The 144,179-nt window shown below is 41.1% G+C and overlaps 1 protein-coding gene and 1 pseudogene across 1 annotated transcript; both read right to left on the reverse strand.

Annotated features, from left to right (window-relative positions):
• Positions 1–21,894: 21,894 nt before the first annotated feature.
• TRPC6 (transient receptor potential cation channel subfamily C member 6) lies at positions 21,895–93,945 on the reverse strand. Its single transcript, XM_075548724.1, has 12 exons — positions 93,175–93,945; positions 71,144–71,326; positions 68,551–68,715; positions 62,003–62,219; positions 49,887–50,120; positions 46,989–47,253; positions 45,115–45,310; positions 43,993–44,196; positions 41,855–41,929; positions 29,562–29,645; positions 23,367–23,442; positions 21,895–22,889 (listed from the first exon to the last, which is right to left on the reverse strand). Exons 1-12 carry the CDS (start codon positions 93,859–93,861, stop codon positions 22,738–22,740), a joined length of 2,538 nt encoding a protein of 845 aa, XP_075404839.1. The 5' UTR covers positions 93,862–93,945; the 3' UTR covers positions 21,895–22,737.
• Positions 78,959–81,277, reverse strand: LOC142444300 (lupus La protein pseudogene; annotated as a pseudogene).
• Positions 93,946–144,179: the final 50,234 nt, after the last annotated feature.

A 144,179-nucleotide genomic window follows, 5' to 3' on the forward strand; every position in this document is an offset into this window, starting at 1 on the left:
TTCTGTGATGACGGGAAAAGCTGTGTTGGGGGTTGATGGAAATGTTGCCTATGTCAATCACCTTCAACTCAAATTGAAATCCATAATCATTGGCTTCACCTGGTATGTCTGAAATGCTAGATTGATCGCCAAACACACCCTTACAAGGAATGGGGTCATCTCTCTTTCATCATTGCAATACCCACTGCTCCCCAGACAAAGATTTATACAAGTACGTTAGCACCCTTCCGGACCCCTGAGTATGCTTGAAGCAGAGCAATTTGTTATTTAAGATGCTTATGGCTTTTTTATGCTTTGGATTATCCGTTTCCTTTTTCGTCTGCAACGGTGATCCCATAGTTAAATAAATTCTGAGAAATGCTGGAATAAATTACTGTTGTAAAACAAACACATTTGACTTCTTGAGTCTTTAAAATGACTAAGAGCAATTTGAATCTTCAAGAGGGAGATAGAGTATGTAACATTTCCAAAATTAGTTACGGACAAATCCATGAAGCTTATCCTGGCTTCTGCAGAGTAGGTGTTCATGAGTAATACCTCAGAAATGATCATGCATTAAATTCAAGGCTTAGTGGTGATGTGGATATGAGGCACTGTGTTAGTCCAGGTAGACTAGAGAAACAAATCCATGGACTTCATATGTGTGTGAGAGAACTTTATATCAAAGAGCAATTGTATATGAAGAAAACACCCCCGCCAGTCCAGATCAAGTCTATGGATCAAGTCTGGTATTAACCCATACATCCTTTACCAGTCTATAAATTCTTCTTCAGACTCACACAGCGCATGCAATGACGCCAAATGCAGAAAGATCACAGGCCAATGGTTGGAAAGTCTTGTGGATCCAGTGGCGGTGGAAGCATCTCAGTGTTGGCAGGGGTCTCCACATGGCTCCTTAAGCTCCAGGACTCTAGTGTAGCTCCATATGTCTTGTCTGCAGGAATGTCTCCAACGGAGTGAATGTGTGTCCCACTCCAGCAAGCTATTTATCTCCTTATTACCTCCAAATGAGGTCATATGATTGGTAGCCTAAACTCCACCCCTTCATTCTTAATACTCTCAAATTGACAACAGATTATGTAACTACCATAGATACCTTCTGGGTTGAATTGTGCCCCCCACCCCTACCCACCCAGAAAAAGAATCATATACCTGGGTATGTAATCAATTGGAATGTCTATACTATAGTACAATGTAGTCATTTTCCATAATGTACTCTAATGTAACGTGGCCAGTAAATTAGGTCATGCCAGTATAATGTAAGTCCTAAACCCAATGGCTTCCAAGTTATATAAATAGCAACACCCATACAAACACATGCATACGAGAGGCCGATACCAAATAAGGATCCTTTATAAGTGAAAGACTGCCTGGGGTGATATATGAGGAAGGAATTGACACCATCATGTTTTGAACTTTTGGATCTTGGGGAAAATAAGTAGTTGTTACTTAAAGCCACTCGTGCACGGGCTGTCTGTCACAGCAGGACCAGGTGACTGCAGCAGGAACTGGCTTATAAAAACAGCTCACCCACGTAAGACCTTCTCCTTGCCCTGCTTGGTGGGCTTCTTGAAGCCACAGACCTCAAAACTGAAAAGAATTTGATTTCAATGTTCTGAATCCCTCTGAAAACCTGGGAATGTTTCACTGCAGGCCCGGCCTTTAACTATAAAGAAGGTAAGACCCAGATTGTGAGGCACAGTCAATTATTTAGTTAGCGTTTTCCTCATTCAGCTGAGCCCCATCAGAAAACAATGCTGCTGGGCCTGAGAAGACCCTCACACGTTGGATTCGCTGGCAGTGGGGGCATTGGATTGTGCCCCTGAGTATCTCCAGGAGCAACAGGAAAACATCCCAGCTTTTGCCAAATAAACTGCCCTGGCTTATGTGACGAATCTTTCCCATTCTGGGTCCCGGCTATTCTGTCTGAAAGTTTTCTACAGCGCGTGGCAGTTTATATTCAGACGGTTGTCTTGCATGGGGGAGGCCACCCAGGGTGCACAGGGCGTCAGAGGCCTTCTGGAATGGGCCGTGGTCTAAACACAGCCCAGGTTGCTTTAGAGTGAATAGCTTTCCCAATTATTCTCGCAGTGAGCGATTCCTTTCCACATGGATCAGCCTGAGAAGCCCAAGCAGGGAATGTCTAAATTAAATGGAATGGATGTTAAAAAGGGTTTGGTGGAGGCAGACAATGCTAGCTATCTAGGATTTGGGGGACGCACCCTCGTAGAAGCATTTGCTCTTGCTGTCCGACAGGTTTGCGGCTCAGCCTGTCAGTTGCACAGAACCTTCCTGGGTCAGACCCCTGTGACTAGCTTCAGGCCACTGGTCCGGAAGTAGAGGGATTTTGCCGTTGGACTACGGAATATTCCACTTTAAAGTAAAATTTCTTAAAATGTCTCCTTAAATTTTATTCAGATAATGTTGACGATTTACTTAAATACTTGTTTATATTTAGCCCTCAATTCCTTCTAGTAAGTATCTGAGGTCATGGATTTGTGCTAAAAGTAGAAAGCATTTCCAGACAAATACCTGTTTTTCACCTTGATGTTGCCATGCTGCCTCATCTTTCCAAAAGTGAACTATGTTGCCATGGCTCCTGGCTACACAGTGATCATGCAGTGGGTTGTTAACTGGAAAAGTCAGCCATGCAAAACCACCACGTGCTCCTCTGGAAAAGGATGAGGCTTTCCATCCTGAACAACAGTGACAGTCACAGCGATTCACAGGGAGAGTTCTATGGCTCGGATAGGCCACTGTGAGTTGGCATAGACTCAATGGTAATGAGTTTGGGGGTCTTTTTGGTGAGAATTGGATGTCATCTCTTTCCTCTTTCCCTTTTCCTACTCTTCCCTTGAATTTGAGAATACGTGAGGGGCTACCCAAATAAACCCAGAATTGCACTTGGCAGAGTACAGCTTTCAAGGTAGGCACTTTGCCCACCAGGTGAGCACCAAGAAACTTGCGCCAGTGGCGTGGTCTGGGAGGGTTCTCTCAGGTCACCGTGAATTTTTCTGTAAAAGCACTTTCACTTGAACCTCGTTTTCTGTGATGGCTGATTTAAGAGAACAGTGTGCAGCAGTGAAATTTTGTTTCCTGCTCAGGAAAAATGCTGCAGAAACTGGTGTGATGTGGAACACAGCTTAGAAGGACCGAGCACTCTGGGAAAAACTCAAGAGTAGGAGTGGTTTTCTCATTTCTAAAGAGGTGAAATGTCGATTGATGACAAACCTCATTCTGGACATCCATCTACTTCCTGAAGGGATGAAAAGGCCGGCTTGCAATGCATTTGGAGTTCATTCCACAAGATTGTGTAACAGTGTCCAACAAACAAGGCCTGATTTGTGGCAGACGGGGGACTGGTTTTGCCACCATGACAATGCAGTTTGCTCACGTAGTCATCTCTGTGTGCCAGTTTTTGACAAAAACTAACCAACATGGAACAAAATGTGGAGGAATGGGGGAAATGTGAAATCATTCATGGAGCTAGGCTCTGCCTGTTGCTTGTCCTCATGAAGAGCTCACTGAAGATATGGGTGCTGTAGGGAAGTGTGGCTGAGAAACTAGATAGTGCCTGGCTTGCAAAAAGCACAGAATGTGGAGCCTTACAGGCCTGTCTTCAAACAAGCCTAAGTGAGGTGTCAACTATGTCTGCATGGAAGAAGCACACCGGCCTGTGTGATTAAAGGATTGTAAGTAATAAAATTCAAATCTGAAGGAAGAAATGGTATCAGCATTTAAATTCTGGACACCTTGTTTGCAGAAGGCTATGGACGAAAGCAGAAGCCTAAAATCAATTTGCAGGGTGTCTTCCATCTATTAAGCCTCCTGTGAATCACCTCTGCTAATGGGCCAGGGATGTGAATCAGAGACACTGCAGAGTCCATTGTTGGCAGATAAGATATAGTTGGGTTGAAATGTAACAACTTATCATTTGATTTACCTTTTGACCCATTTTAAAACTGTTTCATTAAAAAATAAAAAGTGACGAGGAAACACCTGTGCATTCAACCTCCAGGGAATCCTCTCTGATCATAGATCAGGAAAACGGTAGCCCCGCTTTCCTGCAGCATGCACTGGAAAGCGGTTACTTTAGATGCACAAAGCTAAAATTGAGCACCTTGCTATTGTCCTCCCTTTTGGCCCGTTTTAAATTTGTTCTAATTTTTGATATTTTCTGCTTTCTTTTCAATTGAGGAGTTTCTCGGTTTCACCTTGCTATTGTTGTTTGCATGTTTTTATGTCTATGGATATGAAATCCAGGGTGGTTAGATCTATAGAGACAGTAAATGGATTAATGGTTTCTTGGTGTCTGGCAGGGGAGGCTGGGGGAAGTGGGGAGCTAATAACAAGGAGCACAAGAAAGAAGACAATGTTCTAAATTGTGGTGATGATTGTATAATTCTTCTTTATATGATTAAACTATTGAATTGTATGATATGTGAATTATATGCTAACAAAACTATTTAAAAATAAAACAAATCTAGATTAAAAGAAAAGAAAAAAAACAACTAACAAACAAAAACAGCATCCCTCTCTTGCCCCACATACCTGACTCACCTACTTTGCTCCAAGCAACTTCTTTTTGTTTCTGGATATGAATCAGGACATGAAAGGACGGTGCTTTGACAACATAGAAGGAGGAGGGTGGGAGGGGGGAGAGCGGGGAATAAGGGAGTTGCTATCAGCCATCCAAAAATGTTTGAAGAATGTTCCCAAGAATGGAATCTCAGATTTGACAACTGGATTAAGTGTAATGGAGAGTACTTTGAAGGAGATAAGGCAGTGTTGTAAAAAAAAAAATTAACATGTATTTTTGGGGAAAAAAGTCTGTTTTTTAGGGAGTACCTTCTCTATACAAGTAAGTGAGGGCTATTTGTTTAAAGTCTAATAGATGTGCAGGGAGAAGCTAAAAAGGGTTGAAGCAAGACTTAAAAACCAGTTTAACCCCTTTCTGATGACTTTCATTTCTACCCCAGATAAACTGAATCACAATCTACATTTTAATTAGATGTAAGTCTATAAGAAGTACCTGGTGATTGTATATATGTTTTTAAGAATTAAGAATGATAATCTACATTTTAATAGTATGTAAATCTGTAAGAATTACCTGGGGATCTTGTTAAAACGCAGACTTTGGTTCAATGTTTCTGGGGTGGGCGTAAGGAACCCTGGTGATGCAGTGGATTAAATGCTATGCTGGTAAATGGAAGGTTGGCGGTTCAAACCCACCAGCTGCTCCGTGGGAAAATGATGGGCAGTCTTCTCACAAAACTGGAAAAGTTATAGGACAATTCTGCTCTGTCTGCGTCAACTCTAGGGTAGTGGGCTGTCCTATTTTCTGAGCTCAAGGTAGGAAGAGTGAGAACATAAATTCTTAGCAGGGACTGAACTGAAATGAATGGGTTTGAAGCCCTGGGTGGAGGTAAGTTGCCAGCAGAATTCATGAGCTCCTGAAGGACTGGGAAACTTCAGAAAATCTTTTCTATTTATTTTTCCTAAAGGGTCCTGTGTGTGTGCATTCACCTGGGGCTCTCTAGGAGGGATTTGGATCATGGCTTTTTATGAGCAGAGCCATTGTCACCCAGTGGGATACACGTTGCAGGATCTTCTTTTTGTGCCCCAATAAAATTAACTTTATAATATGTTAAAATAAAAATTAAAAAAATAATTTTTGCCCCCCACAGAACAAATAATGAAACGAAATAAAATTGGATTCATAAGCCTGATCCCTGATGGCCTGGTGAGTTATGCACGGGACTGCTAACCTCAGGGTAGGTTGGCAGCTCAAAACCCCAGTTGCTCCATGGATAGAAAGATGAGGCTTTCTGGTCCCGTAAAGACTTATTGTCTTGGAAACCCACAGCGGCAGTTCTACCCTGTCCTGTGGGGTCCCTGAATCAGAATCCACTCGATGGCAGTAAGGTACATCATGAGACCATGGTACCCTCTGATGGGAAATTGCAAAGCAGAGAGGCGAGTCCCTCTTGTGGGTGGAAGGGCTTTGGAGGATAGAGAGAGAAATCTCTCCGTCAACCCTTTCCCCATCACAGCACAGCAATTAAGAGTCAGGATTATGTGCTAAAAACTCACTTGCGTTCTCTAACGTGGTATTCTCATTTCCATGAACTAAGAAGTTTTCTGCAATTCTCCTATTCCACAGCAATAAAGCAAGTCAGTCTCAACTTTTGTATCTTTGAACCTATTATCATAATTACCTCCCCATGTGATTATATGTTTGTCTTCTGTATTAAACTAATCGTGAAGGAGCAGGTAGTATGTCATCTTCATCTCACCTCCTAGGAATGATTAAGAGCTAGTACTATTAAGAGTTCAATTGATACTTGTTAGACTTAATTAAATCGAACGCAGCCACAGTGGGAGTGGTAAGCAGAAAGAGAGAAGTATAAAACCTACCTTCTTTTCAGACTCAGCAGGAAATTGAGGACAGCATTCTGAAAATCATTGAGTTTCATTTTCCGACCTGTGGGCAGAAATCCTTTAATGCTGATGAAGGGTTCACAGACGCACGTGGGACCCTTCACCACCCAGCTTACTTCCTGTGTTGCTCCCACTGAACACAGAGGCTCTGTCTTCCCAGAACACAGCCTGGACAAGCCACCAGCGGCTCTTCCTCCTTGTCAGACAGGAAAATAGATGCATGACCTACAGCTGTCACAGACGACAGTGCTCAGCTACCCAGAATAATACAAGTCATTCTTCCTTTTCTGAACAACCATCGGAGATGGGGAGAACCCATTAGGGCATCTTCGCTCAGCTTCCTCCTGCCTCTCATGCTCTCATTGAGTCCCTGCAGGAAGGCCTCCAGGCCTAGTCCTTTTTTGACATTAATGCAAACGGGGGACCACCGCTGCTGCTGTGGGATTCGGTTATACAGAGGAGCAGATTTTATCATCAACGTTTCCTCCTTAAACAGTCCCATACTCGGTTTTCTGAGGCTCAGTTTTACCCGTTGGGGCTCCTAATTAGAGCCGATCCTACTTACGCAACACATCAAATATTGAATTTACGGAGCATCAACTGTGTGCCTACAGCATAGGCAGGCAAAAGACAAATCTATGCATCATCTCTGCTGAGTGAGAATTTGCAATTGGTGGTAGTGGTTGGTGGTTGGAGGAGGGCTGGGGGCTGTTTCAACAGTATCTCTCCGGGAAAAACTGGCCCAAACTGCTTATTCAGAGACGAATCCTCTCTGCCTAAAATAAGAAATTAAAGCTATTTCCAGAACGACAGCATGAGCCATTATTTTCCCTTCAGGTCTCATTTAATCATTTCCTTACAGTTTCTATCTAGTCTAGTGAGCTGGAAAAAAAGAAAGAAAGAAGAAAAATCCCTTGAAGACAGTTTCAAAGATATCAAGTTATTTGTATCCATTAAGCTCAGCTCCCTGTTCACTGATAGGAAATTTTTCTTACTGATCTCCTAAATCACTTGGAAAGTAGAAGCAGAGGCCTTACAACCTCACAAGTGTGAGACCTCTCTCCCCACCTCTTTGCAGGCAAGATGGACGAACCTCTTGAGTGCCTTAGCACATCTTCAAGGAGGGCCAACAGTGCCCTCTAGTGGTTTCTTCCCCCCCTTTAAAAATAAGATTCGTTTGGGTGCTTCCATGAACTCAACCAAACTCACCTGCCAAGGAGTCCATGCTGACCCCCAGGGAACCCCTTGGGTTTCTGAGACGAGCTGTTCACAGGAGTAGAAAACCCAGTCCCTCTCTCTCAGAGCTGCCGGTGGTTTTGAACTGCCGACCATTCATCTTGCAACCCAACGCTAATCACTACACCCCCAGGGTTTCTTCATGCCTGGAAATTGAAAGATAATTCCATTCCCCTTACTTAACAAACAACCACCACTCCCAACCCGCCCATCCCCCCCCCCCCCCCCCCCCGGTAGACAGGAGCAATTAAACTCAAATTTGGTGATTACTTAAACACTGTTCCTCTGGCAGATAGTCTCTGTCTTAAAAAAAAAAAAATCACTTGCAGTCTACTTGGGTTTAAAAAAGCTTACATTACCACCCTGGTCTCAGGCGAAAAAGTGATCTGCTGTGTCTTTTCTTCTTGTGAAGATGAAGTCAGCAAGTAGGGTAAAATGAAGCATGGAAAACCTCGAAGGACAAGGAAGCCATATTAAACCAGCTTTCTGTTAGGGGGTTGCTCACCTGTATTCTTCTTACTGCGATATTTTCAAATAGGAAATTTGACTTTAATACCTGGCTGGGGTCCAAATGATTCAGAATACATAAAAATAACTAGTTGGGCTCAGAAATCCTGGGTTTTCTTAATGTTTAATTTATACACGATATGATAAAAATCACCATTTTAATCAAGGTGAATTGTATGATTCATTGGTATCAATTGCGTTCACCAGGCTGTGCAATTACTAGTACCCACTTCTAAACATTTTCACTCCTCCAAACAGAAATTCAATACTCTTTAAACAATAGTTTCCCACCACCACCAAGGAGTAATAAACAATGCTGAATTTTTATCTCGATCCCAGTTCTATGAAATGTTGTGTTTGATGTATTTCAATCAACATGTTTTCAAGGCTCACTTGAGTTCTCTGGAGAAGGAAACCCAGTGCAGTGTGTGTGAGTGTGTATGTGTGTGTGCATGGAGAAAAAGGATTTATTTTAAAAGAATGCCTCAGGGAGTTGTGGGGGCTGGCAAGTCCCAAATCTGTGGACCGGGAGATAAAATTGGAGCCTTCTCCAATGCACATGGTTTCTGTGTCTGGTAAACCCAACATTGGAAGGTCAGACAGCAGGCAGACTGTTACTTGTGGGGCTGCCAGAGCTGGTGAATCGTAGGACTGGCGGATTGGATGACAGGCTGCTCGCTCAAGTCTCAAGAACTGTAGGGTCAGGTGATGATGAGCAGGATGTCGGATCCAGAGCTAGAAAGAGCCTTTCCAGCAGAATCCGGGCGTGGAGAGTGCGGTTTGGGTGAATCACACCCTCTTTTGAACTCTGGCACTCTGTGGGGTGACTGTTTGTCTTCTCAGAGCAGAAGTGAGAGCTGAATAATATCTTCTTCCATTTGCACAACACTATAACCTACCCCGTGTGACATCATTAAACTTGTACCCCTCACCCTCCCTCCCTCCGTGAAAACAACCACAACTATGTGGGGTAAAGGAAATTTGTCTACTCCCTCCTGCTCCCCCCCCCCCCAGTTTTCAAGTAAGTCTGTATTGAAGTTCTGCTTCTTCTGCTTATAAGCTGTATGGCTTAATTTGATCTAACTTGAATGCAGAACAAATAATATCTACTTTACAAGGTTGCCATGAAGCTTATAAGATAATGCAGATAGAAGGCCGAACACAGAACCCAACATATATGTACCAATAAGAAAGTATGTGCTAATTTATATGACTATGTCTTTTACAAGCAGTAACAATTTTTGTTCTTTATTATTATTTGCAAGTGTGCTTTATGTTATATCTGTCCACATCTATTTGAGAAACCCAAATCTCGGAGCATAGTCCCACTTGTATCTATGGAAAATGGTGGGAAGGAATCACGTGTGTGGCCCTGGTACAAGTCAGGCCCTAAGGCTTGCATGCGTTCTTCAGCCAGTGTTCAGGGCCCCATATCAGATACATGGTAATGAGCAGGCTTGTGAGAGGCTACAAGGGACCTCATAAAAGTCATCAGACTGTCTGTGTCACTGTGCTCCAAGCCATCTGGCAGACTGCTCCAGAAGCTGGCACACTGCCTGCCCCTGGCTGCCTCTCCCCTCTTGGCCAGGCTATTAAGTGCATGCGTCGTCCTTCACCACAGAGCGGCGCTGGAGAGTAACCTGGGAACAAGCTCAGAGGCCCGGCTTGCTTCAGGGGTGAAAGAATCTCTAATTCTTTTCACCTGAAATGCTGACTCAAATCAGGCAAGTTCAAGAAGAAAAAAGAAGAGATTTTTAAAATATATTTTATTTTACCAGTTTCACTCGAAAGCAAGCGCCACACTTCTTTGTCATTTCTTGTCAGTCATATTCCCAGGTAAACAGCAGGCCACTTGGTTAACTGCATCAACACTCTTTTTTAAAAATCATTTTATTGGGGCTGGTACAGCTCTTAACACAATCCATGCATCCACATTGTGTCAAGCACCTTTGTACATTTGTTGCCATCATCATTTTCAGAACATTTTCTTTCTACCCGAGCCCTTGTGTCAGCTCGTTCCCCCTTGTTTAGAAGACTGAGGTCGGTCCGGGGGAAGGGAGGCTTTCCATCCCTGGCCGCATAGGGCAGGGCTGGTCTGTCCTGGAGCACCGACGAGCGGCAGCGTGGACTCCACACAGTGGTTTGGGTTTAGAAGCACAACAATGTTGTGCCCTGCTCCTAGGGACAAAAAAGAGACCTTGTGTGGGGCCAATGAGGAGGTGGCCAGCTACTAGCTGAGAAATTGGTGTCTGAAATCCACCCGGGGTGAGCAGGCCTGCCACGCTGCTTCCTAAAGGAAACCCCACGGAGCTGTTGCACTCTGCACAAACAAGGGTACCAGCGCTGGGTTGTGTGTGTTCATTTTACTCTTTTACTTGGAGTTTAGTTTTGCTATTTTTTTGGAGAGAAAGGGCCTTGTGAAAACAGTTGATTACTGGGGAAAGGTGGAAAGAGAGATTCGGCTGGGAGCTCGGAGGAGGAAGGAGGAAGGGCAGAGAGTGGGGAAAGATGAACCAGAAGAACATAAACAAAGGCAAAAGATGGATCCAGCTCCTGCAAGTGTCAGGGACCGAGGGGGTCAGGGTGGGGACAAAAGCAAGGACAGGTAGGTCTTGACTTTGACCAGTCAACCCCGAGGCTCTCACCACCTCTGGGCCGACCTGGTACTCAAGTAGTGGCAAAGAAAGAAATTGAACAATGACGGTATGAAACAAATGCAAGTCAAGCCCTGGACACATCGCTGGAGAAAACTGTTCCTTTTGTTGTCTTTAGAATTCTCCTGGGACTTTCTAACCCACGCAGAGCCTGTGGCCATCACCTAATCTGCTGTCAGTTTAAGGATGAAGGCTGTAGGGGTGGAGTCTAGGCTGTCAATCTGGAGATAGTCAATGAGACTTCGTGTGGGCATGGCCTTCTCCTGAGAATTCTGGGAAATTTGGTACTTCCTCCTCGGAGGCAGAAGACACCTCTCTCTCTCTCTCTCTCTCTCTCCCTCCCCTACTCCCTGGGACACACTGCAGCTGACAAGACACAGGGATGCAACCAGACCTCTGAAGCTGGGGAAGCCACAGAGAGACCCCTGCCAGCGCTGAGATGCTTACAACGCCACTGGACCCAAGGGCTTTCTACCCCCTGGCTTGTGTTCATCCTGCATTTGGCTTCATCCATGTGTTTTGTGAGACTGAAGAGGACTTTATAGATTGGTATTGGACATATGGGCTAATAACGGATTTATGGACTCGATCTGGACTGGGCTGGGATGTTTTCTCAATGTTCAATTGCTCTTGTATGTAAATATTTCTTCTACATTTATGTGTGTTCATGGATTTGTTTCTCTAGTCCATGCAGACTCACACAGAACCAAAGCTAAGGTCTTCCCATGCCTGTGTCATCGCCCCGCCCCCACCCCCACCATAATTTACCAGCGCTTTTTGCCTCCCTAAACTCTTCCCCTTCTGTGATCCCCTCCCTCCTTTACCCCAATCTCATTCCGTCCTCACGATTTCGCACACAGGCTCCAGTGTTCATGTATGTAGAGCCTGTAATTCCCCCCACCCCGACCCCAACCCCCAGATTTTGCCAAGGTTCTGGGTGGAGGGAGGTCTTCACACTTGTGAGTTAGAGATGAGTCCCAATCACATACTCATAATCAAGACGAATCTCCACAATCTCCGCCCATAATAGTGCTAGTTTAAAGTACCCTCTTACCAGTACATGGCTGATAGCTATCTGGCGGGAAGTTTTATCGAGAGGAGTAGACATGTGACTCTTGTTCTCCCTGCTCAGGGGACAGTCACTCCCCCTTACCTGCCACCAAATCTGGTGTTGGGCTACTCCCCAGTGAGCTCAGGGACCTCTGGGGTTAAAGTACAGCCCAATTTGTTACATATGGGTTACCTATAATTAGGGGACTTGCATGCCTGAGACTATATAAATTTATGTAAGAATACGTTCTCTCTCTCCTGTTCAGACCTGGTTCCTGATGCCATGGCGGAGGTGAGCATCCCCAAAACTTTTGTCTGTGTCTTAATTTCTTCTCTGCGATTACACAACCAGCCCTTAGGACCCATCTGGAAGTGAGCTGGGTCCCACTGTTTCTTATCTTTCCTACTTCAAGTTCTTTTTCTCACAAGACCTTTTATGACCACCATATTGAAAACTGAGTCCGAAGTGACTTGAGAGCAACTATTATGTAGAATTTATGGAGGCCATGGTGGTTCAGAGGGAGAATTCCTGACTTCCACGTGGGAGACTTGGGCTCAATTCCCAGTCAGAACAGCTCATGCTCAGCTACCGCTCTGTCATTGGAGACTTGCTGGTTGCGATGAGACTCAACAGGTTTCCATGGCGCCTACAGCCTAAGATGCACTAGGAAGAAAGCTCTGGTAATGTATGTCCAAAAAGAAGCTACGGGAAACCCTACCTAGAACAATGGTCTCATCTGCAGTGATCGCTGCAGATGGGTGTCTATGCTCAGGTACTCCAAGGACTGGCTACTAATTAGGAGAAACAAGCCTGAGGGCACAGTGGTCACACTCTGGGCTGCGAACCGCAAGGTCAGTTGAAACCCCCAGCTGCTCAGAGGGAGAAAAATGAGGCTTTCTACTCCTGTAAAGGTGTATAGCCTTGGAAACCCACAGGGACAGGTCTACACTCCCCTATGAGTCTGCCAGCAGTCTCAGTCAACTTGATGACAGTGAGAGACACAATACTAGAGTCTGAAACAGACCATGACAAATATCCCCAGGAATTTGGCCTACTAGCCTCCCACACTGTGAGAAAATCATGTTCTGTTGCTGAAAGCCACCCACGGTGCTATCTCTGACATAGCAGTGCTCGATAAATAAGACAGTGCTCTTTCTCAGATCCCATGGGTTACATACTTATAGGAGTGGGGTTGAGCTACTCTGTCATTCTCCAAAGTTGGATCAATGCATTCTTCACTAGATCAGAATGCTGAGTTGTAAGACCTGGAATACGTTTTTTCAACAGCATATTAGGTTGCTTACATGAGCTGGAGCAGGTCAGTAAAGGACCCTGAGAGATATTTTTGCCTTGTGATATTTTTTTTTCTCTCAAAAGAAACACAAAAAGCAATGAACTGTGTTTGAATGTCTTTTAAAAACAGTCAAGTTATTCAAAATGGGTGAATAAGCAAATATAGTGATGAAAGCTGATTATGGTCAACTATTAAAAGATATAGCTTCTGGGGTCTAAAAGTCTTGTAGTTAATCAAGCAGCCATCTAACAGGGAAGCAACAAAGCCTCTATGGAAGAAGCACACCAGCCTGTGTGATCATGAGGAGTCCATGGACATAGATATCAGAAGTTCAAAAACAAGCAAGAAAATTGATGGAAAGGAGTGTAAACAAATTGGAGACCCCAAACCCACATGTAAGATAGTTGGACAGTCCCCCACAGAAGGGCCACATTGTTTTCTTTGAGGGCAGCCCTCAGTCAAGGACAGATTACTATGAGGCGTGAGAGCTCGGCTCAATGACAAAACTTCAGAATCCCTCTGCATAGCAGAACTTTTGCCTAAATTACATATTTACATAGGTGGTTCTCCTTCCCTTCCATTTCCCCCCACCTGTTTTTTTCTACTCTGGGAGCAATATATTTTCCCCGAAATATTTGTACAAAAATTCTCATTCAATGGTCTCCTGGAACTCCCTACAGGAATAGGAAGAAAGAAGGGAAGCAGAATGCCAAAGAGTACATGGCAACCGTGGCCCCAAGTGATGGCGGTCTCACTGTTGCAGTCTACATGCACGCTCCCCCAAAGGCATGTTTCGTAGGACTGGAAGCCTTCATGGACCTGCAGGGTAACCTCCCTGTCCCAAAATACTTAGGTCGGGGCTTTCATGGCATTAATCAACTGCACATCTGACTCCTCTGTTCAACTACCAACCCTTTAAAGGTAGGAGCTGTGTCTTAACAATAGTTATTATATTTTAAAGAGATAGTTGAATAGCCCCACCCCATTACTGAGTATTCACAAAGTCCCAGCATCTTGGCTAGGTATGAAGATGCACAGGGAACAAAAGAGGCATTAGCTATTCTACTTCCAGGACGTAGGTCAAAACACTTAGAATATGTGCTATTGTCAGTATCTGAAAATGCATTGGCTATGAGGATATCTGCAAACCTCAGGACATTGTTTAAAATATCAAAAGGTTGTGTGTAGACATGTGGGACGCTGAAGAAGGTGAGGTAGATTATCTCCCAGGATTACAGAGTTGGCTGCAGATAGGTAATGGGTAATACATAGATTCTCTGAGCTTTAGTGAATGGTTGTGAACATTTGTTATGCTACAACATCCATCCTGAATGCTTAGAAGAAAATGTTTACTTTTATTTATCCATTTAAAACAGCTGTGTAGTGGTTATGCATGGGACTCCTAAACCGCATGGTTGGCAGTTCTAAACCACCATGGGAGAATGGGCATTCTACTCCAGTAAACAGACACAGTCTCAAAAACCCCAGGGGATCCCTGAGAGTCCACACTGACTCGAAGACAGCAAGCTAATCCCGTGATACAGTAAATGCTGTTACCGACCACAGGAAAAAATGTTACGACTTCTAAATTGTCTTGAGAGACAAGCATTGAAAAGGTCAGAGAAGGGCTTACCTGCTCCTCCCAGTAAGGTGTCTTTCTTAAAGTCTCTCAGATATCTTAAAACACCAGCCAGATGTCAAAGGTTTAAGAGGAAAAAAACTTCAACATTCTTCAGGGGCGGATTTAACTGTGTTACAATTTTTGGGAAGAAAGGTAATTAAATCTCAGAATGGATAGAAAGAAGCAACAAATGAGACGGGCTGTTTGCATCCTGATCATTATGGAGGCTGAATTCTGAATGAACTAATGATGCAATCCTCCGACTGCATCACGAGCCAGCTGACCCAGGTCTGGGAGGGAAGTCAAATGACTAAGCTTATAATTGACTTAATGGAAAAACCTGGCATGTGATTAATGTATCACTACTGCTTTCTAAGCGCTAGAAGCCAGGAGCCCTGGTGTCACTGTGCTAACCACAAGGACTGTGGTTCAAACCCAGCAGCTGCTCCAAGGGAGAACGTGCAGGCCATCTGCTCCCATAAAGTTTTATGAAGCCTTGACAGCCCTATAAAGGGTCACTTTGCGTTGTAATTGACTCCATGGCAGCTAGTTTGTTTTAAAAAATGTTAATAAATCATTTTTGGGGGGTTCTTACAGCTCTTATGACAATCCATATACATCAATTGTATCAAGCACATTTGTACATATGTTGCCATTTTGTTTTTGATAAGACTTTTAGGGATCCGTGGGTAGCACAGATGGTTAAGTGATGGATGAATAGCCAAATTCAAGCCCACCCACACTGAAGTGAAGCCTGATGATGATTCGTTCCAAAAGCTCTTAGCTTTGAGAACAGAATGCAATTCTCCACTGCACACCTTGGGGGTCGCTATGAGTCAGAATCAACGTACTGGCAACTAACAACGACGCATACTGTTTAAGCTACAAGATAGTGTTCTATGAAACAAAGCATGAGTAAAATGAAATGAGTTGTCTTCTTTAAAAGAAAGATGTCCATCAATTAGAAAGCGCCCAATGTCGGACTAATGTTAAGATGTTCATATATGGGCCTGGTATATCCTCTCTGGGGCAGTTTAGTCAGTAAGTGATGCAAGCAGAGATTATCGTGCTTTCTTTACCATAATGTGGTGAAAAACATGTGGAATGGTTCACTGTGGATGAGTAAGCAAGCGAAGTCCGGGCCTAACTGGTCTACTGGGCCTTCTGGCACTGAAAAGGACAAAACCATAAAAGTAGCTGATAAATTAAACTTAACACAAATCAGTCCAAGTTTGACGTTCTATTCTATAGACCTCGAAGGACTTTTCTCAACCTCTGCCTAGCTGTCTAAACAACACACTGGCCTGAGATCCATTCCTGCTCATAGACTCCCTGTGGTTCATCTTTGTGGGAGGGGCTGCTAGACTCATCTTGGCCCTGAGGAGTGGTTGGTTGGTTTGGATTGCCAACCCTGCAGTGAACAGTTCAAAGCTTACCCGCTGTCACCCCCCAGGGATCCTTAGAGCTATCTAGGATAATTACATTTTAAAATGCTGACAGGACCAACTTGTATTGATTAAGTCTGTTAAGAAACAAACTACTGAAATTCTGGTTCTAATTCTGTGATTTCCAATCGCATCCAGCATATTGCAATGGACTGTGGAAAACAGAAAGATTTCTCCCAAGTCGTCTCCCCCAAATATGTTAAACTAGGGCACTGCTTGCAGCTAATGAGAAATGATTGTAAGTTACCTTCCTGAAGGCAGTCAGTTGCCAGACTACTATCTGGTCCCACCACAAGTAAGGCCCACTCTCTGCTATTAAGGACAATGGGCTACTTCTCCCTAAAGGCTTGCAATCATCTGCTTGGTTCCTGTAGGGTGGGTTTACACCCTACTGATAATGGTTTCTATAGTGAGCCAGAGAACAGGTCAAACCAGCTCAGTGATATCCAAAGTTAGGCCGCCATCATGAATCTAGGGTCCGCCCATCTTGTCACATGTATACCCCAATCCCTCTTCTTCCTATTGTGTGGATACCCCTAGATCACCCCCTCCCATTATTGTATTACCCTGTAGTACAACCCTTTCCTGTGATATATGTCCTCACCTGTAATTAGGGGGTTTGCACCTCCCCAGAGACTATAAAAGCCCTGGTTAGCAATAAAGATCTCTTTCTCCATGTGGACCAACAAGTGAGGCTGAGGTGAGCATGCTACCATGAAATGTGTCTGACTCCATTATTTCAATCTCTCTTCTATCTTTCATGTTCTCTACGACTTTACTGTAATCTTTACTTATTATCGCTGTATAATTGCACCTAATGGACCCGTGATGATGTGTTAGGGGTTGGTCTACCCTGACAATGGACATCGTAGGTTCTAAGTCAAAAGTGCTGTGAATGGGATCTAAACCTGCCCTAAACCACCTCACGAGTTATTATAAAGAGATGCAAAATAATTTTGCTTAAAAGTGATAGAACTGTGAAATTTTCCAAAATGGCATTCGAGTATAAATCATCTCTTTTATAGATGGCAACTATGTAGCAAGAGGGTCAAAGTGTTGTTTCCATTGTAAACACCAGTCATTGTCTCCCAGTCCTGCTTTATCTCAAGTGAGTCCTTATCTCAAGTGAGATCTCAGACGTGACTCTATTAAAAAAAAATTCGCTGCCATTGGATCTATGCCGGCATATTGTGAGTCTGTAGGACAGTGTAGAAGTGCCCCTGTGAGTGACTGTAATTGGTTATGAGCATAGAACGCCCCATCTTTCTCCCAAGGATCCGCTGGTGGTTTTGAACAGCTGACCACGTGGATCGCAGCCCAAGGCAAAGCGACTTACTGCTGCTCTGGTTTCCAAGACTGCAGACCCGTATTACAGCAGATTGCCCAGTAGATGCCAGCCTTTCAGTCAGCAGCTGAGTGCTTAATAACTGAGCCCTTTGTGAGTGCCTGACACACCGTGGTTCCTTTTGCTGTCATCAAACGTCCACGGGGCGGGCGACGTCAGCTTTGGGTTTTCATCGGTAGAGTTGGGATAATGAGATAATGAGGTCTAGAAACATGGCAAAGACCTCACAAACCAGTCACTGCAGCGTCAGGAGTCAAGCCTACGTGCTCAAGTTCCAGACATGCACTTTGAACAAGGAGGCTAAGGAGGACTTGGAGAAGATGTAGATAACATAGAGGAATCTGAAAAAGAGACAAGCTGTTAAGAGGGGAAAAAGAAATGAAAAGATATGAGGTGTGTGTGTGTGTGTGTGCGCGCGCATCCTCCCCGTCCACAAACAGGATCATAACTATGCTTTACAGTTGTCTTTGATCATATATCATGTATTTTTGTATTAGAATATACAACATAATTATATACACACATATCATGGCAGTTTATGTGTGGAAGTATCTTTCTACATATTAACAAATACGAGCAACAATACGACAACATGTTAACATTTTTGGGAATGCAAAAAAACATGGTAAAATTTGACCTTTCTCAAAGATTCTCAGGGACAACGCACTTTCTGAAGAAAGTTAAGAGTAAATGTCAGTCGGTGGGATCACAGAATATTGAAAAGGTCAAGGCAGAAGCAAAGCAATGCCGTGGTTCTTTTGGCTCAAAATATGATAATAAGTAAATGTTCTTTTGAACAAATCTGAAGAAATTGTTCTCATGATAATATGAGAGTCTATTTTCATAGGCAATACATAATCAGTATAGAACATAGGGTGGTCAAGTTCAAGATACACTTAATAAATGTCATTATCAAGATTTTCTCTCATGATTCAGAAAAAATTTTTAATATTGTTCCGTGAATTTCCCTAAGGACAGACCTATTCAATTACCCTTTACAGGCTGTTCCTAAAGTTTATTAATGGACAAATTGAAAAAGCTTTGTGATTTTCAGAATGGGCATTAGAAAAGATAAAAATTTCTCCTTGCTTTTGTTTCCAGGTAATATTGTACTTAGGAATATGAATATTATGTGTACTATGAATATACAATCTCAGAATAGGAATAATCACCAAATAAGCTACTTTATACATAATTTCCATGAAAATTAGAAAAATATGAAGCAAATTTCTATGATACGTTAATATTATGTGAGCTAATTTTCCAGCAAATGGCACTCATATTAAAATCCCTATCATATACTTGACCAGTATTTCAATCTACTGCTTCAGTTGTATAAAAATCTCTAGAATGATCTAGTCTGCATGACCTTTTTCAGATTCGTGAATAGGTGTCATCATGAATTCCATCCTGAGGAAGTCCTCTAACAGTGCAGCATGTGGGAATAGCTACCGTCCTGGCTACACACAGAATAAAGGAGACAAGTCAGTGACACTTCGAACAACGCAAGAAAGGGGGAGGCACCTACCTTTCAAGGAGTTGTGGTGTTCTTCTCCCCTCGGTCTTCACATACACAAGTAAGGACTCAGACCATGTGTCAACACTGCAACCGTCACCTGACATTTCAACCTTCATCCAGTTCATTACACACAGAGTTTGACTTACCTGGAAGCAGCATTGAGTACAACCAGGGCTCCTGATACAAAACAGAAGTCTGCATCAGAATTTCCTATTTGTTTCTGCCCCACCATGGATTCAGCCTGTGCTCTGCACAGCAAAGTGAAATCCCAGCCAACAGAGCTGACCTGCCTAGTTCTCATAGTCCCTGCTGGGCACACAGGGATGAAAGAAGGCTTCAGAGTCGAGATGGATACCATATTGCTTCTTAAAATCGGAATTGATGTGGGCTATGGTAGAAGTTTTTTTTGGAGAAACACCATCTGTGGCTGGTCTCCTCTTTGGCATGCAGTTAGAAATTGGTCCTGACCATGATTGCATTAGGGAACTGCTTGGTACAAACTGTCTGGTTGGAAAACACTAGTAGATTCACATTTTAATTGAGTGTTTGATTTCTAGAATTCACATCTCTGCAAGTGTGATCATGCTAGGAGGTAGGGAGCTGCTGTTGGGTGCCATTGAGTTCAGCTGACTCGTAGCAACCTTAAGTGTAATAGAAGGAAGCCCTGCCCAGTCTTGGGCCAGCCTCACAATTGTTAAGTCAGTCCTCATTGCTAGAGCCACTGTGTCCATCCATTTCATTGAAGTCAGGAAAGGCTGCCCTGATACGTCAAAATAATTGGCTTCTGGGTGAATCTCTCTTCTTCATTGTGCCACAGCCTTTGAGCTAATTGCTTCTATCTGAAGAGCCTCCAGAGTACAGCATACTCATGCCCAGCACTTGGCCATCCTTACACTGTTCACAATTCTAAGTACACATCTTTATCTCTTTCTCCTCCTCCTTCTCCTCCTCCTCCTCCTCCTCCTCCTCCTCCTCCTCCTCTCAGACTTGCAGGCCTCTTGTAGTTAACTCTCTTCTTTACCCCTAGCCTTTCTTGATTAATGTTAGCATATCTTTCTGCACATAGTATGTAAGACAAATGTAAGACAGGCAGTTCATCTTGTCCCACCTGAAATTAAACATGACTACAGAACAAGATAATTACAATGAAATATGGTTAATCAAAACCAAAGGTAAGGTGAGACCTTTGTAGTGGGACAGGAATGGGTTTCATATCTATATCTGACACTTTTTGTAATTTACTTATCCTCCAAAAGCCAGAGTTTTCTCACTTCAAAAACAAAGATAGTTATAGTACCTGCATCGTGTAGTTTCTGTAAGAATTAAATCAGATTAATTTAGATAACGCAGGGAGAGTTCATCTCCTGGCGCCAGGCACAGGGCAGGTATTCAGAAAACATTTCTGATAGTTGTATTAAATCCCCTGATACTCATTTTCTGTCCCTCTTCATCTCTGGAAATTGTTTTAGCTAATTATAGTAGATGCTGTAATTTGGGTTTTTTTATGCCTAGTAAAATCAATTTTAATTTGTATAGTTTCTCGGTTTCAAAGTAATAAGGGCAGCAAAGAACAAGATGCGGCATTGATGTACAGAGCTGGAAACACGTCACTCATTGGCGGTGGGTCTGCAGTGAGGAGTGGGCAAGACAGGACGTCTGCAGCAGCTGTGTGGTCGGTAAAACCGTCAAGCTCTCCCGCTCGCTTTCTCTTAATATTTAAACCTCCAGGAAGCATCAACCTCAAATCTAAAAGGAGAAATATGATGAAGAGAGTGATGTGGATACGTATATCTCATCTTATGAAACCCCTTACTCGAAATGTTAAGCTGTGACATTAATACAGGTTTTCAATCCAACAATCTTGAGACTGTCATCATATGAAAGTAGATATACTTAACAGGATGTCTTTATTAAGCGTCTGTTGGAATTGAAAATTTTCCCCCTCCAGTTTCAAGTGAGATTAGGAGATGTCCCTGCTGAACTTTAAGAGGAATTCAGTGTCTTTGAGGCATTCTGAGTGCTAACAGGGACGGGCATCACTTACAGGGCAGTACCATTTACTGAGGAACTCAGAGTCATGCCTTGGCATCTCCTGAAACTTCATCACTTGACAAGTCAATCCAACCTAAAGGCCACCCAAGGACCTAAATTTCTCTTCTAGAGTCTTCTGGGTTGGGTCTATGTGCTATCACAGACCAGTCCTTGACACAAAGGTACAGTTCTTACATGGCGCAGAACACACACTGTGTGGATGTTCGGTTATTTTAATTTTATGAACGTACATTTGATGTGAGGCTGATTTTTACAAGTTCTGATTCAGATATTGTCACAAAACATTTGAAAACAGATATTTTCTGTACCACTAAGTAACTTCCCAAAAAGCAACACCCACAAGTACAAAATTGCTGAATAAAAATTTTCAGTCACATTTTCTGATCTGGATATATAAAGTTATTCGATTCAAACCAAGTTAAGATTGGGGCTACACAGATTTCCTATGATTTTCTTTTATCTTTAAGATGCAGTTTTAAAACTGCATGCAAAGCCTCCTTTTATGGAATCTACAGAAGCACTTCCAGAGAATGCCCAACATCATTGAAATGCCGATCATCGTTAGGCACTTGAACACATACACCTTACTTACTCACGTTTAGAATTTGCAGCTATTTCCTAACATCATTAGAAAGTAATAACACCTTCTTGGCTCATGAATACAAACTGTAATTTATTCATATTTGGGAGGGAGTTAAAACATGAGACAGAAAATTATTGCAAGTTCCTAAGCTTTTACTCTTCCCTTCGCCATCCAATAGCCCCGTGTGAAAATGCACCTTCCAACAGCCAGATGACACAACATCGTTCCATGACTGGACCAAAATAATCCATTGTGTGTGTGTGTGTGATTTTGATACTTCTCCAAGAAAAGGCTCATATTTTGTTCAGTAATTTTGTAGTCACAATTGAACATTTTAACCAAGAGCTTACATGTGTCCCCATTAGCTGAAAACATTTCAGACAAACATTTATTGCACATGTACACACACCCACAACTGGACCATTGTCTGAGGTTAAGTGGAGGAAACACTGTTATGTTCAGAAAACAGGAAAGATGTAAGCCCATTTTTGTATATATTTTAATACTATTATTTGGAGAGATAAGCAGGAGAGCTGATGATTAAACAAAGTTTTCTGAATAGCTTTAGAGTGTTTTTTGGCCAGATTTCAGGACCGGAAGTCACCAGCCTCAAACCCTTTGAACAAGAATGGAAGTGGGTGGCATCTCCTCCAGGAGAAGTGCCGCGTGGAGACGTTAGGTCCGCTTTCTACCCACCGAGAAGCTTCTCAGCCCTTGCCTACCGCGCAATGCCACCGTCAAGTAGTTACATGGAGAAAGCACTTTAGCAAACAAGCACCAACAGGCGGTGATAATTCTCATCACAATCTGCAAACTTTCACCTGGACATTGAAATTCACCCGCAAAAGACCTCAGTTCACTGTGATAGGATGACCCACGGTATCTTTATGAAAAGGAGAGCACACTGGCACTTAAAAAAGTAAAACAGAAAATAATGTGGCCTTATGTGGACAAATAAATATGGATGTCTAAGGAAGTCTTCGCATTCATTATCTATTGCTGTCTTCTTGATTTGGTTCCACTGAGAGTTTCTCCCCAAGTTTCCTAATAAGTTCTGCTAAGTCTTCTGTATTCTGAGATTTTTCTTCAAGGAGTTCATAGCGTAGGCTTGAGATATCTTGTTTAATTTCCTTCAGTTCTCCTTTAAAAAATAAGAGCAATAAGACAGTTATAAATACATAATGCATAGAAACGAGTAATGCTGGGATAGGTTGAAAATAGCCCTCCATGCGCACATATCGGTATTTGGAAATTTCTCAATGGACATAGCTTCCTAAAGAAGTAGTTTTCTACTTTCTCAATGAGCTATAGCAGGGAATGAAAATCTTATCACTAAATTATAACAGAAGCCCTCCCCAAGTACTGGAAAGGGAGGGTCAGTGGAGAAAGTTGTGGGGCTGTTAGTCCCTTGTCTCCTCAACTGCATCTTCATCCTGCCCAAACAATTGTTATTTATCTAGCAAGTGAAGGCCACCCTCAACTCCGGGATTAGCGATGTCATCCTTTCTTCCCTCCCCTTTCCCGGCCCATCTCTCTAGATGTCCTTCAGCTCTGTGTGGAGCCTGAGAATCTGGCTCTCCCTCACAGGCTCACTCGCTTGTCCCTGGATTCAACTCACCTTCATTCACTTCATCGCTCTCCTTATCCACCTGGGCTTTCAGTACATATCTCTTAATGAGCCGCTTCATTATTTTCTAGAGAGAAAGGAGAAGTCCATCTCAGTTTTACTTCCATGTGTTGGGTGGAAAAAAAGATCAATGAGTCAATGAGAGCAAACAAGGTTTATTGATTATGAAATTGCTTCCAAAACAGGAGTACACCGAACTGGAAAATGTAAAGGGGTTGATTTTACACAATTAAAATCCCCCTTTAAAGCTTAGAGGAACAAGCATCTTGCCTTATGCTTTGATTAATTAATCACTTTTCATTTTTTTTGTCTTGGGAAAGTTGGTCATGGAATGCTAAACTGGCTTATGTTGGTTGGGGGAATGCTGTTAAATAATGCTAATAACTATTAGTAGCTCCTACTGATAAGGAAAGCTTGCTTAAATTTCTGTTCTGCGTAAAGTTGTGTTTCTTGTAAATGGCCTTATGAGCTAATTGTTGTTTAGCTCTTTCCCCAGGGAAGTCATTTTAACTCTTGCTCTCTGAAAAAAATTAACACATGACAAGTTTCTCATTTGGAGCAGGTTTGATTCATCCTCCCATTGGTAAGCTCGGTGGCCGTGAGGACTATCAAAGATTAAGACAATTTAGCTCATGTATAACGTCCACAAATTTTATTTTTCACATCACCTGGGCCAATGCCTTTAATTCTTTGCTAATGCCTGAGAAAAAGAACCAGTTTATAGAAAACATCCCATTTTTACATCCATCACATATACTTTATTTGCAAAGTGGAAGAACAATACCCACGACCTTTTGAACAATATCCACGACCCTTGGACAGGCCTTTCAGTAAGGCACAGAAGACAGGTGCCACTGCTGGCAGGGTTCAGAAAGCAGTCCAATGCGCACATTTTTCATCTTCTCCTCATCTAGGTCCAGACCAAGTTTTGCTCTTAAACTTGTTAATAACTTGGAAATACCTAGCTTGAAATTAATACAATGTCTTCACCTATGTGTGAGTTTTACTATATATAGGCATTTCTTAGTATTCACCGATTTTGCATATGCAAAATTCACTCACCGACTGCTCTCACGTCAGTTCTTATTCATAGCGACCCTGTAGGACAAGGCAGAACTGTCCTTATGGCCCTCTGAGCCTGTAAATCGTTACAGGAGTAGAGAGCCTCGTTTTTCTCCCACAGAGCAGCTGGTCATTTTGAACTGCTGACCTTGCAGTTAGAAACCAAACTCATCCCCCACTAAGCAGTAAATTTTAGTTTATCACCCCAAATCAATGCTCATATTGCTTTTTACAATCAGACATGCTGTAAGAGCAGATATAAAAGTAGAAGGAAGAAATATGGAGATACTTAATTTTCCCTGTTGAACAAAAGGGAAGAGACTTGACCTACTCTCTCTTCACACTTGATCTTAGCCAAAGGGCGAGAAGCGATAACCTACTCTCTCTTTACTTAAGAGTGCTTACATTTGGAAACCCTCTCGCTTTTTGATCTTCCTTTTTGAAAGGCAAACACATCCTTTTAAAGGTTAAATAAGCGACCGGCCAATTTTACCTCCCAGGAATGATTCCTCACAGAACTGGAAGCCATCTCTTTGGAATATTCTCAATCAAGGTAGATGCACCTAAATCTCCCCGTTTTCTGGTTCTCAGGGGCTCATGCATAGGGACAATTGTGAGGCTGGTGCAATACAGGGCAGTGTGTCATCCTGTTGTGTAAAGGTATGGATTGGACCCACCTGGATGGCATCTAATAGCCACAACAAGCTACAAACTTACTTCTGGGAGAAAAAAAATATGAAGAATTTTCCCCCTTGAATAAAAACAAGAAGGAAGACCATGTGGCTATCCAACTTACCAGGTAACTCAAGATGAACTACATGTGAAAAATGGTTCTGCCAAGTCCTCTAATTGAGGGCTTGTGAATTTTTAAGAATGATTTTGTTAACTTATAACTCACGTATCTTACACTTCATTTGGTCATATTAAAAAGAGTTGTACAATCAGCACCACAGTCAGTTCTAGAACATTTTCTTCCTACTTGTGCTCATTGTTATTAGCTCCCTGTTTCCCTCCAACTGCCCCTCCCATCCTCCTCATAAGCCATCAATCCAGTTATTGTCTCTATAGACTTATCTATCCTAAATTTCATATACTGGAAAACAGACACCATGAAAACAAAACAAAACAGTCCAACAATAACAAAATAACCAGAGAAAAACTTAAATTGAAAAGAAAGCAGGAAATACTAAAAACCTGAAAACTTAAAATGGATCCAAGGAGAGAACAAATGATAAGGTGTTGGATTTTAACCTGACTTGTTCTGCAACAAGCCACTTTCCTCTGCACTCTGCACTCCCGAGGCTGTTCGCGTCTCTGCTCCATGCCAGAGGGATTCATGCCGGACGAGGCTTAATCCACCTGTGTTTCCTCCTCACTCTCTTTTCTTAATACGAAAACTTTAAAATGGGTCGGAAGGGAGCTATGATAGTAACGACACCTGTCATAGTTGAGCTTGCAATGCTCTCTGGCTGAGCGCAAGGTTCTTCACATTGCTTGACTATGGCCAGAGAAGATTCACTGGAGACAATCCATGTGGGACCCTGCAAATGGAGTTGGGGTTTCCACTGTCATTCAGAGCCTTCTGCACACTGGGTGTCCTCAGTTTAGCACTGATAGCATTCCCTCTCTTAGATTTAAATTTTATTATTTGTAGTCCTTGGATCACACAGGCTGGTGTGCTTCCTTCCATGTGTACGTTGTTGTCACCTCACGTAGAGGGCTTCTTGTTTTAAGATGAACCTTTAAGACCCCAGATGACATTCTTTTTGATAGTTTTCTTCACCACATCTTCAGTGATCTTTTCATGAGGGTGTGCTTCGAGCAGGACTGTCTCATAAGAACTCATTTTTCTAAGATTGGGGCTAGAATTTAGTTCAAGCTCCAAACCCAATCGCATCTTTCTAATTTATATAGAGTCTCTAGTTCACTAGTAATTACTTTTGGGTGTAGTGGTGGCTCAGTGACAAAATTGGTCATTGCACCTCATAGGCAGCCATTATCCACCTGAGAGGGTTACTATGATGCTGAACGGGTTTCAGTGGAGTTTCCAGACTAGGAGAGACTAGGGCAAAAGGACTGGTGATCGACTTCCAAAAATTAGCCAGTGGAACTCTGTGGATCACTGTGGTCTATTCTGATCTACTTCCAAATATTAGCCAGTGGAACTCGGTGGATCACTGTGGTCTATTCTGCAACCGAGCATGGGGCTGATGCAGGCCCGGTGGGGCTGTGGTCTGTTGCCCGTGGAGTAGCAGGAGTGGGGTCAAGTAGGTGGCAGCTAACCACAGCAGTATTGGTTTATCTTGAGAACATAGCTGAAATGGGTTACATGGATTTCTCGTACAAAAGGATGAAATGCCTTTCTGGTTTTGCAGATGACCAGTGACGTACACCACATTCTGGGTTAACATGGATTCAATAATAAAACGGTTTTTTATCTTCTCCTTTTATGAGGAGTTGATATGGTTTGGCAGAAGACTTTGTTTTTAATTATGCCTCCTCAGCCAAGCACAATGGCCAACATTCTGAGCGCCCTGTGTGCACATTTCCAGTGGAAGTTGTATACGGTAACACGAATTCTTCTTGTTTCAGTCTCAAACTGAAGATGACGATCATTTTGCCTATCACTTCATGTCACCTGTTGTGCACCTTTGTTCTTTTTGTTGCTGACATTTCTGCTTAAAATGCCCCCAAACATAGTCCTGGAGTGCAATTTGGATTTCCTAAATGCAAGAGGGCTATGACACACTGCAATGTGTTAAATTGTATTGCCCCTAAGTACGAGGCTACTTGATGGAGCTATGATTCTGTGCTTGGGCAGTGATGGAATGATGTAAATAACAGCTATGCAGTAACGGAATCATCCCACATATGCGATATGCTGTAATCAGCCAGCCACCAGTAAGGGGATTACGGTGCAATGCAACATCCTTACTTAAGTCACAGCCCTGAAGGGACGTAAGTGGAGTCTCCTTGGAGTGTGGTCGGCATTCTTTTTTATTTCACAAGAAATATGGAGCGAGAAGGCAGCAGATGAGGGACCCTCAATATCACCAACAGAGAAAAGCTGGGAGCAGAGAACATCCTTTGGCCCCTGAGTCCTTGTGCTGAGAACTTCCTGGGTAGGAGAATATTGATGCTCAGACACACAGCACGTGAAGATATCTGAGGAACATATAGCCCATAGATGCTGGAAGGAGACACGGGCTTTCCTCCTAAACTGTGAGTCGACATGGAGAGAAAGACTTTTCCTTCGCCAGAAATGGGCCTTTGGATTTCTACCTCTGAAACTGAGAAAGAACAACTTTCTGTTTGTTAAAGCCATCACTTATGGTATATCTGTTTAACTCAGATCTATGCCTTACAGGGAAAGAAGTAACATGTGCTAGTTGAGCTTTGTTCAGACATAAGCTACAGGCTACGAAGTCAACGTTAGTGAAGCAACACTATGTAGTAAGTAAAATGTCTTCAAGCAGAAACGCACAGAAGACGAGGTTACATATTGATAGGTTGATGAAAATGTGTCTAGAGCCTAAACTTCTGTTTCCTCTAGAGCAGGGGTCAGTAAGCACTTGAGACAGACAAGCCAATCCTGTCCCTCGCAACAATTTTAAAAGTGTTCAAAAACCATACATTTATTTTTACAAATCACCATTACTTGAACACTAGCCTTTAAAGATTTTATAGGTGAAACTATGATAGTTTGATTTTCATTTTCAGTTTTACTTCAGAGTCACATGTACACACCGGAAGAACGGTCTATGGCTTAGAAGTCACAGTTTGCCAGCCCCTGCCCTAGAGCAAAGGTTCGGTATGTATTAATAAAGTTTGCAGTAACATCGTAGACTACAACTACTCTGAACAATGAGAACCAGCTGTGCTTTTTATGATAAAGTCCCACCATGTACACAGGAGGTTATGGATGGATATATAACTAAACTCAATTTACCATCTAAAACTCAACATTAAATTGTGGATAAGAAGAGTCTACTTCCAAAATCTTAGTCTATGGATATAAGTGGATAGTTGGAAAATTATACTCATAGCCCTATTACTTATAGTAAAAAACCTATAATAGGCACTAATAGATTATTTTAACTATCATAACCCTCATTGCCATCAAGTGAATACTGACTCATAGTAACCCTGTAAGACAAGGCAGAACTGCCCCTAGGAGTTTCAAAGACTATAACTCTTTACAGGAGTAGAAAGTCCTGTCGTCTGTGAAAAGGCTGGTGGTTTTGAACTGCTGACCTTATAGTCAGCAGCCCAGCATGTAACCCACTATGCCACAGGGCTCCTTCTTAATGATCATATGTTGGTTATAATATATTTATCCAAAGGAATATTACACATGAATTTGAAATAATATCTTTTTGTGAAGTTTGAAATATAGGCTACGACACTGTTGCTCATTATATAAGTACTATATAAAAATATAAAACATACATATATATTACATAGTATTTAATGTATATGTTGCATTTTTTAGATAACACACGAGTCTTCATTGAGCTGGTTCTAACTCTGGGCACCCGTGTGTGTTTCAGAGTAGGACTATGCTTCATCGAATTCTGAGTGGCTATGAATGGGACGCTAAGAACACTGAGGACCAGAAAGAGGAAAATGCTCTAAAGTGGTTTGTGGTGACGACTGTATAGTTCTTTTTAATATGACCAAACTGTTGCGCTGTATGATGTGTGAATTACATAGCAAGAGAGCGGTTTTAAAAATAGAAGTCCATCTCCAGGCTTTTCTTCTTAGGTTCTTTCCATTCGTATGCGCAACCACATAATCGACCAAAAGTAACCACTTTCATTTCTCAGTGGTGAGGCGTGAGGTCATTTAATTCGTTTCTTCACGCTGTTTCTGCGGGGTGGGACGTTTTACAACGAGCACGCACGTTTCCCGTGGGCTCCATGTTGCCAGGACCTGGGTTTCTTTACTGCTGTGTCTTCTGCGCCATCAGAGACCCGCACATGCGCTCTCCGCTCAGTAAATACTTAGTGATTGAAAATAATGTTGAGACACAGAAAAATTCTACAAATTTATTTTAAGAATCGCACAATTTGAGAAGGTAAAAACTATAAATAGATAGCCTTATTTTTTCCATGCCATGCTTACCTGATATTGTCTTGGAGAATTATCGAAATTATTTAACTGGAAATCTTCTGAGCTCCTTACACTAGATTCCTTACTCTGACCAAGCTGTAATTGAAGAACAATCAGGGATCAATTGTTAATTACTCTTCATTTGAAATAATGTGCTCATTGACTAGCATGACAGTAGGACAGTCAGAACAAATAAATAGATGTGTGTGTGTGTGTACATTTACTACCACATCTGCTGCACTTGCTTAGCATCCTGTCAAGTGAATGGCACCGCAGGTGTGTTCAATATCCTAAAGGCCATTAGAAATTGGCTAAGGTGTCTCAGATTTTGTGACCTCGCATCTTGCTAGCATGAAAGTGATACTTGTCCCATAAGAGAGGGAAGCAGTGAGATGAGGAGAGATACTGTGAAGGAAGGCCCAAAGCGCTGGGACCTGTGAGGCAGACACCCACACCTGCAGTAGGGTGTGCGGGAAGTATAACCGAGAACCAGGAGAAGACTCTGTGATGAGAGAATTGAGGTGCCAATCGTTCCCTAAATGATCCATGTGGCTTTTAGATCTGTATAAGATTCTGTTTCGACAGCCCTATCCACCTAATATATATGCCTGAAAGAACGAAAGCCACCTTCAATAAAAGTAGCAACACCGTGTGCTAACAAATCTAAAGGGATATTAAAATCCTTTTTCTAAGGGGGGAAATTAGCTTTCTGGAGAACCGAGTAGGAAAACAGGAGCAAAACAGAACCGTTCCAACTGTGGGTGCAAATGCTTCTGTTGCTGTGGAGCTGACTCCGAGTCCTGGCGCCCCCTATGTGTGCACAGCATAACTGCTCCAGCCTCTTCCAAGGCGGGGCACTTCAGAAGCAGACCTCCAGGTCTATTTTCTGAGGTGCCTTTGAGGGGGTTCAAACCACCAACCTTCTGATGACTAGTCAAGAATCTAATCATTGAAGCCACCCAGAGAGCCCACAAAGGCCTCTAGAATACATTTAATTGGGTAGCACAACTTCCATCCGAAGAGCTGCTTTAACACTGCACCCAAAGTTCATCACAGATGATATATAGATACTCCTTGAATCAAGCTAGGCTGCTTTCTACATTAAAGAAGACCTGAAAGAGTACTTTTGGTGTAAGGTCTAATGATACAAGGTTTAATGATTATCTCAGAGCTAAACTTTTTGAGGCTCAATGGCTTCAGAAAATCTGGATTTTATGAGGATTTGAAATTCTATTCAGCTTTTTCCCAAAGTGGGGTATTTGATCATGAGCTTACATATGGAGTATACCAGGAGGGACAATTAGTAACTATAGCTGGGTAAGGAATTAATTATAAAAGAGTAATGAACCTTATCATGGGAAACTATGAGGGCCTATAGTTAGAGGGAAAGGTAGTTAGCGATTACAATTATTGAGAGGTCATGTGACAAGAGCGATCTAGCTGTGAGAAATGGTAAAGGGAACCTACTAACACACAAAAGCCAAAGTCATTGCCGTTGAGCTGATGCTGACTCATAGCGATCTTAAAAGACGGACCTAAACTGCTCTTGGGGTGCCCTAGATTGTAACCCTCTAGGCAAGTAGAATGCCCTCCCTCCATCTTTTTCTCAAGGAGCGGTTGGAGGTCTTGAACTGCTGACCAGAATTAAAAGACACGGAGGCAGCAAACTCTGAAGGCCACAGATTGGCTTCATGAGAACACACCTGTAGCCTGATAAATCCATACACCACTTGAAACTCTACAACGAAGACATAATTCATCAAATGAAAATAGACAAGAAATAAAATGACAAAAATTCTTAGAAACCATAAAGAGGAATGGCAATGGTCCCTGAGTACAACTTCTGAGTAAGTTACGTTTTATTAGAGACATGAAAGATGAGTAAAATACAGTTAGATAGTGAGGGTTGGGGAGAGAAGATTCTACATGAACAGGACAGTACAGAAGACAAAGTAGTTTAAGATTCAATGTAGTCAGTGCCGAGATAGTAAGGGGAGGTATCGGAGAATTATCTGATTGTTTTAAGGGAAAAATAATTAAAAAAAATAAGGAGGCCCATTGAGACTTTTGTAGACTGTTAAGAATTCATGCAAGAGTTATAAACAAGGGAGGTATTTGATGATTTATATTTGTAAGGATATTCTGGTGAGACTGGAGAGAATTTAATGAAGGGAAAGTCAAGGTTGATGTGTGAAGACATGTAGGCTACTGTCAGAATAGTTTGAGGAGCGGGAGAGAATATGCCTACACGTTCATTGTTTCTCTTTTCTGCTGTTTTATTTAAATTCCATGTCCATGACAGTCTGATACTTCTTATTATGGACTATACCTGCACTCTTAATTTTAAAAGTTCTTCACCCACATAACAGTGATATCATTAAATGGGTTTTGTGTTTGGGGATTATTGTGAAATAAAATATGCCAAATAGAATGATAACCAGGTTCAAAAATTACTGTTTATGCATGCTCAGAAATCTTAGCAATATCTAACCATGTGATACTCCTGCAACTGTTTAAGCCCATACAATAGTTATAAAAATAGGCGGCTCTTTGTGTAAACATTGTATTCAAGAAGCTTGTCTGTTGGTTCCTCTGAGATTAATTGACCTGGCAATTCATGGAGCCTAAGAAACAAAGGATGAAGCATCCTTGGTCTTATTCTACTTCTCCATTGCTCAAGTAACACCAACAAAATGCCTTGAAAAACAAGTTAGTGGTGTAACCAGGGGCCCTGCTCTCTTTCACACTTTCAAGATACTGTCTGGCAGAAAATGGTCTATAGACTAAGGTATAAGCACCTAGAAATGACCTTCATTTCCACGGATGCAGAGAATTGAACCTTCTCAAACTGTACAGTGTGTATGAAAGAATACAGGAAGAGGAGGAGGAGGAGAGGAAATGTGTCCGTATGCAGCATAAAGGAATCTGGTATGTGTGGTACAAATGCTGAGTGTATCATTAATTCCCTCCCAAATCACATCTCCAGTCCCTAAACATGGAATCTTTCTTTGACAAATGGAATTGACCACTTGGAGGTCAATTCTTCTTGATAGTTAAAGTTATTCCAAATTAACGAGAGTGGTAGATTATTAAAAGCTTTTGCCTCTATTTGATGCTTTTTCATTATCTTATTTGAAACCTTGGATAATATTCGGGGAGTTGAAAACCATCCATAATAATGGCCCCTTTCTCCATCCTCCTGTATGGTCCCCTTGCGTTTTTGCAGTGTCTTCTCATGAGACTTTCAGGATCCTGAGATTACAGGCCAAGAAGCTAAAGCTGAATCGCCCCATTCCCCGGTGAATTCAGGGGAAAGCTCACACTGGCATTAGGTACAATTGCAAGAGAAGACATTACAGGGAGCCCAGCGGGATCTGTAAGGAGGCGCCCATGTCCCAAGTTTAAAACTTCACCACCACCTGATTAATTGAACCAGCTTTGGCAAACATTTGATTTCTTCCTTGGATTTTATGATTCCACATCAAGAGGGTGACAGCTCTTAAATATGTGAGCGCTTTAGATTGAAACAGGAGAAAGATGGGGCTTTCTAAGTTAGTAAAGCGTTACAGTGTCAGAAGTCACAGTGGACAGTTCAACCCTGTCCTGTGAGTCAGCATTGACTTGATGGCAGGAAGTTAGATTCCAGTTTGGATTGAAAAAAAAAAGTGTAGAGAACATAGCAGGAATTTTGTCATTAAAGTAGCAGTATGGGAAGATAAACTGTTGCTTGCAGTACATTAAAAGACAAATCCATTATTTACCATTCTGGTAGTGTGAACCCACTTTGGGCTAAGCAGAAACAAAGGCTTGGTGATTTGCTCTCATCCATTACAGAGTAGGAAGCCCTATGGGACGGTGCTTGGCTGACCCTGAACTGACTTCTGGTGCACAACCATCCATCCTAAATCTCTCAATGCAGCCCAATGAAAAGTCTTATTTTACTTTAAATGGTCACGTGCTGCATGAAGGCAGCTCGTTAAAGTACCCCTTATTCCACTTAACAAGTATTTATTGAGTACCCCCACTACGTAAGGCACTGGCTAGATTTTGGTTCCTTGGTGGGGAGCATAAACATGAGTTCCAACAATAGGTGAAATATGACATAAAACAATATACAGTTTTCAAAATATTGTTTAGGTACCTTTTCTCGTGTAGCTATTTCTCTTTTTTTCACCTTTCTCTGAAAATGTCAGTAAAATGTCTCCATGTGCTTAGTTATTTTCACTTGAAAATTCATTAGGATCAGATTGTACAATTCATCCTAACAAAGGAAGCTTTGGTTCTCAAAGATTATCTTTTCAAAATAACATTGGTCCTAATTGAGGACTAAAAGGTGTAGTTCTTGGAACAATAATTGATTTTTTAAAAATCGGCTTACTTCATGCAATTCAGAGTAGAACTGACTGAAGATGCTAAGATAGCGTGTCTGTGAGTCACATTCACCCACTCTGCCGAACGTGGTCTCGAAGCGAACAATTTGAAGGCATATGAACAGAGTGGTTAATCATTCATAATTTTCAGATATACACGTTTAATAAAACATGGTAGAAATCACTTTTAATGTAAGCTACCCTTTTCAACTGTGTATCTGAAAGCTCATGCAGCATCCACGGTGACCTTCAGTGTTGTGGTCAAAGTCATGAAGATGGCGACTGCCTTTGATTCAAGGAGCATTTTTCTAACGGCTCATTGAACTAACATGACTCATTTTTATAGCGTACCTGGAGCAGACGTGGGGGCTGCGCTTGTGCACTTAAAGCATTTAAACCATCAAGAACGTCCAGAGAAGGTCTGAGTGAAATACAAACCGTATCATCTTAGACACGGACTGTATGAAAGAATGGGGGGATCTGAATTCGGTAAGGAAGATCATACCAGGAGAGTTTTTCTTAGTGGATTATGACCATCTTTCCACCTTTTTCACTCTGTTCTTTGAGTCACTGTGAGTTGGAATCGATTTTATTAAAATGGGTATTTTATAGAGCAGGAAACTGAGGTTCAGAGACATAACTCACTTTCCTGTGGCAAGATGAGAGGGGGTCCTAATCTGCATTGCTCTTACTGTGTCAGTTTCCAATGTAAAGTCTTAGAAAGGAAAGAATTCAGTACATTTTGACCAAAGTCGCTGAATTTAATATATTCACATATTATGGAAAAATTATAGGAAGTTTTTATTGTATTAGATATCTTGTAAAACAGAATTAGGAAGTGAATAGAAAGGGAAGGAGCCTCTACTTTAATTATCCAATTAATAATCTGCTGTTTGTATACACCAACCCATGGTTATATGTAATAGCATGTGCATTTAGGTTTTGCACATGAAAATTGTTATTCTTAAGACTAATCCTTCTTAATCTCTTATCTGTAAGAAAAAATGTCAATAATTGAAATAATAAAACTCTTATGGGCATAATTAGTATATAGTGCTCATTTAATATATGTATATTTATCAGTTTAATAATGTATTTTTGTAGTCATAATATTGTTAGCTGAAACTCCATTCTTTTCCTTCAATTAAGCATTGCAATGGAAGTACATGGAAACACAATTAAACTTGCAATACAGATGATATTACTCATACATTTTCTGCTCTTATTATTTAATTACACATTGGAATCATTGGTTGGTGCAAACAGTGAATGCACTCAGATGCTAAATGAATGATTGGAAATTATCTTAAAAGATAATAGAATTTTTCCACAAACTTTTCTATGCTCCTGTCCTGCTAGGCGTTTAATTTAATTTAATTCATTCACCAATATTTTGAGGTTGTAATAATTATAAAGGAGGAAATAGAGACTTAAGAGGGCCAACAATGTGACTAAGTTCATATTTGGAAAATGTGTGTATTGCTCCAATAGAAAATGCTCATTAAGCATTACTTCTGACATTTATTTGGGCATTATTCATTTCCATAAAAAAATGGTATTGAAAGGGGGCAGAAAGCTTGCCTCCAACCTGAGTCCTAATGAACACTTCAGAAAAACCACCTTGAAGGAGGAGAACTCACATCGGTTGGAGTCTCTCCTTCAAGAAGGGGCAACAGGGAGAAGACCACCCACTTGTTATCCAACAATGAGACCGTTGACCTATCAACCGGCCCTCCCCAGAAATGAGATGACACCCTTTTACAGGAAAATCAAGTTAAAACCAGGAAGGGCAGCATCTTGCGGATAAATGGGGAGGCGCAACCTCACATTGGGAATGGTTACTAAATAATAACTCTAAGGAACCTAAGGTGAGAACAAAATTGGTTTAAAGTCCTAGATAGACACCTTGAGTAATTTTCTACCCAACCCTTGGTGAGCCACACCATGGACTGAGAACAGGTTGACCTTAGATTCTGGTCTTACAGGGAATATGGCCTTCTCAAAGGGCGACACCAGAAGTGCTCGACAGGGAACCTGAATGAAGGAACTAGGTCCTACCCCAACTACCTGGAGCCCTTGGACTTAGGACTGCAGCTCCCCGATGGCAGAGGACGCTAAAGATGGCCACTCCAAGACTGTGGAAAGGGCAGTCATTGGACCTTGGTTGGGACTCCGGGTTTAATGGACATCCACTTAAAGGGGACCCAGATTCACCATATATTTAGTACCTACATGGGTCACTTTCATTAATATGACAGGTATTGATCTGATAGGTAAGGATTTGCCATTGTAAGAAATAACACAGGAAAACTTCCCCTAGCACCAATCCCTGTGCTGAATGTAAAAAGAGCCCAATCAATTAAGAAATCAATCCATGCAAAGCAGCACCTCTTGGGTTACAGCTCGAAGTTGGACTATTCTAACATAAACTCATATCGGATGAGTACCTGAACCTCCATGACACTGGATAAATTATTGATGTTATCAACGAAACCACCTATGCCACAGGGGATGATAGACAATGTTTTTCTTTTGGGTTTGTATTGTTTTTTGTTTTTACATTTTGTTTCTGTCTTTGTTTGTTGTTCTTGTTTTTGTCGTACTTTGATCCCCAACGTCAACCAGAGTCGTTCATAACCCATGGACAAGCAGATGGATACTGGATCACACTTAATTCTGTCCCCAATCCAAAAATTTCTAGTTCTTATAAAATAGCTCTGCTCAATACTCGCCTTAAAAAAGAGATCACTTAATATAAGGGTGCTCCAGCAAAGTGTGGTGAAGAAAGCAGATGGTGTCCAGTTATCAATTGGAATAGTCTCTGGGGTCTTAAAGGCTTATATTCAAACAAGCAGCCATCTCAGTGAGGTTTCAACTAACTTCACACGGAAGACACACACCAGCCTGTGTGATCCAAAGAGGACAATAACAAAATCCAACTCTGATGAAGGGAAAGGGTATCAGAGCTTAAGTGGTGAACACCCAAATTGTGGAAGGCTATGGAAGACAGTGGGAACCCAAAAGCCATCTGCAGAAGGTCTACTCAGATTAAGGCTCTAGCAGATCCCCTCTGGCCACAGGTGAGGGACTCTAACAGCTTTACTATTAGAGACTATTGTAAGCTTAATTATTATGGATCAAACAACAGTATAAATATGCTGGCTGGCCAGTTGACTTTCCTCTTGACCCAATCTAAATTTGATCTAGGTTGTTCCACTACAGAAATTTCTTTTCTATTATTTTAATATTGTTCTTGGTCTTTTTACCCTTTTATTTTAATCCTTATATTATTATTACTTTATTCTTTCTGCTTTATTTTGATTTTTATTGTTTATGCTAGGTTTCCAAGTTTATGAAACATAGACAGCACAGATGAATAGATACAATAACCCAGCGAGGGTTTATCCAGGTTGGGGGTGGGGAGAGTTAGGGGAATGGAGGAGTAAGCAATGAATGCAGGAGAGGAGCAGGAACACTAGACCTGATTGTGAGGATGGATATATCACCCTTCTTGAAAATGATTTAACAATGGGAGTATATGATGTATGAATTTTATATCAAGAAAATTACTATAAAAAATAAAGCAAAGTTGATCAACTGTCTACCATTGGTGAAGGAGGGAGAGTTGCTGCTTAGGGAGCAGTAAGTTTATGTTCCTGGGGGTGGAATAATTTGGCAAAGTATATCAATAATGGTTTCATGACATAGTATGATCAATGGCACTGAAACATACATGTACATGTATTGAATTGGAAAAATATTTTGTGTATATTTTCCCCACAGGTAATAATAACTAATAATAACACTAATAATAATAATTAATTAGTGTTAATAATAACACTAATAATGAGTACAAGGAAGAAGAAGAGGTGCTCCAGTTGACTTGGAAATGGTGATGCAACTCTCCTCACCAAGGTTAAACTACTGGATTGGGTGATATGTGGAAGAAGTGCCAATAAAACTGTAAAACAAAAGTAGCTGTTGAGTTGCTGCCAAACCTTGGCAACCCCATTTGTGTCCGAGCCAAGATTACCCATCGGGTTTCAATGCCTGTAGCCTTGCAGACACAGGTAGTCTTCTCATTTGAACTGCTAACGTTTTTGCTACCAGCTCAGTGTTTAATCCCTGACTCTGTGGGGGCTCTTTGATGTCCATTACTGTTACTCGTCAGCCTCCCATCATGAAGTGATTTATTTCCTTTCTCCTCCCGCCCGCTGGATCCATCCATCCTTTCATTTGCACTACGGCTTTAGGCCATGGCTTTTCTCTCCTCCCTGGCTTGGTATCACGGCCAAAATATGTGTCGCTATAGTCACTTTTCCTGTTCCCTGATAACAACAACAGAAACAGTAAGTCCTTATTTCCTCACCATGTGCTAAGCAGGAAGGTAGCCAGTGTTCATGTTTGAAGTAGAAGACAATATCCAACAAAAGACAAATGGAGAGGTAAGAATAATGGAAACAGGGAAATACATTGTGAGGCTTGATAAATTGTTGAATGCAAAAATGGTGATCAAATTTCTAAAATTTCACCTAATTCACAACAAAAAATTTTCTTTTTCTTTCTTTTTTTAAGAAAAGAGTGTTAAGCACAGAGATATGCATTACTATTCACAAAATTTGCTTAGAAAATAGTGAGGTTTAATTTCCCTGAGCTTTCTAAGTGATGCTCTACTCACTCTGCATTAGGGCAGGGCTGGCTTCCCAGGAAGAGTCAGATATTTTAAGTTCTGTGGACCGTACATGGTCTCGGTTGTATCATTTTCCTTTTCCCTATTTTGGTTTTTAAAATCTAGATTGCTGCTATCCAGTCAATTCCAACTCAGGGTGACTGACTCCATGTGTTACAGAACCCCACTGGGTTTTCTTAGCTATTCTCTGTACAGATGGTCTTGCGGTCCTTCTGCAGTGCCACAAGGTGGCGGTAAACCGCTAACCTTTAGCTTGGTGGTAGAGCGCACAATATTTTTGAAGAAAAGTGAAAAAACAAAACAAAAACTTTTAACTTCTTAGACCATCCAAAAAAAAAGTTGAGAATCAAAAGGCCTGTGTGTTTGTAATTTGTTAACTCTTGCATTAGACTTACCTTATCCTTTCTAGTAAAATCAACTTTGTAGCTGTTGTATGGGTTAATTTACTTTAATAAATTTCTCTTGCCCATGGAATTTAAAAATGTAATCTAAGTTCATTTTGTAGCATAAATTACAAACCCAAATATCTTCAGAATCTAAACTAGTAACCTAAGCCGTTTCAGTGTAAGATGATATGGTAAATACTTTGGTGAACCAGAGCATGCAGGCCCCCTTAAATATGAAAATAATAATAATAATAATAATAATAATACAGGGTGTTGTAGTTCAGATTTTGTGCCTATTTGGTTGCGTCAGGATTCTCAGAGGTTTGGCAGTTAAGACCTAGTAACCACACATAATGATGTCTCCTATAGGCTATGGCCCGCTTTCTACATAAGTAGATGCTGAGGAAAAGCTTGCTTGCTGTTTGCTGAGTCTAGATTTTGCATCTGGCTTCTTGTCCTCCAATTTTTTAACTTAAGCCAACAGCCTGCTAATCCTGAGAATCTTCAGGAGCCTGCCATCTTTCCTGCCGACCTTGAGTTCAATTACTTCTGCAGCCAGAAGCATGTTGTCTTGCTGCCGTTCTTGGGTTTAACAGTCCTGCACTTACATGAGTCAGGAGAAGCCCTCATCCTAACGTCTGACGCATGAAATTGGAATTCACAATTGTGTGAACCATTCCATTGGTATAAATCTCTCTCTCTCATACACACACATACATGTACACATATGTATAGATATGAGATATATGTATACACACAAACACACATAAACATATATAGGTTTCACTAGTTTTGTTTCTCTAGAGAAAATGGCCTGACACTGGATTGCTTGAATAGTAGACTCTGCCAATGCTCAACAAGAGTTGTATGATAACTGTGTTGGAAAGCCAAGGATTATTTACCCCACCCTTCCACTAGTTTGACTCTAGCCCACTGTTGAACATTGTTGTGAGACCGGGCTGCAGTAGGCTTCATAGACATCATGCAGCCTGGTGTCCAGACTACTTCTCACTGTAGCCCTTTCTACTTGGAACATTGTGCTTGTAAGTTCTCCCTGTCAGGTTCCTAAGATCACCGAGTTCTCCCTGTCAGTTTCCTAAGATTCCCAAGTTCTCCCTGTGAGCTTCCTACGATTCCCAAGTTCTCCCTGTGAGCTTCCTACGATTCCCAAGTTCTCCCTGTGAGCTTCCTAAGATTCCCAAGTTCTCCCTGTGAGCTTCCTAAGATTCCCAAGTTCTCCCTGTCAGCTTCCTAAGATTCCCAAGTTCTCCCTGTGAGCTTCCTAAGATTCCCAAGTTCTCCCTGTCAGCTTCCTAAGATTCCCAAGTTCTCCCTGTCAGCTTCCTAAGATTCCCAAGTTCTCCTTGTTAGGTTCCTAAGATCACCAGGACTCATGTTCCAGGGGTTTTCTCTCTCTAAATCTCACCTTCAATTCTGACTCAAGATGGAGATGCTTAATATACTTGGGGCGAGACTATTTGGAGTCGAAAATGGGAGAATGCATATCAAATAGACCTTTAGAATTACCCTCTCTCTTGGACGTTTTTGTTCCCACAGGCGGCCATGTAACATAACTCTGGCAATGAAAGACAAACAGATGGTTGGGAGCTGTCTCCCAGAGTGATGAATATTTTGTCTATCATGCTCCATTTTTTCTTTGGCCCTATTTCATTGCCATGCCTGAAAAATGGATGCAATAGCTCAAGGTGAAACTGCCATCTTGGCTGAAGAATCAAAGGGTTTACCCTATTAAGATGCCTGAATTGCCTAATTCTGGGTCAATTTTTAATTGAGAGGGAGAAAAACACAACTATCTTCTTACAACCCTCGATGCAGGTTTTGTCAGATGCATCTTGATCTCCTATGTTGTATACTGCTCCCTTCTCTTTAGTCAGGAGCCCTGGTGGCGCTGCTAGCATGGGTCTGCTCACCACAGCTGCTGGCAGGGGTGGTGGTTGGGGGGGGGGGTCATGTCAGTTCCAACTCATAGTAGCCCCAGGTACAATAGAACAGTACACTGCCCAGTCCTGCACCAATCTCACAATTGTTCTTAGGTTTGGGGACTCAAATCACAAGTAGGAGTTTCAAACCCACCAGCTGCCCGAGAGAGTTAAGGTGAGGCTGTCTTCTGCTGTACAGAGTGACAGTGTCAAAGACCATATTGACCAGTTCAACTGTGTCGTCTGGAGGGTCACTACGCATAGGAATTGCTTCAAAGGCAGTGGGCTTTGTTGATTTGGTAGGTCTTCAGCTATAACAGGTCTAACATCCGTACTATGTGCATACTACCAAAGGAGACAGAGAGAGAGAGAGAGAGAGAGAGAGAGAGAGAGAGAGAGAGAGAGAGAGAGAGAGAAAGGAAGCAGATACCTTATCATTGAAGGTTTTACAATTCCAAATTCAAGAGTGACCCATCTCTAGGATACACTGTTCTTTCAGAACTGTGCTGATTAAAAGAACCCTTAAATTCCCAAAGTGCTCTTATGACAGCTTCTGGGTTACTGGCAAGTAAGAAGGCTCAGTCGAAGAGGATTCGATTAATCATCCCTTCCTTCACGTCCTTAACGGGCTCCCTTTTATTACCTCTTTCATGTCACCTTTCTTATGCTCTGTCACCCATAAAAGCCCACAATATGCTTTAATATGTCTTAAATGTGCCTATAATACCTTTGTTCGTTTATTGGACATATGATTATTACTACTTCTCAGTTACAGAGTCACTGAGACTTGTTAAAATAGTAATATCCTTTAATGTGCTGATTATCCACTTCTTTGCATTGCTTCTGGGCATTTGCTCCTTTCCCTGGAGAGATAAATATGATGCCATGCATCACCGCGTGCTCTCAAATGCTCTCTTACCTGTCTTTTGTCAAGGGATAATTTTGAAAGGTCTTCGTGACTTCCTAAAATTCCAAATTTCTTCTCTTCATTTTTCTTTTAAAGATAGATAGGAAAATTAGTACAATTTCATAGTCAGTTTTCTGAATTTCTCTCTTCATTCCACAATCCCCGGCAACTTTTAATGAGAAATGTGGGTCCTTTTCTGTGGACGTTTCCTCTAGATACTGAAGCCTCTCAGGTTGCAGTGGTAATTGGCCATCAACTACACACCTGGTTACAATCAGAGACCTGAAGGAACATGTTACCACTCAACTCGCTACTCTTTAAGTTATGCATCTAGAGTAAGACGACAGATAGAATATGTCACAAAATCCCTACATAAAATAAGCTTTGCAATAATAACATTCAGAAAGAATTTAAAAATTCTCAAAGGACTTTTACATTTTTAGTTAATGATGTAAGTATAAATATTCTCATATTTCAGTTGAGGAAATAAATGTTCAAAGATGTATTAGTCATTCAGGAGTCTAAGGAATCAATGTTAAACGGAACAAGAATTTGAATGTGGTTCTCTGTTATTAAGGAGCCCTGACGGCATAGTGGGTTACATGTTGGGCTTGGAACCTCAAGTCTAGCTGTTCAAAACCACCAGCTGTGCTCCACAGGGGAACCCAGCTCCCAGGGCTTTCCATGCCGTAAAGAGTCACAGTTTTGGAAACCCACAGGAGCAGTTCGACTTTGTCCTGCAGGGTCGCTATGACATGATTCGATGGCAATTTAAGTTTGGGTTTTCATTTTCCCTGTTTTGAAAGATAGTCTTAGAATTACAAGGAAACCCTACAATCATTAGGTCCAAATGCTTGCCTAGGATAAGATGACCTACAAGTCACCGACACCAGGCCTGCAGCATTTGCCTGATGGCCTGCAATGATGTGGGGCTCACCGCTGCTTAATGCAGCCTAGCACTGTGTGAAGCAGCTCTTTCACAAGTTCCTTCGTCCACAGAACGACAATGGAGTGAAGTGTGGTTTTGCCCATCCTCTCTCCTCCTCTTGGAGGAACCCTCAGGCATATTCCCTAGTCAGAGGTAGGATTTCTAAAGACATCCATCATCTTCTCTAATCTTCCATCATCCACTGCAATGGCCAGCCCCCTCCATTGTTCCCGATAGGACACCATGCTCACATTTGTCTGCACCATGACTCTTCTTTGAATGCATCTAGTATTAGAATGATTTTCTTTCTTATTTTTCCCAATGATTTTCTCGATGGCAGTGTTTTGCCCAGCAGAGTTCCTTTCATGGAGTCGCCATCATGAGGCACCACTGAGTCACTTCCAACTCATCATGACCACATGACAGGCTAGGACTTCTCCGAAGGGATCCGCACTCCGTATTCATTATGGAAGCAGGTGACCCGCTCTTTCTCCTGCAGAGCCACTGGGTCGGTCCAAGCCACCCACCTTTCAGTTAGCAACAGAGTGCTTAGTCACCGGGCCACTCAGGCTCCTGTAGCCCCCAGTTAGACTCAGCATTCCACTTGTGCTCTGCACATTTCTGGGCACACTGTCATCATCCCCTCGCCTCATCTAAGCACCAGGTCTCTTGATCACGTCTGACATGTCCAGTGATTATCGTGTGCAGCTCCTGCCCCTCGGTCTTTCTTTCTTAAACTATTCAAAACCTTGCTCTCTCCTCTATTGCATGTGCACAATACAGGCGACTTTAAACCTTTAGACTTTAGAACGCTTCAGTGTAAATGATATTTAAGAATCTGCTTAACTCCTCTGCATCATAAGCAGGTACTGATGTTTGCCTGACTTTATAATTTGAAGGTCAAGTAGGAGACATGTTGTAGTAACAGCAAACACTAGGTCTAAAATAGCTAGCTATTTCAGTACCACTCCAGACACCCGTACCCCTATGTGATATAAGAATAAATACTTTCGTTGCACTTGAATTCTTGTTCTGTGCTTTATAATAGGAAATGTCCAATGGGCTCGTGTTTAACAGACACAGCATGAAGACCGTGCTAAGTTGGCGTTGGCATTTGAGAATAGATGGACAAGCCCTCACACAGTGCCTCTTTTCAAAGGGAGGTGGCACAGGAGTTAAAGCAGACACAACATTGACAAATATAAATGATGGCGTCAATTACCTGGTTCATCTCTGCGTCTTCCTGGAAACCTTTCTTATGGTTCTGGAACAGTTCAGAAATCCATTTCTTAAACTTCAGTAAGAAGTAAAACAGGGACTTTGGACTTGGCACCAAGTTGAAGGGAACGGGTAATGTTCTTCCCTCTTCAAAGTAGGAAAACCAAAGTTTGGCCCTGGCAAATTTCCACTCCACATCGGCATCATCCTGTACAATTACACAAGACGCATCACCAGGGAGGTGCACACACACAACTACTGAGAGGGTTCTCGCACTGTGTGGCTCGATGGAAGCATGAGGGCCAGGAAGCATGCTCAGGCCCCAAGGACCAGTCCAAGGCTTTTCCAAAATGTCAATATTGTACTCACAGTTTCCTAAAACTCTCTAAAATGTTACCAGACCTAAGACTACAGATCTCAAAATGTACACGTTTAGAAAGAGAAGGTATAGATGCACTTTCCCTACATTCTAAGAAAAGCCACTTATCAATAAATTTGGGACACAGGCCAAAATCTCTGGGATAAAAATTTAGAATATCACTGTCAATCTGAAGAAAGTGCAATTTTGAACACTGATCAACACAACTTAGTAAATAGCTGAATTTTGTAAGCAATCGCTTTTTAAAAACCATAATAAAATAAAAATTCATACTGATATCATATTCCAAGAGATTTTTTCTTTAAAAATGTTGAGTATTTCTGCTTCTTCTGCCTTACTGCCCTTGCACACTCCATCAGTGCTGCATTTGGAAGCAAAGGATAAAAACTACTTAGGTGACTGTTGTGCTGTTGGGTAGGCATTGAAAAGATAACCACAGGTCAGTGGTTCAAACCCATCAGCTGCTCCACAAAAGAAAGTTGAGGCTACCTGCTCCCTTAAAGATCTATAGCCTCGTAAACCCTATATAAGTTTGCTATGAGTTGGAATCAACTTGTTGACAGTCGGTTCTATGGGAGAATATATATACAAAATGTATGTGCAAACTATGTATATAAAAATATATGTCAAAAATATATATACGAAACAGGAAGAACAAAAGACAGAAAGCAGGACAATTTTCACCCCCATTTAGTTGATCCCTAGAATAATTAAAAATGCACAGAGATGTTTATTTTGTTACTATACCTCAATTTCCTGGAATGAACTGTTGATCATTGCAATTAACATATTTAGCAAAACTATAACCATTGTAACGTTATAGACTCCATAAAGAACATAACCTATGTTTTCAATGAATTTGTGATTATAGTCAATGACCACTGATTTCACTTCCGAAAGTCCAAAGATCGCCCAGAACAACGTTTTAAAACTCTCTTCAACTCTGGGGAAAAACAAGAGAAAGAAGAGAAATAATAATGTATAAATAAATTACAATGGTGCTATAATAAAGCTGACTTATTTGAAAATTACTAGATATACAAATACTTGGACTACTTCTTGACTTATTTGAGTCGCAGTTGTCTTCTCTGTGAGAGGAGCACATTATCATGTACCTATTTGTTCTGGATTGTTGCAAGGATAATATAATTTTATGCATTTGACCTAAATGTCTCAACAAAGAACATATAATAAGCATTTAATACAAGTTTTTATAATAACTGTATTGTTACAGATAATATTAAAGTCAATCCTAACTTTGGCAGTGGCTGTATTAAATATATTACTTAATAAAACAATGCAATATCTTAGTCTTTAAAGTTTCCCTCATTTGCTGCTGTTAGCTGCTCTCTCATTGATTCCACATCGTGGTGACCCATGTGTGCAGGGTAAAGCTGATGTGTAGACAGTGGAAGTGTAAGGGCTCTCCAGCCTCCACTTCTGAGGTCCCTCATCTATACTTCCACCTGTAGCTGACACATAGGGAAGTCTATGTCTAAAAACAATGACCATAGAAAAATAGAAATGCTACCATGATCTAACTGATGCAGCGTTGTTAGGCACTTCAATCCTTTGGCCAGAATTATTGAGCAAATTAAGCATGCATAACTTTAACCCTGGCAGTGGTTTCATTTCTTTGACAGGCTGCACTTTAGATAAATATAGAACACAAGTTATGTTGCAGTTGCTACTTTTAATGGCTTTGAAAGAAATGAAATTTAAGTAATTCATTCCAAGCATTTTAATAATAAACAGACGTGCCCTGGTAAACATAGGTCACTGCTGATAGCTTGGCTTTCCTCAGTGATGAGATTGAGGGGCGGTTCTCAGAGCCCGTGCAGCAGAAGGCTCCAGTCGTCAGGGGACACAGGGGGCGGGACTTAAACCTCCCACTCTGGCACATACTCTTCGTCTAGGCCATGGTCAGCAAATCATTTAGCTCAGTGGGTCTCAACCTTCCTAATGCCCCTTTCATACAGTTCCTCATGTTGTAGTGATGTGACCCCCAACCATAAAATTATTTCCCTTGCTACTTCATCACTGCGAGTTTGCTACTGTAATGAATCGGGAGACCCCTGTAAAAGGGTTGTTCGACCCCCAAAGGGGTCGCGACCCACGGGTTGAGAACTGCTGATTTAGCTCTTCTACATTTCGGTTTCCTCTTTTTGTGACATGGGAGAGATACAATGATGCATGTGACATATTTACCCAAGGTCCAGTTCTAAAAAATGCTATTAATATTTGATGTTAAGGAGATGTTTTAAAGTTCTTTTAAGTCATTTAAAAATTGTCATTTTTCTTAATAGAAACGAGAAATAGTAAGTCTTTACCCAAACCTCACTTATCCTATGGGCACATATGCTCACTCATGGCCATTTAGTCAATGCCAACTCTTAGGGACCCTCTGTGGTTTTCTGAGTCCATAACTATTTATGGGAGCCAAAACCCAACATTTCTGCCACAGAGCTGCTGGTGGTTTCGAACTGCCAAACAAGGGGATCACAGCCCAACATGTACCCCACTATACCACCAGGGCTCCTTTATGGGTACACATGATCACTGTTAAATGAATATTTGATTGATTTGCAATCACTATCATCGAAACATCTGAGAGCACTCACGTTGTGAAGGCTTCATTTTGCTTTGCACCACGGTAGTAGGAGTAGAGATTAAACATTCCAATCATAAAGGCCACGAACACCATGATAAATATCACCATGAACTTGAAGATGTCTTTCACTGTCCTTCCAAGGGATATTTGTAGAGGGCCAAAGCTTTCATTTGCTGGCAAAATGTAAGCGATTCTGGAGAAACTTAACACCACAGCAATTGCATAAAGACCTTCAGATATAATCTGAGGATCAGAAGGGTCCCACTTTATCCTGGCTAGGAAAAAAGGAAATAGAAGGGCTTTCATGAGTTTCTTTAAACTACTGATCCATTTAACTTATCATTATTATTTTTTAGGAAAGAAATATAATTACATCAGGTCTCAGGCTTCTTACATGTCACACACATCCAAACTTCTGAATTTTTGGAGAAGACACCCCTCCCCCTTGTAGTTGGCTGAGCGTTTTCTTTAAGAACATAGCATAATGGTTATGACCTCAAATGATACACTCAGAAAAATAACTGGAAATATTCCAATTTTATAGTCCAACTGAGAGCACTTGTGCGTATTACATCACTCAACCTCTTCAAGATCCATTTTCCCATCTTTAAAAATGAGATACCTCCCCTATATGAGATTTTACTAAGTCGATGTCTGTTTGGTGTTTACAAGGCCCCTGGCCCTTTGTCATGGTAGCTTTCACGATTTAACATTGAACTATAACGAGCATGGAACGCTGGGATTCCTTCCAGCTATTTAAACATAACAGTAGAAAGAAAAAACCTTTATTGGTCATGAAAACGGGTCTATTTTTATCGTAAAATGAACCAATTATGCGCTCAAGAATTTGGGGACGTTGTTATGTTAGGTCATCAGAAAGCCAATCAAGAAACCATTACGAAGAAAGAGGTCAAGCTGTGCCCGTAAGAGTGAAAGCAGGATGGCGAATGCGGGCTTGCTTCCTTCCTGAGAAATGGAATTAGGAAAGGATAATAAGAAATGGACAAAAGCAGTTTCCTTTTTATACCCATTTGAGTGGATATAAATAGATAGCCTTGAAATGTTGTACTCTGTATATTTTTGTTAAATTAAAATTTTACAATCAAAATGCAGCCCCAGCTGAAGAGAAGAAAGTAGAAGCAAAAAGAAGAAGAATCTGAGAAGTTCAGTGATTACATGGGTTTTGGTCTCTTTGATCAAACCCCCTTTGCGACATGTTCAGTGAAACTCTGAACTCTTAATAGATAGATGACAGATAGGTGAGTTGTTCTTGGATGATGTCGAGTTGAATTTTATTCATAGCAGCTCTTCAAGACAGATTAGGACTTCCCCAGAGGATTCCCTAGGCTACAAATCTTTATGTCAGCAGACTGTCATATGTTCTTCCCTGAATCAGTTTATGGATTCAAATTACAGACCTTTCAGTTAGCAGCTGAGTACATAGTCAATGTGTACCCATACCACCAACCAACAACAAAATAAATACCTACAACTAGTAGTTAAATAGTAACTCTGATGTAATATGCCAGCAAACCCATACAGGTGCCAATTAAACATTAACTGACTTCTTATCAGAAGGTTTGAAATAAATATTCCAAAAATTATATTTTCCTCACTCCAGGTTTCCATGAGAACAAATTTTCCCTCAAGAAATAACTTAACCTATTTCTGGTCCTTAGCCATGTTCTCAAGGAGCCATGTGACAGAGTGGGCTAAGCACACATTGACTTCTAACCACCAGGTCAGAAGTTCGAACACACCACTCGCTCCCTGGGAGAAAGACGAGGGGAAAGTCTACCCCATAAAGACTCCCAGTCTCAGAAACCCAAAGCAGGACTTCTGTTCTGTCCTACAGGGGCCCACTGAGTGATAATTGACTTGATGGCAGTGAGTTGAATTTGAATCATGACCCTCTTGGAGAAGTGGAGTGATCGATCTGATTTTAAAGTAGGTGGGATAACTGGACATGTGGTCCTGCACAGAGGCGTGGAGGAACCTCACCTGGCCAACCAGGTGCAGCTCCTTTCCATCCCTGTGTTTGCACCCATTGCTGCCAAGAAATTAGAAAGTCTCAACTCCCACTGCCATCCAGTGGAATCTCTCGTTTGCCTAATTCTAGGGCATGGTTTTAATAAGCTTATTGGCTAATAGACCCAGAGCCCCATCATCCAATCGGAACCTCACTGACACTGGTGAGAATCTGGCCTCTATATGAACTTTTTACTTCTCAACTAGCTAAATTCTGGATGCAGATAGTACTGTTACTCATTAGGAAGCCCTCACAAAGTCCCAAATAACAATTCATTGCTTTCACATGGTCTGCATGTCTTATTTGGAAATGGGACCTCAGTGTAAAATGAAAGAGGAAAAACAAGTATGTGTGACATATATATAATATCAATAAATAGATAGATAGATAAATGAAACAAAAACTCGCTGCCATCAAGTCAAGGCTGACTCATAGCTGACTACTAGTGGGCTGTTTCTGATTCTGTCACTGTTTACTGGATTTAAAAACTCAGACTTTTTGCCACAGAACAGGGAGCCATGCACTGCCCAACATGAGGAGCATTCTCAATGCATGACCGCTGCATCATATACATATACACAAACATGTACATATACATATAATCAGTATATACATATAATTGGTTTCTATATAATGGCAGTCATTTGAACCAAGAGGTAAAGGAGAGGATATTTATAATTAAGAGAGGTTCCCAACCAGTAGAGAAACAGAAGGAGGATGCAGAAAGCATTCTCTTTCAGATACAAATACTTCAAAGATGCTGGTCGTGACAAACACATTGATAAAAACGGGGTAGAAATAAAATTACTGAGACATCTGATCTATAAGAAAATCCTGCATTCTTTATTAACTTATATTGCCTGTGCACTTTAAACTTACCCAAATTGTAGTATTTCACGTTGTCTCCCAATGTCACTTTTGTCAAGTCCTTCAAAGTATCGTTTGCATCAATGATGCTCTGAGCTTTGGAAGCATGCCAAAATGCCATGAACCTTGCAATGAACGATGCTGCAAAGATTGCTAGCATGCCAAAATCGAGCATATTCCATAATTCAAACAAGTATTCTTTGGGACCTTGAGTCCAGATTTCTTTACATTCAGCCCATATCATTCCTGTATCAGAAAGGGGTTAAAATGCCAATTCAATTTCAATCTAGCCTTAGTTCATCAATGAAACATAACAAATGTGAAAGGGCTCAGTGTAGCATGCCATATTCAACTAAACAGGATTTTTCAAGTCAGACTTTCAGCTCAACTATTGGCAAAGTTACAAACACCTAACTTTGCTGTTGAGTCGTAGAAAGTTCCAATTTGGAGCCATTTGACAACTGAAGCATCACTGTAGAAGTAATTCCCACATCCTCATAAACCCTACAGTCCGTCAGCATCGGTGCATTTTCTGAAAACAATTTGACAAAAGTCATCTATCACCTGAAAACGATAGCTAATCTGTTAACCACTTAATTCTTGATATAAGACATCTATTAGAATGGGTAGTAGGATTTTTTATAATAATCAAGCATACATCTACAAAAACAAAAAAAATTTCATAGGAGTTCTACAAATGGAGTATGATGAGACCTTAAAGAAGATTCTGTATAATTGATCATGGTGTAATGGCCATGAGAGCATGTCTCGCAGACCTCCAGTGACAAGAATTTCCATTGACCATGAGTCTCAGTTACTGAACTCTGAAAAACCACTGCTGCTCTTGACCAAGAGCGATGCTTCTCCCAGGCTGCTCCTGGCCACTGCCTGAGCTCACCCATTCCTCAGAGACACTGCTCCTCTGCTGGCTGAGTTTGGCTTGAGAACTTCCTGATGTCGCTGTAGAACATTGCATACACTGCATGGAAATCTTAGATGCTTCTACCTAAACTTGCTCTCTCTGCTTGGGGTCAGACCTGCTTCTCAGTCTGATACTTTCACAGTCTTACATGATTCTATCTCTGTTTTTCCCCCCATAAGCATTCCCCTTAATAAAATTCTTATATGGATAATCCCGTCTGCTTCTCAGAAAGCCTGAATTGATATATGCTAAAAAACAAAAACAAAACTGTAACCTTGTTTTAGGTAGTAAATAAATACATGTGATTTCTTCTATGGCCCCATGTTCGCAATAAGTAAGTAAAGTAAAATAATAGAAGGAATTACAGGGACACGCAAAGGCAAGTCAATAAGTATTCCTGAAAGATCATAAAAAACTCCACTAAACAAAAATATTAAATGGTGGAACGATTGTTTCTTATCATATCCCCCATCTAGGTCTACACAGTTCTCAAGGCAGGATTTCCATCTTCTGACCCTTCCCCAGAGAATTGTGTGTTCTCCGATGTGCACCGCATCAGATCAGCAGTTGGGGCATACCTCGAAAGATAAAGTTCCGAGATAGAGGATGGATGAAGTAAGGGCTCCCAATGAAATTTTCTTAGGACGTCCCTCGCTACCTTCCAAGAATGAACAGGTATATCATCATGCTGGGGGTAAAACATCATAGTAAAACTTTCCTGGCATTTTTATCACCAATGCAGTTTTCAATTTTCTTAAACCACCCCATGATCATCCTCTGCCCCTCAAAAAGTCTGTCAATATTATGACCTTGGGATCCCTGAAACAGTTGCCAGAACCTTCAGAGCTGACATCTGTGCCTTGAATTGGACTGGTCCAAAGATTCCCTCAGAAGCCACTGTTTTGACTGGACCTTGCTGTCTGAATTGCACTGATAAATCTGAGGCTCCTCCCAGGTATGGTCTGTTCCAAGAACTCATTGTCACTACCATCTATTTTGCTCAACAGAAAGAGCTGCTCTTTGAGACAGGTGGTCCTCCCCCAATGCTTTTGGTACCCATTGAACTTGCTGAGGGCAAAATGCTCACTTGAAATATAAAACGCAAAAGCATATGAGATCCCAACTTAGTAGCTATCACATAAGTGATAATTCTGCAGTCTTCAATGACTATTTTCTGGATTCTAGCTACAGTTTCTTAAATAGGCAGTCCTCTCTCTCAAATTATCTTTGAAGTCTTCGTGACCTTAGAATGTTTGATTCATCTAAAAATCATTTGCTTTGCTTTATTTTTTTCTTTTTAAAATCGTTTTATTATTGGGGGCTCATATAGCTCTTATCACAATCCATACATCTATCCATTTTGTCAAGCACATTTGTACATTTGTTGCCATCATTAATCTCAAAACATTTTCTTTCTACTTGAGCCTTTGGAATCAGCTCTTCATTTCCCCCTCCTTCCCTAGACCCCTCCCTCACGAACCCTTGATAATTTATAACTTATTCTAATTTTCTCATGTCTTATACTGTATGCCATATCCCTTCACCCATTTTTCTATTGTCCAACTCCCAGGGAGAGGGTCATATGTAGATCCTTATGATCAGTTACCCCTTTCTACCCCACCTTCCTCTTCCCCTTCTGGTATCACAACTCTAATTATTGGTCCTGAGGGGTTTATTTGTCCAGGATTCCCTGTGTTTCCAGTTCTTATCTGTACCAATGTGCAAGCTCTTGTCTAGCCAGATTTTTAAGGTAGGATCAAGATCATGATAGTGGTGGTGGAAGCATTAAAGAACTAGAGGAAGGCTGTATGTTTCATCAGTGCTATTCTGAACCCTGACTGGCTCGTCTCCTCCCCGAGACCCTTCCAGTTGCCTACTGATGGACTTTGGGTCTCAACTGCGCACTCCTCTTCATTGACAAAAATATGATTTTTTTGTTGTTTGATGCCTTATACCTGATCCCATCAACACCTCATGATTGATCACACAGGCTGATGTGCTTCTTCCATGTGGCCTTTGTTGCTTCTGAGCTAGATGGCTGCTTGTTTATCTTCAAGCCTTTAAGACCCCGGCCTCTATATAGTCGAGCACCATCAGCTTTCTTCACCGCATTTGGTTATATACCCGCTTTGTCTTCAGTGATTGTGTCAGGAAGGTGAGCATCATGGAATGCCAGTTAATAGAACAAAGTATTCTTACATTGAGGGAGTGCTTGAGTAAGAGGACTAACGTCCATCTGCTACCTTAATACTAAACCATAAGTACATGCACATAGATCTATTTCCCAACAGAAAAAAGCTTTTTAAAAGACATGGGTATCGGGGAACAGGGCACTAACCCACCCAAGGAGAGGGTATTGTTTATATCTCCACAGGGAAAGAGGGGCTAGACTTAAACCTGGTGCTCCAAGACGTGAATGCAACATACTGGCATAAAGCAGGGAACCAATAGAGAGGTCTGAGGAGCTGGCCCCAATCCCAACTATGTGGACAGTCCCCTCACCTCCCAGAATTTATTTCTTAGGACAGGACTGAAGTTACAGATCAGGGAGAGGGACATGTCTGATCAGAGCACACAGGAGAAAATGAAGGGGGAGGAAGAGAGAGTGGAGCACATCCTGGCCCACCAAGCTTTTAGGATGATATCCCTGCTCAGAGCAGCCAATGCACAGAGGACTATAGGGTTGGCCCCACTATGAGGCATGACATCCCTCACTGACCCATAGCCCTACAGGGGGACAACACTGGAGACACGGTGTGGGAATTGCACCTGATCTAACCCCACCATACTGAGGTAAAACACTAAGGGCATGCAACAAAACAGCAAGGGGAGCAAAGCAACAAAGTCTCAAGTAATACCAAAAGTAGTCTTTGGGGCTAGGGCATGGCACCCTATCAGACTCGACCAAAAAGCCCTCATAAAGGTCAGCAAACAGACCTTAAATAATTACAGGCTTTCTTCTTTTTTGTTATTGGTTTTTTGTTGTTTTCTTTTCTTTTGTTGCTTTGTTTTGCTCTCTTGTTTTTTGTGCATATTATTATCTCTGGTCTACATAGATAAGATCAGCAGGATAAACAATCTGGAGGAGAAAACAACAGGACCAACTTTCAGGGGAGAGATGGGAAAAGAGGGGGACAGGAGATAGGAGGTGGTGTTAACAAACCCAGGGACAAGGGAACAACAATTGATCCAAAATCATGGCAAGGAGGGTGTAGGAGACCTGGTAGGGCTTGATCAAGGGCAATGTAAGAGAGGGAAATTACTGAAACCCAAATGAAGGCCGAGCTTGATAGTGGGACAAGAGGAAACTAAAAGGAAATAGAGGAAAGAACTAGGAGGCAAAGGGCATTTATAGAGGTCCAAATACAGGCATACACATATGTAAATATATTTATATATGATCATGGGGAAATAGATCTATGTTTTGTTTTTTAAAATAATGTGGAACAGCAGTCCTTAAACTTATTGAAAATCTTCAATTAATTGAAAGCATGTCTACTTGAGTTGCGTTTAAAATTCTTAGACCTGATTTCAAAACCGTTTTTTCCTTCATGGCACTCCTATAAAAGGTTTCAGGTGCACCCAAATGAGAGTAAGACAGGTATTCCTGAGAGAATATTTCTGTAGTCACCAACCTACTGCAGAACCACGGTTCAACATGTGTTGTCCTGAATATATCAGTGCCTGTATCACCTGGAACCATGGTAACAATATTTTTACCTACCCTCCTATTAGTAGTAGTGGTCTCTGGGCTATATAATTATTAATAGTATGTCACATTCTTTCAAACATTTAATGTAGTGCTTGAAAGCATCTGTTTACTGTAGATTTGAGATCTGATTCCTTCACTGACTAGCTTTATCAAAGTGTTTTACAAAGTGGGGATGATACTGACTGTACCCACTTCACAGAGTTATGAGCCTCAGTAAATTAAAGTGCATCGCATAAATTATATTTTATCTAAATTATATATTATCTAGAATGTGGGACAAGTTGCTGAATATTTACTATTTTACATATTTTATAATTGATATTTCTTCTCTTTCTTAATTTAGAAAGGATTCTTAATTAGAAAGAAATTGCTTTATCCTTAATATCTTTCAGACACACCAAGCTCTGCCACTGTGTCTTGGTGTACCCCCTAGGGACAGCTAGAAAAATACAATCCAAACTTCAACAACTAATCAGGCCTACCTCAATCAAGAAGTATGGTGTGGAGGTACCCCCCCCCAAATGGATTTTTTTCAAAGCTTACATGTATTTAAGTATTTTTACAAAACAACCTGATCACCTTCAAAGTACTCTTTGTTACACTTAATATACTTGTCAAGTCTGTGATTCCATTCTTGGAAACACTTTTTACAAATTCATCTGTTTGGATGGCTGACAGCACCTCCCTCACTTTTTTCTTCACCTCTTCGATGTTTTTCAAATTGCTGTCCTTTCATGCCCCTCTTTATTTATGGAAGCAAAAAAGAGGTCGCAAAAATTGAGGGCAGGTGCATGTGGCAAAAGAGGCATGCTGGGTTTTTGCCAAAAACAAAGGTACTGAGATGGCTGTGTGAACAGGTGCGTTGTCCTGGTGGCAAAAACAGTCCCCTACCTGCCACAAATCAGGTCTTTTTGGTCGCACACTGTTCCAAAATCTTTTCAGAAACTCTAAATCAGTGGTTCTCAACCTTCCTAATGCCATGACCCTTTAATACAGTTCCTCATGTTGTGGTGACCCCCAGCCATAAAATTATTTTCATTGCTACTTCATCACTATAATTTTGCTACTGTTATGAATCATGAATTGGGCGACCCCTGTGAATGGGTCGTTTGACCCCCAAAGAGTTGGTAGCCCACAGGCTGAGAACCGCTGATCTAAACAGAAAGCTTGATTAACAGTCTAACCTAGTTAAAGGAACTTCAGTTTCACTACAAGTCAACATTTTCATCCGTTCCTGAAGTTGACAGACGTCCAGAACAAGATTTGTCATCAATCGGTGTTTCACCTCTTGTGAAATGACAAAACCACTCTCACACTTGAGTTTTTCTCCCATAACGCTGTCCTTTTAAGCTGTGTTCAACATCACAACAGCTTCTGCGGTATTTTTCCTGAACAGGAAACAAAAATTCACAGCCGCATGCTGTTCTCTTCAATTGACCATCAGTAAACATGAGGTTCAAGCGAAACTGCTTTTATGAAAAAATTTACTGTGACCAGAGTGAACTTCCCAGGCGAAGCAACTGAGTGCACTAACTCAGAGCAAGTTGCTCAGTGCTTGCCTAGAGGGAAAAATGTATATTACAAAAACTCTGCCCAGCAGAGCTTTATTTCAGTTTTTGAGGGGTACCCCCACGTATTTCATAGTTGTAAGCCAAAATTATGAAGAAAGACAAGACCTTCTCTTCCCATAAGAAGTTACAACCTCAGAAACCCAGAGGGGCAGTTCTACCTTGTTGCTATGAGTTGGCATCAGACCGATGGCTGGGAGTTGTTTTGGTTTGGGTTTGGGTGGCTATTAATTTGAGTAGACTTGATGGCTGTGGATTTTTTAGTGTTTGGTGGCATAGTCAGTTACACATTGATCTTCTAAGTTCAAGTTCATGCCCATTGCTGCTTCATGGGAGAAAGATGAGGCTTTCTGTGAATCGGAAGATACACAGCCTCAGACACACAGAGGCCAGTTCTAATATGCTTTATAGCGTCGCTAAGAGTCAGAGTAGACGTGATGGCAGTGGGTTTGGTTTGGGTTTGAAATGAAAGGAGTCTTCTCTCCTCCCCACACTAACTGTACATCCTCACCACTTTTGTCAGGAACCTCTGCTATGGAATTGACTTCCATTTGATTGACTGTGGAATCTTGTAGAACTGAAGACAATGCTGGGGGCTCCTGTTTGTCAAGTTTACAATTTGCTTTAATTACACGAGGAGCCCTGGTGGCATAGTGAGCTATGCCAATAGTTACCACTGTCCAGCACCACGGTCTTCAGGAAGACAGGCTTTCCGCAGCCTCAGATACCCGGAGGGGCTGCTCTACGCTGCCCTACCAGGTAGCTAGGAGTTAGAATTGACTTGATGGCAGTAAGATGTTTTGCTTTGGTTTGGTTTGCATATTTGTGGCATAGTGTGCTATACAAGGTCAACAGTTCAACTCCATCAGCCATGTTGAGGGAGAAAGACAATTCTTTCTGCTTCCAGAAAGATTTACAGTGTCAGAAACCCACAGGGGCAGTTCTACTCTGCCCTAAAGGATTACTGTGCTTTTCCACCAATTCGATGGCAGTGGGTATGGCTTGGGTTTCTCATAAAGAGAACACAGTGAAGCACAGAGGATGTACTTTTAAGACTGTTCATGGCTTATCTTGAGCTACTTTAAGTTTAGAGAGAACTCGGTTTGTGTGTGTGTGTGTGTGTGTGTGTGTGTTTGAGTGGATCAAAGTTAACAGAGGAAAGTCTGTGTGAGTGCACACACACACACATATCACCGCCACTACACACCCACTGAGCCCACGAGAACGTATGAAAAGACTGAAGGCAGTTTGGGTTTGGTGCCACCTGTGTTCCTGCCACTCACTCCACAGGAAGGGAAGGAAACATCACCACAACGGGAACACGGGGACTGAACCCAGGATGAGGGAGCGAGTTTGACTCAGAGAGACCCTGAGGCAGAGCAGAACCACTCCGTGGAGTTTCTAAGACTACGAATCTTGATGTGAGTAGACAACCTCGCCATTAAAAAGGTGGCTGGTGTGTCTGAATCACTAACCTTGAAGTTAGCAACTGATGTTTAACCGTCTACACCGCCAGAGCTCCGTTGTGGATTAATGAGACCTTTAATTGATTCTTTTTTCTTTCTGTCTTTCAGAAGTAGAATTCTTGGCACAAATAATACCTTACCAAAGTCTTAAAAATAAAACAAACACAGCGACCTATTCTGCCTGAAGAAAGAATTCCTATCTTCTCCCCTGAGAATCTCAGCACATTGCTGTGCATAGTTTGAAATCCCCCAGCTGGCCCTACTTGTGTGCTTGCAGGGCGCCTCTGCCTGAGTAACTCTAACAATGAGGTGATTTTACTTCGACAGTCGGCTCAGCCCATTGTTGCAGTCTCCTCGTGGATCTCAGCACCCAATCGCCCATGTGGATCTGATGGTCCTATTTCTACCCTTAGGAGCAATATAGAACGTCTGATCTCTGCTTTTACATTTCTTGAAACACACACAACCTCCACCTGTGTGCTCATTAAATCTATTTCTTCTTCTCCAGCAGATGCTGGTTTAGGTTGAGGCTAAAGAAATTTAAACTTGGGAGACTTCGTTGTAAGAGCTCCTTCTTGGGCCCAATTTGGCCCTTGATTTCTCTAGAGGACCCTCTAAATAAATGAGCCTCAAGCTTCGGAATACTTGGCTCCCACTTGACCTCTGAGGCCAAGCAAAGCTTCCCCAGGCCCTTCACATGCTTCTCTGGGAAGGGACTGCACCCTCTGCTGGTCGCTCTCTTTAAGAGGTGTCTTATTCTCCCGGGTATCTATTTAGCACATAGCACCCAGAGCCATGTTCAAATGCGGGCAGAGTCAAGGACAGCAGGTGGCCTATAGCCCTGGATGGAGAGTCCACCCAGGATTGTGTTTGCTCTCATATTTGGCATTCGGTGAACAGTGCTCACCAGAACCCTTTCACACGGAGTGGCTTCCCACAAACAAGTGTGTTCATGTCCCTGTCACGCCACCTCATCTTCATTTGGACTCACTCTTCTGCCTTTTCAAGATCTCTGTGACTATCAGTTCCATCACTCAACTAAAAGATAGATAGATTTGCTTTCTGCGGCCAATGTGGGAGTCTGTTTCCTGAAACCAAGGTAACATACCCAACATCTGACCACAGTAACAAGAACATCTGACCACTTCTTGTTAATTGTTCCAAACAGGACAACATCTCTCTTTTCAAGAATTATTTCAAAAATGAAAAAGTATTTTCTTAAAAAGAAACAGAAAACAAACTGCCAATGTCACTCTGGAATCAGGCATCTAACCTATGTTATAAAGGCATCAGCCATCTGTTTTGAGTTAAATCACAGTTTCCCCATTAGATCACCACCGAGGTCAGATCTGTAAGGTCAAATGCAAACGTGAGCAGATCAAGAGCTCCACAGGAAATATGTTCCCTCCTGAAATCCAAGGTTAGTGTAATCTTTCCAGCGTAGGTTTTTAGGTTAGAAAGGGAAGACTTCAAATGTTTGTATGTAAAATTATACCACAATAAGAACAGTACATTTTGATGGAGAATGAAGTGGGTGGTAAGGATATGTCAGCCCTGCATACAAATTTTACTTTTTTAGTTTCACCTTGTGAATAAAAAGTCCTGTCTCTTAAAATCTTAAAAATATAATAAAAGAGTCCTATCTTGTCTAATATGCATTCAGTAGGAAGTAAGCATTTTATTTTAAACTGATATAAATAAATCAGGGCTTCGCACTAGTTCTTCCTGGTTCAATCATGGCAGAGGCTGCAAGACCAGAGTAGATGCAAAGTTTTTCAACTTTGGGTGAATTGTAATGTTAGCTGAAACAGGAAGACGTATGGGCTTACGGCCTAGAAACGTAATCACCCTCTTAGAAACCAGAGCCCCTGCCCAGTGGAGTTTGAGAAGCGTTCCAAACAGCAACTTCCTCTCAAAGACATCAGCTGACTGCACTGCTTTGAATGTGTTGCTCTCCACAGGCCATGCAAGAGGCCCGGGGCCATCCTGCATCAGGCTCCTGGAAGGGCTCATGCCTCCTCTTCTGATCTCCCATTCCTGCTTTGACCCATACGCTTTCCCATTCTGCTCTCTGTCGGGAGCTCCTCAACGGAAACAACTGGAGTCTGCTGCAGGGTCACTTCGTCAGCCACGACTGAATCAGTTCGAGGCCTTAAATGCACCCTTTAGGAAAAGCTCAATGGAGGAAGTATGGTTATATGGTGTTTATTGAATGCTGATTTGATGTATTCTGCATCCCATAGTCGTTCAAAGACAATCACACCCCAAATATCATTACCAGCCATTTGTTCCTCCCGTTTCAGATCGACTCTGATCCTCTAGTCTCCACCTTAGAAAAATGCTGTCATCCGGCTAGTGATCCAACCCAGCATCCATGCCGTCCTTCCCCTTCCTCCACCTTTCACGTGCAACAAGGCACCAGGCTCCTGGGAGTTTATTTTTCATTAGGTCCCCAGTCGCTTCTGGAGTTCAGGTACTCATCTTCCCCAGGAGGATACTGCCACCGTCTCTCGACTTACCTCTCTAAGCAACCCTCTCTCTACCTCACAATCATGGCGATGTTTATAAAATGAGATCTAAGCACATTTCAACGCCTTGAAATTGTCCACACGCCATCTCCTTACCCTTATCGCTCACCACCCACACCCACAAAGCACCTGCCCTCCAGCGATGCCCAACTGCAAGGACGCCAGGTGTTCCACACCTGGACGTGCATGCTAGTGTCCTTATTCTCCCAAGCAGCCCATCTCAGTAGCTTTTCCTGGTCTTCAGGGCCTCACCTTGTCTTCAGCCACGCCTGCCGCTGCCTAGCCTACACTGCATCTCACTCAGAATGAAATGTCCGACGTGGGAGTTCTCGTAATACCCTAACAGAACCTGTTATGTGATTTGTCATATTGCATTTTAATTACTAATTTACTTAATGACGTATCCTTCTAAATTTAACTTCACAAGGGCTGTGTCTCATTCACCTCTTGTCGCCTTCTTATGACTTAATAAAATAATTTATTAGCTACTGAGTCTAACCTACTACCATCAAGTTGATTCTGACTCACAGCGAACCCTATAGGACAGAGTAGGAATTACCCCGTACAATTCTGAAGCCTGTAATCTTTATGAAAGGGGTCCTGGTGACGGCTAACGGCAAAGTCAGTCGGTCAAAGCCACGATCACACACAGTGGGAGAAAGACCAGGCTGTCTGTCCGCATACAGATTTACAAAGCCTGAGAAAGCCCAGGTAGGGTCTTCGTACATCCGAATCTACACGATGTCACCGGACGCTTTTTTGTTCTGAATCTTTACGGAAGCAGACTCTGCTGTTTCTCTCACGGAGTGGCTTGTGGGGTCAACCAGACGTTCGCCTAGCGGCCGAGTACTTTAACCGCTGTGCCACCAGACCCCGTGGCTACTCTTGCTCGTCCTTGAGTGCTTGGGTAGCACCCTCTTCACTGATGTTCAGCTTAGTGACAAGGCAGAGAACGGTGGGTTCTAAGGACACCGCGGATAGCAGCTGACGGCCGAATTCCCTCTTTCACTTTGTTATATTGCGGGTTGCCGTGGACTCAAGTCCTCTCGAGGAGACCCCCACGGTGGGCAGAGCAGAAATGCGCCACTAGGTGTGGACCTGTCCGAAAGAAGTGCTGGCGGAGCAGCGGGTTACGGGTGGGGCTGTGACCCCAACACGCTGCTCTGAGGAATAAGCAGAAGGCTGTCTGTCCCTGTAGTCTCCGAAGCCTCGGGCAGTTTGACTCTACCCTCCAGTCATGGGGAGTGGGTAGCGGTGGGTTTAGTTGGGTTGGAGACCTTACAGAGTCAGAGTGCCAGGTCTAGCTCCAGAGGCACCTTTAGGTGGGTATCAAATTGTTAACTTTGGGTTACTTAGTGGGGCCCTTAACCATTTGTGTCACCCAGAGGCTCTTTCTCTTTCACGTATCACTTGGTAAATTTAAAGCAAGTTACCTAATTATCACATAAATCTTAGGAAGTAGATGTTATGGATTAGGAAACTGAAGTACAGATACATGACATGATTTGATATATATAAAATATTTCAAGTAATTCCCAGTTCAATAAAGTGAGTGACTATTCGCTTTAATTGGTATTCGACCTTAATATAAAACCATGTGGCTGTTATAAGCTTGAAGACTTCCAACACATACATGACAAGGGTGTTTGTTTGTTTGTCTGTCTTTGTCACTAGTGAGACTGAGGCATGCTATGCCGTTGCTGTTCTTCCTGGGTCATTCTTGGCAACGCAAGAAGCATTTGCACTGTGAGAACACCGTGACACTGACAACAAGGCCAGCCAATGGCTTTTACCAGCGCACAGGAAATCCTGATGTGGGTGCACTGTGCCATGCTGCAGACATTTGTCACACTGGCGCGTGAAGGAATCAGTGCCATTCAGTCCAACTGCTAAGGCTGCAAAAAGAAACGACGACAGAAAATCAGTCTTTACCTATTACCCAGGAGATAATGAGCATCTCCATCCACGAGAAGCAGGATGTTTTCATCCTAAACAGCTGTTTTGCATTATCTGTGCTGGTTTCATTAGGAAGGAGTTTGGTGCCTTCAAATCTGTCGGCTGCATTCATGACTAGCAGTCCCAGAAAAATGGTGAAGGAGGAGGCGTGTGCTACAAACTTCATGAATGGACCACGCATTATCTTCCCCATCTGCCATAAGAAAATCAGCTTTGTTTTGTACACTTCAACAACACACACACACGCAAGAACAAACATCTGTATGCTCTCTATTATTCTCCTAAAATAATTATGCACACTCGTGTGGCTGATGATAAAACTATAACTCTTTAGGCAGTCCTAAAATTCCAGTCACATATACTGATGCCCTTGTTAATAAATACTTAAGGTTCCTATTAAATGCCATTTGATTTCTTACAATCGCCATTATTGATGGTATCACTCAGAGCAGTATCAGCATTATTTATAAAAAGCATAGTGGAAAGGATGTAGTACAGAAGCAGGAATACAAATATTAAACTGGGCCTATCTTGCAGTGTCTCGATTCTTGTAGACCATGCCCTTGCTTGTTGTCCTCATGTTTATTGAATCTCCATAGCTATGATTCAGGCGTGACTGATGCTGCTATCTTGGTGATACCGTGAAAAGAGAAAAAGTCATGAGTACCAGGAAGACAACTGTCAACTAGGGCCAGGGCAGCTCCCCAAGTATTGGGACAATGGCCCGGAATGACACTGAATTTAATGCCGGACCTTTTAAGGTTCTGGTCCATTTTTTTTTTAAATCTCATTAGCTAAGAGAATAGGAAGAAATTACCTACATCATCTGAAAATCATTCCCTCCATACAAAATACAGGGAAACTAAAGCTATTGTACAGGCTTCAATCATTTCAGTCGGAAAAGAATGAATCTTAGCCTGTGCGGAAAACCAAAAGGCAGCAACCAAAACCATTGCCGTTGAGTCAATTCCTGCAGCTCCATGGGGAGAAGATTGAGCTGAGCGTTTGCCTCCCATTAGCAATTGCAGTACTAGGCACTCACAAGGGGTCTCCGAGTTGGCACTGACTGCATGGCAGTTAGCTTGTCGGTTTATTGTCATTCTTTACAACAATCTGAAAAGGCTAGTGGAAAAATGCTTGTTTTGAAGATGTGGAAACTGAGGCCATGAGGCTAAGAAATAGTCCAGGATCACACAGCTCTTAAGTGTTAGGGCTGGGATTTGAACCCAGGCATTTGGTTCCAGAGTTCATGCCCGCCACTACTATGTTACACTTTGCAAAACACAATTTTTAAGTACAAACACGTGTAAATTCTTAAAGCTAAAATAAGTGTCTTTACCTTAAAAACAGAATATCTTCTGGAAAAAAATAGTCCTATTTGGAGGCTAGATGCTACAAGGGAAAGAATATAGGCAAAGCTCTCTGTTCCTAGAAGCATTATTTGTCTATGTGGCTTTCAAATATCATGCAAATTAGACATGGGATATACCGTATAGTTCAATTCCTTGGTTCTTGGTACTTAGAGCATAGATATACATCCTCCAAGATAAAAGACATTGATCTAGGGTCCTCAGCCATGGATTTATCTAGCTGGATGTATTATAGAAGCAATTCAACATTACTTTGTGAAAGTCTGCTAGTAAAATAACTTATAAAAAGCACACTTTTATAAGGAAATGATTTATAAAAGCATATTCTCTTTTTTCTAAAAAATCATACTTCTCAATACATTGGTTGAATAGTATTAATTTTTTCATTATTTTTGAAGAGAATGTTCAAGTGAGAACAAAGTTAAAACATGGGAGATAGTAGGTTTAATTTTCTGAATAATTTTGCCTATTACCCTTAGCTTTTTAATACAATGAAAAGATTAATATTAATTTGTCCATAGGGTACAGCATACATAATTTTAATTCTACAATATTTTCCACATGGTTTGTTTTATTTATGCATTAGAGAAAATGAAAATATATTGCAGATTTGACATCTTCCTCATGGGTAAAGCTAGTAGCATAAATTGTAAAATAATTTATTTAAATTCATCTTCTCTTTTTGGCCTGTTGCAAAGAAAACCTAGATTGGCAGCTATGATTGTGAGTAGTGAAATCCACAGAAAAGTTATTTATAGCCAGCTTTCAACAGTGGGCTCAACCACAGCAGTGGTTCTGAGGCTGGCACAAGCCTGAGCAGTGCTTCACCCTATTTTACATAAGATCACTATGAGTTGGCATCTAGCAGCAAGGTTCTTCCAATACGAGATAACCGTAAAGGATGCACAACTGGAAGAGATCATCTATTAAAGTACTCACTGCCGTCGAGTCGATGCTGACTCACAGCGACCCTATAGGACAGAGTAGACCTGCCCCTGTGAGTTTCCAAGACCGTACTCTTTACAGGAGTAGAAAGCCCTTCTCCAAAGAGAGGCTGGGGGTTTCGAACTGCTGACCTTGTGGATCACACCCCCGATGCATAACCACTATGCCACCAGGGCTCCTTCTACATTAGAGTAGGAGACACAAAAAGTTTGAAAAGAAGTGGGACAAAAAATGAAATAGAAGTTTGGGGTATAAAACAAGCTTAAGAATAAAGCTAAGCTCATCAAAATGGACCACAAGATGGGTGCCCCTGGAACTTGAGTTTAGCTATTCAGAAGGTACCCAAAGCCAATGTTTGGTTTTTCGGCGTGGTCTATCTTATCTGTCTGTGCTCCATGCTTGACCTGGCTTTACACTGACCTTCCTTCACCACTGACTATTAACCCTTAGCAATTTTATTCCTCCATAATTCGATGCAGAGGGTTGAAAAGATAATCAAATGAGGCATTTTTGTTGCTTTTTAAAAGGTCTTTTAAATCTTATTTTATTTGAAACAAAAAGCAAGCAAGGAAACAAACCAAAAGCTGTTTGGCAGAATACAAAGGTGATGGGGTTTGAGCATCCTGTGCAAGGATGCTCGTCATTTATTGCAAGAGCTCTGGAGGCGTAGTGGTTACTCACTGGGCTGCTAACCTGAAGGCTGAAGTCCGAATCCTCCAGCGGCTCCAGTCACCAATGCGAGTCTTGAAAACAGGGTCAGTTCTATCTGGTCTAGTGGGGTTTCTGTGAGTTTGCATTGACTCGATTGCAGTGTGTGTGTGTGTGTGTGTGTGTGTGTGTGTGTGTGTGTGTGCTCTTAGTTATTAGAAATCATGGAAAGATGTATTTATCTTGAATTTTCCTCTCAAAGAATCATACTAAAGCAGAACTTGACACTTCTCAATGGATTCTAGGAAATGAAACCACTTGGGTAAAGTTTGTTATCTTTGTGTTAGAGGTTGTAAACCATTTTCTGAAAAGTATCTATGAGGAAGGCAAATTAAAAGTTGAGGAAATTATGACGAATTGCATTAGAGAAATGCTTGTCTTTCCAAAATACCTATTTTCAACCAAACTTACTACCAGTCAGTCCATGCTGACTCATAGTGACCCATGTGGGTTTCCGAGACTGTAACTGTTTATGGGAGTAGAAAGTTTTTATTTCCGAGGAGCTGCTGGTGGTTTCGAACTGCCTGCCCTGCTGATCACTGTCCAACACATCACCACTACACTAGTAGGACTCCTGTTTAAAAATTTAAAACTCTGGGCCTATTAAGCAAGATTTCCTGAGTTGTGGAAGCAACTAACTTGTTCACCTGCTAACTGAAAGGTTAGAAGTTAAAGATCACTTTGACGTGCCTCGCACAAAGGCCTGGTGATCTCGACTGGCACAAAAATCATTCTTTGAAAATCTTCTGGGACCCATGGGATTGTTAGGAGTTAGAGTCAATTCAATGGCAACTGGTTAATTGTTTAGTTTACAGTAAACCATTTAATATCATATTGCCTCTTTGTACTGAAATAAACAAAATACATGCTATTTGAGTTAGTGTGAAAAAAATAGAACGAGAACCAGAAGGACTAACGTTTTCTTGAAAGAAGAGAGTAAATTTGAGGAAAGAAAACTAAGTTTATATCGAACAGGGAGTCAGTCAAGTTGCACAAAGCCTACAATTTGATTGGCTTAGTTACCGTGGATATATTAGGAATCTTTAGATGCCTTAAAAAGGATTTGAAATAAATCCTTCACTTTAGCTTGATCATGCTTAACCCCCACAATACACACACAAGCAATTTTGTAACATGTCAGTAATGACTGTGTGCTTTGTTAGATGGAAATAAATATAAACTAGATTTTATAACCATGCTTAAAAGGATAAATATAAAATATATTTTTGACATGCAAGAAAAAATGTCTTGACTGTGCCCTTTTAATTCAATTACTTGCCTCAGTGTTCATAAATGAAAATGGGGAACAGATAACCAGAAAGGAAAAGAAATAATGAAGGAAATTAGGTTAATTAGAATTCAACCAAAATTAAATAAACATCCAACTCTTTAATTTATAACTTTAAAGAGCCTCTGTCGAAGCTCCAGACACTCAGGAAAGCATCTCTTTTGAACTCATTGGAAATAGGAAAGCAGACTAGTCCATTGAGAGAAGATGTTATGATTTAACTAAGCACAAAGTGGTAACAGGGATCATTAAATAACCACCCTCTTTTAAATTTAGGTTAAATACATATCTAGACAGACCCTGTGTTCAAGTAAAGAAATATTTCCAAGTTTTTTTCCTAAGTAAGATCTGTCATTTATATGAAAATTAAGGGAAAGTGAAAAATTACCACTTTCTAAAAAAAAAATCCATTACACATTGCCTTGCTAGAAAATCCCACTACTCCCAATTTATTTCTGCTATTTGTATTGTATTTATCTGAAATACAGTTTGTCATTGTCGTTAGGTGCCATTGAGCCCGTTTCACTCCTTAGTGTGCCCGGGCGCCTGAGACAATACCGGGCCCTGTGCCGTGCGCAATATCCCGGCACTCAGCTGCCACCATTGCACCAATTCATTGTAGGCCTTATGTATTTTAAAGGGGGCAAAAATTGTGATGGTGGATTTTAACCATGCAAGACAATGCCCAGTTTCCAGCACTTTCTAGCATTACCAAAAGAAATAATTATGAGGTTCTCACTAAACATAAAGCCTTTTATGCACGGGCCACTTAGAAGGGTCTCTAGGTGGCTAAATCACCAAATAAGAGGTTTAGGAAAGATGGATCATGCAGAAGAAAAATAGATGCCTTTGAATTAGAATGCTGGCAAAGAGAACTGTATATCCCCTGTGCTGCCAGAAGAATAAACACAACTTTCTTACAAGTAGTACAGCAAGACGACCCCTTAGAAGGATGTCAAGACGTAACCTCACAGTTTGGACATGCTAGCCAGAGGGATGAATCCCTTTGGAAGAACAGCGTGCTTAAGAAAAAGACCCTTAACAAAATGGACCTCAAGAACAGACTCAACTATCGCAAGTATTATACGGATGTTACATGACTTGCCAGTGTTTCATTCTGTGGTACATAGGGCCAGGATGAATCGAAACCAACTTAATGGTACCTAACAACAAGTCAATATGTTGATACTAGTGTATTTGTACCTATGTGTTACAAATGTGTGAACATCCCCATGTTTAAAAATGGCAAGTGGTCCAACTAATATATATACACCACATATAAGTGGGCCAAGGGCCACTTTAGCTACATAACTTTATAATTGTTTCAGTCAGGCTGCTTATAGGAATTGAGTTGTTATTAGCTCCAGAACGGGGGCTTCAAGAACATGCAGGTGAAGAACGCTGTCAGTTAAGGACCTTACAGAACGATGACTCAACCTTCCTGCATCCTGAAAGTAGACTTCCATTTGATGGGATAAAACTCTGGGGAGATAAATTTCATTTTCTGAAAACATGGTACCTTTATTCTCCAGTGTACTCCAGCCCTAAAAGAAATATTCTTCTCTAACATATTACTTTGTTGTTTACACAGTTGTCTCAATTAAGTTTTGATATTTTTACTATTATACTAGCTCCAATAAAGGCAAAATAAAAATGATCACCTCAATTATTTTTATGGAGAACGATCTCCGTTTACGATATGACCTCACAAAATATATGCATATATATCCCTAGAAATACATATTTGAGGGGACCTTGGTGGCGTAGTGGGTTGCGCAGTGGGTTGCTAACCACAGGGTCAGCAGCTTCGAAACTGCCAGCTGCTTCATGGGAGAAAGGTGAGGCTTTCTAGTCCCATAAAAATTTAGTCTCAGAAACCCAAAAGATCACCTACCCTGACCTATAGAGTCGCTCTGAGTCAGAATCAGCTAGATGGCAGTAGTGATGACTTTGAGGAAGCAAACCAACACAGAAACAAGCTTTTGTACCTTAACAGCATGACTCTTCTCTCCATTACATTTTATTTCACTCTCCTTTATTTTTCTTACAGGCAGCATGTATCAATTTTCTCATATTGAAATGATCAAAATTACTTAAACCCAACTACGATCTCCCTGAGATTTTTATTTTGGAAATAACATTTTCCCTGACGACAAGTTCTGATACATCCAACCACCCACACTTCTCAAAAGACACAGGGTTTACAGACATACCTTGCTGCATGGGGCAAACCAGTAGACGAGGGCCAGGAAGGGCAGGCCGATGGCCACAGCCAGGACCACGAGGAACTTGACTGCTATCGTCTGCTGTCGCAAACCAGAGAGATTCTCGTACCAGATAGAGAGAAGCTGCTGCTGGCAGTTTGGATGAGCTACGAACTAGCAGGAAAACGACAGACCATTGGATTAGAGAACGTTTCAGCATAAACTTCGTTTGTGTCCTCTCGTGTTTAGTTCTGCAATTTCCCCTGGGGAAAATATGGTTAGAGTTGAAGAAATTCAAACAGAAGCCATTTAGCTGCTCAGTGTAAAGATGGCGAAAGGTTCTAAATATGTCGTGCATAATTTAGAAGGTTCCAATTCATCAAACCCTTCCTGTATGGCTAATGGGCCTTCTTAGTAAGCACAGAAACGCTTGGAAAATTTAACACTGTGAAAATATTCATCAATGTTTTACAGAAATGCTTTTATGGTGGCATATTCATTGCCTCTCTAGAGGAAGCGGTGTAAAGATCTCGCTAGCCAAGATGGTTGTAATGTATCACCTTTCCTTCACTGACCGGAAATGCCACACCACTTCTACGTGATACTTGCATATGCATGTGGCTCTGTTTCTGGACAGTTAATTCTGTTTCACGGATACTTCTTTTTGTTCCTAAACCATAGACACTATCAATTTTAAAATCTGGATATAAACTCGCAAGCCTTTGCCACTTTAAAAAATGTTCCCCAATACATTTTGTATTCTTTTCCGAGGTGTAATTTTTACCATAGAGTTTGCACATGATAGACAGAAGGCTGTTATTTAGGACATAAAAAAGCAAAATAAATAATGGTAAGTGATAGTAAAAGGCAGGTTATATAAGATAACTAAAACAGTTCTTAATTATGGTTAAATGCTGATACGACAAGAAACACTTTTTATCTTTTCAGAATGGACTCTATCCACCGTAGGTGGGCAAGTTGGGAATTGAGGCCTGTCAGCCACCATTGGTATGGGTGTAAAGCGGTATGCTTTTAAAAAGAGACATTCAGTACATGTTTCAGGGGGAAAAAAATCTCATGAGTAGTTTGACACCTCCAAGGGAGTTTCAAAATTTTTGAGGAATTAAAAAAAATGGAATTATTTCACAAACTTTTCTAATCTCCTTGTAGAAATTTTGTCTAGAAATAAAATTCATTCAAATAAGCAAGCTATATGAACAAGGATGTCTATTGCAGCCTGTAATTATTACATAAAATTATAAAACACCTATGTGCACTAATCTGATTAAATGAATGTAAGTAATGAACAGTGTTATTGTTCATAATTGCCCTGGGGCCAACTCTAGTTCACATCAAAGCCACGCGTGACAACATAGAAGTGCCCCAGGAGATGCGATCAGCTCTCAGGGTACCGAGCAGTTGTAAGTGGAGAGCAGAGCCAGGCCGAAGCTCACTACCACTGCGTCCGAGGAGGTGGACTGACCCATGAAGACGTCCAAGATATAAATGTGTTTCTATCATGACACTGTGAAAACATGACAGTGTTTCACTGCTCTCCGTTAGGGACAAAGGAGAGAAAAATGAGCATGATCACATTGTTTGAAAATTCATCGTTGGCATGTATTATTTTATTATAAAAATGCCGTTAATGTTTGTACTGTTTTCAGCGATGGAAGAGGAATGGTCAGAGCAGTCTGCAGATAAACTTGGAAGGGGGTGAAATGCACTGAACAAGACGTTGGAGGATTCGATCTCAAAGTGAACTGGATGAACAAGAGGAAAAGAAACGAGGGATGGAAAGGTAACCAATGAGTTGGATGTGCATAGGTCTGTTAGCGCATTCAGTAGGTCAAGGAAACTGACGGTCACTGCCGTATGCTGTTTTGTGAACAAACCTAGAAGCTAAAGACTGGATTTGAAGTGTCTCACCCTATATGCTCTGATCCTTTCCCCCCCCTAAAAAATGATTATCAATTGCGAGCTAATACATATATCCTATCATTCCATAGTTCAATCATGTCAATCTGCACACTGGACTCTCACAATTTAGGCTCTGACACTAATCCCTCCTTTCACTTCGTATTATATGATTTACAATCTCTCACTGACTGGTGATGGTGTTTGTTTGGTGCTTGATGGCTGCTTGTTTTGGAGACCAGCCTTTAGGATCCCAGATACTATTTTATCTGCTAGCCAGGCACCATCTACTTTCTTCACCACACTTTGCTATAGCACCCATATCTTTTCTCTGTGTTCCCTTCCTGAGCAGGACCATGATATAAGAACTAATTGTTCTTAAATTGTGGTTAGGATTTAGTTTGAGGCCAAACCCATTCCTGGATTGTTGTTGTAGTTGTTTGTTTACTTGGCTTTGGCCCCCTTTCAAAATCTTCTTGTTAATTTATAGTAGAGACTCATCAATCAGGCCCCTGGGACATAACGATCTTTCATTAATAATTGTCTTATGATTCTTTAGAGAAATGATTACCTTAGTTTAAGTGCTAATTAGAATCCAACTCAGTCTAATCATAGCACCCTTCATCCTCATTTAATAACAGTACAGAGTGAAATCATGTACATTGGGCTCCATGCCTGACCTTACTTTTTTTACTTCATATTTAATGGCCAGTTTTAAACGGCTGAGGTTTGGACGGTCGTGATCTCCGTTATGGCAAGTCTCCACATCTCCGTTCAGAATGGCCTCGACTTCTTCTGTGTTTCTGCACAGATCCAGGAGTCCAACAACAAAATCTTTGCACTGCATGGAGAGCTTTTTGTAGTCATTCTAGAAAAAGACAAAGCATAAGACAATCAGAATGAAGAAATAGGGAGTTTCACTACGCTATCAAGTGGCATGTTCAGGGACTTGAAAGTTTGTCCAGTTAAAGAGAACAAGTCTTAGTTGAGCTTGATTTCTTTTAATTATTATTATTTGACATCTTTCTTCCTTTAAAAAAAAATTTTTTTTTGGGGGGGGGGCTTGTACAACTCTTATCACCATCCATCCATCCATCAATCCTTTCATTGTGTCAAGCACATTTGTACATTTGTTGCTATCATCATTTTCAAAACATTTTCTTTCTACTTGAGCCCTTGGTATCAGCTCCTCATTTCTCCCCTCTCTCATGAAACCTTGATAATTTATAAATGATTATTATTTTTCATGTCTTACATTGACTGATGTCTCCCTTCACCCACTTTTCTGTAGTCTACCCCCCTGGGAGGGGGTTTTAGGTAGATCATTGTGATTGGTTCCTCCTATCTCCCCCCCCACAACTTCCCCTCCCCCTCCTGGTATCACTACTCTCAATGTTGGTTCTGAAGGGTTTATCTGTCCTGGATTCCGTGTATTTCCAGCTCTTGTCTGTACCCATGTACGTGCTCTGGTCTAGCCAGATTTGTAAGGTAGAATTGGGGTCGTGATGGTGGAGGGGAAGGTTGAAGCATTAAAGAACTAGAGGAAAGTTGTATGTTTCATCATTGCTATAATGCACCCTGACTGGCTGGTCTCCCCACGACCTTTCTGTAAGGGGGTGTCCAATTGCCTACAGATGGGCTTTGGGTCTCTACTCCACACTCCCCCTCATTCACAATGATATGATTTTTTTGTTCTGGGTCTTCGATGCCTGATACCTGATCTTATTGACACCTCGTGAGCACACAGGCTGTGTGCTTCTTCCATGTGGGCTTTGTCTCTTCTCAGCTAGATGGCTGCTTGTTTATCTTCAAGCCTTTAAGAACCCAGATGCTATATCTTTTGATAGCCAGGCACCATCAGCTTTCTTCACCACATTTGCTTATGCATCTACTTTGTCTTCAGCAATTGTGTTGGAAAAGTGAGCATCATGGAATGCCAGGTTAATAAAGTGTTCTTGCATTGATGGAGTACTTGAGTAGAGGCCCAATGTCCATCTGCTACCTTAATACTAAATCTATAACTATATGTACATAGATCTATTTCCCATGGTCATATATATATTTATATATGTACATGTCTGTATTTAGACCTCTATAAATGTGTCTGGCGTCTTTCTATTGGTGTTCTGCTCAGCAAGTCTACAATATCATAGTGTCATAAAGATTGCCTCCGTACCCTAAGAAAGGAAGTGTGCTTACAGCATAATCTAAATTGTCAAAATTCATTGTATCAAATCTACCTGTTGATTCAAGATAATTATAAAACATCCTATTTCTCCCACAATGAAATCACACTTGTTTGCATACAACATCCCTTGTAGCATCATAAGTTCAGCTAGAAGCGTAATCGGAGAAGGCTTCAAAAAGCCCTTTGAAAGACTTGTTGGGGGCTTGGTCAGCTGAGGAACCAAAAGGTGCCGGAGAAGATCAAACACATATGGATCGAACAATTAGCAATTTAACTTTGTGTGCCAAGCACAGGGTTAACAAATAGATTCTTCCTTTTAGAAAAAAAATAATTTAATGTAATTATTTCTTCTCTGGTAGTTTATTACTGATAACTTATGGCACATATGGAAAATTTAGATAATTCAGGTCATATTTAATTTTTTAAGTGTGAAAAATCATATTCCATTTTTATATACAACATATATTTACATCCGCATTCAGGTGTTTCTAATTTTTCTTTTCTGTTTATTTTCTTACCCTGAAGAACCCAATGTTGATCAAGAAAATCAGTTAAAATTTGTTATGTCGCAAACTCATTATCATTTAATCTTGCTCACCTAAATTGAAAACAGGGCCCCTATTACGCAGCCAGCTAGCGTTAAAGTCAAGCTTTAAGCCTGAATCCTTTTGCCTTTAGGAATTAAATAACTATGCCTCTTCTCTGTAGAATGTGTGTTTTTGCTTTTGATCATTGAAACAACGAGGAGGGACTCAGTGAAAATATGAGTACTATTCCCATTTTGTACTTAAAAAGAGCATGGTTCCCTGAAGCCATACAGTTTCTAAGGTGAAAAATAAACAAACCAAAGAGTTGTAGTGACGTCTACACTGACTTACAGTGACCCAACTCTAGGGATCCAAATTCCTTTCCTTTCGCACCCTGAAGTCACTTGTGGATCAGAGAGTAAAAGCTCCTTCAGAAGAAGCTAGGGAGGGAGATAGAGAGCTATGTGTGGACCTGTAAGTTAGTCATTAAGGTAATATTGGGGGGCACCTAGCCATGGTGGCTTATTAAGTTATGCCCTGAGTCACTAACCACAAGGTCAGCAGTTCGAATTCACCAGTCACTCTTCAGGAGAGAAATGAGGCTGTCAGCTCATGTAAGAAATCACAGGCTCAGAAAACCACAGAGGCAGTTTTATAGGACAGGGCATATATGCCCCGGTGTGTTTCTTAGATGGTAACTCTTTTCAGGAGTATAAAGCCCGGTCTTTCTCCCACTGAGTGACTGGTGGTTCCGAACTGCTGACCATGTGGATTGAAACCCAAATAATAACCACTACCCCAATAGGTCTTAATTGCTCTTACTTTACAAATAAGAAAACTGAAGTTCAGGGTGATCAAATAAGTATTTTTAAAAAGCATATTTTTAAAAAAAGCATATTTATGAGCGGGTACCCCCCCCCACCAACCAGACAGCATGGTGAGGAGCAGAGCTTCTCCAGTACACATTTTTACTGTCACATGCGCATCAAGCAGCTCTGAGTTAGTACACTAGTGACCTCACCTGGGAAGGTTCTCTCTGGTCACAGTGAGTTTTTTCATAAAATCAATTTTGTTCAAACCTCATTTTTTGTCATGATTTGTGATGGCTGATTTAAGACAACAGCATGCTGCTGTGAGATTTTGTTTCCTACTTAGGAAAAATGCTGCAGAAACTGTTGTGATGTTGAACACCGCTTACAAGGACAGCGCCAGGGGAAAAATTCAAGTATGAGTGGTTTTCTCATTTCCCAAAAGGTGAAATGTTGATTGCTGACAAACTTTGTTCTGGACATCTGTCAACTTCTCTGATAAAAAATGTTGACTTGTAGTGCATTTGGTGTCTGTTCCACCAGGTCAGACTGTCAACCAAGCTTTCTTTTTAGAGGTTCTGAAAAGATTGCATAACAGTGTGCAACAAAAATGGCCTGATTGGTGGCAGATGGGGACTGATTTTTCTACCATGGCAATGCACCTGCTCACGCAGTCATTTCAGCGTGCCAGTTTTTAGTGAAATACAGCATGCCTCTCTTGCCCCATGCACCTGGCTCACCTGACCCTGTTCTGCGTGACTTCTTTCTATTTTTCTGAATGAAGGGGACATGAAATAACAATTATTTGAAGATGTAGAAGAGGTGAAAAAAATAAGGAGGGAGCTGCCGTCAGCCACCCAAACAGATGAGTTTGAAAATAAGTTTCCAAGAATGGGATCACAGATTAAAAAAGCATAATTATTTTTACTTTATTACAGGTTCCCAAACATATTTGACTTACTGTCTCCTTTTCAGAAAAAGAAAAATTACTCAGTGCCCTCCCCTGAGCACTTTAGAATCTATGCAAGTGTCGGCATCTGCTTTTGCAGCCCCAGAGGATCTTCCAGCATCCCTTGGGGGCGGTACCTTGCACTTTGGTGTATGTGCTGCCACGGAGAGCACAATGCCATTCCCTTTGAGAAAGTACTTTAGACCATTAATAACAAGGTTGGAAAATAAATCATTTCTTGGCATCCATAAGACACCATGAAGCATCGCACTGGTGTAAAGATGTATCTATATGAGTTCAAACTGACAACTTCATCAAAAGCACAGTTGGGAGCATTAATGGGCAGGCTTAATGAGTTATGATGTAACAATATGGCTTTCGAAAGAGAGAAGTGGGAGTAAACCCAACAATCTCACCACCAGTGGAGTCCATTCTGACTCTTAGTGAGGCTATGTCAGGGATCCTAAGCTACAAATTCTATGAGACTAGATACCTTCATCCTCTCCCTTAGTGGCTGGCAGGTTTAAACTACTCCTGTGGGGTCAGCAGTCCAAGGCTCCCAATAGTGTCCAGAGGGTCTTAATTAGCGGGATTGAGTCCAAGAAAATGGTAACACATTGCGAAGTCTGTAACCAATATCACTGAATTTCACATCCAAAAATTGTGAATGGATGTATGTTCTGCTGTATATATTGCCACCAAAAATTCGAAAAATAAATAAAATTAATGAACCTGGTGACTTCTCTTATAGAGAGAGCTCAGCTCCAGAAAGAAATGTCCTTTGTCCTTAAAATGACCCACAATATTAGTCAAAATCAATGCTCTCTGGCATTCTAATAAAGCCCAGGTAAAATTGGATATTAGGAAAAGATAGCATGAGCCTTCAATGTTTGTAGAAAATGTATGAACCTAAATAAAAAGTACATGTACAATTTAACCTCTTGAACTTAAACATTGTTTTCAATGCACTCTTAATTCTCCAGGTACAGTCTCAGGCAAAAGCACATAATAAAGAGGTGGGGGTGTAATCATATCACTCTACTTTTAGAAACACAAACAAATTTTCATCTTAAAACTCACACGACTAACTGATTCTGACACATAAAAATCCTATAGGGCAGAGTAAAATTGTCCATCAGGGTTTCTAAGACTGTAATCTTTACGCAGAGGAGCTCTGGTGCCTTAGTGGTTTCGCATTGCACCGCTAACCACATGGTCAGCAGTTCGAAGACATTAGCTGCTCCAAGGAAGGAAGACGAGGCTTTCTAAGAGTTGTAAGGAGTTAGGCTTGGAACCCACAGGCATGTTCCATCCTGTCCTGCAGGGTGGATGAGTCAGAATTGGTTCAATGGCAGAGTTTGTTTGGCTTTGGTAAATCATTATGGAAGCAGATATCTTTATCTCATGGAGTAGCTGGTGGGTTCATAGCCAACCTTTTGGTTATCAGCCAAGCACTTCACCTGCTGTGCCACCAGGGATCTCTTATGTTCTCCCTTAACCAAAAACCCACACTGCCGTTGAGTCAATTCCAACTCATAGTGGTCCTATATTTTCCTCTGCGTTATCACTGATGATATTCCTTCAATTTGGCATGTAAACTCATTTAAAATGAAATGTTAGCAGTCTTGTGTTAGCCAAATACAGCACTGTGGTTTTGATTATTTTGAGAGGCAAGGTAAATTAGAGGCTTTATTTAATTCTGGGTCATGTTTTTGGGACACCCACTCACACCAATACTATTAGATGAAAAATGGTTGCTCTTTTACTTAATCTAGGAATTGAAAAGGGGTAACTGATATTTGGCTAATAAATCAGAGTTTGGAGACTATGAAAATTTAAAAGCCTTCCTACCAAAACAATCCTTTCAAAGGGCAATCTAAGTTGGATTTTGCACACGAGAATAGATGTATCGGGTGCAATATTTTCATCTCTGGTTTTTCTCTCTATGGGAGTAGAAGACTAACTTGTTTTATGGCAGTTTGCACATACTGCTTTAAAACAAACAAACAAACAACAATGGAAGGTTTGTACCAACCCTGCATCAAAGAGACTGCTATTCACTTTGTGTCTCTCACATAATGGGAACCCACTGCCATGCAGTCGATGCTGACTCATAGCGCCTCTCAGGGCAAGGTAGAACTGCTCCAACTGCCGCCATAAGTTTCCGAGGCTGAACTCTCTCTGGGAGTAAAAATCCTCGACTTTCTATGGGAAGTTGGCTGGTGGTTTCAAATCAGGGACCGAGAGGTTCACAGCCCAACACATAACCACTGCTCCACCTGGGCTGCCCACTGGCAGTGGTGCCGCACTCCCAATCGACTACTAAATTGCCCGGCATCAAGTCAGTCCTGACTCATGGCGACCCTTTAGGACAGAGTAGAATTGCCCAGTGGGTTTCTGACACTGTAGCTTTTGAGAGGAGTAGCATGTCTCGTCTTTCTCTTGAGGAGCTGCTAGTGGTTTCTAACTACGGACCCTGCGGGTCTCATCTCAACATAGCGCCACTAAGCAACCAGAGGGCTTCTAACTTGTATGTGCACTAGAAAAACAAAAGGCTCATATGACTGCTTTATTTCGATGTTTGCTTTATTGTGGTGGTCTAGACCTGAACCTGCAGCATTTCCGAAGTAGTTTGTGATCAAGTTTACAGAAAAAAACATGCACCGGGATTCTTAGTGATCTAAGATGTAGATTTGGGGAAAGGGCAGACTTGAGTAGTGTAAAAATAGGCTCTACCATTTACTATGTGACTTTGAATAAATGACATACTCCCTTAAACTTCAACATCCTTATGCAAAAGATGGGATAATACTAGTACTTGCTTTCTAGAGTAATTGTGAAGAGTAAACAAAGATAATAAATGCAATCATCCTGCTGCCCAGTGAAGCAAAACGAATAGTACTTATTTGTGCTATTTTAATTATTCCACAACCAATATCTAGCTCTTCTCAGTCCCTTGTCACAGAAGTTGTGCTTCAAAGGTTTGTAGGAATTCCTGGTTATCAAATTTAAATGTACTAAAAAAAGACAATTATTCATCCATTCATTCATTCTATTAATAAACCTTTAGTGCATCGAGCGTTATAATATAAGCACTGCAAATTGATTATGATAGGAATTTTGCAAGAGAAATTTGTGTACTTGAAGTGTTAGGTAAAAGTAGAATATTATTACCCATCATTTAAAAAAAAAACCCAAAACTGCCATGGATCAATCCCAACTCATGGCAACCCTATATATTGGGTTTTTGAGGCTGGAAATCTTTATGGGAGCTGACAGTCTCACCTTTAACCTACAGAACAAACAGCTGTGGGAAGGTTAGCAATCTTACCAGACAGCACCAAGAGCGCTCCTTTTGTAGTGGGAATAATTTAGCCATATTTCTTTTTTCTCTATCTCTTTGCATAGAGCATATATTTTATTAAATTTTATACTAATATATCCTCATATTAAAAGGAGAGTTAGTGGAAGATCATTCGTTTGAAATCATCCGTTAACCCAGAGCTATATATATATATATATATATATATATATTAAATCCTCATCTAATAACAAAAAGAAAATACAACAAAAATTATTTTTTCCTTTCACACAGGTCCAATTCGATGTCCACCTGTAAGAAAGGAAAATAATTTTTGTTGTTTTGTCTTTTTGTTACCAGATGAGGATTCTCTTTTGAAAACTCTCCACAGAGAAAAGCAGTGAGTGAAAGGAGTGGTAAGGTGGCTCGGTCCCCTGGTGCTGGGTCTCCTGTGCCCCTGTCTGGGTTCTGTTGCCTGGATGCAGGCACATCTGGATCTGCTTCTGCCCTTGCTCTTCCCTCTGGCCCAGCCGCGCAGCCCTCCTCCTCCCAGTCACCCTCACGAACCTGCAACTACGTTTGTGTTTTTAACCAACCCGGCCTGGGCGACTTTATTCCCCTCCCCCACTTGCTCAGCGATACTTGATCTTCCATGAACCTTTTTCTCAGTGTGGTTTTTTTGACCTCTCTTCCTGTGCTTCGCACCCCATGTCCCTCCTCTGTCTCTTAATTGTAGCTAACGTCCCTTCCATCTTTGGCTTTATTCAGAACTTCTTTAGCTTTTTCTTCACATAGAATCACTCCCTCTTTTGCTCCTCTGACAAAGTCTGTCCATTCGATTTCTCCTTGACTTGCGAAAAGGATGTGCACATCTTATACGGGTCTGATCGTCAGAGTCGCTGGCAAACTTCAGCAAGCAGCCCACATTTTCTTATAGAGATTTCATTTCTGCAGCTTCTGCCAACCTCGTTTTTACTTCCTGCTCTTGTTTAGCTCATAATTTAGCCTCCCCTTTATTTTGCTTGCTTTCTTCATTCTCTTTTGCCAAGTAATCATCCTTGAAAAGCATTAGCAGGTCCCTGCCTTTAAACTCTGGCCAGGAGTCTCTATGAACTCCTTAGCACATTCAGTTCTCGCAAACACAAGACATATCGACCCCGTAAAAGCTCGGCACAATGGTCTTCTCATCTGGGTAGTTAGTATTTCACCTTTGCCTTCTAACCATTTCTTTTTCTCATCAAAGATTGCATCAGTTGGGAAGCCTTTCATACACACAGATCTGCTTTTTACATCATTTTTTATACTTATCAGTCACTTCAGGAAGGGGTTTGCTTAGAGATCTTCTGATTTCAGTTTTATCTTCACTTATTTCCTTGAGCTCTCCTTTGATGTGTTCAAAGCTTCTACTATTACATTAAAGTCTGTTGTTTGACAATTTATTGAATTGTATCATTGTCTCCAGAGGTACCCAGCCTTCACCTATTTGATCTGTTCCTTTAAACATGTGCCCTGTTAAAAATGTGTGAGGGGAAGGAGAAGGTGGGGGAGAATGGGAGAACCAATCACAATGATCGACATATAACCACCCCCCGGGGAATGGACAACAGAAAAGTGGGTGAAGGGAGACATCAGTCAGTGTAAGACATGAAAAAAGAATAACTTATTAAGGGTTCATAAGGAAGAAGGGGGGGGAGGGAAAATAATGAGGAGCTGATACCAAGGGCTCAAGTAGAAAGAAATGTTTAAAAATTATGATGTCCCCAGTACCAACTACTAATTGGACACCTTCCCCTCCCCTCAGAAGAATTTATTTCAAAGGACTGCATTGAATCTGCAGCTCAGGGAGGGGGACATATCTGATTGGAGCACATGGGAGCAGATGAAAGGGGAGGAGGAGAGAGTGGAGCACATCCTGGCCCACCAGGCCCTGAGGACGATGACCCCAATTAGAGCAGCCAGTCCACAGAGAGGACCACATGGCCAGCCCCACTATGAGACATGATATCCCTCACTGACCCTTGGCCCTGTGAGGGACAGCACCAGAGACACAGTGTGGGAATTGCGCCTGACCTGATCCCACCACACCGAGGCAAAGCACTGGGGGAGTGCAGCGGAACAGCAAGGGAATGGAGTGGCAAGGTCCCCAGGGAAGGCTGAAGGTGGACTTTGGGGCCAGGGCGTGGTGCCCCAACAGACTGGACTGGAAAACACTCCTAAATGCCAACAAACGATCCTTGAACTAACACACACACACACACACACACACACAAAGAAAATGATGATGGCAGCATATGTACAAATGTGCTTGATACAATTGATGTCTGGATTTTTATAAGAGCTGTAAGAGCCCCCAATATAATGATTTTTTAATAAAAATAAATAAATGCTGTCCGGAGCCATAAGGCCCGGCCATTGCTTGGAATTTATTAGGACTTGCCTGGAGCCGTGAGGCCCGGCCATTACTTGGAATTTATTAGCCTGAGCTCTGGGCATTCTTCTACCCCAGCCTACATGACAGAGCACTGCAGCTGTAAAGCTTGAGCAAACAAGGGGTAATGCTCTTTAGATAAGCACCTGTGTCCTGCATCCCCTTGATTGGGCAAAAGATCGTCTTCCCCTATGCTTGATTTGCATGTACATGCCACTCCTCTGCATACCTAATTGAAGACTGTAAGCCCTTACTGACTCATGGGCAGGGCGCGCTCCCCTGAACTCCCTGATTGGCCTGTTGCCAAGGTAGCCTAATCTGCATGTGCGACTGAGGCTCCCCCCCCCTTGGCTGGCCCTTATAAGCTGTGACTCTTTGTTCATTAAAACAGGACTTGATCAGGATATTGTCTTGTCCTCATTCTCTGTGCCTCTTGTACCCCCCCAATTCCCACTCTCTCCTCCAGGACCCACGGTGAATGTCCCGTGGGAACGGGACAAAATGCAAATTAAATATTTGTCCCGAGGTAAATTGCAGCCACCAAAGTAATAGTTAATCTGATGAATATTTGGGCTTCCAGCTCAGCCAATTTTTCCACTATGACCATTTTTGGCCATTGTGACTATCTGAAAAATTTCCTTTAGGGTTCTGACCCCCCAGAGGCGCTCCACTGAACCAAGAGCAACGTCCCGACTTCCAAGCTGACCTACCGTGCTGTCCTACTTGAATGAAGTGTAACTCTAGCGGTTTCCTGCTCATGATAATGGTCACAAAATGGGACGTTGAGCTTTGAGCATTGATTAAAAGCCTTTAGAGAGTGTCTCCTATGGGCAGCTGTGAGGAGCCTACACATTAATCAGACACTGTTCTATAAAACAGTTGAATACACCAGATACAATTTCAAACTGAGAATTTGAATAGTTATGTCAGATGCTAATTGATCTGCTGCCAATGGCAGTGGTTTATTTAACTTAATAAAGCATCACTAGCCATCTTCTACTCTTTCTTTTCATGGGAATTTTCAAGCCTCACAGAGAAGCTGCAATGAAACACTTGCCTCCCAAGGAGCCTTGGTTACACAGCAGTCAAGTGCTCAGCAGCCAAAGAAAGGTTGTTAGTTCAAATTCCCCAGCCGCTCCTTGGGAGAAAGCGGTGACTGTCTGCTTCTGTGAACTTGGAAGCAACTTAATGATTTGCGTTGGCTAGCTTCTCTCCCTAACTCTTGGCTCCTCATAAACATAAACTCTCCCAGGCTGAGGTGTCAATATTCTTCCCCTTCACACTAGGATAAGAAATTGAAACATACTTACACGCATATACCACACACACAATATTTTACCAAAGGAAGGATTGGCTTCGATTTGCTCCACGTTCAGAGTATGTGACTTTTCTCATGCAGATAGCTCCCTCCTACTGTATGTAGTTTAGCATATTGCAATCTCTCTCTCTCTCTCTCTCTCTCTCTCTCTCTCTCTCTCTCTCTCTCTCTCTGTCTCTGTCTCTGACTCAAAAGTCCTACGTCTTGCCATCTTCAAGCCCCTTCATCCCAGCACAGAGTGTGGTGCGTCACAGGCGGCCAATAGATTTTGTTGACCGAGTTAAAGAAAGGAAAACAGGCTATGTGCAAAACGTACCCGGGTTCTTGTTCAGCCTCTTAATTAGTAACTACGGGATCTTGGAGAGATTGTTTTATTTCCTGGTATTCTCCTAGTATCTCCTAATTATGGAGAACGTAAATGTTGCTGTGTAATAAAATTATGAAACAAATGATTCAGAGTCATGCATAAAGCACATTCCTCCCTCCTTTTGGCTTGGTCCGGACTGCAGTCACATACTTCTCATGCTGTGAGGGTGCCTTGCAGGGAAGAGACACCTTTTCCCACCCAGCTAAAGTCTGGTAACAGTCACACAGTCTTTATGTTATCAAAAGCTTTACTTTCCAACTCAGCCAATTATTAGAGACTATTCCTCTTGCCCACAATTTCAGACATGCCCAGCAATGCCAGGTTACTATACCCCAGAACACAATCATAGTTTCAGAACAGATACGCGGGAGGGTTCCTCTCCCCTCCCCCTTCTAAAACTCAGCAGCAGAGGTATCTGCAGCGCCAGGTGCATATCTGCATAGAGAAACTAACGAAGACATGTAGGAGCTGGACATGGTCCAGAAAGGCTGTATCTCTAGAATGATTGAAAAGAGGACAATCCCAGCTTAACATACAAACAAGTTCAAAATGGTGTCTGAGTCTTGCATCACAGGCAGCTACTGAGATCTTCAAAGGAAAAGGGATTTGAGGGAATGCATGTACATGTTTGTTGTTTTTTGGGTTTTCCTCCTGTAACTGGACTTTGGCTTGAGCGTAAAGAACAGAAGCCAGGAATGGTACTCTCCCTGTCTTTATGGTAAAATAATAAATAGTTAGATAGATAGATAGATAGATAGATAGATAGATAGATAGATAGATAGATAAGCGAGTCAATACTCTGTGTCCCCCTCCTTTGTTTAAAATAGATTTTGTATTTGTTGCCAAAATTAAGCTTAACCAAAATTTAAGCTTAAGTTGGCTGAGGTCTCATGTGACCAAAGCCCCAAATTATTGATAAGAAATCAATATTAAAAATGTAATTTGAATGAAGAGTACGTTACAGCTTAAATTGGGGGCATTTGGTTTGTGTAAAGTTACAGTTCACAGAGGATGTCCTCAATCCATTTTCACAATCGACACAAATTCAGCTTCATTGAGTCTTCCTGAACTCTAGCCAGCCACATAAGAAGCTTTGCCCTCATGAACAAGATTGAAGGAATAAACTCACAGGGACAGGCAAATTGCAAGTGAATTGGGTAGTTTAAACAACAAAGCGCTTTTCATTATTTGTGTGTTTTATGTTTCTTTTTTACTTTTAATGCAGTAGATACTCCATTCACTATTACTCCTCAGCTATCTTAAACACCTGTTAAATGGATTAAATATCCCCTTTTTCAGTAAAATAAATGTTTTTCAAAGAAAAGAAAAGAAAGCTTTGCCCTCCCGTAAGTTGCAGCTCCTCTGGCCAGCCAGAAGGGGCAGCCTTGCACCCTGAGCCTCCCTGGCCATGTGATAATGGACAAGATCACAGGTTCAGGAGTCATACCCCAAACAAGTTGGCCAGAGATCCTCAGAGCCAACCTATAATTATTTGTCATCTGCAGCAGTGGCTGTATCCCAGTCATGGTCTTTTCCGTGCGTCCATATTTCTGTGTGCAGCTGTGTAAGCTGCCCCCATCATGATTTTTCCACAATTTCCTTTGTTTTCCATGATCGATATAAATATCTATGTGACTGTGAATCCTTTGGACACCTCGTGCCGATGGTCTCTCTCAGCTGGACCCCTTATTAGTGGCTTTCTCTTATCTTTGAACTCAGACTTAATAAAGACAGTTAGATTTATCCCCTTGTTCATCTTATTGTTGGATTTCGCGTCTCAGATCTTGTATCGTTTCAGAGCCAGCTATAGAGCTGCTGATATGAGGCATATATGCACCATGTTCAGCTTGACTATCCCAAGAACACTGGACAAAATGTACTGAGAAGTGTAGTTGCCACTCCGCTTCTTTTGTTGATAGATGATGGGTTGTTATGGAAGGTGGGAATCTGAGGGAGTTGCAGGAAACTGTGAGGAGTCCTGTTAACATCGTGGGTTATACTTTGGGCTGCTAACTCACTAGCAGTCTGTAGTGAAAAGATGATGCTTTCCAGACACATAAAGAACGACCCTCTCAGAAACCGACAGGGGCAGTTCTACTCCGCCCGATTCGGCTGCTATGAGTCAGAAACGACTTGATGGCAAGGAGTTTGAGTGAGATGGAATTATGAAATCATTGTGAAAACTCATATTCCTTGCTTCTGGTTCAGCAGCTCTCTTCAAACAAAGGTGCAAGAAGACATTCTAAGGAGATGTAGAGCATTGATCATTTTAAAAGGGCCACTTTCCATATCCTTGAGTTTTTTCCTCTAAAGTGTATTTCCTTGAGAATAGATATTTTGCATCTTTACAAAAAAAGTTTCCATTTGTATCCACTTATGTATTGAACAATAGGGAGTCCCATTTTTGTGATTAACGTAAGTGCCACATACCCAGAGACACTTCCTGTGCTTCCCTGCCTTAACGCACATTCCTGTTGAGGGCGAAACTTGGTGATAGGAATGCGGCATGCTGGTTCATGTGCTGATACTTTGAATTCACATGTCTGATGCAATGGGGTGATAAGGACAATGAGGACAATTGTTGAATGGGCTTCTCCTCTTCCATTGCCCAACAAATGTCAAAGAAGCCAACCCTGATGAAGTCATGTAGGAGCGGAACAAGAAAGCGTCGCAAGGACTCCTGAGCACTTCAGGTTGCTTTTCCAAGTATTCATCTCTAAGTGATCCTTTCAAACTATGTCCTTAGGATGGATCATTAACTAGAAGCTGAAGAATCTGAAAGGAGCAAGATAGAAAAGCTCAGCGAGAAAAAACCCTCCAACTATGACAAGAATGCTTTCCGGTCTCAGACTTGCCACAAGGTACTGGCTGAGACCTACAGCTAAAGCTTTGATGGGTTTAAGCTCCAGTGTGTTAGTCAGTAAGGTTGTTTTCCAATCCTATCATAAAACATGTGTTCCAATTATATTCAACCCTGTGCTATTTTACTTCCTAAATAATCTTCAATGGCTTATGCAGACACATGGGAAACGTGTGGATATGATTAACCCAAGTATGTATAACATAGGAATTTTATGTGACGTGTTAAATTTCACTTTTCAATATCTGTATCTATCTGTGTTACAGTTGTGCTGTTATGTGGCTTTGACCAATTGTCCAGCTGCTAGTAGTACTGGGAACCCTCTTCAGAAGGTTGCAGACGCCAAGTGCTGTAGGACGGAGCCCTGGTGGCACAGGGCTAAATGCTGAGCAGCTCCAGCACTATTCCATGGGAAACACCACGTGACAGTCGCTTTCCCACATAAACAGCAGGGAGGGCCATAGCTGACATGCTCCTGCTTCCCTACTGGCATGAGAAAGAGGACACACGTGCCTCTACCGCCCATCTTCCTTTGCCCTGTTCTGACACCAATCTTTCCACCCATGGCACTTTACTTCTCTTCCACTGCCCGCTGTCTCAGATAGCATCCGATACACCAAGAAAGGGTTTTGAAGTGCGGCTTTTATCTTTCAGCAGGCCATACCCCCAAGGAAACAAGACCATACCCTATGAAAATCAGGACTATATCCCATCTTAATCCTGGCCATTAGCAAAGCAGGGAACTCTCTCCAAAATGGAATTCTAGCCACAAGCATTCAGTCCAAAATCACAATATATCACAGATGGAAAGATGGTCAGGAGGGGTATATGAATTGATTACATCACACTCTCACCTCCATAGATTAGAGCCTTGGACTCCTACGAGGCAGTCCTACTCTGTCCTAGAGTGTCCTATGGAGCCAGAATCGACTTAATGGGAGTGGGTTATGCACAGAGCTTTATGATCCTAGGAAACAAAATGAATCCTAAAAGTTCAATATCTGTATCCACTGCTCTCCATGCATTATACACACACACATATACTGCATGTAATATATGAGGGTCAGTAATATATGATATGCATAGATAGATATAGATACATAGAGATAGATAGATAGATAGATAGATAGATAGATAGATAGATAGATAGATAGGAGTGAAAGTATTGCTATTAGGGGTCCAATTCATACTTTCATGGGTTTATTCCAAACAAAATGTCTTTAAACATACCTTTGTGACTAACTGATGGCTACAGAAAATTACTATCAGTACTACACTTTTCTGAGTCTTGTTAATGTGCCTTTAAAAACTGGTCCAACAGAAACAGTGATCTCCCAGGAAATCTCCCAGGCCAATCAAATTCAAGGAAGAGTACTCTGTTCTTGGAATCCCAGTTGTTTCCTATGGTTACAAAGGGTTAATCTGGACAGATTTTTCTCAGTGGACATAGAATAATCATACGAATTTAATAGGGAGAAGTTTTAAAGGATTTGAAAAGTGCTTTGGTTAGGAAAAGGCAAGGAAAATGACATCAAAACAATTTTCCCCATGAAACCAACACATCCACTCCTTCAAACTTATCAAGAACATCTTATAAGAATTTCACTGGGAAACATTACATCAACCACCCGATCTTGTTCCTTCAGACTTCCTTTTGTTCCCAAATCTCAAAGATCATTTAAAAGGAAACTGGTTTTGGTCCCCCAAGGATGCAGACATTGCCACCCTGAAGAACAAAGAATTCTTGGGGAAATGGTTGTTGTTGTCACGTGCCATGGAGAGGGTTCAATGCACACTGACTGACACTGCAAAGACACTGGAGTGTGGGGCCTTAACTAACTATGGATAGCCTTGAGAAGGCTAGGAACTCCACCACTCGTAATTATGCTCATGTAGAATCTCTCCGTGCATCCAGAAGCAGTTATCTAAATAGAACAAGGGAATTCTACATGGTTTAAAATCAGGAAAGGTGTGCATCAGTTTTATGCTCTCGCTATACTCATTCAATCTGTATACGAAGCTAATAATCAGAGAGAAGCTGGGCGATGTGAAGAAGAAAGCATCAGGATTGAATGAAGTCTGATTAACAACCTTCAGTATGTATCTGGCACAACATTGCTTACTGAAAATGAAGAGGACTTGAAGCTTTTAACATTGATTACAACTTAATGTAAAACAAACAAAAAGTCCTCATAATTAGACCAATAGGTAACATCATGATAAGTGGAGAAAAGACTGTAGTTGTCAAGGATTTCAGTTTGTTTTGGATCCACAATCAATGTTCATGGATGCAATAATCAATAGATCAAATGATACAATCCATTGCCTCATAAACATAAGTTGGACACTGAAAAAAGAAGATCGAAGATGAATTAATGCATTTGAATTATGGTGCTAAGAATAATGATCGTTCTATGGCTGGCCAGAAGAGCAAATAACTCTGTCTTGGAAGAAGTACAGTCAGAATACTCCTTAAACGCAAGGATGGCGAGGCTTTGCCTCATGTGCTTTGGGCATAATCAGGAGAGATCAACCCTTGGAAAAGAACACCAGGCTTGGTAAAGTAAGGGAGTTTCAGAAAAGAGGAAGACCCTAGACAAGATGGATTGACCCAGTGACTACAAGGAATTCAAACATAATTATGAGGATGGTGCGGACTAGGCTGTGTTCAGTTCTGTTGTACACAGGGTCACTATGAGTTGAACCAAAGTCAAGACCACTTCAACCACACCAAAGAACAACCACAACAAAATGAAACAGTGCATAGTGCTGCACCATCCTCTCAAGTGTTATCTTGGAGTGATGGTACATTGTTGCAATCATTGTATCAATTCATCTCATTGGGGAGGCTTCCGTTTTTTGCACTGACCCTGCTTTACTAAGCATGAGGTCCTTTTCCAGGGACTGATTCTTCCTGATAACCTGCCCAAGTACAAAAGACAGTCTCCCCACACTCACTTGGAAAGAGAATCCTGACTGTACTTCCTCCAAGACAGATTGGTTTGTTCTTGCGGTAGTCCATGATACATTCTCTATTTTTCACCAACACCATAATTTAAGCACAACCCTTCTTAATATGATTGAAACATTCAATTGTATATGTTAATTTATACTTCAATCAAACTATAGTTTAGGAAAGTTCATGGAATTATTTCATAAACTTTTTGAAGTATGCTCATACACAGTAGTTAGACAAGAGTTGATTAGAAATGCCTTTGACAAAACAAAGCTATTTGTAGTAGAGTGGATATGGCTGTCCTGTCCCTCATGGTCTTGAGACTCTCACAAAGATTGTATGGGACTATGCAAATAAGATGTTTGTGGCTCACCAAGCAGACTGGAGAGCCTACTAATAATACAGATAAGGTTCATGGAGCCCTTGTGGGGGTCTGGTCAACCAAATAATATACTAAACCCTGACAATGAGATTGGTCAGTTTTGCTCTTCTTTTGGGTTTAAAATGAATTCATCCCAGAGGCTGCTGGGAGGGAACTCACTACCATCAATAAAGAAGAGCAGTAGCCACAGAAGCAGGAAACCAGCTTGAGACAGTGTGGTGGACTAAGCAACGTGGCTAATGTGGACAAGCTGGCCATGGAGCAAGAGAGCGCGAGCTTTGGGGTGGGAGACTTGCTGGCAGAGTGGGGTGCCTCCATGCACTTGGTGGAGCTAAAAAGCTGTAACACTTGCCTATGCAGAACAGGAAGCCAGGAGAGTAACATCTGCTTGCACGTACAGAAGAGAACAGGTGGTCCTGATAGAGCTATCCTGGGCAGCACCGGCTACCTTGTAAAATTCTCCCTAACGGCGAGCACGGTCTGTGAGTTCACTGTGACCTTGCAACAATGATTGAAAGCAGCAAAGAAGTACAGTGTGCTGGGAGGAAAGGCTGACGTCACACTCGGGGAACCAGTCGGAGAGGAGGCATCCTGACCTCATGGCAATCACCTTTCGGCTGATGATCTTGATGCTCACCCTTCCATGTGTGTAGTTAGACAAGGAAGTCTGTTGCCACCATGTAAGTTTTACACTACGATCAGCAATCGAGTATGTGGAGGAAAATGAACTGGGGTTGATGGGGTCAGGTGAGCTCAACAAGAAAAAGGAGAAATGTATTGAGATAGATTCAGTTGAAATCATTACTATGACCCTGCTAGCCATAATTTCTATAATTCTGGACTCTCTGCCTGTGGCAATAACCCCATTTTGGAAAGTGTTCTCTGCTATGCTAATGGACAGGCATTGGGTGGCGTTAAGATGATTTAGTAGCGGGTGTGAAATGAAGTCACATCCTTCATTTCCTGGGGGGCATTTTGAAGACTGCCTTACCAGAGGGTGTGACTTAAGATGCCATCCTTTGTTTTCCTTGGGGATATGGTCAGCAAAAAGACAAAAACCACACCTCCATCGAAGCCAGAGCTCCCTTTTCTGAGGAAGCTTTGGTAGAATCAAGACCTGCTTGGCTTTTGGACATTTTGGGCACCTGGGTCTAAGCCCTGTACCTCTGCCTGACTCTTTGATTGGAACTGGATAGACCCACCACCAAATGAAACAGATCCTTGGAGTTTTATCAGTTTCTATGGGACAGCAGTGCACGAAAGAACCAAGGAACATGAGGGAATATAATCGAGGGGGAGGGGGTGGCGAAATGGAGCTGAATAGCATCTTGGAAGAGTTGGACATTTCAGACATCTTTAATCTCCAACTCCTTGGGACTAGTCTGGTATGAATTCTTCTTGAAGAAATGATTAGCATATGCATATATTCTGAATGTTAAAGAAGAGATTGTTTGCTTGTTTTTGAAACAGGTGATGTTATTAGTTGTTGTCCAGGAAATTTCAACCCATGGTAACATCAAAGCTGTGGTGTTTCTGAAGCAGATTGCCACACCTCTCTTCTGAGGCACCCTTTGTCAGATTTGAACTGCCAATCTTTTGGCAAGTAGTCAAACATCCGTTTATACCACCCTGGAATAGTGGATATCAAATGATAATGATATTTAAAATTCAGTGGATACATTTGAAGGGGCAACTTAACAGCTTAATTTTTTAAATGACACTACTTACAGTATACAAAAACCAAACCCTTTAAAATCAAAAGAAAAAATCGAGTTGTCAATTTAAAATATGCAAATGGTAAGGGAGCCAAGAATGTGATGAGGAGATTCCTGTGATCAATGCAGCCTGCCTGTCCATGTGACGAATACCTGTCTGTCAGGTGGCCCAGCTCTGGCATCGTTTTGCTTCCAGCTACACTAAGGGACTCGGCACTGCACTAAGGATCCAAGGAGATGGACCAGCTGGTTCCCAGGGCTTCAGTTTTTCCTTCTGAATGAAAGAATGAGGAATGACTCTATATGTTCCCTCATATTTGTACTATTATTTTTAAATGTTATGGAATGAATATTCATTATTTTAAAATAAGAATAAGGGTTGTTTTGAATGGTCAAAATAGCAGATCTCACAAGAAAGCTTACCTCCAACTTCTGTTTCTCCAGAGTAAGTTTTTCCAGAGCCTCTATACGATCCCACCCTGTAAATGTCAATTAAAACTGAGATGCTAGGGACAGACTTAGTGCTATGTGCAGTTTTCCTAACTGCTTATACACAAAAACATGGGTAGATCTAGTGTCATGGGCAGTTTTCCTAAGAGTTTTTACGCAAAAAAACATATGTGGCTGTTTGTACCTCAGCAAATCAAACTAGTCTCACAAAATAGAATGTTTGAATGCTAGCTGTCTGTTGATGAAGGAAAAAATAATGCTCTTCTGTTTGTTAGCATAGTGGTTACATGGTAGACTGCGAGCCACAGGGTCAGCAAAGATGAGGCTTTCTACTCCCATAAAGAGCAGCAGTCTTAGACACCCACAAGGGCAGTTCTATCCTGTGCTATAGAGTTGCTGTGAGTCGGAATTGAGACAATGGCAGTGAGTGCAGTTTGGTATAAAGTTTTGCTGGTTTTTTTTTAATCTTAATTTAAGAAAGACTATTTCTCCTTGTACCATATAAGGACTTATTGAGCTCAGTTTCCAATTAGAAAATCTGTTCATTTTCAAGTTCATGGATATACTTTTTAAACATATGTTAAACTACTACACTTTTATTTCCTGTGGTCATAGAGCTATACTATTAAAACTCATGAAAAAAATGAGCAATATTATAATAGATAGTATATTCACTCAAAACTACATAAATTGAGCACAAGTGTTCAAAATAATACAAATACCTAAAAAAACGTTCAAATTAAAATTAAATACATTACATACACATCTCTTTGGACATACATTTCTTAGTGGGACTATCTTGCAAAGGCTTTGCTAGCTGAATCAGACCTGATTGTGAGGTGGCAGTAACTTAGGAAAGGAGAAAAGTACACATTAAGAAACAATACTGTGTGACAGAGTGGGAGAGTTAGATTTTATGTCAATGTGCACTTGTGCAGGGATGGATTTCAACCTGCTCATCAGACCTGATGATCCTCTGCCCCCTGGGAGGTGTGGCCTTTTTATAAGAAAGATGCAGGGATTCCTCCTCTTTCTTTCTCTTGTTCCTTTGCCTTCCTTCCCACTGAGACTCTGTCTACCTCGGGGACTCTGACACTTTCCCACCAACTTGGCACCCGTCAGCTGGGATCTCCCTGCAGCCAGCTTCACCTTTCTGCATGATGGGCCTGCAGCTACCTGAGTTGGAAGACATGTGACTAGCTTTGGACCCGTGGATTTGGACTCTGGCTGGGTTGCTTCCATCTTGATATAACATTCCTGCTTGCTATCAAGTTTTCTTACACGTCAGTGAGCGCCCCTGGTTTTGTTTCTCTAGACAACCTAGCTTAACACAGAGAGCGTGATGAGGACCATGGGCTAGATCAGGTGACCTTCAGAGGGAGTTTAGGAGTACGTGAGTGGAGATGGCCTCAGCTAGGAACGTGAGTTTTCATCCTTCCACGTACAGCGCATGTCACACAAAGAATGGCAGCATTCGATATCTTTCATTATATTAGGCCAGAGCCCAACGTTCTTTCTAAGGGTCACCTTCTTTCATCTCTATGAGCCTTTGCTGCTGCCAACCCATGTGTGTTGGGCTGCTAACCATAAGGTCGGCAGTTCAAAATGACCAAGTGCTCAGTGCTCTGTGGGAGAAAGGCATGGCTTTCTACTCCCATAGCTACAGTCGTGGGAACTTACAAGGGCAGTTCTACTCCATTCTATGGTGTCGCCATGAGTCAGAACAGCAGTGACTCGATGGCAGTCACTTTGGTCTTTGGGTTTTAGCTTACAATGTCATTCCTTTTATTTTCTGCTTCCCCAAACCTACTCATCCCTCCGGATGCAGCTCTAAGGCCATCTTGTTTGAAACTTCTTTGATGCCTAATCTTGATAAAACATGGCTGTCTCTGAACTCCTGGGGCATGCTGCTTGGAGCATTTTTCAATATTGGCCTCATTTGGCATTATGGAGTATACCTCTCTCTCTCTTGATTCTAATGGTAATGGCTTCCTTAGATTGAATTCGTCTTTCTGACTTTAGCAGGATTTTATGCCGTGTCCTGAACATAGAATGCAAATCATTCTCATTTTACAGAAGACAGAGCATAGGCCCCAGAGAGAAGCACATAGGTTTCAGAACCCAGCTCGGTCATTGAGCGTCTGTGTGACTGAGGCCCCACTTCACCTTCACAGGACTCCCTTTCTCCATCTGCTAAGAACTCACAATATCTTCTTTGCGAGATAAGATATGGCAAGGGTTAGACATAATAAATATAAGACAGCTGGTGTTTAATAGATCATCTCTAAATGTTGGTGAATCATAAATTTCACAACAAACAAATGCAATAAAGAACCTGCTGAGTAAATATATAAAATGACCCAGCGTCCACAGTAGTCGGAACAGTACTGAGCACATAGCAAAAGAATGTAAATGCACCTTGCCTTTAACATGAGGAGGGTGCTACCCCTATTGCTAAGGACCTACCTTGAACTCTTTCTCAATGTTGGCCAGCACTGCCAGCTCATTGCTAAGTTGTAAGGCTATCATGACTGGATCTTCACTGGACAACGACAGGTAAGCGGGACTGGCCAAACCTTTATAGGCATTAATCCTAGATCGTGAGTGGCTAAAAGAGTCATGCTTCTGTTTCTGGTTACACTCATTGCACTTGCAGAAATAGTCATGAGGCCGTTCGATCCGAGCCCCTTTCCTCAGGAGGGTGTGCACAATTTCATATTCCTGGCAGTGAGCAGCCAAGATGATTGGAGTCACATCATGGGAGAAGCGGGTCCCATCTTCATCGTAAGCATAGAAATCATCCTGCTGGAGTTCAGACTGACTGGGGCTGGTGGCTAACCTCTTGCCTTCGGCAAAAGCTGGATGGCTGAGAATGGCTTCCACAATCCGAACATACCCTTTACTAATGGCTAGAAGCAAGGCATCCCCCACCCGAGACAGGTTTTCTTTCTTGAGAAGAAGCTCTGTAATTTCCAGGTGCTCATTGGCCACTGCCAACTGCAGGGCATTCTGGCCCATGTAATCCACACAGTTCACGTTGAGTGAGAGGCATTCTTCTAGCATCTTCCGTACCACAGGAATGTTGCCATACTCAGCCGCATCTAAAAAGCGTTCCTCTTCAATAGATAGGCTCGTTGAGCGATCACTAAACATGTAGGCTGGTCCTCGATTTCCTAACCTTCTCCCCTTCTCTCGGAGAATTGTCTGCCGCCGGTGGGCCAGTCTGTTGTCGGTACCTCGGCTGCAATGGAATGGAAAGACTGTGAGCAAATCATATTAAGAGCATTTTAGTTTAGCAAATGACCTGCCATTCATCTAATGCAATATACAAGTATATTAGATGGTTATCTCATCATCTCTAGACCAGCTCTATTACAAAATGAGGATGCATTTACGTGTTAATGGATTCCAAGAACTTCTCCTTTATGAAAGTCAAGCACTTTGCAGATTTTAGCAATCCAGCTTGGGGTGGGGACACTAACAGTTCCCATAACCACACTGCGACATTCCCATGGAGCTTAATAGGTGTTCTTCAATTGCAGATCCATACAGCTATAAGTAACTCCCTTACCCATACTCATCCCGAGCACCAATATAAGACAGTGTGGGCAAAACAGAGAGACAATAGCAAATTCATTCAACCCAACACATGTATTAATACCTCCTATGTCAGGACTGGGGATTGTATTAGACTCTGGAAACCCGATGTAGGAAAAAGTAGAAACATATCTGTTTAAAGGAAGAAACGGGAAATTCTGCCATCACCTTGTTATTATCTATCACTATCGGACTGTCATGATAAGCAGAGGAGGTGAAGGTGACATGTTGAAAACAGAAAGGTATGAATAGGAGTAAAGCGAAGACATTCTGGGAGGAAGGAGGAAGGTATCCCCAGAAAGTTCTCAAGCAGAGGGATCAATTAGCTGCTAGAGCCCAGGTGTCATTAACAAAGACAATGAAGTCAATGTTCCTCGTGATCACGTGACTTGGATTTTACTAGGAGCTGTTTTAAAAATCATGAAACCTCGGTAGCGTGTAGTCTAGGTGGCAATTGGGAAGACCTGCTTCTGACATCGAGGCAGTGGTTGAAGTGGAGGCCAGCCTTCAATGTAAGTGACTCTTAAAATGAAGGGAAATAAATTTCTCCCTTGAGCATAAGGCTAAAGGGAAATGATTTCCTTCTTAATGTATAACTTTTTATACATCTTAGCATACTTGTGAGTTTGAAGGTCTCTCATTAAAAAGAGGTTCAACCTATTTCACGAATTTAAAGCCTAACAAGGATCAGACCTTATAGAAAATGGGCTGGGGTAGATCTCTGAAAAGGAAGAAAATATATGATGGGTGAGAATTTTTTCTGCTCTTAATACATTTCCTAAGAGTCATCCATATTTTAAAAACTCATCAACTTCACAGTATGAACTTATATGGGTCCAAGCACTCCATAAACCAACTTCTCCAATTTGGCCAAACCTCTCAAGAAAAACTCACAGCCATTGAGTCAATTTTTACTCATAGCAAGCCTATAAGAGAGAGAGTAAAACTGCCCCTGTGAGTTTCCAAGACTATAACTATTTACCAAAATAGAAAGCCTCATCTTTCTCCCACCGATTGGCTAGAACTGCTGACCTTGCAGTTAGCAGCACAATGGCTAATCCACTATGCCACCAGGGAACCTGACTGGCCAGGCCTGGGGAATCTAAAATGTTTTATCCACTAATCCTTAATGATTTGGACCCTCTACCTCCTGGCAATATTGTCTGTGGCAATGTGATCTACAACAATAGAAAAGAAATTAGTAAAATTTCAGCATTTTGGTAAAAGATGATGGTTCTCTGAGAAGCTTGAAGAGTATGCTAATATTCATAACAATTGCCACAGATTTTTGTACAGCAGTGATCCCTTTAGAAATCCAAGGCCTAATTAGCATCAAGCAAGCTAATATTTTATTAGAGTGACAACTTCACAAAAAATAAAAATAATGGGGAGGGTTAAAAGGCAAGCAAGCAAAACAGCACGATATTAATAATTTCTAAGATAGACCTTTAGATAATATAGATATCTACAGCTATTTTATTTCATATATCTATCATTGTGTTTTCAATCTCACTTTTATTTGCATCAAAGTTAGGCATGCACATATTTTAGGGACTCTGTGGTAGTCTGGGTACTTCAGAGAAACAAATCCACAGAAATTCATGTATAAGAGAGAGTTTTATGTAAAGGTTAAGTGCGCATCAAGAAAACACCCCAACCCAGTGCTGCCTAACCCATTAACCCATATATCCAACACCAGTCCACAAAGTCCTCCTCCATCTCACAAAATAGACATAATGATGCTGACTGCAGGAGGAAAGCCAAGTCAGTGAATGTGTCAGCATCTCAGCGCTGGCAGGGGTCCCCACACGGCTGCTCCAGCACCCAGGGCTGCATCAGAGTAAGTCCATGTGACTTAACCTCAGAGAGGTCTTGCAGGAAGTGAGATTTGCCAGCTAAAGCAGGGAACTGACTAAGGCAGCTGCACGCTGGTCCAACCATCAGAAAGCAAGAGACCTGAGAACTAGAAAGGTGAGGCTCACTGAGCCATTTAATCGCACATGTGTTTATAGGCTAGGTTGGCACAATAAACTAACACTTCAGACTCTATATGAATTCTTGTAAGCAACAGTAGTCTTTTGGCCTTCATTGCCCCATGTTCATAATTCGATTCCTCTGGCTAGTTATTTGATCATTTAAATCCTTATGTTTATATAACTTGGTTCCATGGCTATTTCTTGATTTTTCAGGTTTTGCTTAATCAATGCATTTTCCACTATGAAAGTTAAGAATTTAGACCTTCTGATCCCTCTCTCACATACACACAGAAGCATACACATAGAAAACCTATTGTATGGCCCCTTATTATTCTAGTACAAGTCAATTATAAATCTCATTAGATGAATATTTATTTGCTGTTTGCACTATGATAGTGCAGACACTGGTCACAGCTAAGACGAGTAGTGCACCACGGTGCATTCTCTGGGACAGTTATAGTCTCAAATCCAGTGGTTAAGACATTTTTGATTTTTAAAAATTCATTTCCTTTATGTCCCATATGTGTTTTACAAATCCAACACAATATTTCTTCCCCAATTTTGCAAAACATGATATGTGTGTAAGCTTTTATCTTATTGAGGCCTCTCTCCTGTGTCTGTCTGATCTAGAGTGAATGCCATCTGGACGTGCTTATGTTCTCCGTGTTTCATCCTGGTAACCTCATCCCAGGAATTCTCGTCACTTTGCCCCCTCCTGTGCTGGCTTCCTCGGTTTCTGTATCCTGGATCTTCCCTTGGTTGACTGAGAAAGCATGCATAGTGGAGGTCTCCTCAGAGCTGCAGCAGCCGAGGAGTGTGACTCTAAGAAACAGAAATTTACTTTCTCACCGTCCAGGAAACTAAACTTCTAAATCAGGCCATGGCTATAGGTGCACATCCTTCTTTTTCTATTTCGGCATCTAGTAGTTAGCAATCCTTGGAGGTGTCAGATGGTGTCTGTTACAACTTTCAACCTCCACCTCCCAGTCTGTGTCTGTTCTGGTCCTTTTATGACTCGAAAATTACTAGGTTTAGGACCTACCCTACACTGCTGTGGCCTCATAAGGTGTCTGGGGTGGGGGAGCCTTGTTTCTAAGCAGGATTTTATGTACAGATACAAAGGCTAGAAATTCAGCACATATTTGTGGAAGACAAAATCAATTAACAGGAGTTAGATTTCTTGTGATGTCTGAAGATGATTTTGTTTTTATTCTAAACTTAATTGGTTGGATTGGAAGATAATTCTAGGTTGACATTAATTTTGATGACTTTTCTTGTAGGGTCTAGTTTAATAGTTGCAGTTTGAAATATGGTACAGTTTTTATTTGGATCTTCTATGTTTTTGCTTTCCTAAGGTTGCATAATTAATCACTGAAAGAAGCTCTTCCCTCCACCCCCCCCCCTCTTTTTTAAAGTCTGCTGGAAATATGGTAAATCATATTGATCAATGAAAATTGTATTCTTCAGGTCCAAAAAATTAATTTTACTTACTTCACTACTAATTTTTCCTTGTTTCAATGTTCCTTGTTTCTGGAACTCCTAATTAGATGTTGGGTATTCTTTAATTATCCTTAAGTTGTCTTATTTTTTCTCACTAATTTCCAATTACTTATCCTTTATGCTATGAGAGTTGACTTGATTGCAGGGAGTTATTATTCCATATTACTGGCAGATTTCCTCAACTATTACCTTCTGATATGTCTATAGAATTTTTTCCTGCTCTATTTCTTTTAATTTCTAAAAACATATTTGCTCTTCAAATGTTTCTTTGTATAGGACTCTTATTTCCTTTCTTTTCAAAGATCAAATCTTTCCTCTGATCTAAGTCATGAAGATTCTCTACAGATACGAATGCATATTTCAGCAAATTCACTCCTAAATTAATGTTTTATGTTTGTTTGATTGTGGCTCTATATTTTTCATTAGAATTTTTCCTCAAATCATTTCTGACAAATGATCTAGTCTTTGAAAATTAAATTTAAAAAAATAAAAATTACTTCTAATGCTTTTTCTTAGAAAGTTCAAATTTATCTAATCTTGACTTTTTAAAATTATCCTTCTGCTGTGCGAGAGTCTCTAGCATGAAGCATTCATCCTGAGTTACTAAGGTGCACAAGATTGAAGAAACTGGAGGTCCCCTAGTTTGGTGACATGAGCAGTCACCAGCCTCTTCTTCAAACTCTACTCTCTTCCTTTCTCTCTGCCACTTGGCTGTTTTCTCATAACCTGCTTAGTCTTTCACTTCCTCTCTTGTCTTCTATAAATACTTCATTTCTTAGTTTTTGTTTATATATGGGGAAGTTCAAAAAGGAGGAAGAGGGGGTATCTACAGAACACTGACATGGCTTTGAGGGGAAAGTGCACAGTTAGGGGAGAAAATAATGGGATTGGGTGATTCAGAAACATGAGATGAAAGTAGTAGGATTAAGAATTTCCTAGAGAGGTTCTCACATGAACTAAAAGAAAAAAGGTAATTTTGGACAAGATCATAGCAACAACAACAAAAAAACCCCGAACAGACCAACAATCATTGTATTTTTCACCCACAGAAATGTGAAAAATATCGATTCCAGCATATTGTATAGGTTTACTTCCAGAGTGAATTAAAATTACAAATGTGGAAAATATTTAAATTAGGAATCAAATTATTTTTAAACAACCACAGGACTATGCACACGTGTGACAAAGATCATAATTTTACTTTCTCTTTGTCAGTAGTGATATTGACAGATGAGGTAGTTTATTGTGACCAATAAACACATGTGGAATTAATTGAAGGGTGGAGAGATAAATGCCTTGGTAAGCTTCACCTTTCTTGTCTCTTGCTCTTTGATTATCAGACCAGTGTGCGGCTGCCCTGCTTTTTCTTTGCTTCAATTTGCAAGCTACACTACCTGTGGGACACCTAACCCGTGGATGGTGTCACTGTAATTTGAGGTTCCTTCAAGACCTGTTTCACCACACCAATGGAATTTACATCTCTTGAGCTGGGGACTGTCAGACCCTGTCATCTGGCTGACTGTTGCAACCTGCCTTGCTGTTTGCTGCCTGTGGCCAGATAGCCTGAATTGCTCTAGAGAGGACTACCCAGCGGCCCTCAAGACTTGAAGGACTGCCAGTGACTCACAACTGTCTCATGGGAGTGAGTTGCACTGAGCCATTTGTACTGCTTTATAACTTAATTAACTGTTTTATTTCTATCTGTATAAATATATATAGATATAATTATTAGCATTCTGGTTTTGTTTCTCTAGAGAACCCTGTATAACACACAAGACCTATAGCACAAGCAAGGACTATATTGGGAATCATTACAAGTGGTTTTTGCCTTTTTACCAAAAGAAAGTTTATGATTGTACCATTCTATTTCAATTTTAATTTGCTTGCTAAAACCTTCTAAATTTATGCTGAGAAAATACGTCAGAGCTGAAATGTTTTTAATGCTAAAATTCTCAATTTTTCAATTTGTGATTGGACTACTCCTTTATTTCAACAATGGAAGTACAATCTAGGCAAATCCTTAATCCTAAAGACAGCCTCTGTTTCCTTCTAACCTATTATTATTTTCATACTTGTAACTCCACCCCTATTAAAGCAGCTGTGAAAATGGTTCCATTAACAAATAGTCTTCTGAGTTTTAAAGCATCTCCCTTCTCAGTTGCTGCGAACATGAATATTACTCATACACAGGGATATAAATCCCATATACATCGTTAAGTATATTACCATGATCTCTTTAGTAAGTGTTCAACAAAGAAGCCAGACATTTTAAGATTGCTTTAAGAAGATGATAAACACTGACACAATGAAGTCAGCACCCATTGCATGGGTCTCGAGGGATAGTGAAACTCGATAAATGTTGACGAACCGAAATGCATGTTTTGTTCGACCCGCCCCGCCCCCTTCCCTAACTGCCATCTACAGAAGCAACAAAATGCTTGTGGTTGTTATTTTGCCACAAACAATATTTCTTAATTCCTAAGTTTCAAATTTAAAAGAAAAATATGTAAAGAAAATAAATATTTAAAGAAAAATATTTAGAACAACGTTTCAAGAGAAGACTTCTGAAGACTTGCACAGAGGACACTAAGTGCTGGTAGAGTCGCCCTTTCTTGACAACAAATATAACCCAGAAAAATTACCTACTGAAAAGAGGAGCGACGCAGCCCATTGCTCTATGTCAACCAAGGAGAAGCTTTCATTTCAGCTACGGGGCACGCTTTTGTAAAGTGCGCTCTTCTGATTAAAGCAATCTTTATGAGGATTTTTTTCTTTATTCTTCTAACTACATTTAGCTGAGTGCTTAGCAATCTAGCTTTCCGTGTCGTATTCTTAACATTTCTTTGATCACGATAGGTAAATAGAAATGCTAAGGAAGTGGAAAAATAGCCCCTGCACTGATGGTACCCAAATACTGATTTGGAAATGAAAACCAGCAGCTTTTACATACCTCATTTTCCCGATTCTCTTCACTGGCGAAATAGCGACTGCGCTCCAGATAGTGAGCAATGAAACAATCCATCTCTATTGAAAATGCCAGCCATGCAAATTAGCTCCTGAGTAGAGTGGACTGTGCGCGTGAGTCCAGAGCATGGACAGCAATTGTCTCCACTTCCTGTCCAAATACGCTGCACTTTTACCCAGTGGAATTGCTCTTGTGCAAATCAAGCTCTCTATGAACTACCCAGTTTAAATTTTATTTTTGGTTCAAAAAACTTTTCAAATATTTGAATTAAAATACATTTTCTTAAAGCACAAGTATTACACATGCAAATGGTGTGGAAAAACCACAAGAATATACTTGCTAAGTTTATCTTCTCACTGTCATGGAGTCAATTTTAACCCATAGCAACCCCATAGGCAAGGGTAGAACTGCCTCTTGGACTTCTGAGAGAGTAACTCTTTAGGGGAGTAGAAAGTCTTACCTTTCGCCCATTGTGTGCCTGGTGGTTTTGAACTGCCAATCCTGCCAGTTAGAAATTTGTCTTAGGAGTCCAGAAATAGAATAAAATTTCAGAAATATACATTTTAGGGCACCTACCATTATCGGTGGGAGTAACTAGGTTTAGGGCATTAGAAGTTAATGATCCCCACAGCTAGCAAGTTTCTGAATACAAAGTTTAGAAGGATAAATGGTTTAAAAAATAGTTGTATTCAAATTTTATGACAAGGAGATTGTTTTACCCTGGAGTCCTTGGGTAAAGCAAACACCCAAGTGCTTAACTGCCGACCCAAAGTTTAGCTATCCAAGTGCACCCAGGAATACCTCTGATGGAAGTCCCAGCCATCACTCAGGCCTTTAAAAGCTACGACCACAGTTTTGCTCCGATATCATCAGGAGTGGGAGGCGAAGCAACTGCAACTGGCTTCTTGGTTTGTTTAGTCTCTGTCCTCATTCCGTGGCCCTTCGCCCCTGGGAGGAATGCGGCACAAGTTAGGGTGTTCTTTGTTGTTACTTTCAGTCTTGTGGGAACAAGAATGATTTCTACTGATTTGTCACCGGATCCTCAGTGCAGAGGGGCACATTGCAACTGTCTAGAAGACAACTGACAACCACATGAATCCATCCTCCTCTAGGAATAAAGTTCAAAGCCTCTTTGCTCCCTATGCACCCTACAGAAAATCACCACAGGGCACGGCCATAAACTTAAAAGGAAGAAAATATAAAAGCTGAACTTCACTGTGAGCGGGTATGTATGTAATAATTTATATTCATTTCAAATCAACAAAGAACATGAAATGGCATATATCTCTAGTGCCATCCTTTGTGACTTGTCCTTCATTAAAAAATGGAGTTCTTCTTGCCCTTAAAGGCAGTGCTAAGGTTCTCTCGCCTCCCTGGCTGCCTGTTCCTCACCTGATGCAGCACACCTTCCCAACGCACTGCTGAACCCTTTTACCTTCTAGGTGGTGTTCCAGATAGCAATTCTTGACTTGGATTCAATTAGCTTTGATTTCCCTCGTGACCTCTTTTCCTGTCATCAAGTACTAACTTTCTGCTTGATCGGTCACACTACATCACACACCAGTCTGAGTCTTCCACCGGTGAGATGTCAGAAGCCGGAACAGTTGGTTTCTTTTTGTTGGAAGCCAGCAAAAGTGTAACCGAAACATGTCCCTGGTATGTCACACACCTTTTGTTCATTTGTTTATAACATCAGTTGACATCTCATCTGTGGACCACAGAAAGCTAAGTGTAAGCGAATGAGGATGGAAATAAACAATGAGGCCACTGTAGGAATGTAACTTTCGAAAGCATCTGTGTCTAAGATGTAATATTTCCTTCTCAGCCTCCGGCTTGTGACCTGATTTATTGCAGATGCCACGTTGCCCTTCCTGGAACTACTCTAAGGCAGAGTTTTGAGCACAGGTATTTATTTTTAAGCTGTTTTGATCGAGTACCTTGGAAATATTAAAAACTTTGTGTAATAAGAGCAAAACATAGCGCCATTATCTCAGCAAAGAATGAGAGCTAAACCTTTTGCTTCTATTATCAAAAGCTGCCACCGTCCTGCCTATTATTTCCCTATCCTGTATGTGAAATTTGAATAACGCAGATTCTGAATAGGAAAACAAAGCCGTGGAGTTCAAATGGGTCATTGGAGTCATTTAAGGAAGAGACCTGAGGAGCGCGTGGGCAGAATTAGGAAAGCTGAATATGGCACAGTTTCAGTCCCCGTATGTATGTAAACATACATACTATGCATGTTTGAACGGAAAGGGACAGAGCAGGGAGCAGTTACCAGAATTTCAACTGGTAGCAGTGTGGCCAGAGCTACATGACAACAGCTGTGACCTTGGTCACAGCTTGGTCAAGGTCAGCAGCCTATCCCTAGGGAGAGAGTCAGAGGAATCAGTACGCCAACTTCACCCTCTGTCCTCTACTATCCTTAAGTTACCTGCTCTTTGTGAAATTCGGCCCAAAGTCCAGGAACAAAGTAGTCCATGAATCCACCCTCACAAGCTAGCCAACCACCCATGCAGAGAGCAAGCAGTGTGCCAAGGATGAAGACCTCTGATTCTGAGGGCAAGAAGGAGGCAATCTGATCTCCTAGAAACCATTCAAATTGTTGAGAAGAACATGGCTGAAGTCGCTGACTCCTGTAGTGACAGTGCTAAAGAAATGGATTTCAATAGAAGGTCTGGAATATGTTCCCAACTTCTACCACAGGAGTGGGGTTCAAATGCTCATAATGGAGACTGAAGTCTATACAAGCCTGGAGTAGGGTGAGAACCCCCCAAATTCCCACTGCTAGCAAGTTGATGTTTACTCATAGCAACATACAGGACAGTCTCTAGGGTTAGGGGGACTGTATGAGAGTCTCTATGGGAGCAGACAGGTTCATCTTTCTCCGTTAAATAATAAAGTACAAATAGAAACAAAAGGTTGGGCCTGCAGTGCGTAGTTTTTATTTCTATTGGAAACAAAACTGTAGAGTCTCTTTATTTGCTGATGGGGTATGAATCGAAACCTCACACCACAACCAGGATTCATTCATTCAATAGTTTAAACAGGAATGATTCCAACATTTACTGAATAGATACAGTAATATGTTTCAGGTACTGTGCTAGGCATGTGGGATATAGAGCAGTGAATCAGAGAGTACGGCAATACGACCTAGTTACTATGGTCCCTCTAGTCATAACTTCTAGTGCAGTATAATTCTAGACCCTATGCTTGGGACTATGCTCCCAATTTGGGAGAGTTCTCTGTAACAGAATTTTGGTGGGGTCAAATCCTGACCTTACTAGCGGGTGTGAAGCATGTCACACCTTTGTTTTCTTGGGGATATTTAACACGGCTTTACTTAAGTCCTCATCCTACCTTTTCCTTGTGGGTGCAGTCAGCTAAGGAAAAAGTCACGCTTCCATCAAAATCACCATTCCCTGTTGAAGAGCGACCTGGGACACACAAAAAGAAATCCCAGGGCCACTGGAAGAGCCCCTCCAAGATCTCTGTCTGACGTGGCAGAGACCACAGAGACCTGACATGGCAGAGACCAGAGACCAGATGCACCAGAAACGGTCGCACAAAGGTTTAGAGGCACAGAGACCATGGGGGTACCTTCTCCTCATCTCACCCAAGACTGTGGGACTGTAAGACAGAGTGACAGGTGGGGTGGCTTCCTGGCTCAGGGAAGCAAAGGCCAAGGGAATACAGACCTGCAGCCTGAGAGGCTGAGGACTAGGGAGAGACTTGGCCAAGAAGTCAGGCTTGGTGGTGGCTAAGAAAGGGTGTTGCGGGGGACCAGTGACTGTATCCTGACTGTTGGCTGAACCTGACTTGTGGTAACTTATTCACTTCCCTAATAAACCCTTATAATTGTGAGTATAACTAGAAGGTCCGTGTGGCCATCGCAACGAGTTATTGAAGCCGTCATTCAAGCAGGATGCCGTGGCAGAAATGGTTGATCACAGAATAGGTGAAGAAGGATGGAGCTTGGAGGCATGTCTGACCCTTGCTTCGTGGAAATAGATAAGTCAGCGGAGCTTGTGTATGACCAACATTGCCGTTTATTGCAGGTAGGCAAAAGAGCAATAAACAAAAGATTCCTGGTTGATGAATATTATCAAAATGGAGCTATACTAGGAGATCCTTATTACAAAGATGGAGCCAAAGGCAAAGAGGGAAGCCCCACTCCCTCCCCAAAGGGGAGCCAGAGCAAAGGTAATCAAGGTCAAGAAGGCCATTCTGAAGGGTGCCCAGAGCCACACATACACATACACTTACACACAAAGACCCACATATCACTCACCTTCTGGTGGCTCAAGACCCTGAGGCTAAGAAGGCAACTCAAATACCCTTGGAAGAGCGACCCCAGGAGAAAGAAGCTGGGCCTCTATGCCATCACCAAATTCCCCTTGACCACAGAGTCCGTCATGAAGAAGACCGAAGATAACAACAGATGTGCTCATTGTGGATGACAAGGCCAGCAAGCACCAGATCAAACAGGCTGTGAAGAAGCACTGTGACATTGATGTAGCCAAGGTCAACACCTTGATCAGGTCTAGGGAGAGAACGAAGTATACGTTCAACTGGCTCCTGACTATGACACTTGAGATGTTGCCAACAAAATCAGAATCATCTGAGTCCAGCGGGCTAATGCTAAAAATCAACTCTTTTAATCTAAAAATTAAACAAGTAAAGCTATAGTGTGCCATGGAAATGAATAATAAATGGGTTTCAAACCAATCTGAAGACCGTCTTGTGAGGAGATGTCACTTAGTCTGAGAATGTCAGAGTTAGAAGGAAGGGAGGGAGATAGAAAGCCGACAGGCAGAAAGAACCACATTTATGTAACACAGAAAACTAAAAAATGTCGGTTTTGGCCGGAGGAAGGTTCTTTCCCTAAAGAGACTTCTGGTTCCTGGCTCAGTTTCCCTGAAGGCCTGTGGCTCAGAGTTAGAAGGTAAGACCAGGATTCCATGGTACCTCTCTGAAAAGTTCTGGATTTGAGACTCAGGATTTCAAGTTAAGAGATTCAGAACTCTGGATCGAGGTTAAGGAGTTTCACTCTGAGTTATTTAGATCTTATAAAGGTCAAGGTCCTAAGCTTACAACAATTAAGAACTAGTTTAGGGGAGCAGGGGACTTAGGGATCTGGAGTTGAGGCAATTCTGAGGAACATGGGAAATATTGGGAAGAACACAATATGGATGAAATACAATTTTTAATGGTAATCCTAATTCTGCTACATACAAACTGTGTCATTTCTCCTAGCCTCAGTTTTCCTAGCTGATGAATAATAAATGCTTGCAGGATTTTTAGGAAATTGCTGGTTTGTGGGTTTTAGCTGAAGTCATTGGTACTTCATTTTCTGTGGACTTCAACTCCCTTTTAATCATAATTGCTCAACACATCTCATTTTGAAGCCGATAGAGAAGACTGAAGCTAAATAGCAGTTAACATAGTTTCTCTTTCCCCAAGTTGCCTGTTAAATGGGTATATCAGCTGTCCCAAACAATGGCCTGCTCCTTCCTTATTTTTCTTCTTGCTTTGGACATCAATGTGGCTTTGAAAGGCTTTCTTGTTGCTTTAAGGTTGTTTTTCTTTTTATTAATCTTCAGTGTATTGTAAGCTTTCGCTTTGCTAACAAACCCACTGCTGTCTAATTGATTCTGACACACAGTGACTCTGTAGAACAGGGGTCAGGAACCATTTTTCCAAGTGTAATTTGGGTGTTTATAACACCATTTGTGGGATGTGGTCGTCAAACCTTTAATTCACTCTCTCCTAAAGTGTTGGCTGGAAGGACTTCTATGTGGTGAGGCTATGTTAGCTGGTCTTGATTTTGCGGACCTTAGAGGAGCCCTGAGAGTATGGTGGTCACTCACTGGGCTGCCATCCACATGGTCAGCAGTTCAAAAATTCCAGCAGCTCCGCTGAAGAAAGAATGGATTTCTACTCCCATAAGTAGTGAGTCTTAGGAAACCCACAAGGGTCACAATGAGTCAACATTGACTCAAAAGTATTGAGTTTGGTTTGGTTGCCCAAGAGCAAGACATTCTCCTGCTTTCCAATCAAATAGAGCAGGTCCTACAGAGTTTCCAAAGCTATAATCTTTCCAAAATCAGATGGCCATATTTTTCTCCTGAAGATGACTGGTGGATTTCAACCACCCATCTTTTAATTAGCAACCCAGTGCTTAATCAAAGCTCCTTAGCCTTACAGATAGTCATCTTAAAATACATGAGGATTCAAAAAGTTAATGGGCAAATTCATTATTTTTATTTTCCCCAATCTGTTGAAATCTCTCCCTATGTTCTAGTCTTTAATTTTAGTCATTGATAGTTTCTTTCCCACACCCTGAATGTATATATGTGCTCTTAAAACCTGACCTCAAGCACAACACCAGGTTTGATGGCTCTACAGATGAATAAATAAACATTATAAAGGAAAGTGGATGGATTTTTTTTTTACTACAAATAGGATCTCCGGAGACTTCCAGGAAGATGGCAACGGAGTGACACATACCAGAGGGGCTCCACAGAATCCAGCCCAGGAGAGTTGCTTACAGGGAAATTCAACACTGCTGGAATGCAGGAGGAACATCATAAAGATAAGTAGGCACAGACTCATGGGGTTTTGAGGGGCTGGGGGCTTTTGGCTTACCTCAGGGGAAGCCGAATGGGGCTTGAACTTGATCCCACCACTGTCTCTGCTGGAGCCGGGGAGCTGGACCATTTAGAGCCTATAGGGGGGGCTTGGTCTCAACACAGGCACAGTTTGCCCGCCTGCCTCAGGGAAGGGACAGAACCCTTGCAGCTCCACCAGCAGGGATGGGGTTCAACTACATTGTTGCTTCTGTTTACATCTCTGCTTTCTGTTCCCCCACAGCCTTGGAAGGCTGCGCAGGGGCTTTTCAGGGCACAGCAACAGCTTGTGGACTAAACCCTCTCAGCTCCATTGGCAGGGATCTGGGTTCAGCTACATTGTTGCTTTTGTTTACATCTCTGCTTTCTGTCCCCACCCCACCCCCCTGAGTCTTTGAGGGATGTGCAGGGGCTTTTTCTCCGCTTGCAGCTCCCAGGGCAGGGAGTGGGACTCAGCTTCATAGTTGCCCTTGTTTCCCTCTCTTCCCTATATTCCCACACAGTCTAAACTGTCTTACTTTTTAATATTTTTCCTCCTCTTTATCTCTTTCCTCTTCTCTCACACTCCACTGCTGACCTCCCTATGAAGAAGAGGAGAGGGTGGAGTAACGTATTAAAAAAATTGAAGGAAAACAATGCAAACGCAAGAATACTCTAACCAGCCAAATGATCAATCAAGATCGATGGACAAGTAAGAATCTTCCCAGATAAGTAAACTCAAAGAATACATTAGAAGAAACCCAACCCTACAAAAGAGCCTTGCTGACCTAATATGGGCAGAAGAACAACACTCACCAAGCATAAATAAGAGACCACCACATAGAACAACCTCAACCAGAGGGCACCAAAGAGAAAACAGACTCCAAGATAGCATTGGCTTAGGGATGGAAAGAAGTCAAGAATGATACACACACACACATGCACAACACACTAATGAAAAAGGAAAATAGGAAAACTCCCCACACAAAAGATATAAGATGACATCAACGAGTTCACAGATAGAGATAATGACCCTGAATAGTAATGGCTTGAACTTGGGCATTAGAAGACTGAGACTAGCAGGCTGGCTTAGAAAGCATAACCCATCAGTCTGCTACCTACAGGAGACACATATCAAGGCTACAGACAAAAATAAGCTGAGAATCAAAGGCTGGAGAAAGTCATACCAAGCAAATATCAATACAAAAAAAGCAGGGGTTGCAAGTCTAATCTCGGATAAAATTGACCTCAAAGTGAAAACCATAAAGAGAGATAAGGAGGGACATTATATAATGCTCAAGGAAATGGTAGACAAAGAACCATTAAGCATTGTAAACATATAGTCCCTGAATGAAAGACCCGCTGAATACATCACCCAAACACTCCAAAAGATGAAAAAAGAAATCACAGCCTCAACAATTATAGTGGGTGACTGTAACACACCACTTTCTGAGAAAGATAGATCACAGGGAAAGAAACTCAACAGGAGGTTAGATATCTGAACACCACAATTAGACAATTTGACCTGATATTTACAGAGCTTTTCATTCAAATTTTAAAAAATCACATTCTTTTCAAGCCCACATGGCACATATCCGAAGATACATCACATACTGGGGCATAAACTGAATCTACATAAATTCAAGCACATTGAAATCATACAGACCTCTCTCTGCCCACTGTGCCATAAGGCTGGAAATCAACAAAAGGAAGACAAAGAAAACACAAGCAAACAATTGGAGGATGAATAGCTCTCTATTGCAAAAGGAGTGCATACTGGCATAGATCAGAGATGAAACTAGGAAATTTCTAGAAACCAACGAGAATGAGCACACGATGTACCAAAACTAATGGGACACAGCAAAGGTAGTCATCAGGGAAAGTTTCATAGCAATACATGAGAAAGGTAGAGAGACTCATGATTGATATGCTGGCACAAAATTTACAACAACTAGAGCAGAGTCAGCAGGACAATCCCACTAATAGCAAAAGAAAAGAAATTATAAAAATCAGGGCTGAGATTCAGGAGAGGGAAAATATGAAAACTATGGAAAAATTAATACTGCTAAAAGTTGGTTCTTTGAAAGGATAAACAGAATCGGTAGACCACAGGCAAACCTAACCAAAGAAAGGAGGGAACAAATTTTAATAGCAAGAATAAGGGATGAAAGAGGGGACATTACAACAGAGCCTAATGAAATAAAAAGGATAGTTACACAATACCATGAAGGATTGTATTCCAATGAATTCAATAATTTGGAAGACATGGACAAATTCTTGGAAAAACAATTTCTCCTTAGACTATCCTCAATGGATGTCAAGAATCTCACAAACCCATAGCAATAGAAGAAATAGACAAGGTTATCAAGGGATTACCAACAAAAAATCTCCTGGACCAGATGACTTCACTGGAGAATTCAACCAAACATTTAGGGAAGAATTAACACCAATACTAGACAAACTCTTCCAGAACAAAGAAAAAGACGGCAAACTCCCCAACTCCTCCTATGATGCTAGTATAACTCTGATACCAAAACCAGGCAAGGATCCCACAAGAATCAAGAACTACAGACCAATATCCCTAATGAATATTGATGCAAAAATCCTTAACAAAATACTAGCCAACAGAATACATAAGTATATAAAACAAATAATTCACCATGACCAAGTGGGATTCATACCAGGGATGCAGAGATGGTTCAACATATGAAAGACAATTAGTATCATTTGCCACATTGACATGAAAAACTATATGAACCACATGATAATATCAATAGGTGCAGAAAAAGCATGCGACAACATCCAACACCAATTCCTGTTTCAGACACTTGAGAAGATAGGATTGGAAGGAAAATTCCCCAAGACAATACAAGCTACATATGAAAAACCAACATCCAATGTGGTAGTCAATGGAAAAAAGACTAACCCAATCCCACTGAAAAAGGGGACCAGACAAGGTTTCTCCTTGTCCCCAATCTTATTTAATATCATCCTGGAGGTTTTAGCTAACAGTATAAGGCAAAGAAGAGACATCAAAGGTATTCGTCTGGGGAAGGAAGAGGTGAAACTATCATTATTTGAAGATGATATGATTTCATACATGTAAAATCCCAAAAGTTCCACAAGGGGAACACTGGAAACAATAGAGGAGTTTGGCAGAGTGGCAGGATACAAGATCAATAAACAGAAGTCCATCGGACTGTTATACACATTGGCTAAGACCACAGAAGAAGAGATTAAAAAGGTGGTTCCCTTCACAATAGCCAAATACAAATAGAAATATCTAGGGATACACCTGACTAAAAGAACAAAAGATCTATGCAGGGAAAACTACAGACCACTATAATAAGAGACCAAGAGCCACCTCAACAAATGGAAGAATATCCCATGCTCGTGGATTGGAAGACTCAATATAATCAAGAGGTCAGTTCTGCCCAAGGTACTATATAAGTTTAATGCGATCCCGATACAATTACCCTCATCTTTCTTCAAAGAAATGGAAAAACTGATTACCAACTTCCTATGGAGATGGAAGAACCCCAGAATTAGCAGAGAACTCCTCAAGGAGAAGGACACACAAGGGCGCAATAGAAAGTAAATGTTTAGGACATAATGATGGCAACATATGTAAAAATATGTTTGATACAATTGATGTATGGATTGTTATAAGAGCTGTAAGACCCCCCAATAAAATGATCTTTTAATAAAAAGAAGAAGATGATGATGATGAAGAAAACAAGAGTTCTATAGATTCTGTGCAGAAGAGATCAAATGCTATACACACTACTACAACCTAGTTTACTTCAAGGAATAATCATTGCTTTATTTCAAGGAAGATCCATTTGAAATAAATATCAATAACTTATATCCCTGTTTGATAATATTTTTAAAACTTACTTAACCTTTTCATCTCTGACAGTGAAATAAGTCTACTACACAGTTTTTATTATTTAATTAATTGTGTCCTGCATGTACCAACAGTGGCCATAAGACACTCATATTCCACACCAAGCTCCATAAGACTAGGTTGGTATGACTTTGGCACCAAGACTGCTTCTAAGCATTTGCTTTGCCAGATAAAACTGTGTGGTTCATATGGGAATGCCAGCTATTCTGGGAAGGAACTTTAAAGAGAACCACTTACTAATAGTTCAATTCATCTTCCTGTCACTATGGAGATAAGAAGACAGATTTGCCCATCAGGATCAATATATATTGCCATCATACTGTCAATTGATTTAGGCCTGCCCAGGCATAGGTTTACACACTTAAACAACCACTAATGATATTGAAGTTATGGGATGGGATTTAACAATGCTATTTTGGATGCATATCTATGTTCATCATAACTGTAAATACATGACAGGATAAAGAAAGAAGTGAAGTTTCATACGAAAGTCAAAAAAAAAGAAGAAGAAGGACGCCGTGGGAGGGCTTGCTTTACCTGACTTTAGCACATACTATACAGTCACAGTTATCAAAACCACATGGTATTGGTACAATGACAGATACTCAGACCAATGGAAAAGATCTGAAAACCCAGAAATAAAATCATCAGCATACAGACAACTGATCTTTGATAAGGGCCCCAAAAATATCAAATGGCAAGCAGATGCCCTCTTTAACAGGTGGTACTAGAAAAAATGGATATTTACCTGCAGAAAAAATGAAACAAGACCCTTATCTCATTCCATGCACAAGAATAGACTCAAAGTGGATCACAGACCTTGAAGTTAAACCCCAAACTGTTAGGGCCATCAATGAGGGAACTGGGACCAACTTGAGAACTTTGACACAGGGAATACATAGGCTGTCAGAAATAGGGAAGGACACACACATAGAGGAGGCACACATTGACAAATGGTATGTACTGAAGATAAAACATCTGTGTACATCGAAAGAATTCACCAAGAGAGTAATAAGAGAGTTCATGGACTGGAAAAAACATCTTTAGCAATGACACATCAGACAAAGGCCTTATTACTAAAATCTACAATATCCCCTGCTAGCTTTCTAAAAGAAAACAACTAATTACGCACTTGAGAGGTGGGCAAAGGATTTGAACAGAAGTTTAACAAGGGCAGAAATCCGAATGGCCAACAACATATGAGCAAATGTTCCAGATCTTTAGCCATAAGAGAAATGCAAATTAAAACGAGGTACCACTCAATTCAAAAAATCAGAAAGCAACAAGTGTTGGGGGGGCTATGGGGAGACAGGAACTCTCATCCACTGCTAGTGGACTTGTAAGTATGCACAGCCACTATGGAAATCGATGTGGCAGTATCTAAAACAGATGGAAACCGAGTTACCATACGACCCAGCAATCCCCCTACTGGGCTTATACCCAGAAGAGGCAAGAAACAAACCAAGACCAGACATCTGTGCTCCAGTGTTCATTGCGGCCCAGTTCACAATTGCAAGGAGTTGGAAACAACCCAAATTTCCATCAACTGACGATTGGCTTATAAAACTGTGGTATATACATACAGTGGAGTACTACGCATCGCTAAACAGCAGTGATGAATGTGTGAAGCACATCACGGCATGGGAAGAACTGGAGGAAATCATGCTTAGCGAAGCAAGTCAGGCACAAAAGGACAAGTACAACATGAGCCCGCTGAGGGAAAGAAGGACCAGACTTCAGCCCAGTGCCCCAAGGAAAGTGGAAGAACAGAAAAATTAATAGAGAACTTTACTTCACCACATGTTAGGCATTTCCTTTTCATTATTCAGTTAGAATGTTAGTTATCATTAATAATGAACTGTGTAACAACTAGGTTAAAATATTTCATGTGCTGTTAGAGATAAATTCTGAAATTTTTGTATCCTATATTTTGAAATATTTGTATCTTATATTTATCAACTAAACTTGGGTTTTCACGTTACCCCTGCATGATTCAGGCAGCGAGACAAATCAGATCATCAATTAAAGTACATTTGCTTTACTCTTCTGGCCGCCCCCACCAAATTACAATCTATTCATTTGGGTTTCTTCTAGTAGAAAGGTAAGATAATTTTAAAAACATCTGTTCTTAGATAATAGATGCCAGGAGTAAAAAATTATGTCTGAATGTGGAAATAGTCACATGATTAAGAAAATCAAGGATGTCTTATATACTTATTTGATACCATTAAGGTCTAATGATCTATACTTCTCTCTTTAAATGGATGGGTGCTTAGAAACAAAAGACTGTGTCAGAAAGCAGAATAAGTTAGTAAGTGTTGCCTGACCAAAAGAAGAAAACAAAAAAAGCCAAGATCATTGCCATTGAGTTGATTTTAATACACAGTGAGCCTGCGCAGCTTTCTGAGGACTTATAAATGCGGGAAGAGACAGCCTCTCCTTCCCCCGTAGAGTGGCTGGTGATTTTGAACTTCCAGTTATCAGTCCAACACTTACTTGACAATTCCACGAAGGTGTCTCTAATCTACATTTTATAGCTTTTTCTGTTATGCCCTTCCTCACACAATAAGGTCAGACATTATAAGCAACACATTTTTTTTCTCATCCTGTGCCTGAATTCACAAGCACCCCAGAGTCACAGTGATTAACAGTACAGCTATTGGACTAACCCACACCTGGATTCAAGTTATTAGCTGAACAGCTCCCTCCATAATAGAATTACAATGTAACTATTTGTCTGCAGGATTACAATTGTTTAGTTTGGTTTTTACTTGTAATTTTTAAATAAAAATGTATTTGGGAACTCTAGACTCCATATAACCCTGGCATGATTTTAAGTGCTGTGTAAGTCTTAATTTTTAGAACAATCCTAGTCAGTAGGATTATTATTGTTCCCATTCAGGTAAGTATGACATTCACCAGCTGATAGCAGTAAGTAGCAGGTAAGTAGTCATAGTGTTATTATTAACCTGGAGAATTTTAAACAACCTTTTACTTGTCATAAGCTCACATGCATGTATCCACCTTCAATAACAATTAAATATAGAAATTTTGTAGAGTTTGATTTTGTGCATACTAATTGTATTAAAGAGAGACCTGGTGGTAATAGTGAATTAAGCATTGAGTAGCTCACCCCAAAGTCAGTGGTTCAAAGCCACCAGCTACTCTGAGGGAGAACAATGAAATTGTCTGCTTCCACAAAGATTTGGTCTCCAAACCTAAGGACTAGTTCTAGGCTCTTTTGTAGGTCAGCATGAGTCAGGTCTGGAGTCAATGGCAGTGGATTTGTTGTGTTGGTTGCTGTAATTGTACTAAGAAATGGCAAATTCAATCTATATTCATGCTCATCTCATAACCTCTGATGAACAAATGCTTTATATGACATTAATCTGACTAAGCCAGTAGAAGCTGACATATGCTAACAGCTCACTTTGTGCCAATCACTTTTTAGATTTATTTTGTTACATTTTCACTGCGTTTGAGGGATGCGGAGTCCCTCAGCAACCCTAGTGAACTCCAGACTACAGATAAATGGTAAAGTCATTTCACACATGGTTTCTGATGTTTTCAAATTCTTAGTTATATCATGGTGTAATGTGTGCATACGCCCTCAGTCTGCATCGTTAATAGATCTACACCATCATGTATCTGTTACGCCACAGAGTGCATGATGAAGAGACGTACAATTTTAAGATTAATAACCAAACTAGCATCTTCCTCAGTATTCAAATTTTGATGACAAGCAGTTTTGAAGACCTTTGAGTTCCACTTAAGAATTGCCTTCCCACCAAGGGCTCAAGTAGAAAGAAAATGTTTTGAAAATGATGATGGCAACAATTGTACAAATGTGCTCAACACAATGGATGGATGTATGGATTGTGATAAGAGTTGCATGAGCCCCCGATTAAATTATTTTTTTTTAAGAAGAAGAATTGCCTTCCCTTGCATCTCAATAAGAATCACAACCTGGCTTTTGTGTGAACCACTTGATTAAAAAAAGAAAGAAAAGACAAGAAAACATTTCATCATCTTTCTATCCCCTAAACAAGATAAACTAGTTTTAAAGCAATGTATACAAGGCACAAATCCTGCATCATAAGAAGGAGAAGTATTGGCACTGTTAGGGTACTGATAGAAGGCTGCTGCATTCTGGTGCTAACCTGAGCAGTGTGTGGTTCATGTTCTGGATTCAGTTTCCCTGAGTGTTTTTACAAGGGCCATGATGGGCTAGCCAGAGGCTGAGCCCAAGCATCCTGGGAAGCCTCGGGCTCACTGACACTGAGACACCTGCCAGACATCTGACAGGACATCTGCTGCTAAGAAGTAGATCAGTGTAAATCACCTTGGAAAGGAGAGGGTGCACTCTTTCCACAGTTCTAATTACCTTTAGAAACTGGATTATCAGCCAAGGTCTTTTATGCCCCTCATCTCTTTTCATTATCTTTTAAAATCAGTTGAAGAACAAAAACCAATCAAATGAAAATCACTTAAAAGCGACAGAGTAAAAGCAGCCAGTAGCTGGAAAGCTATCGATTCTATGCAAGCACGGCTGAAACATGATATTTCCATCTGCAGCTGTGTGACTTTTGGAGAAATGACCAAAGAAATTCTACTTAACATGGAATTTCCAAAGTGACTTGAACCAGGAAAGTCGCATGTCTTCCTCAAGGAAGACATCAAAAAGTCAAAGTCACTGCCATCAAGTCCAGGCCAACTCCTAGAGACCCTATAGGACAGGGCAGAGTTGTCACTATGAGTTTCTGAGACTGTAACTATTTATGGAAATAGAAAACCACATATTTCTCCCATAGAGCAGCTGGTGGTTTTGAACTCTAGACCTTAAAGTTAGAAGGGGAAGGGCAATCTTAGGGAAATCGTTTGCTTTGATTGCTTAACATGAAGCAAATCTGGTTGATCCACTTTTTTCCCCATGACCTCGTTTATGCAAGTTGATGGCACTCACAGGTAAATAGTGAACTGCTAACCCCAAGGGGGTTGGTTCAAACCCACCAACTGCACCTTGGGAGTAAAATCAAATCTACCTCGATAAAGATTTATAGTATCAGAAACCAAGTATAGGGTAACAATGAGTCAGAATCACCTTAATGGCAATGGGTTGGGGCTGGGATGCTTTGAAAAGGAACTCTGGGGTTGCCTTGCATTAACTGTGGGGCTGCTAGCCAGAGGTCAGTGGTTCACACCCACCAGCTACACTGTAGAAGGAAGATTACGGCAGCTTGCTTCCATAAACATTCACAGGCTCAGAAACTGTCAGGAGATACTCTGTCCTATGGGGTCACTAAGAGTTGGAATTGACTTGATGACCGTGAGTTTTAATTTGGTATTCTTTGTTATCATGCGAACAAATAGAAGATTTTACTTGACCTCTGAGAATTCATTCATATCTATCCAGCTTTTTAAAACAAAAATGAACTTTTTGGTCCTGATAACAACAATTCAAATTTCATTAATATTAACAATAATATTGTTATTATCATTAACTACATTAAATTGCTATGTGAACAACTATAGATTTGAGAACTTCTGCCCAAGTTTCATATTTCCTTTATGTGCCATACTATTATTATTATTTTTGGTATTAATTACTGCTAGTTACTTCAGTAGTTGGAAACATTTAATGTCTAATAAATTCCTTTCTTAATTATGTTTCTGTTAATTAAATTAAATTAATATCTGGCTGAGGAGATTGAGGTCTAAAGTAACTTGGTCACTATTAAGCAGTGATCATAACCTTGGGCTGCTGACTCATCTTCACTCTCGATGTATTATTACGTTAAAATAAAATAGTTGTTGAAGTTATCTTCTGGTCTTATAATAAGACACATTTTTTTAATAATAAGACACATTTAACAACAACATATTGTGCACAGAAAATCCCATAACTAGTTTTACATTGATTCTCATTTAGATTATGACTCTATTTAAAATAGAATAATTGGTTTAGGCCAAAATGTTGATTGGTCACTATTCCTTAGTTCTTAGTTGTAGCCCAGAGTAGAGTTATAAACCAAGAGGACATCTGCTCATCTGTTGTCACCGTGGGACTTCGCCACAAGGTTTGATACCAGCTCAACTCAAACCTCCTTCTCAATTACCTACTCTGGCATTCTATTTTCTTGATTACAAAGCAATCTCTAAGGGCCATTCTAGCTAATGTAATGCTTGATTCAATTTCTTTCTTTTAAGTAAGTGGAAAATTTACCTTAATTTTTAAGAGCTCTTAAAGTATGGAGACTAGGCAAAATAATATGAAGTCAGGAGAAAATTTTGGAAGGGAAAGTGCTATATAATACAATCATCTCTCCCAAACCTACTTCCCCTGGTCACAAGATTTTTTTTAAAAAGTGATTATAACTGAACCTAGTTTTGTGTGTGTTTCTGTTGAAAGACAACTCATTTAACAGGTACGGAGCCCTGCTGGGGCAACAGCTGGACACATGGCTGCTAACCAAAAGGCTTATCATGTGAACCCACCCAGAGGCCATGCATAAGAGAAGACACGGCGATCTGCTCCCATAAAGATTGTTGGTGGTGGTTGTTAGGTGCTACTGAGTCAGCTCCAACCCATAGTGACCCTAAGTACAAAACTACAAAACATTGTCTGATCCTGAGCCATGCTCACAATTGTCTCATGCTTGAACCCATTGTTGCAGCCATGTTTCAATCCATCTCTTTGAGGGCCTTCCTCTTTGTCATTGTACCAAGCATGATGTCTTTCTCAAGGGGCTGGTCTCTCCTGACAACATGCCCAAAGGGTGTACGATGAAGTCTCGCCTTGCACTCTGACCCTACTTCTTTCCATACACATTTGTTTGACTTTTTGGCAGTTCTTGGTACTTTCAATGTTCTTCCCCAGCACCACCAGTTCAAACACATCGATTCTTTTTTGGCCCATAAAGATTATAGTCTAGAATATTTTATGGGGCAATTGAGCATTATCACACGGGGTCACGATGAGTTGAAAATGGACAGGAAGACACAGAACAACCACAATGTATATTGCTGGTTCATTAACATTGAACTGCAGACAGCATAGTTTATGAGCATATATAGGTTCATGAACACAACTAACACAGATATTCGTCCATAAGACATATGACAGCCTCTTACACGGAGGAACACTGGACAATGCTTCAGTATGATGCTGAGAGGGGTCATTTTAAATAGTGAGCTCACCACCAAAGGTGCAAAAATGAGAAAGAGTGGCAGACTACAAGAAGGACCCTTGTTTCCAATAGAAGAACTTCATGAAGGCAGAGCGACTCCTTGTTTGACCTCTCCTCAGAATGTGTGCACCAGGTGCAGTGTTGGGAATGAAATCCCCTGCCAAACACACACACACACACACACACACACACACACACAGCCTCTTCACAAGAAAATAAAAGGAAAAGAAAAATGAAACCAGAATGTGGCAAGCATCATAGTGCAAAAGGGACTGCAAGAACATTAATGAATTTTATCCTTCTTGACAGTCAAGTGGATGCATCACATTTTGCACACATTCTTGGCCCCAAGGACAACGAGTCCTCAAGCAGAGCACCATTAGCCACCTGCATATCTTAAAACTTAAACTCAATGCCACTAAATCGATCCCAATTTACACTGACACTGACCCTGTGAGTTTCTAAGACTGTTCATCTTTCTTTTTTTCTTTTTTAAAAATCATTTTATTGGGGGCTCATACAACTCATCATAATCCATACAGACATCCACTGTGTCAAGCACATTTGTACAATTGTGGCCTTCATCATTCTCAGAACATTTGCTTTCTACTTGAGTCCTTGGTATCAGCTCCTCAGTGGAGCAGGAAGCCTTGTTTTTCTTCCATGGATGAGTGAAGGGTTTCAAACTATTGACCTTGTGGTTAGTAGCCTTCTAGTAACCCACTACATTGCTATGGCGACACTCATAGGGGGACAGTCCATCCTAAATGAGCCTCATTAGGATAGACTATAAGTCAAACTCAATACCACCAAACTGATTCCACCTTGTAGAGAGCCTGTAGGACAAAGGAGACCTGCCCTGTGAGTGTCTAAGACGGGAACTAGTTACACCAACAGAAAGCAGCATCTGTCTCCTGCTGAGCAACTCGTGACATCAAACTGCTGACCTTGTAATCAGTATCCCAAGGTGAGAATTACCATGCCAACAGTGCTCCTCTAGTGACTGAAATACATAAGATTACATATTATATTATATTATATGTTATACATTAGATAGATACATACTCATTGCAAAATAGCCAATTATGATTCATAGTGACCCTACAGGACAGGGTGGAATTTCCCTTTTGGCTTTCAAGCCTGTAACTCTTTTTGAGAGTAGAGTTACACTCTTGAGGTAGTCACCTATAATTGCTAAGTGCCTCTATGTGAAGGAGGGAAAAATAAAACAGTCATATCTTCATGACCAGGAGAGAAACACCAGAAGTGCCTGAGAGGGGTTCTATCTCACATTTCAAGAAATGGCTTCTAAATCTTTGTGAAAACATTCTTGATTGGTAACGTTGACCAAAAGTTTATTTAACTTTTAAAAATATTTTAAAATATTTCAAAGAAGCAGAGAAATAATTTCAAATTACAAGTGTTCTACAGTAAATGAGCTAAAAAAGGGAGGAAATAGTCTCTTCACACCTTTCAACAAGAACTTAACTTAGTCTCTTTTTCTTCCTTCCTTCTTCCCTTCATTTTTCCTCCTCCTTTGCCTCTTTCTCCTCCTCCTTTTCTGCCTTATTCTTATTCCTATCTCACTCTTAGCATACAGTTGCACTTACAACATGTAGATAAATGACCAGTAATCTTTGCTAGTATTAAACTAAGAGGGAGAGAGAGAGTGGATTGCATCCTGGCCCAACACTTGAAGACAACATTTCTGCTCAGAGAAGCCAATACAGAGAGAGGACCGTAGGGTTGACCTCAGCAAAAGGTCCGACGGCCCCTCACTGACACACAGCACTACACGGGATCGCACTGGAGACCCAGTGTGGGAATTGTGCCCGGTCTAACCAACCCCCTTCAAAACGGGCAAAACATGAAGGGAGTGCAACAGAGCAGCAAGAGAATCAAAGCCAGGAAATTTCCGATGAATCCCAAAAATAGACTTCTGACTGGGCGAGTGGGTGGTGGGCAGGACATGGCACCTTAGCAGACCTGATCAGAAAACATTCATAAGGGTCAGCAGACAAACTTGGAACTATTTATAGGTGTGTTTTTTCCCTTGGGGGTGGAGAGTTATTTTATTGGGGGATCCTCTTTTTTTCTAGGTCTATGTAAGATAGGCAGGATAATCAATACCAAGGAGAAAACAAAAGGACTGATGGGTCTGGGGGAACATGGGAGAGGAGGAGGTGGGGGAAGGAAGTGGGGATCCAACACACAAGGGAACAACAAGAGATCTAATATCAATGACAAGGAGGGCATAGAATGCCTGGTGGAGTTTGATCTAGTGCAATGTAATTGAGAGAAATTATGGAGACTCAAAAGAAGGTTGAACATGATAGTGGGGCAGGAGGAAAATAAAAGGAATTAGAGGAAAGAATTAGGAGGCAGAAGATATCTATAGAGGTAAAAATATAGGCATGTATATATATGAATATATTAATTTATAATGAGAGGGATACAAGTCTATGCACATATATTTATATGTTAAATATTAAGGTAGCGAATGGCTATTGGACCTCTACTGACGCCCTACCTAAATGAAGGAACTGTTGTTCTCTTGACCTGGCATTCTGATTGCTGAAGACAAAATGGGTGCTTAAGCAAATGTGGTGAAGACAGCTTAAGGTGCCTGGCTATTAAAGATAATGGTTGGTGTCTTAAAGGAATTAAGTTAAATAAGTGTCCATCTAGCAGGGAAGCAAAATAACTCACCTGGAAAAAGCACACCAGCCTGTGTGATCAAGGGGTGTTGATATGATCAAGTATTAGTCATTGAAAAAGCCAAAACAATCATATTGGTATGAAAGAGGGAGGTTGGAGTGGAAATATAGGGCCCATTTGTGGACAATTGGACATCCCCTCACAGAAGGGCACAAGGAATGAGTCAGCCAGGGTGCAATATAGCACCAACAAAACCCACAACATTTGTCCATTTTCTTAACGCTTCCTCACCCCCACCCCAAAGCCTCCCCAAAATCATGAACTAGTTTTACATTAAAATTCTGGCTAGACTGGAGCATGTACATTGGTACAGACAAGAGCCTTGACACATGGAATCCAGGACAGATAAAACCTCAGTAACAGTAATGGGAGTAATGGGGGAACTGACTGCAATGATCAATGTATAACACCTCCTTAGGGGGATGAACAACAGAAACGTGGGTGAAGGGAGACAGCAGACAGTATAAGATATGAAAATAACTATAATTTATAATTTAGCAAGGGGAGGGGGAGGAAAAAGAGGAGCTGATACCAAGGGCTCCAGTAGAAAGAAAATGCTTTGAAAATGATGATGGCCACAAATGTACAAATGTGCTTGACACAATTGATGAATTGTTTTAAGAGCTGTAAGACCACCAATAAAATGATTTGAGCAAAACAAAAAATCTTTGCTAGTATTAATTCTGGAGTCCCAAATAAATTTTAATGCAGGAGGTGAACTCAAAGATACCGAATTGAAAATATTGTGGTGATGATTGAACAAGACTTCTTGATACGCTTGAGCTTTTGAACTGTATATGTGAATTACATGCCAATAAAGCTATTTTAACAAGAATGTAAGAGCCATAACACAAGCAGATATATGCACACCCACGTTCAGGGCAGCACTATATACAACGGAAAATAAAATGGAAATGGCTTGCATGCTCATCGGTAGAAGACGGGATTTCTAACATGTACACCACACTATGGAATAGTATGCATCACCAGAAGACAATGATGAAACAAACCCCAGTGACATGAATCAACCGGGAGAACATTGTACGGAGTGAAGTCAGTCAAACACTGAAGGACAAATACTGTGTGAGACCAGCATTATAAAGGGAGAAAAACAAAACAAGACAAAGACTTTTATTACCAAAAGAAACCTATTTTGATGATTACCAAGGGGAAGTGAGGGCAAGGAAGGGACGATAAAGCAGTAGACAGGCCTTGTCTTGGATTAAGGGGAAGATTGTTTTCCACAAGAGGGAGGAGAAATACCAAAGTGGAAGAGGGCGGTTAACAGCTGGGGATCTACCATTGATAAGTGTGATAGTAGCTTAGGTTCAGATATGTAAAATTGAATATCTGAAATGTAAACTCTTAGCTCATTTACAATAAAAATGATTAAAATAAAGCATCTAAAACTGGGGGAAAAATACATAATCCGTGAGTTACAGGGATAAGGTAAATTTTAACAAGGGAGTAAGATCCTGTTACTTCTCATCTCAAAGCCCTTGAATGGCTTCCAGGCTCAGAACAAAAGCCGGGTCCTTATATGTACAATCTGCAAGGCTCAGCACAATCCAACTCTGTGTCAGTTTGCCAAACGCATCTCCTCTTTGCTCCAACCCTTTGCTTCAGCCACACCCACCTCTCCTTCTTGAAAGCTCTTTCCTGTTCTCTAAGTGCACACTACCAATTTTTTCAAGTTTTTAAAATCCTCTCATTCAAATCTCCCCAAGTGGTCATTTGAATTGAAAATTACAATCCCAAACATGGCAAATTTCCCTTCCCTGGTTCATTTCATTTTCTTTAATTTTTATTGAGAATCACAAATATTTGCATATTTTTTGTATTTTTCATGTCTGGTCTTTATCTTTCTTATAAAAATTTAGAGTCCATGAGGGTGTATGCTCTAATCCCTTGCCTGTCCCATGATCCTCCAGTGCCTGTCATAGCGCCTGGACTTAGAAGGTTCTTGGTAAATGTCTGCTGAATGGATGAAAGTATTCATAAATATGATCAAACTCACCTGTCTTTAAGGAGATGTTAGGGTCATTGACAGTATTACCATAGAGTCACTTTTGTTAATTAAACTGATGAAGCTAGATCAGACTCATTAAGAATAAGACAGAAAACACATATTATCAATATTAGAGATGTGGTGACCTCACCACAGATTCTACAGACCGTAAAAGGATAGTAGGAGGATATTATTAATTACCTTATGCCCATACATTTGGGGAGATTTTTAAGATATGATATGGAAATCACAATGTATGAAAAAATACTTTTGTAAATTGGACTTCATCAAGAAAAAGAAGCCCTGCTCTGTGAAAGACATTGTTAACAGAATTAAAGACAATTCCCAAATTGAGAAAATGTCGGCAAGTCACATTTCTAACAAAAACCCTGGTGTTCAGAAAAGAAAGAATTCTCAAACTCAATAGGTATGTTTACAAGACAGGGTACTGTGCTATTGTGACAGGTTCACTGTGACTTGGGACTGATAGCATCTAAAACAGCATTATAAAGGCATATGTGCTTCTGTACATATTTTATATGTACATATACATGTATCTATGTGACTTTATGTTGTTAAGTGCCAAAAGTCAGTTCTAATTCATAGCCACCTGAGATAAAATTTATTGTGCCAACCTGGCTGATAAACACATGTGGGGTTAATTAAAGGCGGAGAGATAAATGTCTAGGTGAGCCTCACCTTTCTAATTCTCAGGTCTCTTGCTTTGTGATGATCAGACCAGGGTGTAGCTGCCTTAGCCAGTTCCCTGCTTCAGCTGGCAAGGCTCACTTCTTACAGGACATTCCTGAGGAGAAGCCACCAGACCTACCCCAATGCAGCCCTGGGTGCTGGAGCAGCCATGTGGAGACCCCTCCCAGCGCTGAGATGCTTACACATTCACTGATTCGGCTTTCCTCCTGCAGTTGACATCATACTGTGTGTTTTGTGAGATGGAGGAGAACTTTGTGGTTTTGGATTCAGACATATGGGCTAATGTTGGACTTGCAGGCGTAGGCAGCACGGGGTTGGGATGTTTTCTTGATGTGCACTCACCCTTTATATAAAACTCTCTCTTGTACATATGAGTTTCCGTGGATTTGTTTCTCTAAAGTAGCCAGACTAACATACCACCCTATAGATAGAGCAAAACAAGGCCTAGCCCTGCACCATCCTCACAATTTTCCTATGCCTGAACCCATTGTTGCAGCAACTGTGTCAAGCTGTCTCATCAAGGGCCTTTGCCTATCTCACTGTCCCACTACTTTTTCCAAGCAATATGTCCTTCTCTAGAGACTGGTCTCTCCTAAAAATATGCCCAAAGTATGTAAGACCTTATGTGAGTTCATACACTACTATTACTACAAGAGGACTTCAAAATGTTCATAGAAAAATTCCATTTTTCAAGAACTTTTTGAGGTCCCCCTCATATGTATAATAAAGCACATAAGAAGCATAGTTATAGATACTTCTTAGGCATAAGTAAACACCATACAGGATTAGATTTCTGGGTTTGAAAGACCAGGACCATAACCCTGTGAAACACATTCATCTTAGTCTGGTGAGTAGTGTCTAGTAGTCTCCTAAAAGCTTGTGAGCATCCATCCAAGATACAACTGTTGGTCTCTACTTCTCTTGAGCAAAAGGGGAGGAAGGAAACCAAAGACTTGAAGGAGAAACTTATCTACAGGACAAACAGGCCACTCAAAACACAGCCTCATATTCCCTGAGACCAGACATATGCCCTGAGACCCTGAGACAGCCTCATATGCCCTGAGATCAGAAGAACTAGATGGTGGCCAGTTACCACTATCAACCATCCTAGGAAGGCTCTTCGTATATGGACCCTCAATTAGTATGTTCAACAATCCCCTTAGGGACTATCTAAATTTTTAAGGTAAGAAAGATTTTTTGAACCAAAATAAGATATTATCCATATCTTATGACTTACTTGTATTTACTTTTTGTCCGTTATATATGGTAGACATTTTTCTATGTTAATATCATAAGACCTAACAGTTGAATAATACTTTATTAGTCTTGCCTTTTCTTATTTCTACCATACCATGTTTTACGATAATAAAGAACATTTATATTGAGCATGAATTTATTTGTTCATTTAAGAAAAAGGTAGACACAGAATAAATCATAACCAGTGAGAATAGGGGAACGTGGCATGGAGTGGAGACCCAATGCCCATCTGTAGACAATTGGACATCCCTCACAGAAAGCTCACAGGGAAGAGATGAGCCAGTCAGGGTGCAGTATAGCACTGATGAAACACACACCGTTCCTCTAGTTCTTTGGTGCTTCCTTCACCCCACTAGCATGATCTCAATTCTACTTTACAAAACATATTAGACCAGAACATGCACACTGCTATGGATAAGAGCCCACAACACAGGGAATCCAGGGTAGATAAACCCCTCAGGGCCAACAATGAGAGTAGAGATACCAGGAGGATTAGGGCAGGGTGGAGAGAGAAAAGGGAAATCGATCACAAGGATCAACCTAGAACCAGGGGGACAAATAACGGAAAAGTGGGTGAGGGGTGACAGAGGACGATGTAAGATATGAAAATAATAATCTATAACGTATCAAGGATTCATGAGGGAGGGTGGGTAGGGGAAGGAGGGGGACTAAATGGGCAATTGATATCAGGGGCTCAGGTGGGAAGAGAATGCTTTGAAAATGATGATGGCGACCTATGTGCAAACGTGCTTGACATACTGGATGAATGTATGGATTGTGATAAGAGCTGTAAGAGCTCCCAATAAAAGTATGGGGGTGGGGGAAGAAAAGGAAAAAAAACGCACAGCCATCAAATAGATTTAGACTCAAAGGAACCCTGTGTCCCCAAGTGTCCCCAAGATTGTAAAATCTCTGTGGGAGCCGATCACCTCCTCTTTCTCTCGAGTAGCTTCTTGGTGGGTTGGAACCACTGCGTCGCCCACTTTGCCAGCAGTTCTCCCTTATAAATATAGAAGGCTCTATATATAAATCATAAATTAAAACAATATACTATCACAATCTAATATGGATTAAAGGTGGAAGGGATTTAAATAAAGAACTTTTTTAAAAAAAGAAACTAGTTATTTTATTTAAAAACCTGTCTGTTTGCACATAAATAATTTTATGAAATGAATTGAACTAAAAGAAGCAAACCCACTGCCATTTAGTCAGTTTGACTAATCATGACCCTAATTAGGGTTTCCAAGGCTATCGATCTTTATGATAGTAAATAGCCTCACCTGTCTCCTTTGGAGGGTTCATGGGATTTGAACCAGCAACAGTACAGTTAGCAGTTCCACGCTTGCTTGATAGCATCACCTGGACTCCTCCTGAAGTTCATTAGTAAATTTCAAATTGTGTTTTGCTGCTCTTGTAAAAGCTGCCAGGTATCCATGGAAATAACTAAACAGCATATATTCCATACACACACACATGTGGTATTACATGTGCATTGACCGCTTATTCACCTCATGTATGGCATTGTTATTCGGCTGTGAAACATTTAAATAGTGAAATTCATGTTTCCTCTCAATGTTACGCAAGAACCCTTGCCTTCTACGTCAGATCACGATGGGCATACAAGGATGAAGTAAGGACTTCCTTCACACATTTTCCAAGGGCCCCAGAGGCTTCTACTCCAATGCAATATAGGAGTTTCAAAGGTGGTTTATTTCACTCTTGACAGTTAATTTTCAAAAGCCGTTTTAACACAGACTTAGAGACAGTAATTAGACAGAGACTTGCAAAACCAGTCTCCATTTGCCATTTGAAGTATAATTTTTTGAGGGAAATAAATATGTCAGGTGACATAAAAACAAAATGAAGAAGTCATTTTTATTCCTAAAAAACTGGAAAAAATTAAAATTTCGATAACAATTATTCAGAATCTAAATGAAGTCATTATAAAAGGCTGTTTTATCTAAATGAGATAACGTATTATACACCTGGCACAAATTGAATACTCAATAAATGGTATTATTACTAGTTTTAGTATTGTTCTAATTCATGTATAGTCAGTTTTTGCTTCCCATGGAAGTCACTGAGAATGCAGAGTCATTTCATTTGCCATAAACTTATAGCAACCCTAGAGGACAGGGCAGAACTGCCCCCGGTGAGCTCCAGAACGGGTACTCTATCCAGGATTCGAAAGCTTGAACTGCTGACCATGTGGTTAGCGGCGCAACACGTGACCCACTGTGCCGCCAGGTTCCTCGGTTCTCTCTTCACTGTGCCCCCTGGGCTTAAGTAGAAAGAAAATGTTTTGAGAATGATGATGGCAGCATATGTGCAAAGGTGCTTGACACCATGGATGTGTGTATGGATTGTGATATGAGGTGTATGAGCCCCTGATGAAATAATTTTAAAAAGGAAATAAAAGGATTTGCTGCCGTGGAAATACTACAGGGTAGTTCTACTCTGTCTTACAGGGTCCAGGGATCTGAATGCCCTGGAGGCAATATTTGGTTTTAGAAAGGTTTTTAATGCTTTCTAAAAGGCTAAATTGATCTAAAAATACAGAGGTGGACATAATCTCTAAAAATATTGGAAGCCCTGGAATATGGAATCTGAAAATCTTCAATATTTTTCCCCTAAATCATAGAACAGGGAAAATTCCAACTAAAGAGTGAACTGAAATATTAGTAAACAGGAAGCAGGAACTCTGGACACGCTCTAATTTCCTTGTCTTAATGGTCAAGGAGCTACCCTTCAGCTAAAAGTAAGGAAAGATAAGTACATTTTTCTGAGGAATTCCCATGTATTTAAATCCCAGGTTGTAGATGTAAGACTTAATTCTGTGACGCAGAGGTTTACAGATCAAAAGGTTAGCAAAAGCTTCAAACTTCACTAAAAGCCTAGAGAGGTCCCGAGGGATTGAGGGTGTTCATTCACCACCTGATGCTGGCTGCTTCGATGGGAGGAGGCTGGGGCGCGTAATGTCTCATGACAGGAAGGATGGGGAGGCGTGGGAAATGAAATCCAGCCTAAATACCAGTGAGAGCCCCTGCCTTTTGGAACCTTCTCCTGTGGGAGCCAGTAGATGCTGCTGCTGCTTCGTTAAGAGAATCCAATAGCCGGAATAAAAGCATGAGCATGCACGGGGCCGTCCCTTGTCTTTTAACTAGATCTTATGATAGACATTGCTTTCTTTTTTGATGTGAGACTTAATACAGATCGTCTGAGAACAAAGTGAGTCAGTGCTAAATGTTGAACAGAGTAGAATTTCCCACAGATTTGGATAACTTCTGCGTGACGAGGAACCTGAGGGAAAATGCATTTATTGATAAACTATTTTAATCCTTCGTCCTGTGTGTGTTCCAGGCGTAAATAGCTCGATCATGCCTCATGACAACTCTCCCCCCACCCACCCCCAGCCAGGGAGACGCATCAAACCTAGAACACAGAGAACTGCTCCTTTGGTCGTGCAAGCTCAGGCTTCTCTGTGGGAGCGCAGAGGAGAGAACTTTGTAGATCCAATCTACTGACCTTGAGGCTAGCAGTCCTGCATGTAATCTACTACACAACGAAGGCTTTTAACAACAAAAGGCATCTACAAGTTACTCACTCCATTTCACAGATGGACAAACTTAGAATCAAGACTATAAATAACTTGCCCTTGGTCAGACAGCTGTCAGTGGCAGGGCTGGGATATGCCCCCTGAAAATCTGGCCTTCGAGTCTGCCTGCTGAGTCTCTTCAGTGCATTACCTCCTACCTTGATCAGTCAACTACTGTTACTTTATCTAAATGAAAGGCAGAATGTGTAGGAGCCAGCTCTCCCTTTATATGGTCTCTCATTTCATAGAAAGGGGCTTGGTCTCTCTTCTTGCTGCTCCTTTAGTCTAACTAGCTGTGTGCTGAGGTCTCGTTCCCTTCTGGCCTTGAGCCCACCCTGAGTGCCACCCTCAGCCCATCAGCAAGGACCAGCCCCACTCAGACACCTGAAAGCTCCAGAATACATTGCTTTCTGGCTGATGCTCACCCATTCCCCATCTCCCTGCTTGATCGATTGCAGGAACAAAATGTTCCTGGGAGAAATGAGAAGCTCTGGTGGCTTAGTGGTTCCAGATTGGGCTGCTAGCCTCAAGGACAGAAGTTCAAAACCACCAGCTGCTCCTCAGGAGAAAGATGAAGCTCCCTACTCCCATAAAGGGTTACAGTCTCAGAAACTCACAAAGGCAGCTCTACACTGTGCAAGCAGAATCGACTCGATGGCAGTGAGTTTGAGCCATATCCCTTGTTATTCCCATAAACCACCTTCGCTTTACTAATGGGTCAGGAAACACACTTCTGGAATTCATCAGCAGTGAGTGATTGTGAAAATAGGTAACTGTGATTGCCATTCTGCTGAGTATAAAATGAACCATCTCAGAACCAGGAATGGGGAATTTTCCTATCAGCAAGAGGAAAGAGCCAGGAGAGGACCCTTTGAACCTCAGGAGCAGCAAAGGGGTAGAAGCAACAGAACCAGGAACCAGAGCATTAGAGAGAGCAGTGGACTTCCAAACTCACAAAGCAAATGAAGTTGAGTATTTGAGGGCAAGAAGCCTGCTTGTGGAGTGAGGTGCCACTGGGCACTCAATGGTGGAGCTAGGTACGCTGACCCAACTCAGCTGGAGCTGGATGCCTTCAGGATGAGGCTTGTAGAAGAACAGCACGCCCTTTAGGCATTTACCGGCAACCCTAAAAACCTTCATCCCATTGCAAAAGCAGATCAGACTCCAGGCCAAAAGACTGATGACCAGGAGAGACTTGCCTGACTAAATGACAGAGAAAAAACTGACCTAACTGAACTGAAACCAGAATATTTCTCACCTGAACTGGATCACATTAACCCTATATTTGTGAGCATCATCGATGAGTTCTGTGTGGCAGGGAGTTGTAGAACACAGCTGAAAAGTAGGGAGACTGTGCAAGGGAGAACTGGTCAGAGAGTTTGGGAGGTGGTCATGGACCTGACCTCTGCCTTGTTGCAATCAGCGTTGGGAGCCATGGGAGGTCATATGTGACCCCCAGGTCACTTATATAAGCAGGATGAGAGTATCCCCGGAGTGGCACAAACTGATAAGAGCTAGATTATTAGCTGAACGCTCTAAACCCACCCAGATATGCCTACGAACAGGCCTGGAAATTTGCTTTCAAAGGGTCACAGCCTTGAACATTATTACAGAAACAAAAGACAAACAAACCCACTGCCACTGAGTTAATCCTGGCTAGTAACAACCTATTTCAAGTTTCAGAGACTTTACAGAAGAAGACGGCCCCTCCGTGCTCCTACATAGTGGCTGTCACCAACCATGCAGTTAGCAACTCAGTGCCTAACCCTCAGCACTACTAGGGCTCCTCTGGAAACTCTATAGGGCAGTTCTGTCCTACACAGATGGGGATGTCATGAGCCAGAATACATGTGAGAGTAATTACAGCAATAGAGGAAACTATTATTAAAAGAGAACATAACTGATTGCTTTCTCTTTAACTCTGGCGCAGTTTTGATACCAAAAGAAATCCACCAGGGCTATAGATTCAGAGTTGAGAGACAATGATGCTGCTATGGGTGAAGTTTTAGCAGGGACCACACACTTCAGACCTTCCTCACTATGCAGACTTCATCGGGATTTCTGGAAAACCATCGAGTTTCAAACAGAGAATAAGCCAGTCACATTTGTTTCAGAGTGATCATTGTTCAGGTGGAGAAATGGGTTGGAGAGCAGCAATGATAGATCTCAGGAGTCTAGGTGAGGGGTGGTAGCGCCATTAAGATTGAAGAGGATGGATTTAAGAAATATTTGAAAGGTGAAATCATTAGGGTTTGCCATTGGCTTGGCTGCTAGAAGGATGTAGAAGGTAAAGATCTTAATCTTTAACTTATTCTGAAATAACAGGCTATGTCTAGATATTTTTGTTGCTGTTTCCTGTTTCATGTGCAATTGATTTCCTTCCACCTGTAGAGAAAAAGGGCCAGATCATCAGGATAATTTTTCTAACATCACAGAGCTCCCCCTTCTGTCGGTTTGAAACAGCGCTTTGCTTCCTGAGATTCTCTGACTCGGTGCTCTTCCTTCACTGTGGTAGGTCCAACAGTGACCCAAAGATGCCTGTGCCCGATCCCTGGAGTCTTTGAATGTGTTACATGGGAAAGAGGACTCTGCAAATATAATTAAGATGATGGGTCATAAAATAAAACCTAGGGAGATTATCCTGGCTTGTCTGTGTAGATACAATCTAATCGCATGAGCACTGAAGAGCAGAGAATTTGTTTCCCCTTAGAGATAGGAGACCTGAGACAGCAAAGGAGATCAGAGCCATATAAGGAGGACTCAATACACTATTGCTGGTCTTAAAGATAAAGACGTATGCAAACCAGAGGACATGTGGGCAGGCTCTAGAAGCTACGAAGGAGCCCCAGAACAGTAAGCCCAGGAAGTCAGGCCTGCCAAGCTGAATAGACCTGGAGGCAGCTTCCCCAGCATCTCCCTGAGAACCTGGAGGGGGCTGACACACTGGTCTTTGCCTTGTTAGACTTGGAGCAAACAACATACTAGACTTCTGAGCTATTAGACTGTAATGTATGATTTTTTTATGCCCTACATTTTTGGTAGTTTGTTACAGCAGCAATAGAAAATGAATATTCCCACTTCTACATGACCCTTCTCTGAGTTCCAGTTTAACTATGCTATCTTGTGCTAGAAGGGAGCTCTGTAGCTCAGTGCTGAATGTTGCGGATACTAGGCTGCTCAGGTAGAAATTGATTCAATGGCAGTGTGTTTTGGTTTAAGGCATTCACAAAAGCTACCTGACTCCAGCACTTAGAATTCGTGATAGGCAGCCAGTGCTCTGCAACAGGACTGAGCAAAATCCTCAATTTCAGCTGTTTTCTTAAATTGTCTGGCCAGTAATAAAAGTCATTGGCTCTGTGAAACTAACCTGTTCTCAGTTTCCCAGCTAGCTCTGCTCCATGTTTTGTATAGTCTCTAGAACCAGGAAGTCTTGTCCCATCAGTTAGCATTCTTTGGAGTTCACAGGGAGATCTTGTCATCAATATTGATGTAAATACTATCCATTGGTTTGTGGTTTTGCTAAATAGTTGCTTTGTTTGTTTATACTGAGGATTTGGGGGGGGGGGGTTTCAAAAACTATGCATCTTTTGCTGCCAATATCGTTCCAGAGTCCTGGACCTAGTTAAAAACCCCTTTTTAAATGCTTCCTAAATATCAGGCCATATTACAATCTTCAAAGGTGGTTCCATTCAAGTAAATTTAGTGATACATTTCTCTATGAACAAAGTTATTTTAAAATATAAGTATGTCCTAAATTATCTGTTTTGTGAATTTGGGGTGTATGTGAACTGAACAAAGTTATTTTAAAATATAAGTATGTCCTAAATTATCTGTTTTGTGAAGTTGGGGTGTATGTGAACTGGGACCCACCTGTAAATTAGATTGGACGCGTTGATGCTGATGAATTGGGAGGTGGTGGCGGCGGCAGCCATTTGGGGTCATAGAAATTTCATTTGGAGCATATAGTTTTGTTCTCTGATTAATTATGAATTCAAAATATTAAATCTGTTTTAAGCCTCCAGTCATGTCACAATACAGCGAGGAATTAAGTGAGTTATATAAAAAGATGATAAAGTTATTAAAGACATTTTTAGTGCCTATTAGCAATGGGCAATACACACAAAAAAGACTCATTGTCATCACTCATTTCTAACTCATAGTCACCTTATAGGACAGTAGAGCTGCTCTGTGTGGTTTCCGACACTGGGCCGGAGGGCTCAGGACACACCAGGTCAATTGTCACAGCACAGTCCACAAAAATAACGCTCAGCTACTTACTTTGGTGAGTACACAGTGAAGTCTTAAAAGCTGTGAACAGTCATCTTAAAGTACAATGATTGGTCTCTCCTGTCTGAAGAGAAAAGACAATCGAAGACTTGTGGAAACAATCAGTTCCCTGGACTAATTAATGATCCACCAGAAGAGCCATCTCCAAGACTCTGAGATGAAAAGAACTAGATGGTGCCCAACTACCACTATCAATTGCTCTGAAAGGGCTCACACTACAATGTTCTCAGTACTGTGGGAGAAAAATGTGGAAAAAACTCAAAATCACAAAAAATACCAGGTCAGATAGAAACTAGGGAAACCCAGAAGATTATGTCCCTTAGTCACCTTTCAAGTCTGGAACTAAACTCACCTCTATGGTTCAAAAAAAATGCATCTTTATATTAGGGCTTACATTCTGAGATCGGGTTAGCGGAAGGCTATAGAATCTCTGGTATAGATGATCTGAGTATCAACTCATTGGCAATGAGTCTGGTGTTTTGGTTTATGGATAGCCGTGAAAGCCCAAAATTCATTTGCAGATTCTCCCATGTGGATTACGCCTCCTTCTGATCATTGACTGGGAATGTGAACAGGCATGCTTATGCCAGAGGCCCTTGGAAAGTGAATTACTTCCACTCTCCTTTAGCCATCCCAGGGAGGTCCAGTCTCCCTTAGGGGCTTGCCTGGGGATATCCTTGATGGAGATCACTGGACTGGAAGTCACATAGTCCTGAGTCATGCCCTGATTGCCTTGATCGGAAGGCCCCCAACCAATTTTGTAAGCTCTTCAGTCTAGCATCATGTGCACGTCTCAAGCATGATTCCATTCTCACTTCTGTAGCCCCCCTCTGACTGTGAGGCATCAATCTGCCACCAATCATGCTTTGTGACAGTGTTTTTATGCCTTCTCAAATCCTTTTAAAGCTCTGTATCGCATCAAACTCTTAGGTATCCCTATGACTTCACAGTAATGGTCTCGTTCTTCCAGGTAATTTGTGTCTCTTGGTCTCATCTTTGTCCTGCTTAAGGCTTAATAAAGGTCCTTCTAAAGTTATAGTTGAGGTTTAGGGATCTTATATAGTTAAAGTTTATTGTGCCAAACTGGCTGATAAACACATGTGGGGTTAATTGAAGGGCGGAGAGATAAATGGCTCAGTGAGCCTCACCTTTCTAGTTCTCAGGTCTCTTGTTTTGTGATGGTCGGACCAGGGTGCAGCTGCCTTAGCCAGGTCCCTGCTTCAGCTGGCAAGCCTCACTTCCTGCAAGACATCCCTGAGGAGAAGCCACATGGACCTACCCTGATGCAGCCCTGGGTGCTGGAGCTGCCGTGTAGAGACCCCTGCCAGCGCTGAGATGCTTACACATTCTCTGACTCGGCTTTCCTCCTACAGTTGGCGTCATTGCGTGAGTTTTGTGAGATGGAGGAGGACTTTGTGGGCTGGTGTCAGACATATGGGTTAATGTTGGGACTTGTGGGCTTGGTCAGCACTGGGTTGGGATGTTTTCTTGATGCGCATGAGCCTTTATATAAAACTCTCTCTTATACATTCGTTTCTGTGGATTTATTTCTCTGAAGTACCCAGACTAACACAGGTTCCTTTTGTGCCCTAAAACATGAAAGGGAGCTATAACACTACGGAGGTGCACAAACTTTAGAATAATTGACAAGCCAAGATACAAAGTGCAGTTGCTACCTAAAACAAAGTTCAGAAGGAGAAATAGAAACGGGAAATACTGGGAGGAAGTAGGATAAGTGATGTTACATTGTGTGCACTGAAACCAGCGACATAAAATAAAATGTGTGCATGAAATGCTGAATGAAGAACTGACCTTCCCTGTAAACCTCCACGGGATTTCAAATAAAGTCTGAAAATGTTTAAGGTAGCAAATGGCCACACATTTCTGGCACTGAGTGACTGGTGTGTTAGTAGCCACCTGTTAGCTGAACACTTCCTAATTGCCAGGGCTCCTTGAACAGAGCAGTGCCTATGTGTAAAACCTCCTAGTCACTAGGAAACGCTGCAGCGCTTATCAGCTGTGGGTTTGCATGAGGTAACACTGATAAGGCAGAAACTCCCAGGGCTGCCTAAGGCCTCTGCCCTCTCGCTGTCGTGGGCTGGATTTGAGCGGAGCAAAAGAAGATGAAGAAGCAAAACCAAGGCAGGATTTAAGGAGCAGTTTGAGAATTAAGTAGACTTTAGCTTTTCATGCTTGATTGTTTTCAAAGACATGGAGATACTATATATATATATATATATATATATATATATATATATATATATATATATATATATATAATTTCTACTTGTGAATTTATATGTGCTATAATATAATATATCCATATACATAGCAGAACAAATACAGGGCACATTGGGCAGACATCTTAATCATAACCAACACCCCGAGGGAAGGAGTCCTTGGTATCAGATGCTTATGCTCACAGTCTCGGGACAGCTAAGCCAGCTAGTAAAACATACCTCCCAACGGTAATGTCCTACATCTACGGTGGTGAGCCGTGATTAAGGTTTAATAGGTAGGAAATGGCCATCGGAAGTACAAAACTTGTGTCCTCCTGTTGGTAGCAGAGAAGAAAAAAGACCATCCGACACAAGGAAATAATCAGTCCAAAGGACTAATGGACTATTTGAGTCTCAGCCTCTCTGACCTTGAGGCCAGAAGAACTAGATGATGCCTGGCTAGCCAGACCTACCATTCTGAAACATCAGGATAGCATCCTGGACAAATTGGAGGAAACACAGAACAAAACTCAAAATCTTAAAAAAGAAGAGGGAAAAAAGTGTACTTGTCTGATAGGGACTGGCAGAACCCCAAGACTCTGGTCTTAAACACCTTTCTTGCCTCAAACAGAACTCACCTCCAAGGCTCCACACTCAACCTGAGAACAGACACACATTAACCAAGTAAGGTGAACAAGAACTCCAGAGAAGCAGTACCCTTCAGAAACCTGAACCCTCCATGATGAAAAGAGCAGCATTTCCCCAGGGACGAAGCTGGGAGGCAGGAAGAACTAGGAGAGAAGGACGGACGTCAATGAGAAACTCAGGGAGGATGTGGGAAGAGTGCTTATAAAATCAGCAATCACTGTCACCAAACAAAATCTGTATGAATCATTGAACAGAAAAGCAATGGGCTCTGTAAACTCGCACTCAAATCACAATTAAAAGTTAAACATACACACACAGAGAAAAAAATATGTGTCCATTCTCCAATACAATAACAAGAAAAACCCAATCCTGCCATAGAGTCTAGACTCTACAGAACAGGGAACTGCTTAGGTTTTCCAAGGCTGTAAATCTTTACAGGAACAGAACCCCCCAGCTTTCTCCTACAAATGCTCACCGTGCGTATTAGAAGAATAACACATATTTTACCACAGTTTTTCCAGCTTATCTAGCGTTAAATATGAGCATACATTGTTGGAGTCTATTGAAATCCCCGCTTGTTTAACTCTGTTGACATACGCAATGTGAAATAGTCATCAGAGTCGACTGACTATAATATGGACGTGTCAAAACCATTTCACAAATACAAACATGACAGAGGAAGTGTATACCCATCATGGAAAATAAAAATACTTTTCATCTCAGTAGACAGTAGCAATGATTGGTCAACATGATATATATAATCAATGTCACTGGATTGTACATATAAGATGCTGAATTAGAAAATGATTGATTTTATGTATCCAATGAAAGTTATCATCTGAAAAATCCAGATGAATCAGGTAGAGCTTGTTCTGAAACACTGATACAAATTTGAGCTAAAGAAAGTGTCTGGCTAGACCAGAGCATGTACACTGATACAGATGGGAAATGGAAACACAGGGAACCCAGGGCGGATGATCCCTTTAGGACCAGTGGTGCGAGTGGCGATACTGGGAGGGAATAGAGAGGGTGGGTTAGAAAGGGGGAACCGATTTCAAGGATCTACATGTGACCTCCTCCCTGGGGGACAGACAACAGAAAAGTGGGTGAAGGGAAACGTAGGGCAGAGAAGATATGACAAAATAATAATGTATAAATTATCAAGGGTTCATGAGGGAGGGGGCTCAGGGAGGGAAGGGAAAAATGAGGACATGATGTCAGGGGCTTGGGTGGAGAGCAAATGTTTTGAGAATGATGAGGGCAATGAATGTACAATTGTGCTTTACACAATGGATGTATGTACGGATTGTGATAAGAGTTATATGAGTCCCTAATAAACTGATTTTTTTAAAGAAATGTAAACAAGGAAAAAAACGTAAAAAGCAGCTGCAGGAAAGATGTTTGATAAAATTCAACTTCCAGTCATGATTATTAAAAGACACACGTTGATCCATCTCATCAAGGCCTTCCTCTTTTTTGCTGCCCCTCTGCTTTACCAAGCGTGATGTCCTTTTCCAGGGACTTGTCTTTCCTGATAATTTGTCCAAAGTACATTCAAGGAAGTCTCACTATCCTTGCTTTTAAAAGAGTATTCTTTCTGGCTTACTTCTTCCAAAAGAGATTGTTTGCTCTTTTTGGCAGCCATGGTCTTTCCCATATTCTTTACCAACACCATATTTCAAATGCATCAAGTCCAGTAGCTGAGAAATCTTGAAGGAAAAAATACTAGAAGAATTTGCCCCACTAGAAGATATTCTTTTAGTTGATGATGATTATTTTCATAAATCCCCAAACCAGTGGTACTTTTAAGCAACCAAAAAGGAAATGAAAAATTAATTACAATGGTAAAATATGTAATGATTGTCATAAGTATGAATCAGGACTAAAAGCAGTTGAATAACTACATTGCATATATAATTTTAAACATTGTTGTAAGGTGATATATTAGCAAATGTAGCATAGATTAAATAAAATTTTAAAATACTCTATTTAGAGTAGATATATGACCTCTCCACATTTAGGAAAATGAATGTGCCTTAATCACCTGCAGGAGACTTGTTGTGGGGGGGGGTCAGATTCTCACAGGCATCTTCCCTGAAGGCAGTCCCTGCCAGACTGCTGTCTCCCCACACCACAGGGGTGGGAACCTGTGACCATTGGCTTGTAGATGGAGTTCACACCCCAACAACAATGGTCTCTATCAGTTGAGCCAGGGAACAGGCCAAACAGGCTCTGTAACATCCAAAGTTCTCTTCTATTTCTCATGCTCTCTGTAACTTTACTATGATCTTTACTTATTATCGCTGTACAATTGCGCCCACCGGACCCGTAATGATGTGTTAGGGGCTGGCTTCCCCTGACAGCTGGTGATGTAGTGGTTGCACCCTGGGCCATGAATCGCATGGCCTGACTTGGAAATCACCAGCAGCTCCACGGGAGAAAGGCCTGGCTTTCTGTTCCTGTCATAGTCACAGTGTTGGAAATAGTAACAGTCTTGGAAAGCTACTAGGTTGTTTTGATGTGATGGATTTAACACCCCCTGACCTCCACCAAAGAAATGTGACCGTCCTACTCCTATACTTGCTAGTACAAGTCTGATCCTTGTTTGAAATCGAATTTTTCTTTCATTATATCAAGGAGGTCATAATGGAGTAGGGGGAGTGCTCACCTGAGTCACTTCTGAATGGTGTCTGGCAGAGTATGGACACACACAGTTGACTTGTGTGTGTACTTTAGATATTTACTCAGTAAGAAAGCAGCCATAGGGGACCAGACCATCAATGAGTAAAGCACACCATGGATTTCTGGCAGACACCAACAAAACAGAAGAGAGGGGGGCAGAGGAGGAACCGAAAGATCTGCAGCCCTGTGGTAACGTTCAGCCTCCAGTTCTGTGGGAAGAGAAACTCTTGTTCGTTCATGCCAGCCACATGTGTTGGCGGTGGTGGTGTTGCTGTTATGGCAGCGCTGGGTGACTAAGAAAGCTCTGTTCACCTCATATTATGGGATAAAAGCTGGTTCCTATATTTCACTAGATTTTAAACGCAAATTATATAATTAATTTTTAATCAAATTATATAATTAAAAATAAAAATTTAATCTTGGGGCCATCTGAACCAAAGTTAAATAATCATTTCCAATATGAACGGTCTTATGAGTATAAATATAAATGTGTACATATACATATATATGACAAAATAGTCAATATCTATAGTCTAGTTAGTTAAGAGAAAATGCTGTACTTTAGTAATCAGGAAATAGTTTCTCCATATAAGAGCATATCCTCCAGTCAGCATACTTCTATAAATAAATAGTTCCATTTCTAACTTCCTGGATATGAGTATTTAACATGTACTCAGTAAATGCATTCACTAAAACTACTGAATGAATTAGAAGGGTTAATGAATATTATGAGTTGGTATTCAGTATGCATGACATACTTTAAAGGATTATGGAATAAGTTATAATAATGGCTAATTTAAAGTGGCAATCTTAATAATAAAATAACTATGAATAGTTTTTCAAAAGGCAAGCCAAAAATAAATTTGATCTGATGCACTAACTTATTTTTTCTTTTATTTAGCATATTTTCTTTTTTTTAAATGTACTTTTATTTAGACCATTCTCCCAAGAAACACTCACAGAAACCCTGATTTACCAATTTCAAAACTAAGGTAAATTCTTTTTATTATCATACAGTTTTAAGACTTTATTTTTTTTCTGTAGTTCTAAATAGTTTTTTTTTATTAAAAACAAAACAAACCCCACTGCAATTGACTCAATTCTGACACAGAATCCATATGGGCTAGGATAGAACTGCCCCTGTGAGTTTCCCAGACTAACTATTCATAAACTGGAAAGCCCCATCTTTCTCCCATGGAGTGGCTGGTGGTTTTAAACGGCTGACCTTGAAGTTAACCCTTCAACTTGTAACCACTACATATAAAAACCATTTGCTGTGTCAGTCGTGTTTACAATTCAGTGGCATTAGTTACGTTTATCATGTTATGCAATTGCACTAATATTCATGCATAGAACTAGCTTACCATGCTAGCTTGTAAACTTTCAGCCCCTTCATAGTTTTTTATTCAAGTTAGATCATATAATTTTTTATAGCTTATAAGTTATTTGAAGAATCTACAAGGTTACGAGTTTCTTTAAATAAATAAAGCAGAGTCACTCAATGAATGTTTTTTTTATTGTGAGCAGTTCACCCTAGGAGACCAGAGAAATTAACAGTGAAGAGAAATCAACATAATTCATATTTCAAATGAGGAGCTGATACCAAGGACTTAAGTAGAAAGAAAATGTTTTGAAAATGATGATAGTAACATATGTATAAATGTGCTTGACACAATGGATGGATGGATGGATTATGATAAGAGCTATAAGAGCCTCGAATAAAATGATAAAAAATACACACCACTTAAAAAAAATCAAAGAACCATCAAATAATTCTACCTTTTAATATCTAAGAGACATATACAAGGATGATCCTAGTAACAGTGTTTGGATGAGTGAAACAAAAGAAAAATGGAAACAAACTAAATGTTCATCAATGAGGAAATGTCGTGGAATAAACTATATTTAAATTAAATAAAGAAAGAACATAATCCATATTTGAAACATGCAATGGCCTACAATTGGAAAAAATAATAATAAAGTGACAGGAGACCAATATTTCTCATCATTCAGAATTACTTGGCTGTAAATAACTTTATTACCTTCTGTCTAGGTAGTTTATGCCAATAACCAGAAGATGTAGGAAGCCTTTGAGTTAAATAGTAGAGTTTTAGCCAATCTACTTGGGTGCCCACAAAACCGAAACAAGAAGGTGGACCATGCACGCGCAGCTCTGCAGTTCAGGAGCCTTTTCCCCTTCTCTCTTAGGCTAGCTGATTTGCTGCCCAAATAAATCAAGAGCACTAGCAAAAACTAAACTAAACTAAAAGAAATTTAATCTAGCAGGTTATCTAATTAAAAAATAAAATGAAAAATTGTGTCTACATAAACTTGTAGATGTTTCGAATTTTGCAGAATGTCTCTAGTTTCCACATGATCATTTGCCTGTTTGGATCAAGTCTCTGCATTAGGCTGGATACAGAGGATCGGTTTAATTCTGGATTTTGGCAGTGTCTATCTGTACATGATACGACATGAATGATAATGACAGTTACAAACATTGCTGAACTTTAGGAAGTGCGATATTTCTATTTCAAGATGTACAAAAGAGCACACAGGACCAATAAATTGGAGAAAATTTCCAAAAATGGAAAAGAAACTGGTTTTCAGTTCATGTAAAAAGAGAAGCCTCCACAAAGACTGTGTTTTTAGAAATTCAGGAAGTGGAGTATGAACAGGAAGTAGAGATAGACATTGCAGGGTGAAGTATAATCAAAAAGAGAGTGTCGATCTCTTCCCCAGCCTGACTCAGCAGCGGGCACTCATCACCCTGAGCTAGTCCTGAGCAACGTGATTACTCTACCCAGTGCCTTTGGAATGGAAAAGCGCCTAGGCAGATGCCAATTCCCCCGAGCTGTGCCTTCTCCTGTACCCTAGCTTCTGTTTGCCCACTCTCCTGCCAGCCTGTTTGTTTTTCACTTCCTTGCTTTGTTCCCCATCCCGTGACTAGGCTTTGCAAGTCTCCTGGCACCTCTACTGTATTTGATGTCTTTCACACTGGTTACATAAAGTTGAGATTACACTAGCGACGTAATCCAAATATTTCACTGTTAATTATAATAACTCCTATTGCTTTTCCCACCCCCTCAGATTACATTCTTCTGAATGCAAAGTTAGGCTAAGTCAAGTAATATTAGTGTCCGGCTTCTGAACTATTGACTAACATGTCTAGCCTCCACCTAGATCATATTCCAGATAGTTTCCAGCTTTCTTTCTTCCCAGCTAGTTTACTTGCTGAAATCCCAGTATGAAGTGTATCAGACCCACTAAAAATTATATCCTTCCATATATATGTGAAAAATCTCCTCTATTATATTCATATCTCCACTGGCTTCTCCAGTTAGTTCTAGAAGAACATCTGATCCCATACAGTGTTCTAGCCACAAAAATATACTTAACATAAGTCATGTTCTCGAGACAATGACGTGCAATAGAGTGCATACAAAGGAAAAGAAGACACTTGCCAACAGACAAACGAGAGCCTTTGGGCTGCTAACTACAAGGTCAGGAGCTCAAACCCCCGGTTAATTCTGAGATGGAAAGATGGAGCTGTCAACTCTGCTAAGGGTTTCAGCCTCTGAAACCCACAGGGGATGTTCTACTCTGTCCTACAGGGTTGGGTTTGGTTTGGCTCTATCCTAAATACTGTCCTAAGTTTGAGAAATGTTTATAGGGGTATTTTTCACATTTGATTTGGTATTAAACAAAATCCCTTGTCAAATTAATTCCAACTCATCGCAACACCAATGGTACAGAGTAGAACTCCACCAGAGGGGTTTCTTAACTCTAATCTTTTGGGAAGCTGCTGGCCAGGCCTTTCTTCCGAGACAACATGGGATGGTTTAGAGACATTGGCATTTAGGTGAATAGTTGAGCAGAAACCCTTTGGAGCAGCTTTCGAGAGATGTACAGCACTTACTGAAATTCAGAAGCAGACACATTGACCTCTGCCTGAGCTCAAACTGTATTCAAAAAGGAGGCAGCTATTTTAAGCAGCCAAAATACAATCCAGAAACCAAACCAACCCCATAGCCATCAAATCAATTTCAACTCCTAACTTATGAAAGGGTTTCTGGGCCCATAAATCTTCACAAAAGCAAAGAGCCTCATCCTTCAGGTTTCAGGTTGTCGCAAACTGCATTTACTTCTCGGTGGTGTAATGGGTCATGAGCTAGGTTGCTAACCACAAGGTCAGTAGTTCAAAGCCACCAGTCACTCTGAGGGAGAAAAATGAAGCTTTCTATTCCCTGTTACCCACAGAAATGGTTCGACAAGGTCCTGTAGGTCGCTGTGAGTCTGGATGGACTGCATAGCAGTGAGCAAGTGAGTAGCAAGATAATACTGTTTATGATCTTCAGAGCTAGGAGAGTGTAGATTGATATTCAATGTGACTTCACTAGATCGTGTCGTTGCATAGAACAGAACTTCGAGCTTTGGAGCTCATTTTGTGGTTGATTGTACATCAAACTCTCCTTTTTTGGTGAGCTCAGCCTTTACCTATTTTTCAAAACAGGATGCTTTGGGGTTCATGTCAAGTGGCAGTGAGACACACAGGAAACTCCATTTTTCATCCTGTGTTCTAAACAACTCTTTCAACTTTGTCAGGGCGCATCCTACTCTGACACCACTTCTGAAATGGACCTCTCTTCTTCTCAATTATTTTCTAAATGCTTTCCCCTTGGCTACCCCAACTGCCTTTTCCTGTTTGAAAAGGACCCCATGTAGTCTGTGTATTTTCTCAGGGTCTAGGCTCCATGAGTGACTACATTGACATTTCCTGTTCATAGCCATTGATTCATTCTGTCAGCAGCTTTTTCCTGTCCAATTACACCCTTGAGGATGTGCACTGAGGGCATGCAAAGTCATGGTTAAAACATGATATCATTTTGGGAAAAGAGGAGGTCAATTTAAAAAAAATTTTCAGATGAACATGAGCACATGGTGGGATTGGCTGCAAACCTTTAAAGTAAATCAGATGTCAAAGTATATTTGTTCTTAAGGTGGGCATTGACAGACTTTTATGAGAATCAGTCTGTTTTTGTTTTGTTTTTTCCTCTTCTCTTCCTGCTGTTAGGATATAAAATGTTCAGAATTTTATAAATATAAGCTATATTTATAAAACTTTAAGGAGCACAATTCCAGCTAGTCTCTAGGAAGTGGTTTTCCAAGAAGTGATCGCTATAGATATTAACAAAATAAGTACATTAAACCTTAAAATCCATGGAATATCATGAAAATACTTTTAAGTAAAGACTTTTCTCTTGTATTTGTTTCAACACAGAGAGTTAACAGACTTCCTTGGAAATTGAGAGGATTTCATAGCAGAAGATGCAGATCTCCGATGGTCAAAAGTATCCACTGCCAAGTCAATCTGACTTAGGGAAAACGTTCTTTTTCAAAACATCGGTAGTCTCCTTGTGTGAAAGTGACATCAATCAGACCAAGGTGATAAATATACAGTAAAATATGTATGACAGTACGATGAGGGAGTAAATTAATCAGTAGGGTGGGAGAGTCCATTGTGGTGGTATATTAGGCAGCAAGATTTGTTCTACCTTCAAGTAAGCATTTCATCAAATTTTATTTTTTATGTATTCTAAAGCTTT

This window comes from Tenrec ecaudatus, chromosome 4 (genome assembly GCF_050624435.1).
Source record: "Tenrec ecaudatus isolate mTenEca1 chromosome 4, mTenEca1.hap1, whole genome shotgun sequence".
Taxonomy (NCBI): Eukaryota; Metazoa; Chordata; class Mammalia; order Afrosoricida; family Tenrecidae; genus Tenrec; species Tenrec ecaudatus.

Excerpts from the sequence above, each read along its gene's own strand:
- TRPC6 (XM_075548724.1), bottom strand. The coding sequence starts at position 93,861 with ATGTTTAGTGATCGCTCAACGAGCCTATCTATTGAAGAGGAACGCTTT. Across the intron at positions 50,121-62,002 it reads CATTATCTCCTGGGTAATAG|GAATGATATGGGCTGAATGT; the intron begins GTAAAGACTGAT and ends TTTCTGATACAG. Across the intron at positions 41,930-43,992 it reads AAGACGCAGAGATGAACCAG|AAAAATGAAGAGAAGAAATT; the intron begins GTAATTGACGCC and ends TATCTTTAAAAG.